The sequence below is a fragment of the Taudactylus pleione genome, unplaced genomic scaffold, assembly GCF_031769625.1.
Source record: "Taudactylus pleione unplaced genomic scaffold, aTauple2 ptg000497l, whole genome shotgun sequence".
Classification (NCBI taxonomy): domain Eukaryota; kingdom Metazoa; phylum Chordata; class Amphibia; order Anura; family Myobatrachidae; genus Taudactylus; species Taudactylus pleione.
Window position 1 is genome coordinate 607,881 of NW_028284899.1, and position 109,620 is coordinate 717,500.

General features: G+C 46.1%; 2 protein-coding genes, 1 long non-coding RNA gene and 1 pseudogene across 3 annotated transcripts; 2 read left to right on the forward strand and 2 right to left on the reverse strand.

Annotated features, from left to right (window-relative positions):
* Positions 1–7,994: 7,994 nt before the first annotated feature.
* On the forward strand, positions 7,995–10,035 carry LOC148501862 (uncharacterized). Its single transcript, XR_015870013.1, has 3 exons — positions 7,995–8,046; positions 9,528–9,600; positions 9,956–10,035. It is a non-coding gene; the product is annotated as an uncharacterized LOC148501862 (long non-coding RNA).
* A 4,734-nt stretch (positions 10,036–14,769) lies between these two features.
* On the forward strand, positions 14,770–39,641 carry LOC148501863 (matrix metalloproteinase-9-like). The gene is made up of 9 exons (XM_088449814.1): positions 14,770–14,815; positions 26,537–26,566; positions 26,656–26,820; positions 28,006–28,170; positions 31,095–31,259; positions 32,400–32,510; positions 32,845–32,893; positions 36,080–36,163; positions 39,157–39,641. Exons 1-8 carry the CDS (start codon positions 14,770–14,772, stop codon positions 36,156–36,158), a joined length of 810 nt encoding a protein of 269 aa, XP_088305940.1. The 3' UTR covers positions 36,159–36,163; positions 39,157–39,641.
* A 2,382-nt stretch (positions 39,642–42,023) lies between these two features.
* On the reverse strand, positions 42,024–84,184 carry OSBP (oxysterol binding protein). Its single transcript, XM_088449849.1, has 14 exons — positions 83,779–84,184; positions 61,199–61,407; positions 60,399–60,649; positions 59,746–59,938; positions 59,559–59,667; positions 59,050–59,101; positions 54,973–55,104; positions 54,301–54,546; positions 52,625–52,745; positions 52,419–52,522; positions 44,041–44,136; positions 43,800–43,969; positions 43,461–43,681; positions 42,024–43,019 (listed from the first exon to the last, which is right to left on the reverse strand). Exons 1-14 carry the CDS (start codon positions 84,087–84,089, stop codon positions 42,877–42,879), a joined length of 2,358 nt encoding a protein of 785 aa, XP_088305975.1. The 5' UTR covers positions 84,090–84,184; the 3' UTR covers positions 42,024–42,876.
* Positions 84,185–92,023: 7,839 nt separating this feature from the next.
* On the reverse strand, positions 92,024–92,141 carry LOC148501865 (5S ribosomal RNA; annotated as a pseudogene).
* Between the last annotated feature and the right edge of the window lie 17,479 nt (positions 92,142–109,620).

The window sequence follows — 109,620 nt, forward strand, 5'->3', positions numbered from 1 at the left end:
AGGCCGATTTCGACGAATTGTGACGACGAATCTGGTAAAAAAAGTACAAATCGTGAGTTTATACTCACGAGCATGATGCCGATGCGCGTCCCCGCTCGTCGTCCATCGCATCCTCTGATCCTCTGATCTGCTGTGCTGTAGGGCAGATTAGCCAACCATGAACACGATGGAAGCCGATTGTGAGGGTTTTTTTCCCTTACGACGAATCGTACGATTCATCGCACAACGTGGAATTTGACTGACAGGAGCCTGGACACGCCCCATCGCCATCTTGTGCAGCATTGTGTATGGAGCAAGAAAGATGCACATTGAGGAGCCTGCACACTGGATTCTTGTTTTGGACGATTTTTAGTGAGTATTGGTACAGTTTAAATACAACCACACTGACCACCAATATGTGCTCTCCACTGCCCTCCAATGTGTGCCCCCAGGTAATAAATGCATGACCCAGCCACCGCCCGCCGTATTGAGGTGAGCGGTGGCTGGGTCATGCATTAAGCTCCCCCACTGCCCACCAATGTGTGCCCCCAGGTAATAAATGCATGACCCAGCCACCCCCCGCTGTAATGTGGCTGGGTCATGCATTAAGCTCCCACTGCCCACCAATGTGTGCCCCCTTACCTAACCACGTCATGGGGCCACCTAATAATTAATTAGAAAACCAATCCATTTTTTTGTAAATTAATAGACAAAAATATTTAATCAAGATAAACAAATGCATTCCAGGAAGATTATTAATATTGAAATAACATATTATATTAATAATAAACATGTTTAAAAATCAAGTCAATACAGATAAAATAAAAATAAATTTTAAGTAATATAACAAAAATATAAATAAATATGTATTTTACAAAATAATCACCATACATTACATTTAAAAACACATTATTTAAAGCTGGGGGTCTTCTACCTTTCGCTCTCCAGCTGTTGTGGAACTACAGATCCCAGGATGACCTGCCACCCACCTTTGAAACTGTTTTTAGGGCATCCTGGGATCTGTAGTTCTACAACAACGACAGGCCCAAAGGTGGAAGACCCATACTGTCAAACAAAGAAAAACAGTATATTACCAAGCAATGAACACATGACATTCCTGTAAAAGAAAACACGATTACAATACCATAACAAACCTTCAAAAACCTGTAAAAAAGAAAATATTAAAAATGTGAACTATAACAACATTAAATTTTTAAAACCTATAAAAAAGAAAATATTAAAAATGTGAACTATAACAACATTACATTTAACAAAACTATATACACAAATATTTAAATGTCCTTTTTTTTCTTCTTCATAGATAATGTCCATGGATTCTGAACGTGAATTCGTTACAGGATTCATTGAAATCCTGCACTCGAAAGCGTGTCTGTGGAAGATCAGTTCTCGGAAGTACCACAACAAGTCGCACAAGTTGGCCGCACTAGAGGAATTTTTGGTGTATACGAAAAAGTACATATCTGATGCAGACCTGAAAACTGTACGGCAAAAGATTCAAAATCTCAGGACCGTGTACATCAAAGGAAAAAAAGAAGGTGGATGACTCCAAAAAATCAGGAGCGGGCACAGATGAAATATATAGTCCTGCGCTGTGGTACTACCATATGATGTCATTCATCAGTGAACAAGAGCCTCAAAGGGAATCTATCGTCTTGATGGCTGAGCCTGAGGGAGAAGAGGAGGTTGCAGAAGTCTTGGTAAGTAGTGACACAGTTTAAACCAAAATCCTTAATGTTTTTGTTGTTAAATCCCAAATGTCCAATTTAGTCAGTAGTTCACAGACAGTCCTCCTGCCATGGTACAGCACGTGGTCCATTAAAATAGGTCATGTACTCCTCCCTCACTTCTTTGGCACGTGCGGTGGATGTTGTTGTAGTTGGTGGTGCAGACACAGATGTCAAATGTTCAATGTCCTCTAGGGGTCCTACTGTCACGACCCTGTCTAGTTCTCACCTTTTTGCCTTGGGACTTACCCCTGTCAGCTTCCCCATGGATCTGTGTGTGTAATTTGCCTGGAGGATTTGCTCTGATTATTGCACCTGGCCTCTCCTCTGTCTGTGAGCACTGCTAGCCCTGATTGGAATCACAGGTGTGGTTCTGATGTGTGTTTCTGATTCTCAGAGCTGCAGAGATGAATACTCCCTCTGCATGTTGTGCCTTCCACCACTCAGAATGCTACTACCAGACCACCTGTCCGTATCCACCAATTGCTGCCAGACCCATGGTATATATATCCTCCCCTGATAGCATTCTGGGCCTGAACATCTCGTCTTCCCGTGGTGTATGGTGCATGCTGTTTCTGCATTCAAGTCTGTCCCTGAAACCTGCTACAGCAATCCCTGGCGCTATCCAGAAAACCTGTTTCAGCTGTACCTGGCAATCCAGTAAATCTGCTGGCAGCAACCCCCGGTGCTTCCAGAAAACCTGCTACAGTAATACCTGGCATCCAGACGTCCTGTTACAGCAATACCTGGCCTGTGCTCTGCTGCTAGTCCTACTCCTGGTTGGTCCCTGGCACTCTGTAAACCTGCATTTTGTCACCCTGCTTTGCTTCCTGCTGTGGATCAACTCCTGCCCCTTTTACCTACCTACTCCCTCCCTGAACCTAAAATTCCCAAACCTACCCATTTCTTCCTGAAACCTGTTATTCCCTATTATCCAATCCAGCCTGCACCTGAGTTCTAGCCTTTGTCATAGTAATTCCAGATTACCCTGTTTAGCCCTCGTCTCAGCATTACCTGACTTCCCTTCAGCCATTGTCACATTCCAGTCCTGAGTCAAGTTCCAAGCTCATCAGTTCAGTCCACGTTGTTCCAGTCCAGAGTCAAGTTCTCAGTTCATCAGTTCAATTCAACAAGTCTTCCTGCCGGTCCCAGTCCGGTCCCTCCAGTTCCTGTCATTTATCATCAAAGGCAGTTTTCACTGCTACCCAAGTCTTGTAAATAGAGCTATTTACATTATCTGTGATTCCAGTCATGCCGGCCTCCGTTGAAACCCGATCACCACCTGAGACAGGTAACTCGCAGACACCAATCATGACACCTACATCTTCTGGTTTAGCTGGGACTGGTCCTAGTTGAGTAGATTTTCTTTGCAGAAAGTTGTACAGCACGCCATTACGACCCAGTCTATCTTCTCCACACGTAGATTGATGGTGGTGTGGAAAATGCGGAAGCGGTTGCTCATTATTCCAAACGCATTTTCCACAATGCGCCGTGTCCGGGATAGACGGTAGTTGTAGATCCTTTTCTCTCTGGACAGGCCCCTCTGTGCAAATGGCTTCATCACATGTTCATGTAATGCAAAAGCCTCGTCTGCGACGAAAACGTAATTTAGGCCGTGCTTTGTCTGGTCCAGTGAGGGCAAGTTGAGGGTTTTGTTGGCGAGTCTGTAGTAGAAAGCCGTCTTTTTGAAGGACCCACCATCCGAAGCACGGCCATTCTTGCCGACATCCACAAACAGAAATTCGTAGTTGGCATTCACCACTGCCATGAGAACGATGCTGAAGAATCCTTTGTAGTTGTAGTAAAATGATCCGATGTTGGCTGGTGGGTTGATGCGGATGTGTTTCCCATCGATGGCTCCTCCGCAGTTAGGGAAATTCCAACGTTGTTCAAAATCTTCTGCGATGCTGGTCCACTCCTCCACGGTGTTAGGAAACGGTAAAAATAGTAAAAAAAAAGGGGTTAAAACATGACTAATATTTTTTTATATCTATTTTCCCTATATAGACTCCCACCCAAGACCCTGATTTAGCATCCACACCGGACCTCAGTCTGCTCGGTGGTGACAGTGAGCCGGAGAATACCACACAAGTGGAAACTCCACTTCCACCTGGACCTTCATCTTCTCAACAACCCCAAAAAAAGAAAAAAAAACAAGGGAGAAAGGAGAATCTTACTGAACGTGAGGACAATTTTTTCCAAAACGCAGAACGGCTGCTGCAGAAACCCCCAGATGCAATAGATGATTTCACAACTCATGTGAACAGCACATTGAGAAATATGGATACAGATATACAAAGAAATACTCTAAGGTTAAACAACGACCTGTTGAGTCGCTGTATGAGCAAAAATGTCTCAAATCCTACATACATTGTAGATCCAATGCTATTTTCCCCTGCCCCAAATAGGTATGTCCGTCCCCCAGCTGCCCAGTTAGATATTACTCCCCCACCAAGCACCCCAAGCACCAGCACGACTTTGTATAATGCTCTGCTGGATACAGCGGATGAGTCGCCCCAATATACAGAGATGTAAATTTTTTTCTTGCTTTTAATATCACCAAATTTTATGAATTCTAATAGGTGCTTGCTGCATGGGATAGGGTGGTGATGACGCCATTTGGACAAGGTCACTACGCACATGGCACAAGTACACATTGCTGGAAGCCGGGGCCACAATGTATACTTGTGCCATGTGTGTATTGGCCTGTTCAAACTGGCGTCTGACCCACCCTATCACATACAGCCAGCTACCTATTTGGATTCATAAAATTTGGTGATAATATTCTTTTGTGAACTTGTTACAAAAAAAGTATATTGCACACAGTTTAGTGCACACTTTCAGTTGCCTGCAGGTCAGGGCACATTGTACTAAATGAAGGCTATTTTTTCTTGATATTGAGTAAAAAAAAAAAAAAAAAAACATTTCTTTACACAAGAAACCAATGTGTGGGGAGTTTTTTTTACTTACCTTGCAATAATGGTACTGTAGCACTTTAACGATGGCTTTGCAAGTCTCCGGAATGATGACGCCCAAGTACTGAGGTGAGATGAGTGTCCCAAACTTCAGGTCTTCAAATGACCTTCCTGTAACCAGGTACCTCAGGGTAGCCACTAGTCTCTCTTCAGCAGGGATTGCCCTCCGCCACCTTGTGTCCTGTCTCTGGATGTGGGGGTCACCAGATGCAGCAATTCTTGGAAGGTGGCGTCATCCATGCGCAGGTAGTTCCGATAGTCGTCCGGGTTGTTCTCCTTGATCTCCATCAGTAGGGACATGTGAGAGCGGGTATCCCTTTGTAGAAGCCACTCCTTGGTCTAGCATGCTCTCGTCCTTCTTTGCTGGGCCCTCTTCCTAATCTCCCGGACCCCAGCTTCAGCGACCAACACTCTATACCGATATGGATGCATCAGTACAGAATTCAGGAACAGGATAGAATGCAGGTAGGTAGCACACACTTGCAGGTAGAATAAACTTTGTAAAAGGCAAGCCAAATACAAAGAGCACAGTAGCAATGTACAGGATTCAGCAGGAATACACCTAGCCTCATCTAGTAGCAGAGCAAAATGTACACAGATTTTAAAGGGTGTCTGCTTTTTATACTCCCTAGATAGCCCCTCCCATTGTTATGGCTATTTAAATTTCCCACCAATAGTCAAGAGCCTGGTTTTTTTTTTTTTTTAAACTCACGATTTGTTATGGCCAATCTCACGATGCGTAGGATCCGATAGATCGTAAAACAGATTGGGTGTCTTTTTTCCAAAATCGAGGAGCTCCCGTGAAAGTTCATGAGGAAATTGGACAAGAAATCTGATCCTGAGCACATCGGTATGTGTGTGGGCACCTTTTAATGTTCCACGTGGAAGAGTAGCGTGGGCATGATGACCTGGAGAGGAAAATGCTCTTGAGCAACCTAAGGTATAGCTTATTTTCTGTAAGGCCAGGGATTAAAAGTGCCAGGGTAGAGCCGTATGAGCGTATTGTGGCGGACGCTAGACCTGTTTTGAACTTGGTGGTCAGAAATCTATTGCTGAGTTGAGTTTGGAATGGGAACCTGAGGTCGGAGCGTGTGAGTTCTACCAGGAAACAAACTCATCTATGATAGACTGGTATCCGGACCTCGTTCTTGGCCTGAGGGAAGCATTTATCAAAGCCGTAGAAGAGGCTGAGAGATTGGCATGGGCTAGCAGCCAAGTAATGTCGCTATCCACATGCATTGTGGGAGCGTTTGCAGTAAATTTGGGAGTCCTCTGGAACCAGTCCCTGGACAGTCCTAGGGGATGTTTGGGTCCCTTCCGGAGATGGGTGATCAAGTGGAACGCACAGGAGAGAATGCATGCACTCGGACGATGTTTTTGCACTGCGCATGCGTATGCATCGCACTGCACACGCGCAAACTAGTCAGTGCGATCGGATTAGGGTGCTCAGACCACATGCAGTGTGTACGCAAACCCCTCCGATATTGATTGACAGGTAGTGCCATTTGTGGGTGGTGACGGGTGGTCAGGCGAATACAGGCGTTATAATGCAGTTATAGGAGTGTGCATAACTAAGGCAGTGCGGCGGCATACGCAGCCATCCCGTAAGCTGTACACAGGAAGCGGCCAAAATCCTGCGGTAGGTCAGGTCAACCACTATTATGCTACTGGGTACGATGGTTCTCGATGTTACAGATGTTTATGCTATCTTGTTTGCTGATCAGGCTGAGGGAGATGGGCGGTTTAATATGAGGCTGGGCGTCTGCATCTTGTGCTGCGGTCTCCGTGCGTATGCACTGATTAGCATATTCTCACAGTGGACGGGTGTGTGCGTCTGCATCCGTGCGTTCCTTGCTGAATCAGGCCCTCTGTCTCTCATCTTATGGAGCACCTTCAGTAGCATGGCAGGAGGGGAAAAGGCGTATGGGAGAGCGAGAATGGTCCATGAAAAAGGATATGGCGTCCATATGTAGGGCTCCTTGGGTCCAGATTTTGGACACGAAGGCCAGGACCTGTGCGTTGGATGGAGTTGCAAAGAGAGCCACGTCTGGTTGACCGAAGGCCTATACTATGGAAAGGAAGGTTTCTGGCCTAAGACTTACGCAATCCAATGTGAGGCGCTTTCTGGCAGGGGCGTATCTATCCATTGGCCAGGATGGCACTCGCCAGGGGCGCCGTCCGGCAGTGCCACTAGCAGCCAATGGGTGGACTACCCCAGGGGCTTGAACTAGCCCCGCTAGTCCCCCGGGCCCCACAAGTGTAGGGCAGACCGCAGTGAGAGCGGTCTGCCCTACACAGTAACAAACACACACAGCTGCCAGCGGCGGCGGTGTGCTTGTTATAGCAGCCAGCCAATGAGAGTCAGGCAGGTTCTCATTGGCTGCTGCGTTCACAGAGGGAGCCGTCTGGAGCTCACTCATGAGCTCCGCCTTCCGGCTCCCCCTGCAGCGAGTAATGGGAGAGATGTCATGACCCCTGAGGAGTGGTGTATGTTACTGCCCAAATGTGGGGTTATCTGTTCTTGTAGTCACAGCAGTGATGCATTGCTGGTAATTGCAGGGTCAGATTAATATTAGTGGGCCCCTACTGATAAAATTGTCAGTAAGATATACTGGCGATGTTATTATGTGTAACTACTCCCAGTACCACAAATGTGTTATACACAATGTAGTGCCCCCAGATTCCATTATCCCACACAGAATCCCCAGTTTACATACAGTATGCCACATATGCCCCCCACACTGGTAATGTAGCTATGTGTGTTGGTCGCCTGTAGGTTGGGGTCCCTGAGCAACTGCCTCAGCTGCCCTGTTGTTACAGTCTCTGCGTTACTGCTCTGTATGGCAGCTATCACTGTCTTTATAGTGCACCTCCCTTATAGATATTTATTTTTCTGTGCCAAGGTGGGCTGAGTCTTTCTACAGGTGACAGCCTAGCTGTGCCCCTGCCAGTACAGTGCTGCACATGATCAGAAGAGGCACAGTGTGTGTCTTAAGAGGCAGGAGCAGCATTGCCATGCCCCTACCATAACTTTACACATATGGTGCTTGGCAATGCCTGATCCACTGCACAATTGATCGGCCAATGTAGTTGTCAGTGTGTACCCAGCTTAAGTATTTCATGTTGCAATCCCACAGGTGTGACACTTCCATAAGGCTGGATGGTGCTGACTTACGTTGGAGATTAGGGGCCATTGGGAAGTTCATACTGAGAATTTCTATCTCTCTTTTCTTGCAGACTGACAATGAGGACCTGCAAAAAGAACTGGCCCAGCTCCGGCAGCAGCACAGCACGGAGGCAGAGCAGCTGTATAGTATTATATCCGTGCTCAGTGACCAACTCAGAGGGTATTTATATTCTGTCATGTAACACTGTATATACTCTGGTAGTAAGTCATTTATATAGGTGTAACTATGTAACACTGTATATACTCTGGTAGTAAGTCATTTATATAGGTGTAACTATGTAACACTGTATATACTCTGGTAGTAAGTCATTTATATACGTGTAACTATGTAACACTGTATATACTCTGGTAGTAAGTCATTTATCTAGGTGTAATTATGTAACACTGTATATACTCTGGTAGTAAGTCATTTATATAGGTGTAACTATGTAACACTGTATATACTCTGGTAGTAAGTCATTTATATACGTGTAATTATGTAACACTGTATATACTCTGGTAGTAAGTCATTTATATAGGTGTAACTATGTAACACTGTATATACTCTGGTAGTAAGTCATTTATATACGTGTAACTATGTAACATTGTATATACTCTGGTAGTAAGTCATTTATATACGTGTAACTATGTAACACTGTATATACTCTGGTAGTAAGTCATTTATCTAGGTGTAATTATGTAACACTGTATATACTCTGGTAGTAAGTCATTTGTCTAGGTGTAACTATGTAACACTGTATATACTCTGGTAGTAAGTCATTTGTCTAGGTGTAACTATGTAACACTGTATATACTCTGGTAGTAAGTCATTAGTCTAGGTGTAATTATGTAACACTATATATACTCTGGTAGTAAGTCATTTATCTAGGTGTAACTATGTAACACTGTATATACTCTGGTAGTAAGTCATTAGTCTAGGTGTAACTATGTAACACTATATATACTCTGGTAGTAAGTCATTTATCTAGGTGTAACACTGTATATACTCTGGTAGTAAGTAATTTGTCTAGGTGTAACTATGTAACACTGTATATACTCTGGTAGTAAGTCATTTATCTAGGTGTAACACTGTATATACTCTGGTAGTAAGTCATTTGTCTAGGTGTAACTATGTAACACTGTATATACTCTGGTAGTAAGTCATTTATCTAGGTGTAACACTGTATATACTCTCGTAGTAAGTCATTTGTCTTGGTGTAACTATGTAACACTGTATATACTCTGGTAGTAAGTCATTTGTCTAGGTGTAACTATGTAACACTGTATATACTCTGGTAGTAAGTCATTTATCTAGGTGTAACTATGTAACACTATATATACTCTGGTAGTAAGTCATTTATCTAGGTGTAACTATGTAACACTGTATATACTCTGGTAGTAAGTCATTTATCTAGGTGTAAAGAGGGTCAGAGGATAATGTACTGCTGATGTTCCCGTAGCTCAGTGATTATGCCCATGCACAAAACATTGTGACTTAGCCCTACAGCGCATGCATTACACAGAGTGTATGCACAGAGGTGCTTCTACCAACGGGACAGACGGTATCAGAGATGGGGCAGGAAAGTGATGGGCATTCCTGTGCGCTGACTGGGAGGTGAACTTGAGAAAAAATAAATAATAAAACTGCACATTATCTCTTAGTGTGACCATGAGGAACGCCATCCTGGGACAACAGCTGGAGAAGGATTAAACAATGGATCAGGATGAACATCAGGTCAGTGATACTGATAATGAGCCCATCACCTGCACACAGTATAGGCAGCCAGTCTATTTATCTCCAGGAGACCTATTGACCACCATTCCCAATAATGCACATGAGCTAGTGGCCACTATCATAGAGGGATCCTTTGGAAGATGTTACACTGATATCACCACAGCTGCATGTAACACACCTGCTCCAGGGGTAGTGTAGTGACCTGGTCAGTGTGAGGATATAGATATACAGAGGTGGAAGTGGCCCGGTGTACAGCGACAGGCTATACCACCACTTCTCCCACGGCTCTCATTGTATGGCCATAATAACTAATCTGTCCTCTGTCCCTCCCCTTCTCTCTGTGCCTGTATTGCAGACTGATCCATCACCCGCTCCCTGTGCCCAAACACCCAACACCAGGGATGGCTGGAGGCGGCTCTGGACCTCTATCCGTGCCATCTTCCGGAAACTGCGACACTTTTCCAGAAGAGAGAGGCCCAGCCCACCCAAGAGCCCCAGCACTGACGCAGCACCCCTTAGTGCCATGCAGATGCAGGTAATTGTATGAGGAGTCATTTGGGCACAAGTAATGTTGCAGTATTTACAGTAATAATAACTTATAAAGAACAGATGGAGGTAACTGTGCTTAAAAATAGAGGTAAAAGAACTATATTCTATAGAAATAAGCATCACTTTTTGGTTATAATCACAACTTTTTTATGACTTGTAGATCATTCAGAGAGAGATCACTGACCTGAGCCAGATGCTGCAAAGCAGGAGAGAATACCTCCAGCAGGTCACCCTCATGAGAGAGGCAGAGGAAACATCCAGGAGAGAAGCAGAGGAGCTGAGAGAACACCTACAGGAGGAGAAAGCAGAGAGGGGAAGGCTGGCAGCATTACTATCAGATAACAGCAAGAAGATGCAGGTTATGGAGGATGAGATAACCATCACTAAGGCAGCAACAAAAGGTCACAATAAGCTGATAAAACAGTTTAGCAAATTGGTGGCCAAGCTAAAGAAAAAAGACCAGGACATAGAGGGCCTACAGCAGGAGATCACGGTGCTGAAGACACGGATGGATGACGTCGGGGCAGCGAAAGGTGAAGAAAGTAATAACTGAATGATCAGGAGAGCGCGGAACAATGTAGCTTAGGGAACAAACTCTTTCATCTTTAAAAACAAAAATAACTTTTTTTTTTTGCAAACTAACCTTATACGTCTTCTAGTAACAACTTTTCTTAAAAAGATCTTTGGAACATGTTTGAATCACAATCATTAGTAAAAATTAAACTTATGAACAATTAGAAATAATTATAAAAACTTAGGGCCTGATTCAGACCCGGACGCTATGCTGCGCTCGCTCGCATTGAGCAATTTTTCGCAATCTGCGCATGCATATTATTCGCAATGCGCGTGCGCGAACCAGTCAGTGCGATGGGAAAGTGCCCACCCGTAGCCCGTAGTCGGGACGCTATTTTGAGTGACAGATTGTGCCGTTTGTGGGTGGTAACAGGGGAAGGTGCTTGTGAACGGGGGTGTGGATGTGCGAACGCAGGCGTGCCCGACCGTCAGAACGGCGTTTAATGGGTGTGCATAATTAGCAAAGTAGCGTCATTACACACGTGACTGGGTTGTATTTTAGCCTGAACTGCTCACAATGTTGTGGTAGGAAAAAGCTACCACAAGCGCTGCGAGCAGCTCCGATGGCTCTCGATGTTCCTGATTAATCCTACAACTGCCGGAGATGACATGTGTTGCGAGTGGCAAAGGGGCGTCTTTATACATAGTGCCGCCGCTCGCTAATACTTAGTGGGCGGCTTTACGCGACGCAGTGCGAGCGCATGATTTAAATATGCGGCCCCTTTTAGCCAGCGAGCGGCCGCAAATAGCATCTGGGACTGAATTAGGCCCTTAGATAGCTCAGTCTTACTGAGATCACTCTTGGCTGACATCAAGGCAGCTGCTGAAGCAGGTGGGGTATGAGATGCCCACATGCACTTTACACATATGTACTCGCTACGCTATTGCTTGCCACACTATACCACCATCACTATGCAAACTGGATACATCGCAACTGTAGCTACATGAAACCGCAACTTGCGCACAGTATTTTTAAAAAGTTATAGGAGTTTAAATCTAGTAGGGTATGTTACACCCCACCTAGTTCACAGAAGATTAATAGAAGGTTCCGTGTCAGTCACATGTCTCACTATTATAGGACAGACCACTGTATACTTATGTGTTTATTCGAAATTAAATTACTTATTTAAAAAAAAATATGTGATGGACCTACATTCGGGATTTAGAGCCGCTGGGACACCTATGAGTCTTGTTTCTTTAGCACCCTTAGGTGAGAGGACATCAGGAAACATGTTTCAATGTATGTTCCTTGTGTGTCACCCCAAAGCTCTGCTGAATTGTGCACAGTTATTGTGTATTGTGCTTTGGTTCATATAAAAAAAAAATACTCAACAATTGGCACATTAAATATGAGGGGAGCAGGGGACACTAAAGTATGGTATAATGTGAACTAGGGGCACTACAGTGTTATAATCTGAACTGGATGCACTACAGAGTGGTCTACTTTGAATTGGATGCACTACAGTATGGTATAATGTGAACTAGGGGCACTACAATGTGCTATAATATGAATTGGATTCACTACAGAGTGGCATAATGTGAACTGGGCACTATCTTGTGGTTTAATGTGAATTGAGGGCACTACAGTGTGGCATGATGTGAACTGAGGGCACTACAGTCTTGTATAATGTGAACTGGGGATAACAGTTTTATAAAACACTGCAATACATGAAGGAAAACATAACACTGCTTTATTACAAATGAAACATATCAGGCTTATATAAAATAGCAAACTATAATACATATTGCAAAACACACCATTAATTGCCAACATCTGGATACACAGCCATGGCTGAGCAGTGCGTAATAAGAAATGAGGACTCCCAGCAGCAATTGCCTAATGATTACAGAAACTTTCCTATTACAACGCAGTGTTCGCCCAGAAAATTTTTCCAGCCGGGTGGCATCAAGAAGTAGCCAGGTGGGGGCCTTCGCAATAATAAAATGTTTTTTAAATCCTGATCTTAATTTAAATTTGAAATAACAATTTATATATTAATTTTCCTCTTCTTCTTAGAGGCCCAGATACAGGCCCCACTTGCTGGCTACACAGAATATATTTATTATACAGCCCTCAGATACAGGCCCCACTTGCTGGCTACACAGAATATATTTTTTTATACAGCCCTCAGATACAGGACCCACTTGCTGGCTACACAGAATATATTTATTATACAGCCCTCATACACAGGCCCCACTTGCAGGCTACACAGAATATATTTATTATACAGCCCTCAGATACAGGCCCCACTTGCTGGCTACACAGAATATATTTATTATACAGCCCTCAGATACAAGCCCCACTTGCTGGCTACACAGAATATATTTATTATACAGCCCTCAGATACAGGCCCCACTTGCTGGCTACACAGAATATATTTATTATACAGCCCTCAGATACAGGCCCCACTTGCTGGCTACACAGAATATATTTATTATACAGCCCTCAGATACAGGCCCCACTTGCTGGCTACACAGAATATATTTATTATACAGCCCTCAGATACAGGCCCCACTTGCTGGCTACACAGAATATATTTATTATACAGCCCTCAGATACAGGCCCCACTTGCAGGCTACACAGAATATATTTATTATACAGCCCTCAGATACAGGCCCCACTTGCTGGCTACACAGAATATGTTTATTATACAGCCCTCAGGTACAGGCCCCACTTGCTGGCTACACAGAATCAGCCCTCAGGTACAGGCCCCACTTGCAGGCTACACTGAGCTGTGCGCGGCCAGCGCCGGAGTTATAGACTCTGGGCACTAGAGTGTGCCCAGAGTCTATAATGAATGCACAGGTCACCGGGTAAATGGTGGACGCGGTGGCCATTTTCCGTGTACTGCGCATGCGCAAACGACGGGAAAATTGCCGCCACGGCCATTTTCCAGTCGTTTTACAGCGCCGGACCCCCGCGCCGACGTGGGACTCCGGAGAGGTAAGTAATATTATGGGTGCAGGGTGTGCGGTGCGGGGTCCCCGTGGACCCAGGGGCCCGTGTTCCCCGCACACCCTGCACCCATTATAGCTACGCCCCTGCCCCCCATCCTCGGGATAAGTATTCTACTTACCCATTGCGGACAATTGGGATGGCGGGGGTCGATGTTCGGGATTAACATAGGCGTTGGTATTTCGACGTCTATATTAATTACCTTGCCTGGATTACGCTGTCGGGAAGCCGGCGGTCTGCATTTCGACCACTGGCTTCATGACTGTATACCGTTTCCGGATGGGGTGTCCTGCAGTGCCTAAGTAAAAGGTATGCTCCTTCTGCCACTAAGATTTTACTAATAAAGTTTTTTTTATTGTGATATATGTATACTGTATAGATAGATAGATAGAAACACCAATATATATGTGCTGGCAGCGCTGGGATTAGTTACAGGAGCAGAGGATTGGACTCTTGTGTGGCTGGTGAGAATTAGCGGGAACTGAGGTGAGTATGCCCAATACATCTCTGACTGCAGCAGAGGCCCGCTGATCTCACTTTTTCTTCACTGCCAATTACTTGGTTGGGCATTGCAGGGGCATGAATAGCGGTCTGATAGCATGTGGGGATAACTGAGGAGCCCTTAAGGGGCATGTCAGATAGGCTTTGAAGGTGGAATGAATGGGAAAGATCTAAACATTACATATACATATGGGTTTGGTATGTTAAGTCGACATTCATCAAGTCGACACTGATGAAATGTCAACATGATTGGAATGGAAGCTCTCACGAGCAGGGCCCTCTTCCCTCCTGTGCTTCTCCTTATACTTTCTACTACTACTTTCTCCCCACAAGAGCACCTAACACTTGATTGCTGACCCCTTTTGTGGAATGATACGTGTGTGTGTGTGTGTGTGTGTATATATATATTATACACAGCAACCACTCTATCCTTTATGCGTATAATACTTCCTTCTGCTTTCCTGTGATAAGTGTGTAGAATAATGGCAGGGTCTGGATTGGCTGTAAAGTGACAAGTGTATGTAAGGGCCGGTTTCCGACCTCATAAGGATATTAGATAGTTTAGCTCCACTCAGAAAGAACTATCTATGATGAATACCATGATGTTTGTAAGGAGGTTCTTGCTTGCTCTGATCCGTAAGTTCCTGTGTTTGTACCTGTCTGTGTCGCTGCACTGACTAACCAACCAGCTTAAATAACACTAGTTTAAACACATGGGTCATTTGGTGGAGAGGTGGGCAGGCAGGGATGTATGTAGCAACCCCGACCATAGTATATGTATAGTTATTTGGTACTGGAGGTGACATTGCACAGGGCATCTCCTGGGTGCCGCTGTTCTTACACCTACAGTAATTGTCAAGGGGTTAATGTAGCGTTACCAATCCAACATGTTTTCACAAAACTGTATTTCCAAGAATACAAGTTTAATAAATTGCAAAGCAACCTGGTAAATTCTATACTGGGAATTTATAGGCCGGAATTCTAGGACTCAGTTTTAAGCAGGCTGTCACATACGTTCCAATACATGGTTATTTATCCAAACGACTTTGGTGAGCTAAACATAAGGCTTTCGCATTTGTTATAAACAAATGGATTTCTGTGTAATTTTGGAGGGTTTTTAGGTAATGTGAATTGTGAAGTCAGAGAGGATATCCACCTCACAATGACTCAGATCCCATTGTTTGTGAGTCCTGTAGTGTGCAGGATGATAACACTTATCATTCAGTGTTCTAGACTGTGTGGGTCATTTATGAACACTGGGCCTGATTCAGACCCACTCGCGAGCGGCTGTCCGCTCGCAAGTGGGTCGATGTTATGGACTGAGCATGCGCACGACGGAGGGAGCTCCGTCGTGCGCATGCGCCAGACGCGACGAGCGAAGGAGAGTCCTTCGCTCGTTGTGTCCGATCAAAGGGGGCGTGCTGTCAATGTTGATTGACAGCACGCCCCCTTTGGTGGGCGTGCCAGGGGCGTGCCTCCCTGACGGGGGCGTTCCCACGGGAACGCCTCCCGTCAAAAGCCGGCCCACTGACATCACTAGTGATGTCAGTGGGAGTGATTTTGGCTCTGATAGAGCCAAAATCACTCCGGAGCTTGCGGTTGAAAACCTCAACCGCAGGCTCCGGCTCGCAAATTCGACCATCGCGACCATCGCAATGCACGCTCGTATAGCCTGTGGGTGGTGACCCACAGCTATACGAGCGTCCAGGAGGACGCTCCATGAAAATGGAGCCCGGCCCTCATTCAGAGCGTGCGGCTCTGAATGAGGGCCACTGTTCTAAGTATGCAGAACATTTTGTCCATAGCAACTGGCAATTTTATAGTACAGTTTAAAAAACTAAATTAAATGTCTGAAAATAGTGTTCCGGCCTGCACAGCAAATACTCTGCCATTACTTTACATTTTGAGGGGTCTATTTACTAAGCCTTGGATGGAGATAAAGTGAACAGAGATAATGTACCAGCCAATCAGCTCCTAACTGCCATGTCACGGGCCGTGTTTGAAAAATGACAGGCGCTGTTTGGTTGGTACTGTTTCTACTTCAGGGTCCATAGGGTATCCACAGGATACCTTGGGGGTATAGGTGTGACGTCAGTCGCAGGGCACCAAAGAGTTAAGCTTTCAGCCTCCCAGGATGCACTAGGTCCCCCTCCTATACCCCGCCCCCGGGCCAAGGCACCCCAGTTTAGTTTGGTGCCCGGCCGGCGTCGGGTGCACCTGTCGGAGTGGGGGCTAGAAGAGCCCCTGAAGCTTTCTTCAGTGCAGCTGTGGCTGCACATCTGGATGTACAGCATGGACAGTCAGTCCTGACGTCCATGCTGTCTTCCCTACACCCCCGCCGGTACCAGAACGCCGGTACCGATCCGGAGATGCTGGTGAGCATCTGGGGTCACAGCTAGCGGTGACCCCAGATGTTCCGGACCATGGCCGGATCCAAGGGGGACAAAGGTAAGCAGCGGGGTCCCGCGGTGGGTCCCCGCTGGTCACATGGTCCTAAGTCCCCAGGCAGGGGGCTCCCTGGGGACTGGCTGCAGCGTGGAGCCAGGTACTGAACCTGCGCTTTCCACTACCCCCTGCGACAGCGGACCGCAGCAGAGTGGTAGCGCTGCGGCGTCCCAGGGGTTAAATGCATGCCAGGGGAGCGCGCCTTCCCTGTCTCACAGCCGGCGCCTCCCCCGCTGCACACAGCCCTCTCTGCACTGTGCTGACTGGTCCTGTGTCAGCGCTCCTCCCCCAGGCCAGCTTCTCTCTGCTCCTCGGCGGCCATCTTCTCTGCAACGCATGGTGAACGCTGCTGGAAGCCTGGAAGGAAGCATCGTGGTCTGGGTCCCCCCGCATACCTCTCCTCCGCTGTGGCTCAGGTCTGTGTATGCAGCGCTGTGTCCTACCAGGCCCTGTGTCTGTGTAGTTGAGTGATCAGCGCTGTTAGTGCAGGAATTGTTATTTCTCTGCATTGTATGTGACTGTGCTAGCGCTGCTGACTGTAACTTTATCTTCTCAAAACTGTCAGCTTTATTACTGTCCCTGTTCTTTCTGCTAAAGCCCTTGCGGTGCGGTGCGGTGCGGTGCTGCAGGGTGGTCTCTCGCCTATTTAATACTTAATTGGTGAGAGAGGTCACATACGTGGTGCCATCATGTCTGAAAGTGATTTTCCCCTCCGGCTACAGTGTACCACGTGCAAAGTACCGTTAGCGGAGGGGGAGGGTAGCGCGGAGGGCCTTTGCCGGCAGTGTTTGTCCATGGCGCTGCCTATTACAGTTACAGCACCGGTACAGGAGCCGCCCTGGGCTTGTTTCGCTCAGGCGTTAACAGCTTTAGTGGGCCAGTTAGCTCCGCAGCCCGCGTTTACTCCGATGGGTTTGTCCCAGCAGTCTGTGGTGTCGTCACCCATGCAGGGGTTCCCACGACAATTGGTGGTACCCCACAGTCTCCCTATTTCCCCGCTCCCGGGTTCTCAGGAGCCAGCGTGGGTTAACTCCCTGACGAGTTCTGTGCAGCACTTGTCGGATGTGTTGCAAGGGGAGTCTGTGATGCGGCCTCATAAAAGGCCGGTGGCGTCTCTGTCCGCTCCTTATGAGGATGACGAAGGGACGTCTGATGATGGGGAGATTCTGGATTCTTACGATCAGGAACCTCTCCATACTAAGGACGCTGATCCTAAGTCCAAAGTATATATTCCTGGACTTATTCGGGCGGTCCGCACAGCCTTGGTGATTGAGGACGAAGTTCCCCCAGCGGCTAAATCTAAGTATGCCTTTTTCAAAGATGTGAAGGGCGATGCCACAGTCTTTCCTCTTTCGGGTCAGTTGGTGGACCATTTAGAGGAGGCGTGGAAACAACCTGGCAAAAGATACCAGCCGCAGAGACGCCTGGCGGTGGCTTATCCGTTCGCGGATAATTATTTTGCTAAGTGGGAATCCCCTCCACAGGTGGATTCTCACGTGACCCGTCTTGTCCGTAGTGCCACATTGCCGATGCCATCCATGTCCTCCCTTAAGGATGCTACGGACCGCAAGGTAGAAATCTGCCTGAAGTCCGCTTATTCCCTTGCAGGGGGGGCAGCACGGCCGGCTATGGCCATTTGCTGGGTTGCCAGAGCGATGGAACGCTGGGCGGATTCATTAGAGGCTTCTTTTGAATCCGACTGTCCGGCCGAACAGGCGGAGTTGATTGGCAATCTCCGTGATTCGGCCACCTACATCAACGAGGCGGCTCTAGACATTAGTACTCTGGTGTCTAGAATTTCTTCAGCAGCGGTAGCTGCTCGTCGCATCTTGTGGCTGCGATCCTGGAAGGCGGACGCAGATTCCAAGAAAGGTCTGGAAGCGTTGCCGTTTACCGGAGAAGTTCTCTTCGGTCCGGATCTGGATAAGATTGTGGCCACGCTGGCGGCAGCCAAATCTGCTTGTCTCCCGTCGGCCGCTGCTCCTTCTGGTTCTGGACCATCGTCCTTTCGGTCATCTAGGGCCCAGGGCAGGCCCAAACCACAGTCGTTTCCTCGACAGGCTGGCCCTAAGAAATCGGTCAAGCCCCGGAAACAGGCATGGAGTACCAGACGTCCGGCCCCCAAGCCAGATGACAAGCCTGCGGCCTGACGGTCCGGGCCTCCCTTTGGGGGATCCCAGGGTGGGAGGCCGCCTGCTGCAGTTCTCCCGGTGTTGGTCGTTCACTACGACAGACACTTGGGTTTTGGAGGTGGTCTCCCACGGGTACGCCCTCTCCTTCCGGCACAGACCCCCGGCTCGATTCTTCACCACGGGTCTACCATCAGACCGGAACAAGGCTACGGAGCTGCGGAAGGTATTGCACACTATGCTCCAGGCTGGAGTTATAGTGCCTGTTCCATTCTCCCAGAGGGGCCAGGGTTTCTATTCAAATCTATTTTTGGTACAGAAACCCAATGGGTCATATCGTCCGATTGTCAACCTCAAAGCACTCAACAAGTCTTTGCGGGTCCCGAAGTTTCGGATGGAGACCCTACGGTCCATCATTCTGGAACCTGGGGACTACATGGTGTCATTGGACATACAGGACGCTTACCTGCATGTCCCTATTCTTTTGCGCCATCAAGAGTTCCTTCGGTTTGCAATCCGCAGCGACCACTTCCAGTTTCGGGCGTTACCTTTTGGCCTGGCGACAGCACCACGTGTTTTCACCAAGGTGATGGCGGTCATGGCTGCTTCTCTGCGGCTGCAAGGAGTCCGCATGTTGCCGTACTTGGACGACCTGTTATTGGTGGCAGGATCTCCAGAGCTCCTGTTCTTGGACCTGACCATTGCACTGCTGCAACGGCACGGCTGGCTAATCAACTGGCAGAAGTCCACTCTAATCCCATCTCGGAGGATTCTGCATCTTGGAGCCTTATTGGACTCGGGACAGCAAAGGATCTTCGTGACGGAGGACAAGATCTCTGCTTTACAGTCAAGGTTGCGCAGTTGTCTGCACAGCCGCCGGGTGTCCTTACACTCGGCGATGAGGTTACTGGGCTCCATGGTGTTGGTGTTCGACATGGTGGAATACGCCCAGTTTCACTCCAGACCTCTGCAGCACCTGATCCTGTCCAAGTGGAACGGGCTGCCTCAGTCTCTGAAGTTCCAGACGATTGTGCTCACCCCGGAGGTTCGCCTGTCCTTTGCGTGGTGGTTAAAGACGACCCACCTCAACAAGGGACGTCCGTTCTGGGTTCCAAATTGGGTCCTGTTGACAACGGACGCCAGTCTTCGGGGCTGGGGAGCAGTTTCGGGTCCACACTTGTTCCAGGGCAGGTGGACGCCAACAGAAGCGGAGCTTCCAATAAATATCTTGGAACTCCGTGCGGTCTTCAATGCTCTCCTGCAGGCACAGCGGTTTCTCCAGGGTCACCCGGTGCAGGTCCAGTCGGACAACGCTACCACCGTGGCCTACATAAACAGGCAAGGAGGAACTCGCAGTCGGGCGGCTCTCGTAGAGGTCTCTCGGATCCTGGTTTGGGCGGAGCGCAATCTTCCGGCCATATCAGCGGTCTTCATCCCGGGAGTGCTAAATTGGGAGGCGGACTTTCTAAGTCGCCAGGACGTTCATCCAGGGGAATGGTCCCTGCACCCGGACGTTTTTCAACTACTGGTGGACAGGTGGGGTCTTCCAGAAATCGACCTCATGGCGTCCCGGCACAACAACAAGTTGCCGGTGTACGGGTCTCGCACAAGAGACGAAGGGGCGTCTCTGGTGGATGCTCTGTCCGTCCGGTGGACGTTCCGGTTCGCATACCTGTTCCCTCCGGTCTCCCTTCTTCCACGGGTAATCCGGAAATTCAAACAGGAAGGAGGGACGCTCCTGTTGATAGCTCCCGCGTGGCCCAGACGGCACTGGTTCTCAGACCTTCAGGGTCTGTCCGTGGACAGTCCTCTGCGGTTGCCGCTACAACCGGACCTTCTGTCTCAGGGTCCTTGCCTTCACCCGGACCTGACTCGGCTGTCTTTGACGGCGTGGCTGTTGAGACGGCCATGCTGAGGTCCCGGGGGTTTTCCAGCTCTGTGGTGCGTACCATGTTACGAGCTCGGAAACCGTCTTCCGCGAGGATATACCATCGCGTGTGGCATACGTTCTTCCAGTGGTGTCGACCGAGAGGTTATGCACCGCGGGAGTTTCGTCTGTCTCGGATTCTCGCCTTCCTGCAAGCGGGACTAGATCATGGGCTTCGCCTTGCTTCTTTGAAGGTACAGGTTTCGGCCCTATCTGTCTGGTTTCACCGTAGGATTGCTACAATCCCGGATGTGCGCACCTTTATGCAAGGTGTTCTCCGTATTCAGCCGCCCTTTGTTCCACCTGTGGCGCCTTGGGATTTGGCTGTGGTCCTGAGGGCTCTCCAAGGACCGCCGTTTGAACCACTGGGCTCAGTGGATATTAAATGGCTAACAGCTAAGACTGTTTTCCTTCTGGCCATTGCTTCGGCCAGACGTGTTTCTGAGTTAGGGGCTCTTTCTTATAGACCCCCTTTCTTGGTTTTTCATGGGAACAGGGCAGTGCTCCGCACTCGGCCCGAGTTTCTTCCCAAAGTTGTTTCCCAGTTTCATGTTAACGAGGAAATAGTTGTTCCGGCCTTTAACTCACCGGGTCTTTCCGTGGGTGAGGCCTCTTTGGATTTTGTGCGGGCCTTAAGGACTTATGTTGACCGCACTTCTTCGTTTAGGAAGTCGGACGCTTTGTTTGTCCTCTATGGCTTCCGTAAAAAGGGTTGGCCTGCTTCAAAGCAAACTTTGGCAGCCTGGATCCGTATGGCTATTTCTGAAGCTTATCTTCATGAAGGCCTACCGGTCCCTCCTTCTCTGAAGGCTCATTTCACTAAGTCTGTGGGTCCTTCGTGGGCAGCTCGATGTGGTGCCTCGGCAGTTCAGATCTGCAAGGCTGCTACGTGGTCTTCTGTCCATACCTTCGTGAGGTATTACAGGTTTGACACCTTCGCCTCTCAGGATGCTTCCTTCGGGCGGCGGATTCTCCTTTCTGCACAGGAGCGTCCCCACCCTTAAAGGATACTGCTTTGGGACATCCCCAAGGTATCCTGTGGATACCCTATGGACCCTGAAGTAGAAAATATGAGATATGGTAAGAACTTACCCTTGTTATCTCTATTTCTACGAAGTCCATAGGGTTCCACAGGACTCCCGCCCTGTCGCACCTGTGCTGCAGATGGGCTTTGCTCTGGTCACCGGTTTTCCGTCTCCCTCTGGTGAGAATGTGATTCTTGTATGTGTCCAGATCTTTGTTCTCTCTCTTCCTTCTCCTCCTCCGGCCTATGGCTTGGTAACTAACTGAGGTGCCTTGGCCCGGGGGCGGGGTATAGGAGGGGGACCTAGTGCATCCTGGGAGGCTGAAAGCTTAACTCTTTGGTGCCCTGCGACTGACGTCACACCTATACCCCCAAGGTATCCTGTGGAACCCTATGGACTTCGTAGAAATAGAGATAACAAGGGTAAGTTCTTACCATATCTCATATTATCTCCATCCAAGGCTTAGTAACTAGTGGGTCTATTTACTAAGCCTTGTATGGAGGTAAAGTGAGCGGAGAAAGTACCAACCAACCAGCTCCTGTCATTTTTCAAACAAAGCCTGTGACATGGCAGTTAGGGGCTGACTTTATCTCCATCCAAGGCTTAGTATATAGACCCGGAAGTTCTCACGAGCAGGGCCCTCTCCCCTCACTTATACCATCATCTCCTCCCCACTGCCTACAACAGCACCTGTCCATTGGATTATGCCGCCTTACTGCTTATTTGAGTATTATGACTACTGATGCAGCAATGTTGATACCAGGTCCTTGTCCTACAATGTTCTGTACTGTAAGTCACTTTTTCATGTTTTGGTCATACTGTTTCTGTTTATGTACTCTGTAAGGGGCTGCGGACCCCTTGTGGCACCATAAAATGAAAGTATAATAATTATTATTACTTGGTTTGAATGACAGTAGCTTTTTCCATACTAAGGGGCATATTCAATAGGCTGTGAGAAAAGCAAAAAACCCGCACCTGCGAGGTATTTTCCTGCAGGTGCGGGTTTTTTGCTATTCTATTAGGTGCGTGTTTTTTTTAAAAACACGCGCCGGGAGGTTTTTTTTGCGCACCTCCTGAGCAAGCGTGATTTTTCCAGAAATCAATGTTCTTAGGAAAAATCACGTGTACTTGCTCTGACACCCCCCCCTCCTCCCCAAAGGACTAATTAAGCAATTGGAAGTATCCAATTAGCTTAATTAGTCCTTAATTACTCACCTTCCAAAGTGCTGTCTTCTCATCTTCTTCTGCATCCAGCGTCGGGAGCCGGCTCTTCTGCTGCAGCGGTAAGTATGGTTTTCCAAAAAGTAAGTTATGGTTTAGTGCGCAAAAACAATCTTGCAGCTTCAATGGTACAAAAAAGAAGGTGACTAGGAGGGACACGTTTTGGGATTTTATCCACGTTGTTGGACCTTACAAGCCATCTGCGGTGGTGCCGAGTCTTTAAGGCCTGGGACCTTTTGCTAATTTAACACTTGCCCACCGCAGCACCTTCTTTTGGTGAGAAACCATTGTATGGAGCCCTTGTTCCCTCCGTGGCATATCCTGTGATATTTTATGATCTTGTTTTCTTTAAATGTTATGTATAAATATGAATTAAGTGATACCATTTTATACCTAGGGATATTCTATTTATGTATCCCGACCAAAAAATTGGGTTTATCTTCAATCAGCGCTATCAGGGTACTTATATCTGTAGGAAGGCAGCGGTGAATATGTCAGTGTGTGTGCTGTATGTAAGTGTGTATGAGTGACTGTGTGTGTATGAGTGTGTGTGTGACCCCGGTGCGGTGTGTGTGGCCCCCCGGAATGGGCGCTGGGAGAACTACATCTCACAGCAGCCCTTGCTCCTCCCATCAGCCCCCGGGACTCCCAGCAGCCCCCTCTCCAGTAAGAAGAGAGAGGGGAGGCCGCCGTGAGCCGCGGAGACCCGGACAGGTAAGTGACTTTTTTATTTATTTTTTTACATTTACGCGGCGCGTGGTTTTCAGTGATGAAAACCCCACGCCCACTGTTTTTTTAATTGAATCCCGCGGGTATCGGGAGTGCGCATATCCGCGGGATTTCGAAATTGGCCGCGAGGGGCGCAAGGTTTTTTCCTCGCAAAACGTCGCAGCCAATTGAATATACCCCTAAGTCTTGTGCTACATTAGTTATATACTCCCTGTTCATAGGGCCATTGCACGTAAAATCATTACATACAACTTTGATGTGTAATGATTGGCACATGCTTATGATCTTTACTGCACATGTGCCAATCACTGACTGTGTCGGCAGTCGCAGTCCCCCTAAACCGCAGCCTGTTTGACAAGCTGCAGCAATTTGGGGGAGGAGAGAGGGCTGCCATGGGGTCCATTTTACAAAACGGGGTCGTTGTGCCCCTGTTTTGTAGGTGTGCCGAGGCCAGGATCTACGTCTTCCTACACAGCTTTCCTGGCCTTGGCAAAATAGTTCCGGTGGCCAGTCTGAGTAAGCTTCCACTTAAATGGGCATTTGCTGCGAAGGTGACCACATGCTGCGCCTTCAGAAGCAGCATTAGGATCAGCAATGATGGCAGGAAACATCTTTCTTTCTTCAGATGCCTCCTGCGACATTACCATATTTTCGCTAAGTCCAAATACGCAGCAGTAATGCTAATAGCGTCCACCTTGAAATCACCCCCATAACTCAAAATGCTATAGAGATCTGTAATGCACTAGTAGTACATTGGTCTGTTATTCTGAATTAGATCAGGGTACCGGGAAAAAAGAACTTGGAAGAAACCGAGCAAGTCTTAATTATTGGCTGCCACTAACTTTATAATGTTTCATACTTGACAACTCTTCCTGATTGTTAGGGAGTCTCCCTGAAATAGTAACAATCTCCCTGTATCCCTGAAGAGTCTAGCAATCTCCCTGATTGCACCTTACCCCCATTATGAAACTGTTTTATATTAAAATATATACATTCAAATGGGATCATTAGTATAATTTCCCTGCATTGGTTATAAGGCACAATGATCCCTATGGCTACATGCATTTTCTGAAAAGTATCAGTGTGTTTTCATTAACAAATAGATCTTACTAACAGCTTTGGGGCTCGTTTACATTTGGATGTAAGTCAGGTTTATGACGCGCCTCTCAGATGTAGCAGTACACGCAGGGCCGGCCCTAGCCCAAATTTTTTGGTAAGCGAGTAGGTTTTTTGGTGCCCCCCCTATGCAGTGCCCGCGGTAGTGGTCCCCCCTGTGCAGTGCCCCTTGTTCCCCCATTAGTAAGCTTATATAGTGCCCCCAGTAGTAGTCCTCCTATGCAGTGCCCCCAGTAGTAGTCCCCCCCATGCAGTGCCAACAGTAGTGGTCCCCCCTTGTAGTGCCCCTAGTAGTAATCCCCCCTCTTGTAGTGCCCCTAGTGGTCCCCCCTTGTAGTAGTCCCCCCATTGTTGTGCCCCCAGTGGAGGTTCCCCCCCATGTAGTGCCCCCAGTAGTAGTCCCCCCCAGTAGTAATCCCCCCTTCAAGTGCCCCAGTAGTAATCCTCCCTTCTAGTACCCCCAGTAGTAATCCTCCCTTCTAGTACCCCCAGTAGTAATCCCCCCTTCAAGTGCCCCCAGTAGTAATCCTCCCTTCTAGTGCCCCCTGTAGTAATCCCCCTTCTAGTGCCCCCTGTAGTAATTCTCCCTTCTAGTGCCCCCTGTAGTAATCCCCCCTTCTAGTGCCCCCTGTAGTAATCCTCCCTTCTAGTGCCCCCTGTAGTAACCCCCCCTTCTAGTGCCCCTGTAGTAATCCCCCCTTCTAGTGCCCCCAGTAGTAATCCCCCCTTCAAGTACCCCCAGTAGTAATCCCCCCTTCAAGTGTCCCCAGTAGTAATCCCCCCTTCAAGTGTCCCCAGTAGTAATCCCCCCTTCAAGTGTCCCCAGTAGTAATCCCCCCTTCAAGTGTCCCCAGTAGTAATCCCCCCTTCAAGTGCCCCCAGTAGTAATCCCCCCTTGTAGCCCCCCCAGTAGAGACACACTTAATAAAAAACCTAATCCCTAACCCCTCCCTCCCGGAGCCTAACCCTAACCCTCTCCTCCCACAGTCTAAACCTAACCCCCCACCGGAGCCGGTATGCAATCGGGAAGCCGACTGCCTAAATACCGGCTTCCTGGCTGTCATATCCCAGCAAGGGTGAAATGCCGGGCGTCTAGATGTAGACGCCCGCATCTCCCCGACGCCGGGAGACCGGCGCCTGGCATCCCGATCGTAGTGATGCCGGACGCCGCGAGCGGACAGCCGCGGGGGGGGGAGGGTTAGGTTTAGGGCTACCGGGGGGGACTTAGGGTTAGGCACCCCCCCGGGAGGGTTAGGGTTAGGCTAGGGGGAGGGAGGGTTAGGGTTAGGCACCCCCGGGGGGGACTTAGGCTTAGGCAACCCCCCGGGGGACTTAGGTTTAGGCAGCGGGGAAGGGGGTGGTTAGGGTTAGGCACTTGGGGGGGAAGTTAGGGTTAGGCACCCCTAAGGAGGGTTAGGGGGGTTAGGTTAGTAGATACCTATCCACGATCGGGATTTCCAGCGATGTCGGGCTTCCGCTGCTCGGATACTCTGCTGATGTCGGGCTGCCGCTGCCGGGAATCGAACCATGCGGGTGGCGGTATTTAATACCAATCCCCCGGAGCCTAACCTTCCCCTTCCTCAGCTTAACCCTTACCTCATGCAGCCTAACCCTAACCCTTCCCCCCCGGAGCCTAACCCTCTCCCCCTAGTGCCTAGCCCTATTTCTTACCATTGCCATTCCTACTACTTCCCCTTATAATGTTTGTCTGTACTAGTTACATAATCATAAACTAACTTGAATTTTTTTTACTTTCTAATTCCAGTGGAAGTGGCAATTGTGAGACCATCAGTAGGTGAGCCGATATTTACACAGCCTCATACAGGTCACAGATTAAGGTGTTTGTTTGTTTTTGCCACTAAATATCTTCTTTTTTTTTTTCAGGGCCGAGTATGAATGTAACTTCTCCACATTGTGTATTTCCGTTCTCCTATGGTAGCCGCTCTTTTGACTCTTGTATACCCAACTCTCGGATGGATCGTGCGTATTGGTGCTCCAAGACTCCGGATTATGACCGGGATTTGCAGTGGGAGTTCTGCACCATATTGGGTAACTGAGCTATTGTAATACCTCTTTTCCCAAAAAAATCCCGGGCCAGCCCGGGACACTGAACGTGGGTTTCAGGCCGTGTCACAGTGGCTTGAACCCCGCTTACACCGCAGGCTGAACCTAGGATATTGCCAGGGCTTACCTCTGCCGTCGCTTGGAGATTACATCATCCCCAAGAGCCAGGAAATGCTGCTCTCCATATGCTGTGAACAGGATACCTGTTTCCACTGAGCCTTACCTGGGCCTAAAACCACGTAAAACCCTGCTCGAGACCCCGGAAGAAATACCAGGGTAGTCAACCCAGGATGTTTTCCTAGAAGCTTTTCCCACTGATCTGCAACCCGGGTTGACACAGCAATAACCCGGGTTTTAGCGGCAGTGGTAAAGAGGTCTTATTTAGCATACTGTACTGAGCCCTACCCAAATGTCCATGTAAACCACCCGTCAGGACTTTTCAAATAGAAACAATCAGATAATGTCTTCGATTAGTTAAATAGTTAATGCAGAGTAGAATAGTCTTATGTCTAATTGACAGTGGTGTATTACCATTTTTTTTTTGGTGTGTGGCCTTAAAATTCCCGCACATCGCCGACAGGGTGGCGACTCCAAATCGCGGGCCATTACATACCAAGCACGACCTGGAGGCCAAATTGACCGCAGTCTGGCAATTTAAAACATTCTTCCCGGTATCCAGTCAGAATGTTGACATGTTCTTCATTTCGAAATTCAGAATGTCGACTTGGACGTTATGTCGACATGTGATATGTCGATATGCACACTGTTGTCATGGTCAGAAAATCGACATGGCTGTTATGTCGACAGTGTGCATATTGACAGTACATTTTAGAGCTAGAAGTAGGTTTAGGATTAGGGTTGAAATAGTCAACATAATGACCATTTTGATATTGTGCATGTCGACATGTCATGTCAACATAACGGCTATGTCCACTATTTGAATATCAACATGCCACACCCTTCCCCCTCATCATGCGGATGCGGTAACAAAGCTGCACAGTGTGCACTCTGAAAATGTGGGCACCTGCAGATGAAATGGGAAATTCGGTGACTGAAAAATAAGATGTCCATTATTCTCTAGGGAACATTTGTGTTACATATGTGTTGTCTCGTATGCACCTTGTATTTGTGTGAGCCCCCAAGTCACAGTCTGAGGCTATTTATTTCTAGGTGCTGAGGGAAATCCTGTGATTGCACATTGCACGTTCCCCTTCATCTTTGAGGCCACGTTGTACAACTCCTGCACTAAAGAAGGGAGAGCCGATGGACAGCTGTGGTGCGCAACCACCCCAAACTATGATCAAGATGGACACTGGATTGTCTGCCCCGCACCAGGTATGGAATCCACTGCACAAATTAAGAGGAGGTTGCCTTTGGCTGGGTGTCTTTTTTTTTTTTGGTGTACACACTTAAATAAGTTTTACTCAGTGCTCATATTCAGCAGGAACTCAGTTCCTGAACCTCTCATTAACTACAGTATGGGCCTGATCCACTACCATACGGAACTGCGATTACGCAAGCAATCGATTGTTGCATACTGCGCATGCGCAAACTAGCCATTGCGGTCAAGACTGCGATCGCAGTGACTACGCAGACCCCTCGCAAAGTCATTGACAGGAAGTGCCATTTGTGGGTGGAGTTGGGGAGGGAGATGGGTCAGGCAAACGCAGGTGTGCCAGTGTGTTTCAACGCCATTACAGGGGCGTGCATAAATTATCCACTGCAATGGTATACGCAGCCTGAGGCCTGATAGCGTGCGTGGCTGTTAGCACTTTCTGAGTAAGGTCAGGGATGATGCAAGTGTGTGTGAGGCGGCGATGTTACTTGATTGTACCGATGGCTTCGCAGTCTTCCTATACATTACAGATGTGTGGTAAGTAAAGTGGGCGTCCTTATGTTATGCTGCGGTGGCATAGCGATCACAATGGATTAGCATACTATCGCAGTTGAACTGCGTGCGTAATCGCTATTGCATTCGCAGTTGCGTATGGTAGTGAATCAGGCCCTATGATGTAATATCCTGGACCAAAATGTATTTTCCATAAAAGAAGTTAAATTCTAAAGTCCCTTTTGAGTGCCTTCTTTTTTTAATACTATATATATGTATATATAATATATACATATATATATATATATATATATATATACACACACACACACGTTTTTCTATAGCTCCACCCCCAGTAGCTCCACTCACAGTTCCTGAACCTATTTTTCCAGAAAAATAGCCCCGCTCTTACTTAATACATTGCTTTTACTTAGATGCCTTAAATTAGGGGCAGATGTACTAAGCCTTGGAGAGAGATAAAGTCCCAACCCATCAGCTCCTAACGGTCATTTTTCAAACTCAGACTGTGACATGGCAGTTAGGAGCTAATTGGCTAGTACTCTATCTCCGTCCACTTTGTCTCCACCCAAGGCTTAGTACATAGACCCCTGTGTTTGAAAATGACAGGTGCTGATTTGTTGGTACTTTATCTCTCTCCATGGCTTAGTACATGGCCCCCACACACCAGAGTGTGTACATCCACCAGAAGCAGCAATTCAGTACCAAAAATGTTACACTCCTAAAATAACAATAATGGAAACACAGAATGTACAAATCTAGTCATAAGGGGGGCCTTTAGTACCTCTATGGATAACACCTGTGGAACCCAGACTGACAAGGCTCACCTAATTTAACTTCTCCTGCAGACTCCAAAGCCTCACCAGTATCTGTTACAGTATCTGTAGTCCTCTGTGGAATCACTGGCGTCTCCCTGTTGGGAGAAAGGCAACGTGTCCATGTCATTGCATCTTGTTCTGGAAGTGATCCAGGCTTTGGCCTTGCAGCTTCCTTCCTTAGGGCATTAAAGATTTGGTCTACATTAGTGGTGTCAAACTCGGGCCATCCAGCTGCAGTGGAACTACACATCCCAGCATGCACTGCCACAGTTTTGCTATTAGGGCTTGCTAAAACTGGCAGGGCATGCTGGGATGTATAGTTCCACTGCAGCCAGCTGGCACCCCTGGTCTACATTGTACTGTACCTCTATCATGCACTGTTTCCAACATCAACCATATATAAATGAGGTCCCACCGTGGATGTCATCTACACAACTACCTTTTTCTGTCCAATAATCAGGAGCCAGCACACCTTGATCCACACAAACACGTCTAGTGTTATATATATATATATTATATATATATATATATATTTTATTTTTTAATTGTTTACCACAAGCTCTCGTGCATACTTCAAGTTTAATAACTCAATGTGATCTCTAGGAACTGATATGGAACAGCACTGCCGGTGGTTGGCCAGTGGTGGTATGTCTTGTAATATGGTAAAAAAAATGCCCTTTTTGGATAAACAGCCCTTTTGTAACTCTTCTGACACAAATTGTTGCAATCCATTTCTTCCAAAGTGTGTCCCGAAGACATCAATCATCTTCTCAGAGTAACTGGACTTCATCTTGTGGACTGCAGGCCACTTTTACTCATTCATTTTACATTGGGGGCCAGATATTTTTGCAACACTCATTATTATTATCCTTCATTTATATGCCACCATAAGTGACTTACAAAGCACATAAACAGAGAGAGTTCAAACAAAACAAGAAATAGTCAGAAGACAGCGCCAAATTTAATAGACTAACTAGTTTTAAAGTGGCAATTACTTTGAAGGCAAAACCAGTTCTATTTTGCCTTTAAAGCAATTGCCGCTTTAAAGCTAGTTACTATTTCGCTCAAATCGTGTCGGCTCCCGCAAATCATGGACTATTACATTTGGCTCTTACAGTACAAATAGTGCATAACATGGGATACCAGCTATCTAACCATTGCTGCATATGCAGTCAAATTAACCATTGTTCTCAGGTAAATAGTTGGAGCTGATGTTATTCTGAGAAGGGGATTGTATTGAAATAAACCCTTGTGTGTATTGATTAATAAATATGTTTTTGATGTATCTTCTGTTTGTAAATAATCTTGTGTCAAATCAATTTTTGTGGAGTACCAAATATATCCTCAATTTTGGGTAATGGCTATTGTACAAGGTTTATGGCTGTCAGTCCACAAATGCGGATACTTCTTGTTTTTCCCTTTTTAACAACAAACACTATGAATGAGGCCTATTCGGTCCACTCCTCCAGTGATGGGATTCCGTCTCTGTCTGAGGCCAAATTGCACTGGTCTAGCCTTAAGGAATTTCGGAATGTCTAAGTATGTTTGTGTTGTGTTGCATGCACTGTGTTAGTGACTGTGTTCTTTGCTTTTAGATGCTGAGGGAAGACCTGGGATGGCAGAGTGTACGTTCCCCTTCATTTTCAAGGACAAAACATACAATTCATGTACTAATGAAGGGAGAGCCGATGAACAGCTGTGGTGCTCAATCACTCCAAACTATGACAGAGATGGACACTGGATTCCCTGTCCTGCACCAGGTATGGAATTCACTGCACAACTGAGGAGTGTCACCTGCGGAGGATGCCCATTGGATGGGTTGTCTGCTTCATTTGTACTGGGCCCCACAATTTCTAATGGCAGATATGACATCCAACTACGTATCCAAATAAACTAAATATATTATGATAGACATATGGGACTAATTCTAGCCTGTTGAACAGGGCATGATTATATCCAGATATATAGCTACAAATCATACCAGCCAACCATTTGTCCGACCCCTTCAGTATGAGGTGTGTGGCAGGCAAGTAGCAGGCTTGGGAGGGAGGTGGTGTGATGGTCCTATCGCTGGGACACCTCCCCTCTAGAATTGCCTGGAGGAAAAGCTAAAAAAAAAGTAGGTATGTCCTAAACCCCTAGGACTACTTGGCCAAAATGTCTCTCTATCTACTTGTATATATATTTTACCTGGATGAAGTCAGGAAGCCGACAGTCTAAATACTGACCACCGGCTTCCCGACTGTCTAATACAGGCAAAGTACTAATGACAGGCGTCGAAATCCCAACGCCTGTCATTAGACCTATGCCGGGAGCCCGACGCCCGGCATACCGAACGAAGGTAAGCCGGGTGCGAACAGCCGCGCGGGCGGGGGTTAGGTTAGGGGCTCCCGGGGGGGACTTAGGGTTAGGCAGCCCCCCAGGAGGGTTAGGTTAGGGGAAGGGGGGTTAGGGCTAGGCACCCCTGGGGGCAGGTTAGGGTTAGCCACCCCCCTCAGGAGACTTAGGTGAAGGCTGCGGGGAAGGGGGGGGTTAGGTTTAGGCACTTTGGGGGGGGTTAGAGTTAGGCACTTGGGGGGGAGGTTAGGGTTAGGCACTCCTAAGAGAGGGTTAGGGTTGGGGGGGAGAATTAGGTTAGCGATATTAACCTTAATTAGCGATCGGATTCTTCACCTCTGCCGGGCTTCCGCTGTCGGGATTTGAACCATTCGGCCAGCGGTAATACCTACTACACCCATTTTACCAATATGAAAAAGAACCCATTGTACTTCATGTGTGCTAAGGAAAAAGGTACAACGTCATTGTTACTTTATTTAGTTTAAAAAAGTTCTAGTGATTCCATAGTGCTGATGTTTGGTAATCACCCCATCAGAGAGTGACATATCACCTTTCTTTATCAGCCTCTACCCCCTCGAGGAATTCCAAATTCCAGCTCGTCTTGATACTGTGCCTCGGATCCGGCCTGCTATGTGTGTGCATTACTGGATGCTGCATGTGGGTTCAATGGAGAGGTGAGTTTTCCGCTGCTCTGTACAAAGATGGAGGCATGTGCAGCGGTTGGGATGTACAAGTCAGGGGATAGTGAGTAGCAGGTCTGCCTGAGCCTCCGTGGTACACCTCCTCCCCCCAGCCTCTGGCTTTCTGAGGGTTATGGGAAAAGTGTCGTTCTGAAAACTATGTGCCAAATGCTGCCCATTTCTTTTTCGAGAATGATCTCTTCAATGACTAGATTGGAGTATTAGCAAGAAACTAGACAAAAAGCAATAACAATGTCATTATGAAATATATTATTTTGTCAATTTTCAACAGTAGTGGCCTTATAACCACGTTTTTTTTTCTTTACAGGTGTTAAGAATCGTCTTTGGTGGTACAGAAGAACAGGTATATTTGATCAAGATAACATAGCTTTGTCCACACCATGAGATACACCTTCTTATATATAGAGAAAGAGAAAGCATACTCCTTGGCCTGAATTCAGTTACCTGCATTAACTTGTTTATGTGGCCAGGCTCAATTTTTTTTTTGCTATTCAATTAGACCACAGGTTCTCAAACTCAAGCTGGCCACACACTAGACCAACTTACATCCAACCAGCCAACTTGTTGATTTGTTGGAATGAAAATCTGGTAAGGTATGAAAGCAAATGACAATCAGCAATTTGCTCCCAAACACCGGAAAATGGACAAAAACTGTTGTTTGAACAAATTGTTTAGATCAAACAATTAAACTTGTCTGACGTCCATTTTCATCTGTTTTCTGGCATTTAGGAGCAAATTACTGATTTTTATTCCAACCAATCAACAAGTTGGCTGGTTGGATGTAAGTTGGTCTAGTGTGTGGCCAGCTTCAGTCTTCAGGATCCCAAACAGTGCATGTTTTCCAATCTCCTCACAGTCACAAGTGAAATAATTAGCTTCACCTGTGAATCTTTAAAAACATGTCAGTGAGTAATGACTACACCTGTGCAGCTGCTGGGTGACCTGCAAAACGTGACCTGTGTGGGGTCCTGAGGACTAAATTTGAAAACCACTGATTTAGACGAACGTGTTAAGCCGCATTTACTCTCCGTAGGAATTAACACAGAATTTTGTTTGCAGTCTATGAGCAGGTGAAAAGTATGGAAAAATGCCTATTTTAAGATAAATTTGTCGGGACTTGATTAAAAAAAGCAGAATAATGGGAGAAATTACGTGAAACAGGTATATGGGGCGTGGGGCTGTATTAGTCTTTTAAGCTTGCAGCTGGCAGTTACAGGTGTTTTTGACAAATTTTTAGGTGGCTTAAATTTAAAAAAAAAAAATTACCATACGGATATTTTTATGAAGCCCAAAATCATCTACAGCCTTTAAATTGCTGAAAAACACTTGTATTCTATAATTTTGTTACTGTTTTTAAAAAGTGCAAAAATCAGACATTTGACGCCTTTTAAGAGCCCTAAATACATAGACAGTCATCCAATGTTAGTTGGCATTTTTTGGGGGTACAGGGTGATTTTCCCACACTTAACACAGGTATTACTAGCCAGAATAAGCATTTTATAATTGGATAGCACAACAAGCGGGAGCGAGCATAGGTGCGGTAAGTTTGAGTCAAACTTCTGTAATTTAAGAGATTACCATGGATAATTTAATTTCGCCCTAGTGTCATTTACCAAGACATTCCAAATGCTAAATAAACATACATAGTGATAGAATGTTATTATTACTATTGTTCTATATATACACCCATCAGCCATAAAATTAAAACTACTTAGAGGAGAAGTGAATAACATTGATTATCTCGCTAAACTGGCATCTGTCAAGGGGGGGGGGGGGGGGGGGGGACGTATTATACCCACACTTATCGTACCTCTATAACGCCTCCTGCTTCGCCTCTTTACCGAGGCGAAGCAGGAAGCACTAACGACCCCTCCGGCGATCCCCAGCTGAGCACACAGAGTATCAGTCAAGTGCTGATGCGCTGTCTCTCGCTCCACTGAGCATGCACAGGATCTTGCAAGTATCGCAAGATCCCATGTGCTGACCTGGAGCGCTGTCCCTGCTGTGGTGATAGGGCAACGACAGCTGCAATATCGATAGCTGCAGCTGGCGGAACGGTCAGGCGAACTGAACATTCATACATTGCCCAGGCTATCGGTGCTATCTTATAGATAGCAGCGCCGATAATGACAGGGGCGAAGGGGACATAACGTGCACGGATACCGCTTCAGCGTTTAATACATCTAATCCAAGGGGTGGGATATATTAGGCAGCAAGTGAACACAGTTCCTGAAGTTGTGTTGGAAGCAGAAAAAATAGGCAAGCGTAAGGATCTGACCAAATTTGTCAAGGGCCAAATTGCGATGGCTAGACAACTGGGTTAGAGCATCTTCAAAACAGCAAATCTTGTGAGGTGTTCCTGGTATGCCGTGGTGACTACCTACCAAAAGTGGCCCAAGGAAGGACAACCAGTGAACCGGTAACAAGGTCATGGGTTTCCAAGGCTCATTGATGCTTCTGGAGTGTAAAGGCTAGTTGGTCTGGTCCTATCCCACAGAAGAGCAACTGTAGCACAAATTAAATTAATGCTGGCTTGCTACATAGCTCCAGACCAGTCAGAGTGTCCATGCTGACCCCTGGCCACTGCTAATAGCACCTAAAATGGGCACGTGTGCGCCAGAACTGGACCATGGAGCAATGGAAGAAGGTGGCCTGGTCTGATGAATCACATTTTCTTTTACATAATGCGGAGTGTCGGGTGAGTGTGCGTAATTTTTACCTGGGAAAGAGAGGTCACTAGGATGCACTATGGGAAGAAGGCAATCCATGTGATGCTCAGGGCAATATTCTGCTGGCAAATCTTGGGTCTTGCCCTTCATGTGGATATTATTTTGTCACGTTAAACCTACTTAAACATTGTTGCAACTCACCTCGATCGGTCCAGCGTCCTTCGGCACTCCGGCTTCAGGGATGAAGATAGACATCTGTATTTCAACACCTATCTTCTTTCAATTGCCAGTCTTCTGGTGACTGGGCAAGACATTCAAGCTCCAGTTTTATTTTTGTTAATGGTCAAGGACAAATTGGTATAAAGTCGGTCTACAAAGGAACTTTCCATAGTAGAAGGTATACAAGTTACCAGAGGTTCCCAAACTCCGCCATTACAGTCCAGGTTGTAAGGATCTCCATGCCTGAGTTCAGATGGTTAAATGATATTGACTGAGGTACTAATTAAGTCACCTGCGCTCAAGCATGGATAGCTTTAAAACATGGACTGTAATGGCAGAGTTTGGGAACCTCTGCGATATATATTACACCACACTAAAGTCTTGTGCACAAAAGGGTTTTTCCAATTATCTCCATTTTTTTTTTTTTTTTTTTTTTTACATTTGAAACCAAGACAAAATAACAGCTCACATTAAGTATCATTGAGTGTCATAGGAAGCCTTTAGTACAGTGCACACTGTGATCTTTCCAAAGTGCAGGGAAAGAGAGAGCACAGCAGGGAATGCCCCATGCCCGTTTTGGTAATAAGGCTGTACGTGCTGGACTACATGTGTATAGATATATACAGCTGGATAATAGCACTGTTGTTGGCTTCCAGGGAAAGACACAGGAGACAAGGATGGACCAGAGTCTATTTATGAAAATATAGATGCTAAAGAAACAACACATATCTGAGAGAGGTAAGAGACTGTCCTAATAATTAGCATAAATACCTCTACAAAAGTAAGTATCTACCTGATGTTTTCTTCACATTTGTCAAGCACGTGACTAGCTCCTCCCACTCCCAGTAATGGCCCCGCCCAGCAGCAACGTTGTTAGACACGGGCCCACTTCTCTGTACGGCCAAGGCAGCCTGTTTACTGGTTCATGCAAATGAGAGACTCCTCCCTTGTATACTTAAACACCGTGCGGCTGCATGTGGAGGCCAATCCCGCCCACTGTTATTACAGCCACAGCCATCATCGTTAGTATTGCTATAATTACACCAGCCCCATGCTGGCTACAAAGATTGGACTAATGCAGGCATTCCCTCTCGTCCACATGCTGCAATCAAGCATGGAAGTTGGCCTACGGGGATATGTTCAATATCCCGCCACATGGGATTCCGGCGGGCAGAATGCTGACTCCGGAATCCCGAAGGTAAGTAGAGGGGTTAGGTACTAGGGGGAGGGTTAGGCTTATGGTGCATACACACGGTAAGATTTTCCTTCAGATCTGTACAATGATTTTAAAATCTGACATGTTTGTCAGATGAATGATGCACGTTCCCACTTGTAAGATAACGATATCTGACATCTGATATGTTTGCACTCAGATTTTCATTCATTTTAATACAGGCAAAAATCGTTCAGAGTTCATGAAATCGTTCAAATCGTTCGTAGTTCATCGTTTGACAGATCTGACCGTGTGTATGCGCCATTGGGGTGCAGGGAGGAGATGGTTAGGTTTAGGCACCAGGGAGGGTTAGGATACTGATCGTCAGGTGTTGGTAGCCTAACCCTGTCGGGATGCCGGTGTCAGGATTTTGAACTCCGGGATCCCAAACCCATCCCTGCCTACACGCCCATGAGACAGAAGATTTCCGTATGATCGCATAGACAGACTGGTCAATCCGTATGCACTAGGGAACTCCATCCATGTGGGGCACTCGGTGCTGAAGTGCATAAGAATTGCACGTATGTGGTTACAACACTCACTACCAAGTTCCAAACCTCCTCTGGATGTAACATACACATGAACAATTCCTGTTTGCTCGGCCATGGAAATCCAAATCCATGAAACGCCTGGCAGTCTCACACAAGCCTCAGATTATTATTATTATCCTTTATTATTTATGTGGTGCCTAAAGGGTTCTGCAGTGCCTTACGTAAACAAATGCGTTAACAACAGTACATAACAATGCAGGACAAGGAGACATTGCAACACCAGCAATTTTGGTTGACCAGGGAAGGAATTTGATGAACTGATCTGTGGGAAAGGCAGTATCTTATGACAGTTCTACGATGAGTCACAGAGCTTTTCGTTCAGCCCCCTTCTAAATGTCTGACTGTGGATTGCATGGGTGCATGCTTGACATTTTGCAACCATTAACAATGGGGGTGGCTAAAATGGCCCAAAACACTAAATTACAATGGGTGTCCACATAAGTTTGAACGAAAAGTAATCATGTATGCATGCATGATACCGATTACGGACAGAGGAGCTTACTTCTCTGGTCACATGATCCATTAATATGGACATCAGATCTTCCTTCTGTGTTATCAAGAGTCCAGCCCCGGGCGTGATACAGAAGGTCGACAATAAAAAGGTCAACACTAATTTGGTCGACATGGAAAAAGGTCGACTTGCAAATGGTCACATTTTTTTTTTTATACCCCTAATCTACACTCTAACCCTCCCCTTGGTGCCTTAACCCTAACTATAAAGAAAACAATATGTCAACCATTTCCATGACAGCCTTTTATCAAATCAACCTTCTGGTTATTGACCTTTTGTATGGAACCCTCCAGCCCCACCCCATCTCTAGTGGAGAACACAATGCTGTGTGACATGAACTGTTACCCACTTCAGTATTAACCCCTCATGCAATGTTACATCCACTGGCAGGGGGAGCGGCTCAGCTGAATGTGTTATTTATGTGCAGGAATACAGTCAAATCACCCCCTTCCCCATCCTCCGTAAATGATAAAGGAAACATTTTGAAGACAAATTAAACCACGGAGCACCGGTGATTGCAGTAACAAGATAAAAGCGTTATGAAATTGCGTTACCATTATACACTGCACTTCTAGAGTACTGGGATGTGACATTTACAACACTTTCATATCAACATTGTGTTATCGACAGATATACAATAGAGACATATCAAGCAGGGATGCCATATATCTCCCATAGGAAGTGTTATGTATAAGCTAAGGAATGCAGTTCTCTTCCATTAGGCATAAATGAAAACACATTCACATAATGTACACGTGGCTGGTCTGTGTGTTATAGTTATTACTACTATAAAACAGGAACAGTATATGTGAAGCAACATACCTCATGTGATAGTGGAATAGGTTATAAATCACTGCCCTGGCTGTTGAGACAAAGGACCTATAGTATATAACACAGCCTATATTCCCGTTTCCATGAGGAAAGCTCATGGAGTTCCTTTATTTCTGATGTGACGGTAATAGTCAAACTATGGGCCAGATCAGAGATGGAAGCATTAGCACAAAGACGCAGATGCCCGCTGCCGGATTCTCAGGTCCACTGCTGCGTCGAAAGATGCAGCATCTGACCAACCGCATGAACATCGGACATCCGAGTAACCCTTAGGTCCGGTTAAATCGCACTGCCCGAGCCACAGGTTGCAGGACAACTGAAAAAAGGGGCCCACAAGCCCCCATTTGCAGAAACTCTACCTGTCGCCACCCCCCTAATGCCAGCAGCATGTCAATCATGCTGAGGCTTTTGTGGCAGTGTGAGATTGCATCCTCAGATCTGTACTTGCACAGTGTGGCTCCTGCACATGCAAAGATCCACAACCGACAGCCAACTGCGTAATCGAAATAGCATCCATCTCTGAATCAGCCCCTATGTCCCCCGATGGCTGAAGAGAAAGGTCTTGAAATCCTACAAAATACAGCTCATTCTACTCTAATGTTATTATTATTTTATTATTTTGCAGCTGTATCTCCTCGGCAGATAACACACCTGTAACCTGTTTCTCTGCTGTGTTCATCTTCCCCTCCTGACACCGGCAAGACAGACCCTTACTGCGATGTCAGGAACCAACGTATTCTATTTTACAGCCTGAAAAGGACCAGTTACCATTATGCAGCATACCGTGATAAAGCACTTGGTAAAAACCGCTCTCTGTTCTCTAAACATTGCCATTTCAGTACCGCTCTACACTTCTATACACCTGCTCGGTTACCTTTGCAGAATGTTACTCTATGTAAATGACAGTTTAAATGCAACTGAATTTTTTTTTATAGAGTGTAATCATCACAGTATAAGCTCCACACTGGGATACTGGGTGATCTCATATGTCTGATGTTCTCAAATGGCTGCCAAGGGCAAACAACATTTAAAATCAATACAGGCGGGTAAATGCAGATGACCTCTCCTAGATCACACTAACTACTAGAAAGAGTAGTGCTGCTCGGACCCAGCAGGATTGTACAGCATGTACGATGTATGTAAAAACCAAATTCATGAACGCGTCACTGAGGGCCTTGTGCGGCCTTACTAGCAAATTTAAAAACAAAATCAATCAAGGAGCAATTTGCTCCTGGAACAAACCATGGGGCATATTCAATTAGGTGCGAAAAGTCCGTTTGTTGCAGAAAAGTATCGCCGGTGACATCCTTTCGCCATGCGAAAACTTTTTTTCCCCGTATTCAATTCCAAAGACTTTTCGCCGGTGTGGAAAGTCAATGCAATGGACCCGGCGAAAAAGATTCGCCTATGAATAGGTGCCGAAAAAAAGTGCAGAATTGGGGTTTTGGGGTGCAAACGTCCGGAAACCGCTCGGCACCCTTTGGACAATCCCCCAAAGGTAAACTGCGGGAAAAAAAAATAATTTTTTTTTAAAATACTGAACACCCCAAAAAAGTACTTTAATTTTGGGGGCGAAACATACCAAAAGTTGGAGGACAAACTTAAAAGCTGACGAAATAGGCTCCAGGGGGGCCCCAAGTATGCCCCAGGTGTTAAGATTGCAGGTGTTTGCAGCAGGTGGATTTTTTTTACGTTTTTGAAAACTTCACTTCAGCAACTTTAAAATATGCTAGCCCCCATTTTCAGGTACCCCAAATTTGCTGGGACTACTTACTTACTGCAAAAATACCTGCTAAATGCTATTCTTCACCACTTCTGCAAAGATGCTAATTAGCAGCTAATGAGAGCATTTAAATACCCCAAATACCTTCAGCAGAGCTATTCGGGGGTATCCATAGTGATCCCCAATGTCAGTGCATTTTTTGGGGGGTGTCAGGCTGATTTACCCAAATCTGACAGGACTTTGCCAGGTCCGAATTCGCCGGGTCCCGTTTTGGCCGATTTTTTATTGAATAGGGGGATACTTTTTCGCATGGAAAACCTGCGATGTCAGTGAAAAGTCCGGCATGCGAAAAGTACGGGACTTCTCACAGCTAATGGAATATGGCCCCATGTGGCAATGCAAGAGATGCAAATGTATTTGTTATTTACATGCAGGGAAAATACGGATTGCTTTTGCATGTAGCCATCGAATACTGGGCAGCTTTGTTTTTACACTGCAAATGAGCATTAAGGGCCTGATTCAGAGATGTACACAAACCCGATGGTTTGCATACATCTCCGATGGTGGGAGGACTGCGCATGCTGAGGATCTGCTCATGTGCAGAAGGAGTCCTGCCAGAGCGCTCGCAGTGCCTCTAAGACGCAGCCTGAATGACAGGGTGTGGCCATTTGGTGGTGATGAGGTGGTGGTAACCGGGTCTGTTTTACAAAACGGGGGCGTGTCGCTCCAGGTTTTGTAGGAGTGCCGTGGTCAGGTACTGCATCTTCCGTCGCAGATTTCCTGGCCTCGGCTGAGCAGTTCTGGCGGCCAATCTGAGCAAGCTTAGGCGTACTCAGATGACCGATGGTGATCCGAAGCTGCGTCTTTGGATGCAGCACTGGTATCTGCGATCCCTTGAGTAGGCGCCTTTTGTCCTCAGACTCACCCCATAAGCTAGGACACGCCACGTTCCAAGTCCAAATCTCTCTTTTTAAATTAGCCCCACCTGCAGTGTAACATGGTTTTACCAAGGCGCAATTTGCTTATTGCACCTAACTGAATCCGGCCTTGAATATGCCCGGTCTTCAAAGTCAATGTCCTAAGTTGTCTGTGGTGTAAGTAAACAGTCCTGGTACTAGCCACCCTCAGCATGGTACAGCAGACCCTGTGTTTAACTGGTGATGTCTCAAATTGTTTATGAATAATAAAAGTTGGACATTTCTTTAATCCTAGAACTTTCCCAAGTCTGTATTCTTTACAAAATGTTATAAAAGACATGTCATGTTTATACGGTGATTTAGTGGGCAATACGCCTTTTAAAACTATAAAAGTAGAACCTAGCCATACCTTTAAAAGCAATATCCACATACTGTACATTAATACAGTAGGGATACCATGGTGATCTTACCTGTAGTGGTAGCACGCGTGCTATATGTACACATATACAACACATCTAGCCTGCAGCAATGTTTTGTTCTGATGTACACAAGGAAAGGGGCTTAAACACAGCTGCTGCAGGAAACATTCTTGCAAACACCCCAAGCGCACTGTTCAGATTTCTGGGAGGCATGTCTGAATACTTTCAGGGGTTAACACACACACACAAATAAATAGCCCCCAAAAATAAAAAAAAGTGGGCAGAAAAGATAGATAAGACATAGTAATGAACAGCTACTAGTGTACGAAGAAGTGACTAACATCTGTATGTTCTACCTAGAAACAAGTAACACATAACGCGTGTAACACAAACGTACACTAAATAAATCCAAGAAGGCACACGGAAACTTGAGAAGTGTCATCTGATCTTTATTTAATTTAGTATTTGCACAGAAACTGAATACAAGCGAGAGAAAAAAAAAAAAAAAGGTGAGAGACGCACAGTGAGAGGTAGAGTGATGGGAGAGAAATGAAAAATATACATATACATATATATATATTTATATACGGGGCAGTACTGACAGAGCAAACCCTCAATTGTACACCCAAAAATTATACCAGAGGTCTGACAAAATTGAACCCTCCCTCCCGAAACTTCCTCTTCCCCTATCCCACAAAAAGAGGGGAAAAAAAAAATAAACAAACATAACAAACAGGAAAAATGTATTCACACAACAAACCCCCACCCCCCCAAAAAAAAAAATCACAGAGAAGAACTCAAAACATAAGGCAGACAGCACCCCCACAAACCCTAGTGCTCGAGGTGGGGGCTGTGAGATGGTTCGGAGACCTGGTGAGAGTGTTCTAAAGGAACAATGCTCTGCAGACTGACAAACAGCCAAATAAAGTAACGCGTCCTGCATACCATCACCTGGTGAAATCAGTCCCTTGATGGTCACTGTATGTGTACAGGGGGCTTATGCCACTTCTGTACTGCGTAAGCACCGTCTTTGCAAAGCATTCCAGTAATAGCATAAGCACTACTGCTTACGTTACAGACCTAGCGAGGGTCCAATTGATTACACAACAGAAACGGAGCACCATCTTATTAGGTCATTGGGAGAGATCTGCAGAGCACTGCTCTGTCCGGAGGGGGAAGAACAAGGGTCAGTAAGGCATCGCCGAAGGTAAAGGACAGGGACAGAGAAAGTATGAGGTGGAAGAGGACTAAGAGGGGACTGAGATGTTGCCACATCCCCTTCTTCCTCAGAAGATATCGGGGCAGCCACCCCAATCCTGCTGCTCCTTAGCTTCCCAGTAAGTGCCACGGTAAAGGTGCGTCATTTCTTTGCTCACAGGATCCATCTTACGCTCGAACCACGAAGGTCTGTATGAATCCACCGGAGAATCTATGGTAAGAGACACAATGATCAGACGTGAAAAGGATGATGGCAACTAAATCAAAAAAAGAGAGTGACATTGTCATAGTTGAAGTCTGAAGGTAAAATGCAATTCTCGGGCCAGAGGTGGACACAATAATGTATCAATCTAGAGCCTGGAGGATCTTTTACAAGTCAGGTGCCAGCAGTAATTTAGCCACACTGACTACCAGGCTCCTGGATCAGCCCTAACTTAAGCAATTTCATTATAAAACTTCTGCTGACTATTACAGGCTCCAAGTCATTTTAAGACAATGTAATATTATTACAGTAAATAGCACTAATTTCAAACACAGCATCAATAAGTGTTCCTAAGACTGGGCCCCTGATATTGCTCTGAAGCCTGGTCAGATAGAGTTGCCGGGAGAGCCTCTTCATCTACACATGTGGTTCTTCTCATTCCCCTCTTACCGTCTTCCCCTGCTCTCTCTCGCTCGGCTTCTCTCCTCCGTCTCGCGATCCTTTGCTTCTCCTCGAGTCTCTGTTTCTCATTGTTGGCTTCATCCCAGCTGCCATTCTCCATCAACCTCTGGTCTGGCCGCAGCCGGCTGTCTGTGGGGGCGACCCCCTCCTCAGGGGCGTTCAGAGTCAATGCCAGCTCAGAGAAGTAATACATGTACTCTGCATTTTTCCTGCAAGTTAAACATGAAAAGAAAGCAATAAAAAAAACAAAAACATTGACAAGTGCAGCTGGAGATAAGACAGAACATGGGTCTAAGAAGGAATTATAGAAGAGACAGACAGACATACGGTAGGGGGTGTCTTCTCCACAGCAAAGTCTTGCTCTCTGGAGCCCTATCTCCACCATTCTCGAAGCCAATACCCGACGGGGGCAAAGGAGCACACTCCATCCGCTCATCCCATGTCCCCATTAACGTATAGTGTAAGCGGCCACTTGCATCTATGACCTCAGCCGTCACCTACAAAAAAAGCACTGTTAGCCGAGGCCCATGTGTGCCTATTAAGATGCAGAAGATGGTCACAGACTTACCTTGCGGGCCACGTCCCGAGAAAAGTAACTGTAAGGGGCAAACTTCAGTTTACACTTATCCCCGGTCTTGTGATTGACAATTTCTATCTCTCCTGACTGCCAAGAGAAGAGAACAGAGAGCAATTATATAGGATAATTGCAATGGCAGTGTGCAAAGTTAATAAACTCTGCCTAAACATTTCCTTTACATTAAAACAATAATAATTATTTAACTTACATGGGGGGGGGGGGGGGAGCATTTGTCTCCGACCAGCAGGTTCCCAGATGTCTGTAAGGTCCAGCAACACACTGAATGTCAGTCTCAAACATGGTGCAGCGTAGCCACTGCTATCAAAGTTTCCTATTTGTGTAAGAGTCGCTGGAATTTACAGACACTGCGATAACGCACTTGGTGGGACCTCCGAGATAAGTGATATTATGTTACTGCTTAACTTTATAAACTCCACACATGACTCCTCAGTTTTGGGTGCAATTATCCTTTCAATTAAAAATTGCTATTTACCTCCAAAAAACTCGTATTCATATTTATTTTAAAAATAACAAAAAAATAAAAAAAGTCTATTCAATTATCAGTTGCAACAGAGCAGTGATATACTGAAATATAAATCTAATATCATCCATTACACTTCTGCACAACGATTAAAATATGGTAGATAATGAAAAACATTGTTTAAAAAAAAAAAAAAAAAGACAGTCTAAGGCAGTAGGAAGCCCATGGATACTTATAAACGTATTGCGGTCACAATACAATGCTGTAGGACAATTAGGATTATGAACTAAAATAATGGTAAACGTTCACCAGCCATAGATAATCATTACAATGAAACAAATTTAAAGTGTCAGACATCTAATTAGTTCTGTACTTTAATGTTTCAATATCATTTTTCTAGACTACTGACATGGTTTTTCACTGAAGTATTCAATACAACCAATACTGTATGGGCTACAAAAAGAATATTTGTATTTTTTGTTGAATCTATTCTTAGAGGCTGTTGGATAGCACAGAAAATACCTCTAGTAATCAAGGGAATAAAAAAAATAAAATAAAAAAAGAACAGACTCCTTTTCAGATTACAAGGAGCCCAGTAAGCAGAGTAAAACAGAGCTCATGCAATTTTGGGTGTGCTTGTCTGGAGAAAGGGACTGAAGTACAAAGCAGCATAGAGACACAGTCGGTATTCAACACGGTTAATACTCATCACTACGACTGTAATATACTACAGAGCCTTCTTGTTAAAAACAGCAATGGCTTTTTATAAATTTAATAAAATAAAAAATTAAAAGACAATGGGAAATAGTGACTATTTTTTTTAATTTTACAACCTTGTGGATAACATTTGATGGTGCACTATAGAATACCAAGATATCCTTGCTGTAACTAGTGGCAATAGCTTTATAACACAATAAAATCCCCCATGTGTAAAAGTGCTGGTGTGAATTGCTAGGGTCATCTGTGACTGTCTATAGCTCCGCCCACTTATATGCAAAATCAGTATGGTGTTCCCTCTCTGCTCACTGGGACTGCTGTTAGAAGAAGCAGCTGGGAGAGCTAAACAATTCTTTAATGCGCATCCTGGTGTGTGCCCTGTAACGCCTCTACTTTCGTCCGTACAATCAGTGGACTGTTATTTAGTGCAGTATGTGACAATAGGTATGGCGGAGTGTGTGGAAATAGGTGATGTGAGTAGTATGTGGCTTATTTGGTATGTGGCTTGCATCATTTAATGAAGTGTATTTAGCAGTAGCAGATAATTTTTAGTCCGTGGAATTAGCATGTGGTGGTGTTACCGTGTGTAAAAAGGAGAGTTATGGTAAAACTTACCCTTGTTAACTCTCTTTCTTCGAAGTCGATAGGGTCCACAGGGGAGACAATAGGGTGTAGATGGGACCTGGGAGGACAGGATGATAGGAGAACCCTACACCTGAAGGAAGCATCCTGAGTGGCAAATGTATCAAAGGCATAAAACCTAAGAAAAGGTGTGGTCAGAAGACCACGTGGCTGCCTTGCATAGCTGTTCAGCAGAGGCGCCACGCCGCTATGCCCACGAGGGACCCACAGAGCGAGTAGAATGAGCAGAGACTGTTGTCGATACAGGAAGGGCAGTCTGCATGTAAACCTGTGAGATAGTCATGCGAATCCACCTGGCCAAAGTCTGTCTGTTAGCTGGCCATCCCTTCTAGTGGAATCCATATAGGACAAAGAGGGAGTCAGATTTTCTGATCTTTAAAGCACGGACCACATCCAAAAGAGGCCTCATCTGCCGAGAGGTCTGGTGATTGGAAAACTGGAACCACAATTTCCTAATTTAGGTGGAAATGAAAAACCCAGAAGCCTGGGCGTGTTAAAAAAACAAAAAACAGCCCTGTGCTGATGAAATATCAAAAAGACATGAAAGCGGCCCTAAAATCAGATACCCTACGGGCAGATGCTAAAGCCAGAAGAAACAGAGTAAGCCATTTAATATCCATCTGGCTAGGTCCAGATGTAGACATGGACCCTGAGACAACAAGTCTACTCGTAGAGGAAGTTGAAGAGGAATGTCTATGGAGAGACTCTGAAGATCGGAATTCCAATGGCGTCTGGTCCAAGTCTGATCAATTAACAGGACTGTGCCCCCCTCCTGTCTGAACTTTTGAAGCACTCGAGGAAGCAGGGATATTGGAGGGAAGAGATGTTCCAAATGGAAGTTCCATTTCACCGACAATGCGTCAATGAAGGATGCGTGATCCCTTGTACTTGCTCTAAAAACTGGAAGTTTGTTTTTGTATCTTGAGGCCATGAGATCCACGTCCGATAGACCCCATTTGTCCCCCAGAAGCTGAAAGACTTCTGGATGTAGAGACCATTATCCTGCATGCACGTCGTGACGGCTGAGGAAATCCGCTGTCCAATTGAGAATCCCCAGGATGAACACTGCGGAGATAGCTGGGAGACTGCTTTCGGCCAATGTGAGAATGCGGGACACTTCTCTCATTGCTAACTGACTTCGAGTGCCCCCTTGGCGAATGAGGTAGTCCACTGCCGTGGCGTTGTCGGACTGTACTTGTACTGGCCTGTTCTTCAGAATATCCTTAGCCAGAGTGAGAGCTCTTTAGATGGCTCGAAGTTCCAGGACGTTGATTGGCAACACTGCCTCGACTGTGGTCCATCGGCCCTGGAAGGAGTGCTGGCCGGTTACTGCGTCCCACCCCCAGAGGCTTGCATTCGTGGTGAGGAGAGCCCATTCCGGGACCCCTTAGGGACGACCCTTGTCCAAATGTGATATCTGTAGCCGCCAGGCTAGAGACAGGCGAACCTCTAGGGGGAGGCTCATCATCTGGAATCTGAGCAGGTGTCAGTGAAGACTTTTTCCAGTTGATCAGCCAATCGTGCATTTGTAGAAAGGCAATGGTTACCTGTAAATGGCAGTGAAGAATCTCCGGGGAGCTGGCCAACAGCAAAAGATCTTTCAAGTATGGGAGTAGTCTGATCCCTTGATGACAGAGATGCCATGACCTTTGGTTTTCCATGAGGTCGAAAGGGTGATGTCCGAGGCTTTGTGTTCTATGCAGAGGATAGGAATGCTGTCTTGGAAGCTGCCAAGGTAGGCACAATTTTATCTAATTCTGGGCCAAACAGGATATCTTCAGAATAAGTCAGAGATTCCAGAGCCTTCTTAGAATCAGAATCTGCTTTGCAGGAACGGAGCCAGACAATACGGCAGGCCACTACCAAAGTAGCTGATATCCTGGAGGTTAGAAGAGCCGTATCCATAGCTGCTTCACCTAAATAGGAGGCTGCATCTCTAATGTGAGATATGTAGGACAGCTGTTCCCTCGAAGCATCAGAGGGAAATGTATCTTCCAGGGCTTCTGCCCAACTCTCAATGGCTTTTGCCACCCAGGAAGTAGCCCTAGCAGGACGAGTAATAGCTCCTGTAAAAGTATATAGATTTATGACAAGCATCTATCCGTCTATCTGTAGTTTCCTACAAGGAGGTTGCAGTATGTATAGGTAAGGTAGCATTCTTGACCAAACGAGTTACATGAGAATCCACTGCTGGGAGAACTTCCCATTTAGTGCAATCAGTGGCGGGGAGAGGGTAAAAGGAACTTAAATGTTTTAGTACCTGAAACCTTTTACCTGGCATATTCCATGCCTCGCTCATGTGATCAGATAGCTGGTGAGAGTGAGGAAACTCTGGTAATACTACTTTTTGTCATTTAAACAGTGGCTGTTTTGTCTTAGGAGCGGGTTCCACCTTTTCTATTTGTAGAATAGACTTAACAGCTCTCACCAATGCAGGTATATTTAATTTAGAGGGTGGCTCCTCGTCTCCTGATAAGGAGTCAGAGTGAGAGAGGCCTGCGTCTTCTGCCTCCCCAGAGGATAGATCAGAATCAGATGACTGGATAAACTGGGTAAAACAGCACGCTTAGTAGGTTTACTAGGGAAAGGCTTCTTTTTTCGCAGCAGTTGCTGAAAAAAATAAGAGTTACGGTAGACTTACCATTGATAACTCTTCAAGGTCCATAGGATCCACAGGGATACCATGGAGGTAATGTGGTTGGAGAGATCGAGTCATTAAAAACAGTTAAAGCTTTCAGCTCCCAGGATGCCTCAGGTCCTCCTCCATATATACCCCGCCCCCAGCCACAGGCCTTCAATTTTGTAAACAAGCCTCAAGGCAGGAGAAAGACAGAGAAGAAGGAAGAACAATCGTACACCAGAAATACTCCTCACACAAGATGAGGGAATCCGTAACCGTAAGAAAAAATACCTAATGCAGCCAGGTGCGTCAGAATGGGTGCCCTGTGGAGTTCGAAGAAAGAGAGTTATCAATGGTAAGTCTACCATAACTCTATGGTAGACTAGGCGAGCTCAGGGAGGACAGAAACCTCCCGTGGAGCAGAAGGGCTTCATGGAGCTATGGACTTCAGGGTCCATAGGGATCCACAGGGATACCATAAGTATGTCCTAAAGCAGTTCCCCTAAGGATGGGGGACGCTCCTGAGCAGAAAGGAGAACTTGTCGCCCAAAGAAGCATCCTGAGAGGCAAAAGTATCAAAGGCGTAGAACCTAAGAAAAGTGTGGACAGAAGACCACATGGCTGCCTTGCACAATTGTTCAGCAGGGGCACCACAACTAAAAGCCCACGATGGACCTACAGACCGGGTAGAATGTGCTGTCACCGTGTTAGGGACACAGATCAGCCTGTGTGTACACCTGAGAGACAGTCATACGTAACCATCTAGCCAAGGTCTGTTTGTTAGCTGGCCATCCTCGTTTATGAAAACCATATAATACAAAAAGAGCATCTGATTTTCTAACAGAGTTTGTACGCTCCACATAGATACTGAGAGCACAAACTACATTTAGGGAGGCTTTACCTACAGAGAGGTCTGGAGCCTGAAAAGCTGGAACTACAATTTCTTAATTTACATGAAAATGGGACGTACGAAGAACAGCTCTATCCAGGTGAAAAATAAAAAATTAGAAACGACAAGAGAGTGCTGCCAAATCAGAATGACTGCGTGCAGAAAAGATAGTGAGGAGAAAAAGTGTCTACGCTGTCAACCATTTCAAGTCTACAGAATCCAGAGGTTCAAATGGGGGAGCTTGTAGCCCCTTAAGAACCAAAGACAGATCCCACGGTGCTAGTGGTGGGACAAAAGGAGGTTGAACTCGCAGAACTCCCTGAAAAAAAAGTCTAACATCTGGAAATGAAGAAATCTCTCTCTGGAACCAGACTGACCATGCAGAAACCTGTATTCTCAAAGTGACCAGGCGGAAACCAAGGTCTAACCCAGCCTGGAGAAAAGCCAGTACCCGGGAAATCCTAAACACCTTTGGGTCATACTTCCTGTGGGAACACCATTGACCAAAAGAACGCCAAACCCTGTAATAGATGCGGGCAGAGGCAGGTTTCCGTGCTCTAAGCATTGTTTGAATCACAGAGCTGGAGAAACCTTTGGCTTTCAAGATGGAAGATTCAAGAGCCACGCCGTCAAAGCCAGACGAGGTAGATCCGGTTGCCACCAGGGACCCTGCGTTAACAGATCCTGCCATAGAGGAAGAGGATACGGACTGTCTATGGATAGATTTTGTATGTCGGTGACCCAATGACGTCTGGGCCAAGCCGAGCCACTAGTATTATTGTTCTGCCTTCCTGCTTGAATTTCCTGAGCTCTCTTGGAAGGAGGGAAATTGGAGGAAAGAGATACCCCAGCTTGAAGTCCCATCTTACTGCCAGTGCGTCCGCGAATGCTGCTGATGGGTCTATGTACCTTGACCCATACCTGGGGACCTTGTGGTTGTGATGTGATGCTATGAGGTCTATGTCCGGTAGAACCAATTTGTTCACCAAGAGCTGAAACACTCCCAGGTGGAGAGACCACTCTCCAGCGTGTATGTCCCAACGACTTAGGAAGTCTGCTTTCCAATTGAGGACTACCGGTATGAATATTGCCGAGACGCCTGGAAGATGACGTTCTGCCCAAATCAGAACCCTTGTCACTTCCTTCATGGTTGCACGACTTTGTGCGCCTCCCTGATGATTGAGACAGGCTACAGTAGTTGCATTGTCGGATTGGATCTGGACCGGCTTGCCTTGGAGCAGGTCCTGTGCCATGAGAAGTGCTTTGTATACTGCTTGCAGTTCCGGAATATTTATTGGCAGATGACTTTCCTGATTTGTCCATCTTCCCTGAAAGGTGGGAAGATGGACAAATCTGGGTTACTGGGTTACCCCATGCCTCTTCCATAAGCTCAGTGAGCTGCTCGGATTTAGGAGGCTTCGTTTTAGCCACCTTCCGGTATTTAAACACTGGAGCCTTCTTACTAGGAGCTGGTTCATCATCCTGTATATCTAGGATTGATTTACCTCACTCAAAGAAGGAACATCCACTGTGGACAGATGGTCCTCCTCTCCCGAGCTAGACCCTGGAGAAGAAATCCATATGCTGAACAGAACGATAAAAAGATAACTTTCGCTTAGAAGCCTTAGTAACTACCGGTCTTCTTGCAACAGCTGACTGATCCATACTCTGACTTGAGTGGGCATAAGCATCCATCCAGGAAGGATGTATAAAAGGTGCAAACATAGCATGCTGTAGATGGGGTGTCCAAGGATTGGAGTAGCCATACGATCCACAAACTGCTTCATAACCTGAGACACAGGGAGGACACCCAAGATAGCTCTTGTACAGGGACTGGTATACTGGACTGGTGAGGTGGTTCTTTATAAACAGACAGCACACATACCATCCTTTATAAAAGTCCTGAGAGGACAAGCCCGCCAAACAGGCTTTACATGAAACCAGCACAGGGTACTCCCCCTCCTGATTCCCCTTACCTTGTGACATATCAATTATAAAGGTAACAATGCAATGTAATGTGACAACCTTCACAAATAACAAATAAATGTGAAGAATAAAGCAAAACCCCACATACCCGCCTGCAACAAAGGGATGAGCAGAAAAACAGAGATAGTTATAACTGGCAGTCAGATATAAAAGGCAGTATAAACACACCAGCTAGCAAACTGTCACATACAATGCATATGTAAAATAAGTTTGGTGGGGTATAGGAGGAAGGACCGGAGCATCGTGGGATTGAAAAGCTTTGCTGTTGGTGTCCTCCAGGTCCCACCTACACCCCATTGTCTCCCCTGTGGAGCCCTATGGACCCTGAATAAGAAAGTAGTATAGTGTAGTAATGAGAATACATACCTCCAACCAGTCCCAATAGCACATTCATCCCAATTTGTGGTAAGTGAGGATACATTTCCCCAGCCGCATGCAGTGGAGGCAACTATCTCCAGTGCATGCAGCCATGCAGGGGTCATTTTGTAGGAGGGGTTGGTGGATGGAGGTGAGTGCTAACCACACCCACCTGCTATGTAGCCACACCCACTATTACACATCCACACCCTAGCATTGGTGTTTGTGTCATGTAATGTAGTCTTCTCAATAAAAATACAAAATCCCTTCAGTAAAAAGAAACAAACAAACAATACTATACTATACTATACTATACTGTACCATTCTTAAAAATACAAGTACAGCTTCAGCAAAATGCAAGACCCCTGCTCAATGTGGGTGGCAGTGAAAGGGAGACTGTAATGAGGTTGGCAACAATAGGTATGAGAGGGGGCAAACAGTGTGGAAATAAAAGGGACAAGCAGGCTGGGCATAAGCAGGAAAGGAGGCGACTTTATATACAATATAGTGTAAAAGTTTTCCTTGGAAGCCCTAGGAACAAACATGGAAACCCCCCTTCCCCATTAGAAATCCTGCATCTGCCCCTGAAAACAGTGACAAAACTTGACTGCATGAATGGAGGGAGCAGTGGCTTCAATACAAGCAAGAAGAGAAACCACCTTCAGAGACCGTCTCACCTGGTCAATCCATAGTTTTCCTACGATGATGTTGTGAACAGTTGTGGTCACTTTCTTCCATGTGTAATGGTTCCCAGAGTTGTGAAATATACAGTGTATGGTACCTAGGAGGAGAGAGAACCAGAAATCACAGTCAGTTACTGATAGTAAAGCCTCTAACCCCACAAACTGCTCCTCCATGTCTCCAGTACAATGCAGGTCCTCACCGAGGGGCATGATGGACAGATATTTCCCCCTGAACTTGCTAGTGATCTTAATTTCCTGCCGCAGGGTCCAACCATTACGGGATTCAGCATGGTGGGCTGCTGCAGGGGGGTGGTGGCTGACCTGGGTGTAAAACAATCCAAATTATTACTAATTTTTACCTCCAAAAGGTTACTAGACACAAGCCATGCTCTCCCCGTAATCCCTTATACACAAGAACATTACATAGGATAAATTCCGGGTCACTCTGTTGGGTCTGTGTGTATTTTTGCAAACAGTTTTTCCTGGGTTTGGTACGCAACACCATGAAGCACAATGCAAACAATGTATTTGTCAGCAGCATAATCCCGGCACCAATATGTCGAACTCGTTAAAATCCTAATAAAAGAGTTTTATCGCAGTCGGAGGTATAACAGTAAACATCTAGCTTTCACAGCACATTTACAGATATACTGCCAACAGCATTAAAGTGCTGTAATTAGCATTTTTAACATGTTCGACGTATTGGTGCCGATAGGTACACTGTCTGCTATGTGCTTGCCGACATTCTGACCACATCCTGTTGTTCTCTCACCAATTTTGCACATCGTGGACTCCCCCCACCCCCCCCCCCCTTATTCTTACAAGAGACCCAGTGACCCGTAGAGAAACTGACAGCTTCTACAGTAGCCATTATATAGGTGGGAATCAGAGTTACGCCTTAGAAAACTATAGTACAATAATAAAAATAATAGAACAGAATAAAAATAAATAGAATAAAAGAGAAAATAAAAAAGTCCATGAGATGCAATGCTAGTGACTACAGTCAGTCTTTCACTTATAGGAGTTTGATGCTACATTGCTGGAAAGTAAAACTGTAACTTTAGACCATTCACTGATGTGTGTAGAAGGAGCCCAAATGATTGTGTTGTATGGTAAGATCAGTGGTTTTCACACTCGGTCCTTAGGACCCCCCACAGGTCACGTTTTCCAGGTCACCCAGCAATTGTACAGGTGTAGTCATTAATCACTGACATTTCCCAGGTCACCCAGCAGGTGTACAGGTGTAGTAATTACTCACCGACACATTTTATAAGACCCACAGGTGGAGATAATTATCTTACTTGTGATGCTGTGAGGAGACCTGGAAAACATGCACTGTTTGGGGTCCTGAGGACCAAGTTTGAGAACCTGTGGGTTAGAGGACCAAACAGTAAAGGGCAAAATTGACAAGAGCCATTTGTGTGTTGAGATCCGGAGGTCACAGAATTTCTGCTTAATGTTCCCATTTCGTGACCAACTACAACATTATAGTATACCCATTACATGAACTCAGTCAATTATGTGTCAATATGGATGACAATGCAGTCAATCAATCCACCAACCATAAATACTGGTCACACCTAATGAATTACTGGTTGACTCAATGTTCTCAATGGTTCCTATGAATTAATAGGCTGCATTCTGTCTAATACTGGTACAACCCACAAATATAGTCTGAGTATATCATTATCACACAAGCGCTACTGTGCTCTAAGGCTGCTGCCGCCTCTCTCGTGTGTTAGTCACTTTGCACTTAAGCTATTTGCAAACACAGAGTCAGGGGATTCAAAACGCACGGATGATCAACACACACTTGCTTAAGACAGTCATGGCCGCAACCTGTAACACAAAGCTTAGCTATGAACACATTACAGACCTGCTCACACAGCGAGCGATAACCACAATCCTCCATTCGATCCAACTCAAAGGTCTCTCCCAGCAGCGGGTTGAAGGGTTTGCTGGCCCGGAAGACTGTGGTGGAGTATGAAGATACTGTAAAAGCGGCCACTAGACACAGTTGCTCAAGAGCGCTCTCGCATTGAGCCCCCCGGTCCAGCAGGGTGTAGTATTCCAGGTCCTCGGTCAGACGCTGAAGCATTGAGAGCGGCTCGTTGAAGTTCACCTAACAGTAGTGGGGTTTGAGGAACAGAAAGGATGGTGGGAATAAAAAGGAAGAAGAGAGATGCTGTGTAAATGGCAACTAGTGAAGAAACAAAATGGCTGCTTGGTTCAAAAATAGCTTGAAAATCTCCAGAATTCTTCTTCTTGTCTTTTGTTTGACTAACTCTATTACACCTTGCATGTGGACTACAAAATAAACTCACACTGAAGAGAATTAAATACTAATAGAACAAACTGTTATTCTGTACCAAACACTCTAAAAACCAGAGTGAGACATCATTAAATGGCATTACCCAGAAGCCTACACTCCTTTCAAAGATTCCTACTTTATCATACATTATCAGGCCCTGTTCTGCTGCACCGACTTACAATGTTTTGTTTGTCCTCTATTGATTTTAGGGCTTACTACATATCTCCCCACACTTACAGGCATTGGTATCTTGCTCAACTCTTTCCCAATGCAATTCTTCATAACACTCCAAAGGTTAAGGCTGTAGTTGGGTTTGTATGGGATCTTTGTGCGCCTCTCTTTCCTTGTGTCCTCTGAGTGCGGGCGCACCTAAAGTAAAGAAATTAATTGTTATTTAACCAGGCAGTGGGGTAAAGTAACCTCAAAATATTAAAATTAAATAAACAAAAAAGTTAAGAGAAGAGTGTGACGAGGGGAGTACAAACTATGGCCCTAATTCAGAGCTGCTCGCAAGCGGCCCGATGCTTAGGCACTGTGCATGCGCCGCGTCCGGCGTGCGCGAGCCCCGCCGAGCGGCTGAAGTTCAGTCGCTACGGGGCTCGCAACAAGACGGGGCGGCTGTCGATGGTGTGTGACAGCTCGCCCCGTTTTGTGGGCGGGTGAAGGGGGGGGGCTGGACACATGCAGGCATTCCCTTAGGAGGGTAGCACCTCTTCAACCTAATTATTTATAAGATTCAGGTACAATTAGAGGAGAAGGTAGTTTCCACTGGTGCGGTTATATTCCTTACATATAACCTAAGTTCCCTTAGGAACGCCTGGCATATGTAGGGAGGTATTACTGATGTCAGTAGTGGACTCAGCCATGCGGAAGCCTAGACCCTACCGTAGGGTCTCGTTGCAAGGTCGATGGTCACGATTATCGTGATGGTCTACTGGTCGCTCGCACAAGCTGTGGGTGGTCTCCCACAGCTTTGCGAGCGGCCGGAGAACAAAAAACAAAAAAAAATGCCCACAATCCCAGCGTGCGGGCAGCGAGCGACTCTGAATCAGGGCCTATGTGCAGCCTGTATAACTCACTTCTCTATATTTTCAATTACGTAACTCGGAAGGTACAATAAAGAATCCAAATGACAGAATGGCAGACATACAGCGTTATGAGGAGGATAAAGGGATTGAACTGAGGAGGAAATGGGCGTGTATTAGGGTAACATGACTCAAATACATATTAAAAAAAAAATAAAAAATCATTATTTTGAGGGGTTTTTTTAATTGCAAAGAAAATGAACTAAAAACAAATGGGTATTTTTTTTGTGTGTATGCATATACAGTACATATATCTATATCAATCACCTATAACATAACATTGATTATCTTGTTACAATAGCACCCGTCAAGGGGTCAGACATATTAGGCAGCAAGTGAACACTTGGTTTTTGAAGTTGACTTATTGAAAGCAAGAAAAATGGGCAAGCATAATGATCTGAGCGACTCTGACAAATTGTGATTACTAGGCGACTGGGTCAGAGCATCTCCAAAATGGCAGGTCCTGTGGGGTGTAACCGGTATGCGGTGGTTAGTGCCTGCCAAAAAGCAGTCCAAGGAAGGTCAACCAGAGACAGGGTCATGGGCGCCCAAGGCTCATTATTGTGTGTGGGGAGTGAAGGCTTTGCCATCTGGTCTGATCCCACAGAAGAGCTACTGCAGCACAAATTGCTGAAAAAGGTAATGCTGGCTATACTAGAAAGGTGTCAGAACACACAGCACATCGCAGTAGCCGCAGACTGGTCAGAGTGCCCATGCAGACCCCTGTCCGTTGCTGAAGCACCCACAATGGGCACATGAGCAACAGAACTGGGCCATGGAGCAATAGAAGGTGGTGACCTGATCTGATTAATCACGTTCTCTTTTACATCATATGGACGACCAGGTGCGTGTGCGTAATTTACCCAGGGAAGAGATGGCACCAGGATGCACTATGGGAAGAGGGCAAGTATGCGGAGGCACTGTGATGCTCTGGGCAATATTCTGCTGGGAAACCTTGGGTCCTGGCATTCATGTGGATGTTACTAGGACACGTACCACCTACCTAAATATTGTTGCAGCCCAAGTACGCCCCTTCATGGCAACAGAATTCCCTAATGGCAGTGGCCTCTTTCCGCAGGATAATGTGCCCTGCCACACTGCAAAAATTGTTCAGAAATGGTGTGAGGAACATGAAAAAAAAAAGTTCAAGGTGAGGACTTGGCTTCCACCAGTATTTGTAACCGGTGGGGCAAGGTAAGTGTTTTTGTTTGTAAAGCTTCACTGTGGATGGCAAATCCTCCCCAGTTTGGAGGTATATGCGGAGGACAAGGCCCACACGTAGCCTACAGTGAGGTGGTTAATAGTTTAAAAAAAAAAAAAAAAAAAAAGGTGGTAGGTCCACAAACACAATATAACAGATGCCCAGTATTTTATTTAATTTAGTTGGCAGTAAGTGTATATACGCACACACACTATACACTGAAGTGCCAAAAGTCATGGGATAGCAGTATGTACAGGTAATGGTAGGTGGCGTCACTGTACTTTGAAGTCTTGGAAATGCCCAGACCTGCATCAGGTGTAATCGGACATCTCGTCAGTCACTTTGAACAACAGCTAGGCTGCTCATAGCAAGGCGATGTGAATTTTAGGAGTTCGAAGGGGGCATGATAGTGGGTCCCCAAAGGATGGGACACTCCATTACTGAAGCTGTGCGTACAATCAACATTTCTTGATCTACGTGTGTACTGGGAAAATCTCATGGAAGGCATTACCACCATCAGTGGACAGCGCAACGTGCAAACATGGGTGCTTAATGATCGTGACCAAAATTGTCTGTGGTAACAGACAAGCGACACTGGCTCAAATCACACATTCAATGCAGGCGGTACCAGACATATATCCAGCAGGTCAGTGCAGTGTTCTTAAGCTTCCATGGGATATGGGAGCAGAAGACCCACAAGAGTGCCCCTATTAACACAATGACACCTGGGCTTGTGACGTCGCTAATTGGACCCTGGAGGACTGGCAACATCTGCCGTGGTTTGATGAGTCATGGTTCCAGTTGTTTCTGGCTTTTGGTAGGGTTTAGGTGTGGCTCAGACCCCATAAGCCCATGGACCCCAGTTGTCAACAAGGCACCGTGCAGGCTGGCGGTGGTTCCACAATGGTGTGTGAGATGTGTTCACGTGGCATGGGTTGGGTGCACCTGAACACTTCATTGACCTGTAACCGCTACATTGCATTGCTTGATGACCATTTGCAGCCCTTCATGGACTCCCCCCACAACGATGGAGTAATCCAGCAGGTTTGCCCAACATGAACCCAATTGAGCATTTTTTTAAAACACGGTGGAGGTCCATACTGCACCTACAAATATCAGGGAGCTGTGGGAAGCTATCTAGACAGCATGGGTCAGCATCTCACCAGAGGTCTTCTGTCCACGTCGATTTGCTGCACTTCGCCGGGCTAGAGGGGGCCCTACACGATACTAGGCATCTACCCATTACTATTGACACTTCAGTGTATATATACACACACACCCATTTTTTTACTTTCTTCCTTTATTTAGTGTGAAGTTTCAATAAAAATATGGACCCGAATCAGAGAACCTGAATGATCTACGCATCTGCATTTATTAGAATGGTGTTATTAGACAGCTTACTATTTAATCTGTGATACAATGAAGTACATAACATATACTGACGCTACAAGCTCACAAGGTGACCTAGAAAAGCCTGTCCTGACCTCAGTACTAGAGCATGTGACCACGTTTCCTGGCAGTCACAGGCCGGTCACGGGCACCGCACATTATTGCAGCAACAAAAACAAGACGAGAGGTCTTACAAGGCAGAAAATATCAAATCACAGAGGGAAACCTCTGGGACACTACACAACACCTTCAGGTCTGTCAGATTTACCAAAAGGAGCCCATCTGCTTCCTTCCTTATTGAAGTAGGGCACTATTGTGCTGCGGTCTAAGTGTAGGCACATCAGCTGCCTGCTAACCTACCTTAAGAGCAAGAACGTCATTAAATATTTATTTTGTTGGTTAGGTGATCAATCTTCTCTATATTAAACTAAATGTCAATTCATCAACATTCTTCCTCTGCCAACTTCCCCTCTGTGGCTTTTGCCGTCCTCTGACGCAACACACACAGGCACGGATCGCGCCTAGAAGCAGCGTAGGTTCACTTTGGGACACTTTCCTTTGCTTTATAACAGAACTTGTTCAGAATCCCCTCTGTCCCCTGGGATTCCCACTATTTCTCTATTACATCACTGCACTCACCTGCTCCTCCATGGTGTCGCAGCTTGCAGCACTGATGTTGCTACCAGATCGCCTGGAAGGAAAGAAACCTAATACAAGTCTCAGTCTCATTTGTGCGAGAGTTAAATAATCACAAGCAAGCCTAGAAAACGGCATGGTGGTTTACAGGGAGCGATTCAAAATAAGTTACATTTCATTATGCCATGCCTATATCTGATACTCCGATCGTGCTGCGACACGTAACTGGACATTACATGATGCATATGAGTAATCAGTACAGTAAGATAGCTCTTTTCTGCACACTGTTCTCTAGGTGTAGATCTGCATTTATTAGCATAAGCGATGGCCACTTGCCCACTACTCAGGCACTGCTACTAGTGGTTATAATAACAGAAAACTATACCATAAAGCTTTGCAGAAATAAGATCCACATATACACTCTATAAAATATTCAATAACTCAGTGTGCAGTTAAGTAGCTGTACTGCCCACATTACACCCAGGCTGCGCTCTGGCCAGGCTCCCACTTACTTGTGCCCCAGGCCATCCTGGGAAGGGCTGCTTATGATTTCAGGAGCATCGAAGAATTCGTTCTCATCATCCTCATCACTGAGGTCTCCTTTCGCTGTCCCACAGGGGTCTAGGACAGTACAATAGAAGTTGGCTATGCAGAAAAGTTATTTAATAAATCAAACAAGAAAAAAAAAAAAACCCTCACCTTTAGTGATTCGGCCATGACTTTCAGCTGGCAGCACAGTGGCCCCGCGGAATGCCCGTTCCAGGTGGTTGTGCTGCTTTGCCAACTGCTCCAGAGTCTCCTCCAGACGTAGCCGCTGGTCTCGCTCATACTGCAGGGCTCTCTGCCAGCGCTTACTGTGACTCTCTGCGAGGGACATGAAGTCCCGACATGCCTACGGAGGGGCGGAATAGTGACAACGTTCTAGAAGTGGTAATGTGACACAGCAGGGCAGCTTTATGCATAATTTATCTATTGCAGCTGGAGACTACATCGTATATCATTTTAGGTGCTCTACTACCTTTTGACTTGTGCTTTGGGTGCACTAGGATTTCAAAACACAACTGGGGGGTAGATGTATGAAGCAGTGAAAAGAGTGGAGAGGTGGGCCAGTGGAGACGTAAAATATAAAATGATGCACCTGAAACTAAGGGCTGTCCAAGACACCTAAAGGGGACATTGGGTTAAAGTATTGAGAGAAGCCGGGGCACGCTCAAAACAACTACTTAAAATATGGCTCCTCCCCCTCTATATACCGATTGGCTGCTTCTTAGCCAGGCTTATAACAGTTTGCAGTTGGTGGACATCCCCAAGGTGCAATAATTTACTGCTATCTTTACATCCCTCATCCTCACATTTATCATGGCGTTGGAGGTGATCCTGAAGAGTGTGGCTCTCTCGTTGACCTGCTTGATTTTGTCCGAGCTGTCCTGTGGGAGACGCAGGCTCTCCAGCTCGCTCAGAGAGCGTTGCAGGGCGGTCCCATGTTTCGCAATGAGATCGTTGCATGTACCCAAATCTTCCACCTTTCCCGAGAGCGCGCGCAGGGTGCTGTGAACCTCCGCCTTGTCCGTCTGAGAGGTGGGATCGTCATCGCCCGAGTCATCTGTGAGTGACAAGCATGGAGTTACTACGACGTTAAAAAGGGAAGTTCAATAACAAAATATCTACATAAGCCGGAGGAGTACTAATCACTGTAGAAAATATTTTATTATAGCACCTTTATGCCTTTTAATAGAGCAGAAGTATAAAAGGGATGGGGTGCAGGGAATATTCTAGTTGTGTTAATAGTTAAAACATTAACATCTCAAGTCAATAGCTCTGTGCCGTGCGAGAAACTTCCCCCAAACAGTGACATCCTCAAGCAATGAGAGGCAATCTGCTATCCAGAGTATAAAGTCTGCTGCAGGTCAGTGTCCCGACATGTACCAATACCAGAGACCTGCCCTACCAACTTCCTATCACCCTAGTGATAGGTTTTAGATCCCACGCACAGTAAAATGTACTTTATGGCCCATCAATGACTAATGTAGTTCAATGAACCCCATCTAATTTTAGGAGCACACGGTCCTTGGGAGTATATTTATAGCACCGGCACTCGCATCCCAGTAATGTATGCAGGCTATCTGAGCTGCCACCAACAGATGAACTCTACCTGACTCTGCCTGCATTTTCACAGCCCGAGCCTTGGCTAGCTCTAGGGCTGTGATCCAGCGCTGGCGCTCAACTTCCGAGCTGGCTTTTAGGTGGTACGTCTGAGCCCCCCCATTAGAAATCACAAAGTTACAGGAGTCTTCCACGGAGATGTTCGCGGTAGCCAGGTTAATTGTGCCACGACAGGTATGCCGCATCTCTGCCTTCGATCTGCGTCACAGAAGAAAAGAAAAACACAAGTTTTAGCCTTTACACGTGGTTGTGATTAATATCAGTCGGATAACAGTTCCCTATGAACGCTGCCACATCAATAAACCCAGCCTGTGCTATGGAGACGGTTCCACTTGGGAGTCCCAAGAATCCTATACACATTCCTTCAAAATGTGAACCATGCACTGTATCTGTATTTATTAATTTAGGTATGCCAGCTTTGAACACAGCAAGTAAATCTACTACTGGACAATAATGCTGGAATAAGTCGGGTGTACTACCGAAACAAAAATAAAAAACGACTTTTCATGGGTTTTAAATCAGATGATTATTTTTTTTAGGATTTCACTGAAGATCAGGTCACATTCCAAATACCATAAATGAAGGCAAATGGATTAATTTTAGTTGCACACTTTCACCACTGTGCAAGGTATTAAGTGATTTTATTTAACTGAGTATTTATCTAATAGGCGGTTTCACCTTTTAAAAAAAGATCCTTAGGTGGGAGACAATTGCTGCTCAGCAAAATGATTGGCTTGCAGTCTCATAAGTAACAAAAAATAGCTCTATACAGATTGGTAGATTTGCCTGGCCAATTGTGTTCAAGCACTTGAGCTTTTCAGACCAATCCCTTTATACACCGTATAAGAGTCACATATTTTGCTTTTTATAATGGAATGGGGAGCCAAAATTCGAGGTGGACTAACAAGGACCTTATAGCAGAATACAAATTTTTAGGTTAGCCGTGGATTATTAAAGTACTGAAACCTCAGATCACATAACAGCTTTCTATGACAAGCAGGGTGGAATGTATATGTAGGTACTAAATACAGATCTATGCTAATGATATACGCCACTGTCAAGGATGTCACATATTGATTGCCCCGGTATAGTGAGAGGTTCGTCAAATTACTGACAAAGGAGCTCTGAAGAGAACAGGGATTATAGGTAAGAGAAGGCAGAGCATGGCCCCTCTCTCTCACACTGGTTTGCTTTGCAAGCATCCCAACTATCATCATAAATAAATTCAAAATAAAATTCTTATAACATATAAAAGGGAAAATCAAACAATATTGGGTAAAAAGTCCCTTTAGTTCATACTTGCACCACCTGATAATGCTCTGATATGCATGATTCATCTCTGTGGTAAACCGATAAGCATACAACCCACATTTTAGGTATGTCCTGCTCTTAGTACTATTTATAACGCTGCTGCTCTTTAGTGAGTACAGAGGTTTTACATTTACCATACAGATCGATAATCTCTGTAGTGACAAGGGTTCTGGCTGTGTCTACACTGGGTGACATAAGCCTACAGTGTAAATAAATGATGTTCTCAACCATAAACCTAAGACCATCAGCATCACTGTAGCGTTACGCACTAACTGGCTTGGAGAGACCTGCGACGATACCTGAGCAGCATGGTGGCACAGTGGTTGGCATTGTCTGATGTGAATGTCTCTCTGTAAAGCACTATGAATTATGCAAGTGCTATATAAATAACAATTATAATAACAGACAATCACGTAAAAGTTATTGGGTCAATCCAAGAAATTTAGGACAATACATGAAAATTAAATTGTATCACAGCAGATGCCAAGACATTTTCAACTTATACCCCCTTTTCACGTTGCCAGCGATAACCAGGGTTATTACACGTGAACGCGCAGCTACCCGGGTCACTGAGCAGTGTGAAAGGGCCCAGGGACCAGGGATTTCAACTCGAGTAATCAGCAGGGTTGAATACAAGTTCAACACGGCTCGTGGTGCGGAGTGAACGGCGCATTCAATTAGGTGCGTAAAGCCGTTTTCGGCGAACAAGTTTCGCCCGTGACGTAATTTCACCAGGGAAAAATGTATCCCCGTATTCAATTCCGAAGACTTTTCGCCGGTACGGAAAGTCAATGCATTGGAATAGTCAAAAAAGATTCGCCTATGAAAGCCATCGAAAAAAAGTGCAGAATTGGGGTTTTGGGGTGAAAACTTGCGGAAACCACCCTACACCCTTGGGACAGTCCCCCCAAGCTAAACGGTGTAAAAATAATTCTAAAAAAAATACTTAAGACGACCCCAAAAAAGTACTTTCATTATCGTGGGCGAAATAAAACAAAGTTGGGGGCAAACTTAAAAACTAGCGAAATAAACTCCAGGGCTGTCCCCAAGTATGCCCCAAATGTTTTTAAGATTGCAGGTGCTTGCGGCAGGTGGATTTTTAAAGTTTTTTAAAACTTCACATTAGCAACTTACAAATGTGCTAGCACCAATTTTCATGTACCCCAAATTTGCTGGGACTAGTTACTTTGAAGAAAAAATATTGCTCAATGCCATTCTTCACCACTTATGCAAAGACGCTAATAGCAAGTTTTGGGGAAACCCCCCCCCCCCAGATTACCTTTATTAGGGGTACTAAAACACCCCTATAGTGATCCCCTATGTTAGTGCAGCTATTCGGGGGGTACAGACTGTTTTCCCCAGTTTTGACAGGACTTTTTGCTGGTTTTGAATACACCGAGTGCCGTGTTCGCTGCTTTCTAATTGGATTCGGGGATAAGCGGGGACGCGGTGCAATTCTTTTTCGCATGGAAAACCAGCGATGACAGCGAAAAGTACGAGACTTTTCGCACCTAATTGAATATGCCCCTAAGAGTGTACATTTTTTCTGCTTATAAGCATTAATTATGACTACCCACCCCATATATTATTGTCATTTTTAAAATGTTGAATTTCAGCTTCATTTCTGTGTGCGGTGCATTTAAACTTCTACAAATTACCATGAAATGTAACATGAGTCACAAGGAATGACCCTACTACAGCAGTAGTGCATATAAAAGACATGGGGAGTGCAAGTGAATTGTAGAGCGACAGCTGGCAGGCAGGTTAGGAAAACTTTTAGCATATTCATTTTTCTACCAGAGGGCACCAGAAAAAAAACATAAATCTAGCAGTAGATCTCCTCAAAAAGGAAATGATTGGCGATATATTTATTCAGTTACTTATATATTATTTATACTGGAATGGGTATGGAATGCCGGCTGTCGGGATACCTCCCGTCAGAATACCGACAGCGGTATCCCCATGGTTGATATCCCGACAGGGGTCGGGTAAGTATACTTACCCTCTCCTCTTCTCCCCATAACCCTCCCCACACCACACTCTAACCCCCCCCGTTAGTGCCTAAACCCAAGTTTCCCCCCTTCGTGCCTAAACCTAACCCCTTAGTGCCTAACCCTAACCACTCCCCCCATTGGTGCCTGACCCCAAGCCTCCTCCCTAGGGGTGCCTAACCCTAATCTCCCCCCCAAAACACTAACCCCGTTAACTTACCTAAAACTAACCCTCTCCCCCCGCGGCTAACACTAAGCACGGCCCGGCTTACCTTCGTTCGGGCTGGCGTTCCCCTGGATTCCGGCGTTGGGATGAAGATAGGCGTCAGTATTTCGATGCCTATCTTAACTCCCTTGTCGGGATTCCAGCGTCGGCATGGAGACCGACAGATACCACAACCCTTTATACTAGTGACAATTTTGACAGTGATAGCGTCCAACAGTGGGTTTTCCTTTAAAGGGTCGTTCTATCAACTGCTAATGCCCCCCCACTCCACAACATTCCTAACTAAAAGAAAAGGAAGTTTACATCACATCTTTCCATCTAATAAAAGTAGACTGCCTGTGTTTCATGGTGTATACCAAGGCGCCAATGTAAAACAATGTAAGCAGTCAGGAGGAGGTGTGCTGATATAATAATCAATAATCTACATAGAATGACATGACGTCCAGTGTCAGTCGGGGATCTCTCCTAGGTGATAAGGACGTTACAGACAGTGGTGTCACTCTGCTTACAAAGAGCTAACACAGGCTCCTGTTGCAAAGTCTAACGAATGCGGTTTCCCTCAGTGGTATAGGATGTAATAAAAAGCCAGGCTAAAAGTAGGCCAAGTGCGTGCGAGTATCCCTTCTCATACTTTAATCAGTACGGCTGGTCCAGGCACCTGTAACACCACCCAATCTCCCCTGCGCTCTTTTATAAGTTACCCTGCCCTACTTTAATTTTCCTACTTCCACAAATGCCATTACTTAACTGACCATTTACAAAAAATGATACAAATATATAATAATACCTCAAGGTTTAACTTTACTTACCCTGGGGTCAATTCGACTATGATGTGCCGCACATTGCCTCGTGGGGTAGTGGCTACCGTAACTGGCAAGGGCGTAGCCGAAATATTGGCTCATTGAGCCTAACTGAATTTATCCCCATGTGTGTTAAGCAATAGTATTCTGCTCTATAAAAGTAATATTACCAGCCCTCGAATGAGAAGAACCTATAGAGTGCTGGGCATCAGTTTAGTAGAAGGAGCTGGCTTCTGCCAATATCGTTTGCTTCGCATTAAAAAGAACGCTCTAAGGGTGTGGGGAATTGGATAACATTTTGCCCAGCCTTCCGATGGTAAAATCCAGAAGTACCATCATGCTTTGTTCTGCATATCCTGCCCACTTACTTTATGTATGTATGTATGTATGATAGATTACTACAAGATATATTGCTGCACCATTATAAGGCCTTTATAACAAGAGAGACTACCTGTATGACATTTCTATTTTAGCTTAGAGAGGCAGACATTATGCAGCTATTTGTTTTACAGTCAGTTATTTTTATTTTCACTTCGCTTAATATATTTCATATATTCATATACAGCAATCTATTTTGTTAAACAAATAACAGGATCTGATGCCTGCAGTCCGCAGGGTATTACAATTACCCCCATTTCTGTGAAGGATATCATTTAAAGATATATCGTATCTGCCGTACTGCATGGCAGATGCGATATATTGTGCAGATATATCGTTCACATCATTCGGTTTTGTAATAAGATTGAGCAATACATCGGGCGCAGAATCCACTGAATAAGATGTCACAAGTGGGCGGGCATATTCAAACAAAGTCTGCAGAGCCGATATATCGGGCAGGCGATTGGTAAGTACTTATGCACCAGATCATTTGTGCATAAACCTCACAAATCGTTAGATCGGTCATCTGGTTCGATCTCTCATTCTGCGCCTAATGGGGGTCCTCTCTGGGCTGATGGATCGGCCATCTGAACGACCAATCTAACCATTAATAAAGTTTATGCACAAGCGATCTTGTGCATACACACTTACTAATCGTCCCAGCAAACTCCATTTGAATATGCCCGCCTACTTGTATTGTCATATTCCATGGGTTATGTATATTGTTCGGCAATTCGATCGTGTGTACATACCGAACGCTGTGAATTATATATCTGCATTGCATATGGCGTGCAGCAAGGGGCAGATGCGAAATATCTGTGAATGAGATAGGGGCTGATTTACTACGAAACGCAACAGCGATTATGAACGCAGTTAAACTGCGATAGTATGCTAATTCACTGCAATCGCAGTGCCGCCGCTGCCCTACATAAGGACGCCCACTTAACACACACATCCGTAATGTTTAGCAAAACCATCGGTACCATCGCAGCCTCACGCACACTTGCTCAAGCTCTGACCTTACTCAGAAATTGCTAACTTCAGCGCACACTATCAGGCCTCAAGCTGCGCAATGCATTGCAGTGGATAATTTATGCACGCCCCTGCAACTGGCACGTCTGCGTTCGACCGACCCTCCCCCACGTTACCACCAACAAAGGGCACTTCCTGCCAATCACTCTGCGATGGGTCTGCGTAGTCACTGTGACCGCAGTACGCAACAATTGGCTGATTGCGTGTGTATTAGCAATTGCGTTCCTTGCTGAATCAGGCCCATAGTTCACAGATATACTGCGTGTACACACTGACCAATGATCAGAACGATATATCGTTCATCGCCTGTACCAATGACATATCGGACAGTGTGTACCCAGCATAAAAATAACAGTTTTTACAGAAACATATGCAGAGGATAATGAATTTACCAGTTAAAACGAGAAGACCCAGCTCGGTTTTCCAAGTGCTATATAGTGAGCACACACAGAGGCTATGGGCCTGATTCAGATATGGACGCTGTTAGCAACGCACCTGCGGATTTGGACACAGCAGAGATGATAACATATACTAATGCCGCAGGAGGCGTCTGCGGAGAAAAGTTGCCTCCTGACAGCATCGCAGTTCCCAGTGTTGCATCCTAAGATGCAGCAATGGATCTTCTGCGAGACCATCGGCCATCTCAGTAACCCTGAGGTTACTCAGATTGCCCCTCACAGCTCCACAGCCAAGGCCATGAAGTCTGCGTCAGAAGACACGGATCCTGGCCTCGGCATTTCCAGAAAATGGGGTGAGCACGCCCTAGTATTCCAGAACAGAGGCCGGCACCGCCCCCAAACACACAGGCTGCGGATCAGGGTGCGCTGTCTGCAATGACCCAGAACAGGTGCTGCGCAGGCACCCCACCATCGGAGACGTACGCAAACCATCAGGTTTGCACACATCTCTGCACGATGCCCTATTGATGCGCCCTGTGGACTGTCAAACATCATTCAGTCGAGACTCTCAAATTTAAAATAGTTCAGCCTTGGTCAAACTGGACTGTCAGAACTTAATTCCCCAAAATGGGGCGCTCTCACAAAACGAAGGACATTTGGGATGTATGGGCCTGATTCAGAGCCGGACGCAATTAGCGCTCGCTCGTCCAGAAAATAGGGGTGGCTATTCAAATCAACCGTTCGCTCTTTGCGGTCTGTTCACACCTCTAGGTCTGAACGAGCTAACAAAACTTGCGGTCGTTTTTTGGAAAAATACGCCCCCTGGCCGCTCGCATCCTATGTCATGTCCGCTATTTATTAGATTAATCGAGTACATCGACCAGCATATGAACTGCTCGCTATTCTTGTGGTTGGTTTTTGCTACCACAATCTTGCGAGCAGTTCTGGCTATAAAATAACCCAGTGACGTGGTCAATGACGCTGCTGTTTTAATTATGCACACCCATAAAACGCCCGTTTTGACCTTTAAGCACGCCTGCGTTCGGATCTCCACTCCCCGTTTTCAAGCACCTTCCCCTGTTACCACCCACATACGTCTCATTCTGTCACTCAAAATAGCAGGCATTCGCTATATAGCGAACAAACGAATTTCGGCCGCACTGACTGGTTCGCGCATGCATATAACGATCCGTACACATGCGCAGTTGGGCAAACATCGCTCGGAGCGAACGAGCGGCCGCTTACGAGTGGCTCTGAATCAGGCCCTATGTCCACTCTACAAATCTTACGGATGTTCATTTTTATTAATATAGCTTCAACGAATCAAATTTCCACAGTATTTACAGATACTGCTCAGAGGAGTTTACAATCTATGGGCCTGATTCAGAGCCGCTCATAAGCGGCCGCTCGTTCGCTCCAAGCGATGTTCGCACATCTGCGCATGCGTATGGGTCGTAATGCGCATGCGCCAACCAGTCATTGCGGTCGGAAAGCGAGTGCCTGCTAATTTGAGTGACAGGATGAGGCGTTTGTGGGTGGTAACAGGGGAAGGTGCTTGAAAACGGGGAGTGGTGATCCGAACGCAGGCGTGCCAAAAGGTCAAAACGGGCGTTTTAAGGGTGTGCATAATTAACAAAGCAGCGTCATCGGCCACGTCACTTGGTTGTCTCTTAGCCTGAACTGTTCACATGATTGCGGTAGGATAAACCTACCACAAGCACTGTGAGCAGTTCAGATGCCTTTCGATGTACTCGATTAATCAAATAAATAGCGGAGGTGACGTAGGATGCGAGCGGCCAGGGGGAGTCTTTATAAAATAGCGAGCGCATGTTTCGTTCGCTCGCTCAGACATAGAGGAGTCAACAGACCGCAAAGAGCGAGCGCTCAATTTAAATAGCCGGCCCCTTTTTCTGAACGAGCGAGTGCAAATAGCGTCCGGCTTTGAATCAGGCCCTATACTCACTATCACACAAACACACACAATGGGGTTAATTCCATTTGAAGTCAATTAGCCTACCAATATGCTCTTGGACTTAATTGCACATTTGGCTCAGGACTACTCAATACTGTAATTTGCCAATAGATGTCAATTACTGTAAAAAGAATACTCATTATGGGTGGTGTACACAGCACGTTTGTGTGTGAAATTTGCAACAACAATGAAAAGAAACTAATATACACACACACAGTCACACACACAAAACGAGAGGCGGCACTCGAAGACTAATAACTGTGTTCCCCAAAAAATAGGGTGTCTATTGGGTCAACGTTTCGGGGAGCAGTCCCGTTCCTCAGGATCACAAACAACCACACAATGTGCAAAACAAATCCCCAGGTGTGTCCAGGTCCTGTCAGCTGACTAACCCGAGCAACAACCCCCGGCAGCTGCGCCTCAGTCGTGGTGGAAGTGACGTCACTCAAAGCAGCCCTGGGATATGGAGATTATATATATATATATATATATATATATATATATATATATATACACACATCCCAGCGCTCAGGATCCCGGCGGTCAAAATCTCAATGCTGGCATCCTGACAGGGTTAGGATACTGACACCTGTCGGTAGGTATCTTAATCCTCCCTTTCTCCCTACCACCAAACCCTCCCTCCTGGTGCCTAAACCTAACTTCACCATTCTCACACCCTAAAACTAACCCTCCCCAGGTGCCTGGAACCCCCCCACCCCACACCATGACCTCAATAGAAATAGTAATTTAATAGAATTTTACTACCATGTTTCCCCAATAATAAGACCTACCCTGAAAATAAGCCCTACCCCTACTTTTGAAACCCGGTCCAAAATAAGCCCTACCCCGAAAATAAGCCCTACCTAAATCCCCATTTTGTCCTACACTAAAATGCCCACAGCTCCGCCCCCCCACATGAAATGGATGCCGCCAGGGGGGAAAGGAGGCCCGGCCGCCGCTGTTACCGCCCGCCGACCCGGTCCCTTACTAAATGGTAGCGCTGGAGGCTGCCCGGCCCGCTCGTGCCGCTCCTCCACCAGCTTACAGTGAGATCCGGTATTAGATAAAAAGAAAAGGGAAAATGGGGAAGACAGAGGGCGAAAGAAAACAGAGCAGTCGCACAGAAGTGTAAAAAGTTCCAGGTTGATATATAATATATAATTTAATAGGGATAAAGAACAGTCAGGGGGTGCTCCCTGGGGTAATAACAGTATTGTGAGAAAAAGAGAAGAAAAGGACCCCAACAACTGAGGCACACCCCAAACTAAAGAAAATCACAAAATTAAATCATGGAGAAAGCTATATAGAAGAAATCTTTAAAAGTTCAACTCTATTAGTATCATTAAAACCAGTACTAGGTTTTCTAGGCAAGAGTCACACAAATGATATTTAACAGATGACAGAACAATGAAGCCAATAACAAAACATAAATATCTCAAAGTCGTGTTGCACAATAAAACAGGTAAGCGGTCCTTTTAAGTGACCAATTTATTAGATTTAACTATTGAAAGGTCATAGGAGACTATTAAGGAAACCATTCAATTGGAGGTACTCCTCCTCAAATCAATGGAAGCGATTGATGATTCCCAATAATGCAATGTTTTATAGTCATGCATGTGGATACCAAACATGTACATGTAATAGTTCAATTGTGTAATGAACTATTACTAAAGTTGGCTCTTAACCTAAATGTCGCAACACGTATCTTAATCCTCTAAATTAAGGGGTATCTCCCTCATAAAGTACGGCGAAAATATAACATGACATAACACAAATGACGTGTACTAATCAACAATAACATAATTAAAAAGCTGTATACCACAGTCAATAATTAACCCCGTATCGTCAATGGTTACTGTATAGTATATATAGAGGCGTCCCTCTATTAAATATATGAGAGCATACAGTGTATTATAGATTTGAAATGTAGAGCGTATGCGCTTAAGGGTCAGATACTGCTGTTCCACATCGATGAAATCAGAGGATGTGGAATGAGTTTCACTGTCACCAGGCATAGAAAGAAACAGTGCAGACTGCCTCTGCTTTTAGTGCCACCGTATAGGTGATGTCTCTGTTGCTGCACGCAGCGCAGAGACTCACCACACAGGCATCTAATGAGAGAGCAGAGAAAGAGAGAGTAAAAGGTAGTACCTGTATAAAGTATGCTCTCAGACGGGTGTTAGGTAAAGGGCTGACAAGCTGGGGGGATCCCGGTGCGCACTGGGGATCCCTTTACCTAACACCCGTCTGAGAGCATACTATTCCAGGGCATGGGAGCAAAAGAGGAGTCTGGGGTAGCAGCAGAAGAGATACAATAGCATAAAAAGGGAATGCAAATTGAAAATTCAGCCACAAGTTATTGCCCACCAGTTTTCTATATATTGACATTCCCTCTTAATTGGGACACTATACCATTGTCACGAATTTCCAGCCCCAAGTTTTTGCCGACCAGATATTTCAACAATCATTCATACTGAGTTTATTGCACTGATACTTTCAGATAGACCTATATATCACTTGATTTGAACCACTCACCACAGAGCGCTTTCCTCCCTTTTTATGCTATTGTATCTATTATTACATTTTGTTTGATGCAAATTAAAGCTGGATAAGTACTAATTCTGCCCTCTTCACGGACTGGCCACACTCACTCTAAAATCAAGCATTTGGAAACCCCCCCTCTAGAAATCCTGCGTTTGCCACTGGCCCAAAGACATACTGCAAAGTACTGTGTTCCCAAACTATTGTCTTTCCCAACAGCCACAGCATAGTAGTAGATGAAAAAGTGCAGGAAAGTGACAATAGATAACTGCCACAGCTTCTATGTATGTGTAAAGAGGGACGTTGCTTTAACTGTACTGGAACTAAGCAGGGATGGCCAGACAGGGGACATTAATTGAAAGCAGTGCCCTCCAAAGCAGCATGAACTATTTTTTGATGAAGAATAAAACAGACCTCTAGATACTGAGGAAAGAACTGTGGAGTGTGGATGGACAAGACGACAGCTAATGAGGAGATGTGACCCCATCACAGATGCACCTAGTATTATACAATGTCTGGACTTTGGTCAGGAGATCTTTTTACCCCTTTTCTTCACAGATCCAATTAGAGTGTGCACTGGGTATGCTGTATAAGCCTGCAGGGATTCGCTTCATAGATCTGTTTCATGGTAACCACATGGCTACGCATTCTATATTGTGTGCTTGAACTATGGTTCATGGTCGTAACAGTCCTAGGCTGTAAAGGAGCAACAGTCCCTCTGGGAAAGACTGATCCTGCCAAGATCGAGCTAAGAGGAGAGATGTCCACGCTGGAAATGAACTAGGCCCTAAATATCACTCTCTCTAAAATGATACCAACTGTCCCAAAAACAGGGGACGTACCCCAGCGTGTTATACAGACTCCAGTTAGGAAGAAGAGAAAGAATATTTCATTGGAGGGACTTGAAATCCAGACCAGATGATATATTGGCCCGATCAATTGATCAGGCCAATATATCTGCCAGTGTGTACCCAGCATAAGTCACAATCGGATGCAACAAAACTGCTTCACAAGACTGCACCGATTCATTTGATATGCAACACTTTTATATCTGTGTACAATCGAGTCTACCAGTAGCATTCGGGTGGCCCAGTCATGTGGCAGGGGGGTGGGTTTTGATTGACTGATGGGAGCAAACCGTAGAACGAAGGAAGGGACTGCCGAGTCTTGGCATCATTATAAAGGGTATATTGTGTGAGACTAACTAAGCTATATTCATGTTGCAGGTTATATGAAATATTGAATAAATAGTGACCGGGAAAAATTCCACAACTAAATAAAACCCAAAAAGACAACAACTAATCCTACTCAAAACAAGTCAAAGTGCAAAAGAATGAAGGCTCTATATAAGGCACAGTGGAATACACTGGAGACTTTTCCAAATGACTGGTAGAACTTGTACTGTGGAGTCTCCTGAAATTACCATCAAGGTCATTAACATGTTAAAACAGAAAAAGAAACTTCTTAGTGTAGTATAATTAATTCCGAATAAAATCCCTTGTGCTTAGGGAAGGCTTTTTATTCAAAAGAAGGCCACAGTGTATTCCACTGCGCCTTAGGTCATACGAAACTCGGTTACTGGATGTGTTTTTTTTTTACTGTTTATGTACGTTGTAAGGCGCAAAGGGCCTCATGTGGCACCATTTAAATTAAAGATAATAATAATAGTAATGAAGAGCTAAAGTTCTTTTGTAACAAACGTGTTAAAGAGTTACAGAGTTTCGAGTTTGCACGTTGAGTTCGGATTTTTTACGTTTTTTTTGGAGGGAAAAATCCGAACTCAACGTGCAAACTCGAACCTATTCGAGCCTGCACATCCCTAATATATATATATATATATATATATATATATATATATAGTTTCTCAAGGGACAGCACGTTGAGTCTCACTCTCATTTAATGTGCGTACACACGTAAAGATTTTTTGAACGATTTAACTATAACGACGTCATTATAGTTCAATCGTTCAAAAAAAATCGTTCAGTTCCTGAGTTATAACAATGAACGAAAATCGTTCAAGCGCGCTCCTGTTTGTAGTTTATTTCTGACTGACCAACATAACGATTTCCATTATGGGAAGGAACATTTTTTGTTCATCGTTGTAAAAATCGTTCATTACACTTCAAAAAATCGTTCACTTTTCAAGGGAAAATCTGACAGATAATCATTGGTTACAAAATCGTTACGTGTGTATGCACCTTTATAGAGGTTCTCACTTATGCAGGTTCGCTCAGTGGCTCTATGAAAGTCATGTGTATTGGGCATACCCCTGTAAATCCAGGTACAAACAGTACAAATCCCAGTTGCAGAGGTTCTAAAGGCGGTCGTCTCATTTAAAGAGGTCAATAAACTGCACTAATCTCACTTAAAGAGGTCCTAACAGCAATCGTCTCAGTTATAGAGGGGATTCCTAATAATCGGAAAAAAAAAATCAATCTCAGTTAAAGAGGGTTGACAGTCTCAGTAACAGAGGTTTTTTGGTGCAAAAATTCTGGCACCTCACAATTAGTCCCAGTAATAGAGGTTTCCCAATTATCCAGGTCCAACTGCACGCACGCACGCACGCACACACACAAAATCATGTGTAGCATTACTAATAGCTATCAGCTTCCCTGACACCCTGACTCAGCCCATTTACAAGCACAAATACTAGGGGCAGGAAACCTCCACAAATGAGAAGAGGAAGTAGTAATGTAATATTGTAAAACTTATATAGCTGTCATTGTTGCCTCACTACTTAGCAGGAATACTTCTACAAATTCTGTTATTTGGAGATTAGCATGCCTCTTTACTAAATAAAACTAGTTAACAAACCTTAAAGTGAACGTCACATCTCCAGCTAAATTATCATTCCTTATTCATAGGATTTTGTTTTCTTATTTTTGAAATGATCTAACCTAGTGTTTCTCAAACTCGGTCCTCAGAACCCCAAAAACAGTTCATGTTTTCTAGGTCACCTGGGGATCTTCAAAATGGTAATACACCTATGCACCAGCAAGGTGACCTGGAAAACATGAACTGTTTGGGGGTCCTAAGGAAAACCAATGCTCTTACCCATCTACTTATGTGCCTGTAATGTCCAATAACAATTATTGAGCTACTGTAGAAAAGGTCTCCAATGCACTACAATAAAGCTGGGGCTACTGTTACTTTGCTGATACAATAATGCAGCATTCTGCACAGTGGGTAACTATCATGCACACAACTGTTGCCCTCGCACAGCACAGATTTGCTCTGCAGATACAATCTCATGGAACGTACCACCCTGAGATTACCTGTTTTACACAATCAAGAACAACACTTCCCTCCAGACATACAGAAAGCTGATAGGAAACTATACTGGAAAAACCAGACGTCTTTAGTCCATTATACCCAGTTTACTAACAAAATGTAAACAATCTACAAAGGGGGACCTATTATTTATCCCGACAAAATGAAAATATTTTCCATACAGAAGTCAGCATAAAAGAGTAACAAGGTTTCTATATTATATCACTTAGAAGATATGAATTGAATAAAAAATAAAACTGAATGGACATTTCTTTGACGGACGCCATATCAGCGATTAAAAGCTCCAACTCTGTTCTAATGGCTTCATCTGGATGAAAAACAAAAACAAAAAAAAACAACACACACACACACAAAGCATTTTGACAGCGTTATCTGTTGCATGTCAGTGAATACATGTAAATAATAATGAACAAATGTTTTCCAGTCTCTATAGAAGTATACTGTATATATGACCTTGCGAGGGACTTTGTATATCACCATTAAAGTCATAGGCTACTTGTTCTAACCCAATATGCACTTTACTTACGTCAACTCATACAAAATGTATATTGTAACTACAGGTAAATGTTCAGATCACATTATTAAGAAAGAAAAAAAATATGAGATATGGTAAGAACTTACCCTTGTTATCTCTATTTCTACGAAGTCCATAGGGTTCCACAGGATACCTTGGGGTATAGGTGTGACGTCAGTCGCAGGGCACCAAAGAGTTAAGCTTTCAGCCTCCCAGGATGCACTAGGTCCCCCTCCTATACCCCGCCCCCGGGCCAAGGCACCTCAGTTAGTTACCAAGCCATAGGCCGGAGGAAGAGAAGGAAGAGAGAGAACAAAGATCTGGACACATACAAGAATCACATTCTCACCAGAGGGAGACGGAAAACCGGTGACCAGAGCAAAGCCCATCTGCAGCACAGGTGCGACAGGGCGGGAGTCCTGTGGAACCCTATGGACTTCGTAGAAATAGAGATAACAAGGGTAAGTTCTTACCATATCTCATATTTTCTACTTCAGGGTCCATAGGGTATCCACAGGATACCTTGGGGATGTCCCAAAGCAGTATCCTTTAAGGGTGGGGACGCTCCTGTGCAGAAAGGAGAATCCGCCGCCCGAAGGAAGCATCCTGAGAGGCGAAGGTGTCAAACCTGTAATACCTCACGAAGGTATGGACAGAAGACCACGTAGCAGCCTTGCAGATCTGAACTGCCGAGGCACCACGTCGAGCTGCCCACGAAGGACCCACAGACCTAGTGGAATGAGCCTTCAGAGAAGGAGGGACCGGTAGGCCTTCATGAAGATAAGCTTCAGAAATAGCCATACGGATCCAGGCTGCCAAAGTTTGCTTTGAAGCAGGCCAACCCTTTTTACAGAAGCCATAGAGGACAACAAAGCGTCCGACTTCCTAAACAAAGAAGTGCGGTCAACAGAAGTCCTTAAGGCCCGCACAACATCCAAAGAGGCCTCACCCACGGAAAGACCCGGTGAGTTAAAGGCCGGAACAACTATTTCCTCGTTAACATGAAACTGGGAAACAACTTTGGGAAGAAACTCGGGCCGAGTGCGGAGCACTGCCCTGTTCCCATGAAAAACCAAGAAAGGGGGTCTACAAGAAAGAGCCCCTAACTCAGAAACACGTCTGGCTGAAGCAACGGCCAGAAGGAAAACAGTCTTAGCTGTTAGCCATTTAATATCCACTGAGCCCAGTGGTTCAAACGGCGGTCCTTGGAGAGCCCTCAGGACCACAGCCAAATCCCAAGGCGCCACAGGTGGAACAAAGGGCGGCTGAATACGGAGAACACCTTGCATAAAGGTGCGCACATCCGGGATTGTAGCAATCCTACGGTGAAACCAGACAGATAGGGCCGAAACCTGTACCTTCAAAGAAGCAAGGCGAAGCCCATGATCTAGTCCCGCTTGCAGGAAGGCGAGAATCCGAGACAGACAAAACTCCCGCGGTGCATAACCTCTCGGTCGACACCACTGGAAGAACGTATGCCACACGCGATGGTATATCCTCGCGGAAGACGGTTTCCGAGCTCGTAACATGGTACGCACCACAGAGCTGGCAAACCCCCAGGACCTCAGCATGGCCGTCTCAACAGCCACGCCGCCAAAGACAGCCGAGTCAGGTCCGGGTGAAGACAAGGACCCTGAGACAGAAGGTCCGGTCGTAGCGGCAACCGCAGAGGACTGTCCACGGACAGACCCTGAAGGTCTGAGAACCAGTGCCGTCTGGGCCACGCGGGAGCTATCAACAGGAGCGTCCCTCCTTCCTGTTTGAATTTCCGGATTACCCGTGGAAGAAGGGAGACCGGAGGGAACAGGTATGCGAACCTGAACGTCCACCGGACGGACAGAGCATCCACCAGAGACGCCCCTTCGTCTCTTGTGCGAGACCCGTACACCGGCAACTTGTTGTTGTGCCGGGACGCCATGAGGTCGATTTCTGGAAGACCCCACCTGTCCACCAGTAGTTGAAAAACGTCCGGGTGCAGGGACCATTCCCCTGGATGAACGTCCTGGCGACTTAGAAAGTCCGCCTCCCAATTTAGCACTCCCGGGATGAAGACCGCTGATATGGCCAGAAGATTGCGCTCCGCCCAAACCAGGATCCGAGAGACCTCTACGAGAGCCGCCCAACTGCGAGTTCCTCCTTGCCTGTTTATGTAGGCCACGGTGGTAGCATTGTCCGACTGGACCTGCACCGGGTGACCCTGGAGAAACCGCTGTGCCTGCAGGAGAGCATTGAAGACCGCACGGAGTTCCAAGATATTTATTGGAAGCTCCGCTTCTGTCGGTGTCCACCTGCCCTGGAACAAGTGTGGACCCGAAACTGCTCCCCAGCCCCGAAGACTGGCGTCCGTTGTCAACAGGACCCAATTTGGAACCCAGAACGGACGTCCCTTGTTGAGGTGGGTCGTCTTTAACCACCACGCAAGGGACAGGCGAACCTCCGGGGTGAGCACAATCGTCTGGAACTTCAGAGACTGAGGCAGCCCGTTCCACTTGGACAGGATCAGGTGCTGCAGAGGTCTAGAGTGAAACTGGGCGTATTCCACCATGTCGAACACCGACACCATGGAGCCCAGTAACCTCATCGCCGAGTGTAAGGACACCCGGCGGCTGTGCAGACAACTGCGCACCCTTGACTGTAAAGCAGAGATCTTGTCCTCCGTCACGAAGATCCTTTGCTGTCCCGAGTCCAATAAGGCTCCAAGATGCAGAATCCTCCGAGACGGGATTAGAGTGGACTTCTGCCAGTTGATTAGCCAGCCGTGCCGTTGCAGCAGTGCAATGGTCAGGTCCAAGTGGTGTAACAGGAGCTCTGGAGATCCTGCCACCAATAACAGGTCGTCCAAGTACGGCAACATGCGGACTCCTTGCAGCCGCAGAGAAGCCGCCATGACCGCCATAGCGTCCTGTATGTCCAATGACACCATGTAGTCCCCAGGTTCCAGCGCCAGAATGATGGACCGTAGGGTCTCCATCCGAAACTTCGGGACCCGCAAAGACTTGTTGAGTGCTTTGAGGTTGAGAATCGGACGATATGACCCATTGGGTTTCTGTACCAAAAATAGATTTGAATAGAAACCCTGGCCCCTCTGGGAGAATGGAACAGGCACTATAACTCCAGCCTGGAGCATAGTGTGCAATACCTTCCGCAGCTCCGTAGCCTTGTTCCGGTCTGATGGTAGACCCGTGGTGAAGAATCGAGCCGGGGGTCTGTGCCGGAAGGAGAGGGCGTACCAGTGAGAGACCACCTCCAGAACCCAAGTGTCTGTCGTAGTGAACGACCAACACCGGGAGAACTGCAGCAGGCGGCCTCCCACCCTGGGATCCCCCAAGGGGAGACCCGGACCGTCAGGCCGCAGGCTTGTCATCTGGCTTGGGGGCCGGACGTCTGGTACTCCATGCCTGTTTCCGGGGCTTGACCGATTTCTTAGGGCCAGCCTGTCTAGGAAACGACTGTGGTTTGGGCCTACCCTGGGCCCTAGATGACCGAAAGGACGATGGTCCAGAACCAGAAGGAGCAGCGGCCGACGGGAGACAAGCAGATTTGGCTGCCGCCAGCGTGGCCACAATCTTATCCAGATCCGGACCGAAGAGAACTTCTCCGGTAAACGGCAACGCTTCCAGACCTTTCTTGGATCTGCGTCCGCCTTCCAGGATCGCAGCCACAAGGTGCGACGAGCAGCTACCGCTGCTGAAGAAATTCTAGACACCAGAGTACTAATGTCTAGAGCCGCCTCGTTGATGTAGGTGGCCGAATCACGGAGATTGCCAATCAACTCCGCTTGTTCGGCCGGACAGTCGGATTCAAAAGAAGCCTCTAATGAATCCGCCCAGCGCTCCATCGCTCTGGCAACCCAGCAAATGGCCATAGCCGGCCGTGCTGCCCCCCCTGCAAGGGAATAAGCGGACTTCAGGCAGATTTCTACCTTGCGGTCCGTAGCATCCTTAAGGGAGGACATGGATGGCATCGGCAATGTGGCACTACGGACAAGACGGGTCACGTGAGAATCCACCTGTGGAGGGGATTCACACTTAGCAAAATAATTATCCGCGAACGGATAAGCCACCGCCAGGCGTCTCTGCGGCTGGTATCTTTTGCCAGGTTGTTTCCACGCCTCCTCTAAATGGTCCACCAACTGACCCGAAAGAGGAAAGACTGTGGCATCGCCCTTCACATCTTTGAAAAAGACATACTTAGATTTAGCCGCTGGGGGAACTTCGTCCTCAGTCACCAAGGCTGTGCGGACCGCCCGAATAAGTCCAGGAATATATACTTTGGACTTAGCATCAGCGTCCTTAGTATGGAGAGGTTCCTGATCGTAAGGATCCAGAATCTCCCCATCATCAGACGTCCCTTCGTCATCCTCATAAGGAGCGGACAGAGACGCCACCGGCCTTTTATGAGGCCGCATCACAGACTCCCCTTGCAACACATCCGACAAGTGCTGTAAAGAACTCGTCAGGGAGTTAACCCACGCTGGCTCCTGAGAACCCGGGAGCGGGGAAATAGGGAGACTGTGGGGTACCACCAATTGTCGTGGGAACCCCTGCATGGGTGACGACACCACAGACTGCTGGGACAAACCCATCGGAGTAAACGCGGGCTGCGGAGCTAACTGGCCCACTAAAGCTGTTAACGCCTGAGCGAAACAAGCCCAGAGCGGCTCCTGTACCGGTGCTGTAACCGTAATAGGCCGCGCCATGGACAAACACTGCCGGCAAAGGCCCTCCGCGCTACCCTCCCCCTCCGCTAACGGTACTTTGCACGTGGTACACTGTAGCCGGAGGGGAAAATCACTTTCAGACATGATGGCACCACGTATGTGACCTCTCTCACCAATTAAGTATTAAATAGGCGAGAGACCACCCTGCAGCACCGCACCGCAAGGGCTTTAGCAGAAAGAACAGGGACAGTAATAAAGCTGACAGTTTAGAGAAGAATAGTTACAGGCAGCGCTAGCACAGTCACATACAATGCAGAGAAATAACAATTCCTGCACTAACAGCGCTGATCACTCAACTACACAGACACAGGGCCTGGTAGGACACAGCGCTGCATACACAGACCTGAGCCACAGCGGAGGAGAGGTATGCGGGGGGACCCAGACCACGATGCTTCCTTCCAGACTTCCAGCAGCGTTCACCATGCGTTGCAGAGAAGATGGCCGCCGAGGAGCAGAGAGAAGCTGGCCTGGGGGAGGAGCGCTGACACAGGACCAGTCAGCACAGTGCAGAGAGGGCTGTGTGCAGCGGGGGAGGCGCCGGCTGTGAGACAGGGAAGGCGCGCTCCCCTGGCATGCATTTAACCCCTGGGACGCCGCAGCGCTACCGCTCTGCTGCGGTCCGCTGTCCCAGGGGGTAGTGGAAGCGCAGGTTGGTCGCCTGGCTCCACGCTGCAGCCAGTCCCCAGGGAGCCCCCTGCCTGGGGACTTAGGACCATGTGATCAGCGGGGACCCACCGCGGGACCCCGCTGCTTACCTCTGTCCCCCTTGAATCCGGCCATGGTCCGGAGCATCTGGGGTCACCGCTAGCTGTGACCCCAGACGCCCACCAGCATCCCCGGATCAGTACCGGCGTTCTGGTACCGGCGGGGTGTAGGGAAGACAGCATGGACGTCAGGACTGACTGTCCATGCTGTTCATCCAGATGTGCAGCCACAGCTGCATGAAGAATAAGCTTCAGGGGCTCTTCTAGCCCCCACTCCAACAGGTGCACCCGACTCCGGCCGGGCACCAAACTAAACTGAGGTGCCTTGGCCCGGGGGCGGGGTATAGGAGGGGGACCTAGTGCATCCTGGGAGGCTGAAAGCTTAACTCTTTGGTGCCCTGCGACTGACGTCACACCTATACCCCAAGGTATCCTGTGGATACCCTATGGACCCTGAAGTAGAAAAATAAGTTATCTTTAAACAAGGGGAAACAAAATATGAAAACCAAAGTGCTACGCAGAGATCATCACTAGAATGTGACAGCTATGGATTGCTAGGCTGCAGAGCTAACTATTTTGCTGCCAAAGGCAAAAAAGTGACGTGTTGCCCACACCAGCCGTCAGTGATCAGTCAGATCACAATGTGTTAGCACTGACAAGTGTGGTCAGCAAACACGTCTTTCTCACACAACTCTGCCATTCACCCCATTAATCTAGTACTGCAAATACAGCAGAATACATAAGCAGCAGGAGGCTGCAGATAACTACTCAGCCACTTCTTGAAAAGGCTACTGAAAAGCATTATAAGCTACATCATCCTTCATAAATTGCTTCTGTAGACCCCAATTTATGCAGCACATAGAACAAAAAAAAAAATAAACAAAAAAAAAAATTATATATACTATATCTATATATGTGTTTATAATTATGTATACACAGTATTTATACACATACTGGTTTATATTTACTAACAATCACATCCAAAAATAAAAAATAAACCCAGAAGTGATGCTATATATCAGTGGTTCCCAAACTTTTTTGTATCACGGCGCCCTAGTGCATTAGTTTTGTTTTCACGGCACCCTTAAGCCAAAAGTTTGTTATTGAGACATTCAGAAAACATGTAGTAAAGTAGTAAACTGAAGTAAATTGTGCTGACCTGTCATCCTTAGGTTTGGTTATATAGTGGTGGACATGATTGTGCTTCTGTTTGTGCACATATTTACCATATTTACCAGTGACCATAAAGAATCTGATTTGGTGCTGGACCACCAACCTCAGGCACCCCTGCAAGTGTCCCGAGGCACCCCATGGTGCCATGGTGCAGGTTTGGAACCACTGCTATATAGTCTATGAAGCTTTAATTAAAAAAAAAAAAAAAAAAAAAAGACGGAAACGGGGTCATGGACAGTTCCTCAAAACATCACGCTGTCCCTGGAAATTAAATCTGGGCCATTATCAGATGGCCTGGTACATGTAAATTAATTTCTAAGGAGTTTTTGCAACAGGAACATGATACTGTAGCTGGAAATTAGCAATTCTATAATGATAGTTTCCATTTTATTAAAGCATTATAACATTATCCACCAGATACCAATCACTTGCCAAGTAATATCGCATTTTAGAGTCAGCCCCACTGTGTTTGCATTCATTCATTTCCTCAATATATGGAGTGTTGGTTGATTACTTGTTTATATAAACACACTAAGGTGTATAAATACTATAGTGCCGGGTTTATAGAATTTGAGGTGTTGCCCATAGCAACTAGATTCTAATTGTTACCTTCTAATCTAGAAGGTGCTAGATAAATTAGTAAAATCTCACTGGTTGCTATGAGCAACTCAACTTCTATAACCCTGTACTTTAGTAAATATACCCCTATGCAGACAGAAGATGTTATTGACCACTGCAGCCAACTGTCAGCACAGAGCTAATATATGAAGCTCTGCTAATGGTACAATGCATTAGTAACAGTAGCATGACAGCAGTGCAGTGCGTACAAAATATAGGGTACTATGCATAGACCCCTATAGTGTTTTATGCACAGACCCCACTGGTGACAGCATGATTGTTAGAAAGACAGCATTCCATTGATCAGAACACAGTTATGGCAGAGTGCATGCTATCCCCAGGGGTGACAGCAATGCTTAGCGTGTATACTGGAGCCGAAGTGACTGGGGTAGTATGACAGCAATACATAGCTTAGTGTCTATCCTGGGCACAGGGTGACAGATGTATACTGGGCACCGAGACAGGAGGTGGCTGATGTATAGAGACAGGAACAGTGGGTGACAGGGATATACTGGACACTAGGACAGGGGTATACCAGGCATTAGGGCAGGGGTGATTGGGATGGTAGGGGTATACTGTGCACTAGGGAAGAGATGACAGGTGTATACTGGGCACTAGGGCAGGGATGGCAGGTGTATACTGGGCACTAGGGCAGGGATGGCAGGGGTATACTGGGCACTAGGGCAGGGGTATACTGGGCACTAGGGCAGGGGTATACTGGGCACTAGGGCAGGGGTATACTGGGCACTAGGGCAGGCGTGACAAGAATAGCAGGGGTACACAGGGGACTGTGGCAGGAGTATACTAGTGTAGGGTTGACAGATGACAGGAGTATAATGCACACAGGGACAGTGGGTGACGGCTGTATACTGGGCACCGGGGGTGACAGCAGGACATTACCGGTAGTATGAGAGCAGCCCATTGCTCAGCACGAACCAGCGCCTCTGGTAGCCCTTGATGTAATTGGTCCATTTGAAGAGCCAGCCCTCCCGAGCTGAGCCGGACGCGGACCCCGAGGAGCTGCTGGATCCCTCCCTAGGCGGAGCGGGGCCGGTTCCGGGCGGCGGCGGGGCCGGAGGCAGCGGTGGGATAGATCCTGGACCGGGACTCGGACCGGCTGGAGGAGGGGGTGACAGGGACGGGGACACCGAACCGGAACCGGAACCTGGAGCGGGACCGGAAGCGGCGGGACCCGCGCGCACCTCCGCCATCAGGAGATACCGAGGCGGACGAGCCGGAACCGGGACACCGGAACCAGAAGACACGTCATGGACGGATGGGTGTGCGTGCAGGGGGCGGAGCCCGGTGCTGTCCGGGAGGAAGTCAGGTGTAGGGGAGGGATAACTGAGAGCGGGGACCGCCATCTTTATGCCGGGCAGAAAGTCACCCACCCACCGCCGGTTCCAGCCGTGTGTTGTCGCCGCTGCCGCATGAAATGGGGGGGGGGGAGGGGGGCTGGAACTGAGAGACCCCCCCCCCCCTGACTTTAAACAGGGGTCTCTCTGGCCGGGGCTACAGCGGTTGAGGTAGCCGGGCTTGTGGGGTGGAAGTCTGCGGCATCCACCGGGCAATAGCACAAATACAGCCCCATGTAAATGATCACTAAAACGCAATAAAAATAAATACATTCTATTTATGGCCCCTTATTTTGTTTCAAGTCTCCATTCCAACTGCCTTAAACAGCCACATAACCTGTGATAATCAACGTGTGTGTGTGTGTATATATATATATATATATATATATATATACTGGTAGATTAATTGGCTCCCAACACAAATTAACCCTAATGTGTATGTGTGTGCGCAAGTGATAGGGAATATAGATTGTAAGTTCCACTGGGGCAGGGACTGATGTGAATGGCCAAATATTCTCTGTAAAGCGCTGCGAAATATGTGTGCGCTATATAAATAACTGGTACACCAGCTGAAAAGTTATTAAGTTTTATTATGTGATGTTGACCAAATACAAACAGTGGAAGGCCCAGAACAGGCTCCCTGGGTCAAAGTTCTACCCAGCGTACACCAACAGGAGGTCCGACCCCCCTAAAACCTGGCCAAGATACAACTGGACCACCTCGCATTGGTCTCATCCCAATTGGTGTAGGGATGCATAACTGGACAGACAGGCAAACAATCAAATATACCAAGAGACCAATTAATTATATATACTTTTTTTTGCAGATATGAAATTAATGTATCACTATTTAATCTATTACTATTTAATTGCTTTCCCCGCTTCCACTATCTAGCATGGTGTTTCCCAAACTCTTTCTCCTTGCGATTATACTTGCCAGCAGTTCTGCCTGTTGACTCAATTTATGGTTGCACACCTGTGTTAAAATATTGTGATAAATTACAGTTGATATAGACTTGGAAAGTTACTAAAAATCACAGGAGCGTAATCTTTTTTAGTTACCAGCTGTGTATAGATATCAGGTTCCATGTCTCTCTCATCAGTTGTCATTATTAAATTCTTGTGCCACAATTGTGTCCTGACACACTGGGAATTGGTGATCCAGTATAACAAATAGGAGATGTTGTGAGTGGGAATCTGCTTCCAAAATTGTAAATGTCTAACAACAAGGTGGAATAATTGGTATGGAAGGATCCCTTAACACACAATGGGGGAGGATGTATTATAGCGGCACTTGCCGCTATAACGCTTCCTGCTTCACCTCTTTACCGAGGCGAAGCAGGAAGCACTAACAATGAGATGTATTAACATCTCATCGGCCAGAGCGGTATAAATTCACTGATCTGCGTAGAGCTTTTCTTGTAGGAGGCTACAAGTTATTGTGTGCTACTTAATATCTTTCTATCTAAATCCTGAATGGTGAAAGAGAAGAACACCTTCACAAATGCTTTATAACGGATAGATACTGTACCTATTACAGATATCCTTCAGCTATTGCATCTGATATATTTGTAGCTCAGTGGTGCCATGAAGTGGCATAATGCCTCTTCCACCTGCCCAAAATCTCCACACTAGGGACCTCATTCAGAGCCGCTCGCAAGCGGCCCGATGGTTTGCAAATGTGCATGCGCACACTTCGTTCTGCGCATGCGTGAACGACTCTGTGCGATCGCAACCCGCTCGCTCGCCCAGCAAAGACAGCCCAGTGAAATGAGTGACAGGAGAGGCCCTTTGTGGGTGGTAACGGGCAGGACACTAATAACGGGGGAGTGGGGGTGTGAACGCAGGCGTGCCTGTGTGTTTAAATGCCATTTTTAAGGCGTGCATAATTAACAGGCAGCGTCATAGTACACGTCACATGCCTGTATTTTACACTGAAGTCCTCGCAGTGCTTGCGGAAGGGTAAGGCAACCACAAGCGCTGCGATCGCTACCGATGGTCCTCGATGTACCAATGTCTTAAAACACTTCCTGGAGATGACGTGCGCTAGTGGGCGTCCCTACATAGGCTAATGGGTGTCTCGCTCGCACAGCCAAAGTGGGTGTGCTTATGCCTTGGCGAGCAATCGCTTCCCATGCCGTCACTTTGACAAATTTCATACGCTGGGAGCGAGTCTGAATTAGGGGCCTGATTCAGAGCCGGACGCAATTAGCGCTCGCTCGTCCAGAAAATAGGGGTGGCTATTCAAATGAACCGTTCGCTCTTTGCAGTCTGTTCACGCCTCTAGGTCTGAACGAGCGAACAAAACTTGCGGTCGTTTTTTGGAAAACTATGCCCCCTGGCCGCTCGCATCCTACGTCATGTCCGCTATTTATTAGATTAATCGAGTACATCGACCAGGGTATGAGCTGCTCGCTATTCTTGTGGTTGGTTTTTGCTACCACAATTTTGCGAGCAGTTCTGACTATAAAATAACCCAGTGACGTGGTCAATGACGCTGCTGTTTTAATTATGCACACCCATAAAACGCCCGTTTTGACCTTTAAGCACGCCTGCGATCGGATCTCCACTCCCCGTTTTCAAGCACCTTCCCCTGTTACCACCCAGATACGCCTCTTTCTGTCACTCAAATTATCAGGCATTCGCTATTTTGCGAGCACATGAATTTCGACCGCACTGACTGGTTTGCGCATGCGTATAATGATCCGTATGCATGCGCAGTTGGTCAAACATCGCTCAGAGCGAACGAGCGGCCGCTTACGAGCGGCTCTGAATCAGGCCCTAGGTTCTTTCCTTACACAAAATGACTCCAAGTTAATGTTCCACACCCTTGTAATTTCCCACCTTGTAAAGCAGATAGGAAGTAATAATTTACTTCCTATCTGCTTTACAAGGACAAGACTAGTCTACATGTCCTCATTGTTCATTTCCATTACCTATGAACCTTAGATTAAAACTTGAACGCCTGAGCATTTCCTGGAGATGCGGTCAGGATGCTGGCGGAGTCAGGTTGACCGTCATGTCCGAGGGATGATAAATGTCGGAAACGACCAGCGGGCGCACGCCTCGCAGGTCGTTTTAGACATTTAAATGCCCGATTTGCAGCCGATAACTGAGCGATTGCACGATTACGATGTCGTAATCGTGCAATCGCTCAGTATTATCGGCAAGATGATGGGCACCTTTAGATTGTAAGATCACTTGCTCAGGGCCTTCTTTACCCATTATTTTAAGTCACATGTAATGTGATTCTTTCATGATCCTCTCACTGTACAGTGCTGTAATTTGGTGCTTTTCTAATTAAAGGAAAATAATAATACAAGCATACGTGCATGCAGGGGGATCGGTATGTATGTTCAAATCCTGACAGCGCATGGGCGGCAGGGGTGAAGATCCCGACTGAGGCTAAGGGTAAGTGTTGTTAATCTTTCCCCCCCTAATCCTAACCCTCCTTTAGGGGTGCCTAACCCTAACCTCGCCCCCCAGTGCCTAATCCTAATCCCCCCTCTAAGGGCCTAAACCTAACCCCCCCTTCCCCGCTGCCTAAACCTAAGTCTCCCGGGGGGGTGCCTAACCTTGTCCTCCCCCCGAGGGTGCCTAACCCTAACCCCCCCTTCCCCTAGCCTAAACCTAACCCTCCCAGGGTTGTGCCTAACCCTAAATCCCCCCGGGACCCTAAACCTAACCATCTACCCCTTCGATCGGTAAGCCGAGTGTCGGGCTCCCGGCGTATGTAAAATGACAGGCGTCGGGATTTCGACGCCTATCATTTGTACCTTGCCGGGATTAGACAGTCGGCAAGCCAGTGGTCGGGAGTACCCAGAAACCTCCCCTGCCCGCCGATCAGTAAGTGTAGTACGTGCCGGGTAGTACACACGTACTACCCGGCGGCAGAGTGTTTGTTTTAGCAGCCACAGACTCTCATTGGCTGCTACGCCCACTGCCGGAGCCGGCCTGGAGCTCATGAGCTCCATCTCCCGGCTCCCGCAGTGAGTGATGGAAGAGACGTCTCTCCTATAGTGCAGAGTGGGCCGGGAGGACGGAGGACTGGATAGCGGCATGCACGGGGATTCAGGTAAGTGGTTTTTTTTTTTTGTCTTTGTCCTATATATGTAAGGGGCACTGCATAGGGGTGGGGGCACTGCATAGGGGTGGGGGCACTGCATAGGGCGGACTACTAGAGGCACTACATAGGGGGGACTACTACTGGGGGAACTATATAAGAGGCACTACTGGGAGTACTGCATAGGGGGGCACTACTGGGGGTACTGCATAGGGGGAGCACTACTGGGGGCACTGCATGGGGGGACTACTACTGGGGGCACTGTATATGTAGCACTGCATAGGGGGGACCACTACTGGGGGCACTGTATAAGGTGCATTGAATTGTGGAACCACTACTGGGGGCACTGCATAGGGGGGACTACTACTGGGGGCACTGCATAGGGGGAACTACTACTGGGGGAACTATATAAGAGGCACTACTGGGAGTACTGCATAGGGAGGCACTAGTGGGGGTACTGCATAGGGGGAGCACTACATGGGGGGACTACTACTGGGGGCACTATATGTAGCACTGCATAGGGGGGACCACTACTGGGGGCACTGCATAAGGGGCATTGAATTGTGGAACCACTACTGGAGGCACTGCAAAGGGGGGACCACTACTGGGGGACCTGTATAAGGGACACTGCATAGGGGGGCACTGTATAAGAGGCACTACTGGGGCCACTGTATAAGGGTGCACTACTGGGGCAAAGGGGGTACTACTGGGGGGAGGGGGGTCTTTAATAAATCATAATCTGCCAAGCAATGGCCATCTGATGACATCTCCATCTCTCAGCAGGAGCTTGGTGTGGCTTCTACAGTATGACAGAATGTGCTTTGTGTTGTATACTAGTTACCAGAGTGAGTGGGACCCAGGAATGTGCACAGATGGTTATTCAGATGGGTCCAAATACATCTGTCCTCAAAGTTCCCCAAATAGCTGTTTGGAGCGTGAATATAATTATGTTAATATATGTTAATATAATTATTGGTTGCATAGCTGTTTTAGTTCTCAGACTAGACATAACCTCTATCTTGTGTCCTACAGTTTGTTTTCGTGTTTTGCTTAGCCACAAAAACCTGTATGACCAGAACAAGCAGTTCTCTTCTATTTTAAAGTTCTTTCTATTATCTTTTACAAATCCATATAATTAGTAACTCCATTATATGCATAGATGCAATAAAAAAATGAAAGCTTCTGCGTCATACATGCTTACACTCTGATTTTTCGGGTAACCCGTCGCACCCCCCAGAAAAATAGACACTTCTCCCCCATTCTATCCACTTCCTAGTGAAGAGTGTGGAACATTTTCTCGCGGATCGGCGGGTCCGCGGGTAGGGTGTGGAGCCTAATTATGTGATTATTTGATAATTGTGTAATTTAGCCCCGCCCCCTCTTCAAATATGCCTGAATATCAGTATTTTAAAGTGGGTGGGCGGGGCTTAATGATGCAGATCGTCTGTCCCTCCCCCAAAACAGCCCACCTGCTTCTCCTCCCCGGCTTTCTCCCAGGGAGGAAGTGTCAGAAGTCGGCAAGTCTGTTCTGCATATTAGTGCTCACTGACATGTCACTTCCTTTATTAAATACCACTGGTATGTATTGGGATAGGTATCGCACAACATTGTACCAGAACTTGCACTGTAGGAGTGGTCTCACTTGAGCCCATTTATTATGTCTATGTCAAATCAACACCATTGTGGATCTGTTATGATTTATATTTATTAACGGTCAATTTTAATCAATTTTGATCAATTTAAAATTGATGAAAATCGATCAACGTCGATGTTCTGTTTTTGGAGCTAAATCACACATTTACTAACAGACGATTTTTTTATTTGTTTTTTTAAGTGTTATTAAATGTGTGATTGAGCCCCAGAAACACAACATTGATGTTGATTGATTTGAATAGATTTTAAATAGATCAAAATCGATTAAAATAGACCTTTAGTGGATATACCCGAAGGAACAAGGCTGAATTTATGCGTGTCTTGATTATTTTTTATTACATACGGAATGCACACAATTTAGATTGCATCCCAACGTGCAATGAGGTTAGTAATTCCTGAGTAAGGTCAGAGCTTGTGCAAGTGTGCGTGAGGCTGAGATGTTACTCGATGTTACCGATGGTTTCGCAGTCTTGCTAAGGATTACAGATGTGTGTAAGATAAAGTGGGCGTCCTTATGTTGTGATGCAACGGCATAGCGTTCGCAATGGATTAGCATACGAGACTGCGTGCGTAATCGCTATTGAAATCACAGTTGCGATCCGTAATGAATCAGGCCCTGTATCTTATTATTTTGCTGTTGCACTGGATCTGGTGCACATGTTCAGATGGACATTCTAAGCAATCATAGGGCTGCTCTAATTTTCGATGGTGGGAAATATCGGCTGCGGCATAAGCATAAAGACTCAGGGCCTGATTCAGACCCGCTCACGAATGCATAGCGCTCGCAAGCGGCTTGATGGTGGGGTACTGCGCAAGAAATTCTCTCGCTCCGGGGCTCACTATAAACGGGGCGGCTGTCGATGTTGATCGACAGCTCGCCCCGTTTTGTAGGCGGGGATGGGGGCTGGCTACACAAATGGAGGCGTTCCTGAAGGTACGCCTGCCGTTTGTGGGAGGCACCACTGACATCACCGGTGATGTCAGTGGAGAGCTTCCTGCTCTGTTAGAGCAGGAAGCTCTCTGGGGCTTGCGATGGCCGAGACCCTACCAGCCTACCAAGCCTCGATGGCCGCGACCATCACCTGGCCGCTCGCAAAAGCTGTGGGTGGTCACCCACAGCTTAGCGAGCGCTCTGAATCAGCCCCTCAGTCCGCTGCATTAGCGCCGAGAGGGGGGGAGTGGATACTAATTACCCGGACCAGGGCTTGCTAGAGGGACCCGGCGCCGACCCTCCCCTCCCCTCCCCCCCTCCCTCTTATCTCACACCAGCCCAGCACATGCTGCTGTATCACTCCCTGAGGTGCAGTATAGTCCATGAACCAGGAAATAAAGTGGTATTAAATAGTCTTAAAAACTATGTTTATTGAACAGTTTTATCTGTATGTACATTATGTACAAAAATGTGAAAAACAGACCTTGCAAAAAATAAATATTCAAGACAATATTTTAGATAAATTTACATTATAAATATTTAATATTATAAATGCAGTTTGGCTTTTACAAGGCATCTGTTTTACACAAACTTTAAATCCCATTATGTCTTTTTAAAACACATCCTCTTTTTAATTACAGCTTGTTCCACATGATTCCTGTACATCCTGAGGCATGCACAGGAGAAAGGAAAAGATTCTGCACAGAGCTTCAAGTTTGATGATACAGGTATCAATATAAACCAACCATAAACAATCATTACTCAAATAGTATCATTCAATACTTGTCGGTGGTGCTCCCATAGCCCAAGAAGACAATATATACACAAAAGAAGAAAAGTAGAGCTAGTTGCTGGGGCACTCTTAGTTAAATACAATTAAAAGGTAACTTTTATCATGTATAAATAAAATATATGGTACCATGTATCCCCACAAGATCATTCAAGTACACATTGACCTGATTTAAACACAAGATCCTGAGGTAATCCTCTGGCGAAATATTCAAAAAATTATTACCATTCCAATGGGTATACAATGATATTGGTTAGCAAGAATTGAAATATTTCACCATAACTAGGTATAACAAGTAGGAGTATGGTTGTGGTGCTCTGCCAATCGTCGTTAGGGTCCCGTATATTCCTCTTTAGCCTACGGCACCTGGTATTCCCTGGGGGTCTCCCATCCAAGTACTGACCAGGCCTATCACCATTTAGCTTCCAAGATCAGACGGGATTGGGCAATCTAGTGATGTATGGCTGTAGTGATAGTAAAATGAGGAGAGGTAGATTACCCCCGCATAGGTCAGAGCAAGAAGACAACCAAAAACATAAATGTAGAGCTGTCACGATGAAAAGTCCATTTTATTATTAAAATATTGTGTTCCAAGAAAGTTGACACATGAGCATACTTTGACTGTTACACACAGGTTGTTGGTTGATGGTGTCAAATGAGTAATGTAAACAAATACATATATTGCAGTCTTAATTTGTGTAACAATTTTCAAAGGGGTGTGGTAAATCACACTCTGATCCGGATGGGATAATCACAGTGGATACTCCTGCTTAATAGATCCTCATCAAGAATTACGATATGGTGCACTCATAACACAATAAGTTTTTAAATCTAACAAATCCTCTTCAAATAGAGGTTAGATCGAGATGTGTATATATTGGCAAATATCACAAAATACATTGTATGACTCACCCTTAATCAGAGATGTCAAAAAGCAGCCAATTTCAACTGGTAATAGAGACCACAATTTCCTAGGAATTCTATTTAGATAGTTAAATTTCTTAACACATTCTGGTTGCAGGACACACTGACCCTAAAATAAGTGCATGTCACAATAGTATGGTAACATGAAATCACTACATCCATATAAGTACTCTGTGTGTTATTCACCATGTATCCCTTTAAGTTGCTAAATATACCTGCAACACACGCATGAAGCTAATTGCAGGACACACTGATCCTAAGGCAGGTGCATAGCACAATAATGGGGTAACATAAGATAATTACCTCCATATATACACTCCATGTGTTATTTACAGTGTATCCCTTTAAGTTGCTCAATATATGTACCACATCAAGACTGATTGCAGGACACACTGATCCTGAAGCAGGTGCATAACACAATAGTTTGGTAACATAAGATAATTACCTTCATATATATACAGGTTGAGTTTCCCATATCCAAATATTCCGAAATACGGAATATTCCAAAATACGGAATTTTTTTGGCATGACTCAGATAATGAAACCTTTGATATTTGATGGTTCAATGTACACAAACTTTGTCTAAGGCACAAATTATTAAAAATATTGTATAAAATTATCTTCAGGCTGTGTGTATAAGGTGTATATGAAACATAAATGAATTTCACGTATGTACACAAACTTTGAGCCACAAAATTATTGAAAATCTTGTATAAAATTACCTGCAGGCTGTGTGTATAAGGTGTATATAAGACATAAATTCATGCTGTGTGTATATTTGGGTCCTATTCCCAAGAAATTTCATTATGGTATGCAAATATTCCAAAATACGGAATATTCCGTTATCCAAAATACCCCTGGTCCCAAGCATTTTGGATATCGGAGACTCAACCTATACTCTGTGTATGATTCACATTGTGTCACTTTAAGTTGTTCACTTGCAAACCAGTGTAACAAGACAAAGAATAGAACAGTAAAGTGATACCTGATGGGCACAAACTATATTAGTCTTGGCCCAGAGGTCTCTGCATCAGGGGATATATAACCTGCTCCGTGTATGAACTCATGTATAACTGAAATTGGACACAACGATCCTAGACTGATACCAATTTACCAGTTACATATGCTATCATTGTAAATACGATACCATTCCCATTGTATTGGGAGCTCAAGGTCCAGTCCGTGCACTAACTGACTGATTTTCCCGCTGTAGTAGGTGGTTAGAGGACGCACGTTTCGCCCGACTGAGGGCTTGTTCACCTCGTGTGTGTTACGTCACACACAGCCGCTACTTAAATAAATAGATTACACACATCTCCCGTCTTCCTGAGGCATAGCTGATAAAAATGCCTGTGTTGTCATGCACCCAAACCAAGGAAAATGAACAGCTTAAAAGGATGTAAGAGATTTTAAATTTTATTTTTTTTTCCTTTTAATTAACTACTAAAAGATACGTCAATATCTGAAAGCGTTTTGCCCTTGCTGCACACATAGGGGCGGAAGCGCACATGAGTAAAATGTGTTGAAAAACAATAAAATAAAATTGCGCGCATATGTGAGAATGACAAGATCGGTGCGGGCCTGCACTGATAGAATATGCCAGCTTAGCGCAGAGAATACATCAGACAGCTTACAATTTTTCGAACATTTGTTAAACATACTCTAAAGCAATGGAGAAATTACCTGTCAGACTCAGAAGTGGATTTACAATCAGCCAATCAGAAGTGGTTTGCAAGTGATCGTCATTATGCGCAGCGTGTATTTGCACCCAGCCCTCGGGCATACCTGTATGTTTTACTTACTGTGCCCAGCATACATTAGATCACCCGCTATCTCACTCCAGTCTCAAGCAGGTGCGAATGTCAGTGTAAGACAATCTGCATACGCTCATATTATTATTATTATTATTATTATTATTATTATTATTATTATTATTATTATTATTATTATCGTTTTTGATATAGCTTCAACAATTAACAGAGAACATTTGTCATTGGTATAACTCCATGCCACAGTGGAGCATAGGAGATGTACTAAAGCCATGCCCGCTATAGCTCTTCCCGTTTAGCCTTTTATCCAGGCAAAGCAGGAACCAATAACGCTGAGATGTATTAACATCTCACATCTCGGCCGCTGGAGATGGGTAGAGAACACGTACCTTCCAGCGATCTGTGCAAGACCCTCAGCCTAGTGCTGATGTGCTCTCTTACCTCCTGACCAGCCCCACTGCGCATCTGCAAAATCTCTCAAACATTGTGAGACTTTGTGCGCAGTTGGAACCCCACAGAAGCCGACGCAGGTTAGTACATATACCTGCAGGTAATCCTGCCGATATGTGAATAAACTATAAGCCACAAAAGTGCGCTTAACATTTAATAACATCACCATCGACAGATGTTTGCAGAAAACAAAGAGATAAGTGATTTCCTCTGTTATTTGTTTTCATACATACCGCTGTTTGTTGTAATAGTCAAATGTGCAACAGCAGCAGATAATGGAGACATCTGCTGCTGATTATAGCGCATTCGCCACTTACCACTTCTTCTTACGTCTCCCTATAGGTTGCTCAGAAGGAATGGGATTGAAATACTGGCGATTTAGCTGCCGGGTCAAATCCCGACAGCGGATGCCCAACAGGATGAAGATCCCGACTGGGGCAGGTAAGTACCCTAACCCTCCCCTGTTCCCCCCCCTAACCCTACCTTAGTGGTGCCTAGCCCTAACCTCCCCCCCTAGTGCCTAACCCTAATCCCCTCTTACAGCTCCCTAAACCTAACCCTCTCGGGGGGGAGGGTGCCTAACCCTAATCTCCCCCCCCAAAACCGAACCCTAACCCCACTAGTCTTCCTAATCCTAACCCTCCCCCCTGCGGCTAATGCTAAAGGCGCCCCGGACTTACCTTTGTTCGGGCTGGCATCATCACCTTTCCGGTGTCGGGATTAGCACAGGCGTCGGTATTTCGATGCCTATGTTAAATCACTGGCTGGGATTCCTCTGTCGAGATTGAGTCCGGCGGCCATAACTACATCCCGCTCAGAATGTCCACTGCAAGTAAGCTGCTGAGGCCAGTGAATCTGCGTTGGAAGACGCCCGACCCTAAACGAATATAATTTGTTATCATCACATATGGCAGCAAAATACATTATTTATAAAGGCTATTTATCAATATTTCCTTGAAGGGAAATGTAAAAGTGATCCCTTATATCAATGGGCCGTGCAAGTTCAATCGATCGTTACCAGAGATGGCGTTAATTATCAGGAGCCAGCCTCTGAAAAGCTTTAACATTTTGGAGCCTGATTTGGCACTACCGCTACTACCCAGGGCCTGACTGGCCATCGGGCACTTTCGGCATATTCCAGAAGGGCCGATGACCTTAGGACCGGCTCGAGGAGGGTGGAAAGGAAGAGTCCCCCGTCCTCCACCCCACGGCTCCGGAATCAATATGATCTCACGGAGACAGAAGGGGTGGAGGCGTGTATGGACCGGTGGCGGCTGTGCTGGGCCGGGAAGAGACGGGGGCATGCTGCGAGGCCAGCCCCCGTGACTCGCTGCACGCCCCCTTGAATTAACCACGCCCCCCTTCACAAGCGAGTGTAGGGCGGACTGCCAGGGCTGATATACAGCCCCAGTCCGTCCCTGCTACTACCACAGCAGATACTGGAGACATCTGCTGCGTTACCCTCTAATACACCAGGGAGATACTTTGGGGCGAATTTAATTATCTCTGATAACCCGTTTACAGGGGATAATAAAGCTAAATGCAACTTAACGGGCTCAAATTGTTTGCTTTTCAATTAGCTGCGCATTTTTATAAACCCCAAACTTATCTAGAACATTAATTTTCAGAAAAACACTTAATTTCTATTATTATATCACTGTTATTTAAAAATGCAAAAAATCAGCCATTTGGCACCTTTTTATTTGTATTAGCATTCAAACAGAACAGATCAAATAGGATAGTAATTGTACATAAAAAATATATATCTATAATAGAGGAGGTCACACAATATAGAGCATACAAAAATGAAAGAAGGACGGCCCTGATTCAGAGTGAGCTCTCTGTCAGAGCGTCCGTCCTTCTTCATTTTTAGAGCGGCCTCCTGGCCGCTCGTATAGCTGTTAGTGACCACCCACAGCTATAGCGAGCAGCCGGGAAGATGGTCGCGATGGTTAAGACCATCGCGACCATCGGGCTTGCGACAAGACCCTTGGTAGGGTCTCGTTGCCGCAAGCCCTGGAGTGCTTTTGGCTCTATCAGAGCCGAGAGCACTCCCACTGACATCACTTGTCCCCAGACGGTAGGCATTCCCATGGGAACGCCTCCGTCTGGGCAGCCACTCCCCCGGCATGCCCACCAAAGGGGGCGTGCTGTCACTCACCATCGACAGCACGCCCCCTTTGCAGCGAGACCCGGAGCGATGGCTTGCCCGTCGCTATCTGGGTCTCGCGCATGCGCACGACAGAGCCGCCTCCGTCTTGCGCATGCGCACTGGGCCAACATCGACCCGCTTGCGAGCGCTTAGCGCTCGCAAGCGGGTCTGAATTAGGCCCAGAGTGCAGAAGTTGCCCATAGCACCCAATCAGCTTGTACCTATTATTTAATAGAATGAACCTGATAAACGCTACCTCAAAGCTGATTGGTAGCTAATGACAACTTCTCCACTGGTCCCCTTTTCACGGCTTGATATGTCAACCCCTTAATGTTGGAATGTAGGGCCTATATCTAGTGGTTTCCAGTCCACTCAATTTTTGTGTTGTTTTTTATTTTTATTGAAAACTAAAAAACAATTCCTGCTGTGGAGCATTATAAACATGTTCTAGTGTTTTGCTTGAATATTAGAAACATCTGAAATCATAATAAAATACAGGCATAAGAAGCAACAGAGAAAAATGCAGAAAATACAGTTTTGATTGAATGTGCAATGTTTTGTAGATTGACTGATACAAAGAGAAACAGCCTGTAACAAAGAAAGTCAGAGCGAGAAGCCCCAAATGCAGGCACCAACTCAGAGACACCAAGAGCATCTGCAAAGCCACACAAGAAAGAACAAGACAAAAGAAGATAAGGAAGAAACGGGAAATAAGAGGGGTGGAATGGGGGGATACAGTCAGTATTCCGGCGGCCACGATGCCGGCGCTGATATTACCGGTGCCAAAATTCCGACCCCTGTCACAATCCCTGCGCCAACATCCCAACCGCTGGGATACCGAAGGTAAGTAGTGGGGTGGGGGAGAGGGTTAGGGTGTGGGGTTAGGCACTAGGAGGAGGCTTAGGGTTAGGCACTAAGGGGGGAGGGCTAGGGTGCAGGGAGAGGGAGGTTAGCTTCAGGCAGTAGAGGGGGAGGTTAGGGTTAGGCACCAAAGAAGGAGGGTTAGGGTATGGAGAGGGTTAGACTACCGAAACACAAGTGTCGGTATGCTAGCTCTGTTGGTATACTGGTGTCGGGATTCTGACAGCCGGGATCCCGACTGCTGGCATCCCATACCGATTCCGGAATGGGTATGCTCAACTACACGTGCACTAAATGAACACATATGGAGCAGAGGAGGCCATGAATGGGATAAGAATGGGGCTGGTCGGGAAGAATAGGGGGGGAAGATTATATCATGGCTCTTAAAGAGTGGAGAACTTTACCATAGAAACCAATCAGCTTCTACCTATCATTTCATAGAATGTACTTGATAAATGCTACATCAAAGCTGATTGGTTGCTATGGGAAACCTCTCCACTCTATAGCAATCTTGTATATCTCTTTTTTTACATATAACCTTAAGAGAATAGAGGGAGACCACTCACACAAGATGGGGAAAAAACAGGGCAGAGCCCAAAGTCACAACTGTCTTAATAAGAACCATTTAGCAGATTCAAAAACCTTCATAATAGCTGAGCAGATGGTAATGAATCCAAGAGGGTCACCATTTCTAATAAACATCTATGACAGATTTTACCTAGGGGCTGCAGCCCCTCTAGTAAAATCCTTCACTTTAGTGCTACACGGTGGCTGGAGTTGGCTTCCCATTGGAAGCGCCACCTGCCAGTCACACACAGGACAGGCAGCCCAAGAGGAAAGTGTCTCCTCCCCCTGGGACTGTCAGTCCGGGCTGCAATTTGCAGAGAGCCGTTTTCAGTGGAAGCCGCTGCTCTGCCTTTCGGGCAGCCCTACACGATATCTCAGGGCTACAGTGAATGCAGCCCTGCTGAAGGCGGTGACATGTGCATGCGCCGGTCCTTGCACCTGCCATATCTATTGCGTAGGCACTGGGTCCTGGACGGCCAGACCAGCAGCAGCGGCAGCCTAGGGATGGCCATCGGTGGTGTTACCATCGATGGCAAAATAGAAAGTAGCCATCGATGGCTACAAACTATTCAATGGATAACCATCAATGGTTTCACCACTGGTCATCCGTTTTGTGACTGACTGGGGACGGGACTTTGCGGGTGCCGGGGGCGGAGCTATGCTCTGAGTCCCGACACCTTGTTGAAAAAACAAACATTCAGTTATGCTTAGACATCGATGGAGGGAAACATCTGGTTCTTCCCCATCGAGGGCAAAAGCATTCGACATCGACCATAAGCCATCGAGGATTAAGTATCAATGATGGATGATGGCCATCCCTACAGCAGCCCCCCTCAGGTAAGAGGGCAGGAGCCCACCACCTTTAATCAAAGGCTGCGTACAAAATAATAGTCTCCCTTCTTAATGTCTTCTTCCCTCACAGAAGATGAGAACCATAAATCTATATCAGTATCAGATGTATGCGCCCTGATCAGAGAATATTACCTCTGTGACCCTTTAGATTTAGATATATGGAACTTGATAATGATGTTGGACTCCATTATTTATGTTTGCATTAATGTGTAGCAGGGGGTCTTTAGCGTAACACAATAAGCCTTGAATGGAGATAAAGTGAACGGAGATAAAGTCCCAACCAATCAGCTCCTAACTGCCATGTCACAGGCTGTTTGAAAAGTGACAGTTAGGAGCTGATTGGTTGAGACTTTGGGGTCTATTTACTAAGCAGTGTTAGAAGACAGAGTGAAAAGTGATAAGGTGCCAGCCAATCAGCTCCCAACTGTCATTTTTCAAACACAGCCTGTGACATGACAGTTGGGAGCTGATTGGCTGGCACCTTATCACTTTCTTATCACTTTTCACTCTGTCTCCTAACACTGCTTAGTAAATAGACCCCTTTATCTCCATTCACTTTATCTCCATCCATAAGGCTCTAGGTTAAGCCTCAATGGGTACAGGGAACTCAGGAAGGTGAATTTTTAGCGTTTGGCCCCTGTAGTTTATACCATTTTCAAATGGCTTTTAGCCAATGGAGACTCCAGGAGCAGGAGAGAGATCTTTTGATATCTCTCCCTCTATCTGAGCCTCTGGCCTGGAAGCTGACACTGTCCGCATAAGCAATGTCAGCTTCCACAGGAGGAGTTTCACAAACGTGAAAGACTTCTACAATTTTCCCAGGGATATTGGGCCTGATGCTATTTGCGGACGGTCGTTCCAAAAAAGGGGCCGGCTATTTAAATTGAGCGCTCGCTCTTTGCGGTTTATTGACGCCTCTATGTCTGAGCGAGCGAGCGAAAAATACGCTCGCTATTTTGTAAAAACGCCCCTTTGCCGTTCACATCACACGTCATCTCCGGTATTTATGTGATTAATCGGGTACATCGAAAGGCGTATGAACTGCTCGCAGTGCTTGTGGTAGGTTTTTCTGACCGCTATCACTGCGAGCAGTTCAGGCTAAAAGACAACCAAGTGACGTGGTCGATGACGCTCCTTTACTAATTATGCACTCCCATTAAACACCCTTTTGACCATTAGGCACGCCTGCGTTCGGATCTCCACTCCGTTTTCAAGCACCTTCCCCTGTTCTGTTACCACCCACAAACGGTACATTCTGTCACTCAAATTAGCAGCCCCTCGCTGTTTTGCGAGCGCATGATTTCCGATCGCAATGAGTTTTGCGCATGCGCATTACGACCCATACGCATGCGCAGTTGTGCGAACATCGCTCAGAGCGAACGAGCGGCAGCTTACGAGCGGCTCTGAATCAGGCCCATAGCTTGCAGGGACATCGGTTACTGCAACCGTTTTCCCTGCGAGTTCCACTTTGCACGTAGCGGGGATGTTTTAATTAAAAATGAGACTATCTCCTGCGATACGGATACTTAATAATCACAGCAGTTCCGCAACTATTGGTACATAGACACCATAATGTATGAACATAATGGGGCTTATTACTGAAAACTCGTATAAAGTAGAAAGGAAGATGAGTATTTCTTCTTCAGGGTCCATAGGGATCCACAGGGATACCATGGGATATTATGGTTGGAGAGATCCAGGCACCAAACAGTCAGGGGCAGAACTATGGGAGACAATGGAGGCGCCTGCCGCCGGGCTCCAGTTGTGAAAGTGCTCCTCCTCCATTGTCCACAACATATTCACCCCATTTAGGGCTGTAACTATGTACCCGGAGTGTACCGTTATGGCTGCCCAATACATGGCACCCCTTCCCGGCACCTGAGAAGCCACCATACACTAGTGTAGAGCTCCATGTCAGACCATCAGCTGCTGCCTTCATCTATCTATAGCCTGTCTGCATGCAAATTGCTACATTACAGTGTCAGCGGCTGTGAAGGGGTCGGGGGCACCAAAGTACAACTTGCCTCCAGGCGTCTGGGATGAACTTACGCCACTACATACAGTTAAAGCTTCAGCTCCCAGGATGCCTTGGGTCCTCCTCCATATATACCCCGCACCTAGCCATAGGTACATAGGGCTTTATATCCTACCACTCCTGGTGTTTGTCTAGTTGATTTAGAGTCCATTGTAATTATATTACATATGTGATTGTTTGCTAGCTGCTGTTGACACTGTCTTTTATTTCTGTCTGTCAATTATAACTATCACCATTTTTTTCTCTCCATCCTTTTGGGGTGGAGGTTTTTCTTTGAGTACTTTGCATTCATTTATGATTTTGTGAAGGCTGTCACATAGCATTGCATTTTATTACCTTTTTTTAAACATGTTAAAAGATAAAGGTAAACAGGAGGGGAGCCCCCTGTGCTGGTTTCAAGTAAATCATGTATGATTTATGTATCCTCTCAGGATATTAAGGATGGTTTGTGTGTTGTCTGTCATAAAGAGCCACCTCACCAGTCCAGTTTACTTGTCTCTGGACAAGAGCCATCTTGGGTATCCTCTTTGTCTCAGGTAATGAGGCAGTTTTTGGATCGTATGGCTGCTCCCACGATGCCTCCTTGGATGGGGTGTCCACAGCATGTTATGTTTGCACCTCCTATGCATCCTTCCTGGAAGAATGTTTATGGCCATTCTAGTCAGAGTATGGCATCTAATGTTGAAAGCAGACCGGTAGTTACTAAGGCACCTAAGTGGAAGTTATCTTTTTACCAGTCTGCTCAACATTTGGATTCAGACGCATCATTGAGTAATCAGATGATGCGCAGGGTTCATCTCCAGGGTCTAGCTAGGGGGAGGAGGACCATCCATCCACAGTGGATGTTCCTTCTTTGGTGAGGGCGGTTAAATCAGTCCTAGATATTCAGGATGGTGAACCAGCTCATAGTAAGAAGGCTCCAATGCTTAATCACCACCGGAAGGTTGCCAAAACAGTTTGCTGCATCTGAACAGCTCACTGACCTTATGGATGAGGCATGGGGTAACCTGGATAAACGATTTTATGTGAATAAAAGAATAACATCGTTGTATCCTTTCTCAGCTTCTGTATGTAGTAAGCGGGAGGTACCTCCTACTGTGGATGCTCATGTAACTCATTTAATCAGAAATGCTGCATTGCCTTTTCCGTCAGCATCTTCTCTGAAGGGTTCCACAGATAGAAAAATTAAAGCATGTCTTAAGGCAATATTTTCTTCATCTGGAGCTGTTACACGTCCAGCTATGGTTAGAGCCTGGGTAGCCAAAGCTGTTGAAGAATGGATGGGGGCATAGTAAGACTCACTACCAGATGCTACAGAGAACAGATTATGTATATCTCCCACATACGGGATGCGGCTTCCTATCTGGGAGGAGCTGCAGCAAATGCTGGAATTTTAGCTTCTAAGGCATCAACAGCTTCAATAGTGTCATGTAGGGTCCTTTGGTTAAGATCCTGGAAGGCTGATACAGGATCAAAGAGGGCGCTGGAAGTCTTACCTTTCTATGGAAAGATACTTTTTGGAGCAGAGTTGGATAAAATAATAGCTCCTCTGGCAGCTTAAAAATCAGCAGGCCTGCCATCTACACCGACTATAAAGTCTAGGCAGGTTTCTTTTCGGTCCTTCTATCCTCAGGAACGAGCAAAGGAACAGTGGCCCTGATTCAGAGCCGGACGCTCCGACAGAGCGCTCGCTCTGAATCAGGGCCATCCTTCCTGATTTTAGAGCGGCCTCCTGGCCGCTCGCATAGCTGTCGGTGACCACCCACAGTTATAGCGAGCGGCCAAAAAGATGGTCGCGATGATAAAGACCATCGCGACCATCGGGCTTGCGACGAGACCCTTGTGGTAGGGTCTCGTCTGCCGCAAGCCCTGGAGTGCTTTTGGCTCTATCAGAGCCGAAAGCACTCCCACTGACATCACTTGTGATGTCAGTGGGGCTGGCCCCAGACGGTAGGCGTTCCATGGGAACGCTTCCGTCTGGCCAGCCACGCCCCCGGCACGCCCACCAAAGGGGGCGTGCTGTCACTCACAATCGACAGCACGCCCCCTTTGTAGCGAGACCCATAGCGACGGCTTGCCCGTCGCTATCCGGGTCTCGCGCATGCGCACAACGGAGCCGGGTCCGTCGTGCGCATGCGCAGTGGCCCAACACTGACCCGCTTTCGAGCACTCAGCGCTCGCGAGCGGGTCTGAATTAGGCCCAGTATTCCTCTAGGCTGACTAGTTTTCGCAAGACAACAAGGTGACAAACTAAGAGGTCTGGCCCGGCAAGATGTCCAACTTCTAAACTAGACGACAAACTCTCGGCCTGATGGGGCGGGCCTCCTCCGGGGGGATCCCAGGGTGGGAGGCAGACTTCTTCAGTTTGCGGATTATTGGCATCAAACAACAACAGATGCCTGGGTCCGAGAAGTGGTCTCTCAGAGGTATGCCATAACTTTCAAGAGGTATCCTCCCCAGAAGTTTTTTTGCACAGATCCTATCAGATGCGGTCAAGGCCTTAGCCTTTCAGGAAGCCTTTCCCGGTTCCTGTGTCAATCTTTTTCTGGTTCAGAAACCGAATGGGGCCTAACGCCCTATACTAAATCTAAAAACCCTCAACAGGTTTATCCATGTACCCAAGTTTTGTATGGAAACATTACATGGTGTCCCTGGCTATTCAGGATGCATATCTGCATGTTCCTATTATACCATCCCACCAAAGTTTGCTGTCGTTCAGCAACATTACCAATTTCAGGCTCTACCCTTTTGCCCTATCTACGGCTCCCCAGGTATTTACCAAAATAATGGCAGTCATGACGACCTATCTCTGGCGTCTAAAAGTCAGAATTCTGCCATATCTGGACGACCTTCTGATATTGGCACAGACTCTGGTTGTTTTACAAAGCCATCTTTAACTGACCATACCCTGCCTACCAAAGCACACCTGGATAATCAATTGGAAGAAATCATCACTTTCCCCAACACAGCAGATGGTACGTCTGGGAGCGTTGCTGGATTCTCGGACACAAACGGTGTTTTTGCCAGAGGACAAGATTGTGGCCCTATCATTGCGAATACGCAAGCTGCTTCACAAGTGAAGGGTATCAATTCTGTTCGCAGTGCAGGTCCTGGGATCAATGGTATACACCTTTGACATGGTGGGGTATGCTCAGTTCCATTCCAGGCCTCTGCAAAAGTTGATTCGCTCCAAGTGGAATGGACAGTATCATCTAATAAGGCATCAGAGGATCATTCTCACTCCACAGGTTTGTCACTCTCTCCTGTGGTGGCTGAGAAAGGATCATCTGAACAAAGGGCGCCCATTCTGGATTCCAAATTGGGTGCTTCGCACCACAGATGCCAGTCTTCGTGGATGGGGGACAGTGACAGGTCATCACACCTTTCAGGGAAGATTGACAAATCAGGAAAGTCATCTGCCAATAAACATTCTGGAACTGCGAGCAGTGTACAAGGCACTTATTATGGCACAGTACCTGCTCCAGGGCAGGCTGGTCCAGATTCAGTCCAACAATGCGACTACAGTGGCCTACCTCAATCATCAGGAAGAAGTTACGCAGCCATGAAAGAAATGATAAAGGTTCTGATTTGGGCAGAGCGTCATCTTCCGTCCATCTCTGCAATATTCCTTCGCCGGGAGTACTCAAATGGGTAGCAGACTTCCTAAGTCGCCAGGACATACATGCCAGAGAGTGGTCTCTCCATCCAGGAGTGTTTCAGCTCCTGGTAAACAAATGGGGTCTACCAGAGATCTCATGGCATCACGTCACAACCACAAGGTCCCCAGGTACGGGTCCAGGTCCAGAGACCCATCAGCAACCTTCGTGGACGCACTGGCAGTAAGATGGGACTGCATGCTGGCGTACCTCTTTCCGCCAATTTCTCTCCTCCCAAAAGTTCTCAGGAAATTCAAGCAGGAAGGCATAACAGTAATACGGGTGGCTCCTGCTTGGCACAGATGTCATTGGTTCACCGACATACAAAATCTGTCCGTATCCTCTTCCTCTATGGCAAGATCTGCTAATGCAGGGTCCCTGCCAGCACCTGGACTTACCTAGTCTGCCTTTGACATCCTAAGAGCAAAATGTTTTTCCAGTTCTGTTATTCAGATGATGCTTAGGGCACGGAAGCCTGCCTCTGCCCGCATCTATTACAGAGTTTGGCATTCTTTTGATCAATGGTGTTCCCATAGGAAGTATTATCATAAGATGTTCAGGATTTCCAGGATTCTGGCTTTTTTTCAAGCGGGGTTAGACAGTGGTCTCCGCCTGGCCACTTTGAGTGTGCAGTGTCAGTCTGGTTCCAGAGGAAGATTGCGTCATTACCAGATTTTAGAATTTTTTTCCAAGGAGTTCTGCAAGTTCAGCCTCCTTTTGTTCCACTGGTAGGACCGTGGGATTTGTCTTTGGTTCTTAAGGGGCTACAAGCTCCCCCATTTGAACCTCTAGACTCTGTAGATTTTAAGTGGTTGACAGTGAAGACATGTTTTCTTCTCACTATCTCTTCTGCTCGGAGTCTCTGATTCGGCAGCGCTTTCTTGTCGCTCCCCATTTTTTATTTTTTCACCAGGATAAAGCTGTTCTTCGTACAAGGGAGGATTACCTTTATAAGGTAGTGTCCCGTTTTCAGGTAAATAAAGAAATTGTAGTTCCAATTTTTCAGGCTCCAGACCTCTCTGTAGGTGAAGCCTCCCTAGATGTAGTTTGTGCTCTCCGTATTTATGTAGAGCGTACAAACTCTGTTAGAAAATCAGATGCTCTTTTTGTATTATATGGTTTTCACAAACAAGGATGGACAGCTAATAAGCAGACTCTGGTGAGATGGCTACGCATGACTATCTCTCAGATGTACACACAGGCAGATCCCTGACCCAAGCACGGTGACAGCATATTCTACACGGTCTCTAGGGCTATCGTGGGCATTTAGTCATGGTGCCTCTGCTGAACAATTGTGCAAGGCAGCCACGTGGTCTGTCTACGCTTTTCTTATGTTCTATGCCTTTGATACTTTTGCCTCTCAGAATGCTTCCTTTGGGCGGCGATTCCTCCTTTCTGCTCAGGGGCGTCCCCCACCCTAGGGGGAACTGCTTTAGGACATCCCCATGGTATTCCTGTGGATCCCTATGGAGCCTGAAGAAATTTAGAGTTATGGTAGAGTTACCTAGATAACATAGGGTCCACAGGGCACCCACCCGGACACACTTGGCTGCATGGGTAATCTTTTCTTTCGGTCACAGATTCCCTCATTTTGTGTAGGAGTGTTTCTGGTGTACGATTGCGCTTTCTTTTCCTGCCTTGAGGCTTGTTAACTAAACTGAAGGCCTATGGCTAGAGGCGGGGTATATATGGAGGTGGACCCGAGGCATCCTGGGAGCTGAAGCTTTAACTGTTTGGATCTCTCCAACCATAATATCCCCATGGTATCCATGTGGACCCTATGGACCTCAAAGAAAAGGAGTTCTCTAGGTAAGTCTACCATAACTCTAATTTTTCCATAACAGGTCAATCAGCGGTTTGCTTTCATGTTCTAAACGTCATAGGAAGAACGTCAAAATCTGACTGGTTGCTGTAAACAATATAGCATCTTGCTTTTGCACCAGATTTCAGAAGTATACCTGATTCTACATACTCCATAGTTACCACTAAAACTGCCTTCATATTCTGCAGTTGGTATATGGATCCGTTCTGAGAGAATAAATAGTGATTTCAAATCCTAATGGAGAATGTTGCATAATGCAAAAAGCTAGCTGCAATAACATCATATGATCTTTTCCAAATAGGTTGCTTGTCACTGTGAACATAAGCATGACAGGTTAGGCAAACATAACAATATTCTACCCATATATGGAAGGATATCACATTACTAGCATTGATATTTGCACTATGGTGATACAGCTGACTAACAGTTCTCCTGAATAATACCGGAACCCAAACAACAACGCAGAAAGTCTGTCTAGTGCTTCTCAACCCCCACGTATCTTCAGCAGGCCATGTGTTGAGGATTTCTGCATGTGGAAGCAGGTGGGATAATTACTGACCAGTCAAAATAGAATAACCCACCTGTCCATGATTAATGCATACTTGCCAACTCTCCCTCATTGTCAGGGAGACTCCCTGAAATAGTAGCAATCTCCCTGACTCCCCAAAGAGTCTGACAATCTCCCTGATTCTACCTCACCCCTATTATTAAGCTGTTATATATTACAGTACATTCAATTGGGATCATTTGTATCTTTTCCCTGCATTGGTTATAAGGCACAATGATCCATATGGCTACATTAATTTTCTAAAACGTTTTCATCAACAAATAGATCTTACTAACTGCTTTGGGGCTCGTTTATATTTGGCTATAAGTTAATTTTATGACACGCCTCTCAGATGTAGCAGTACACGCCTACTTTACCGCCACGCTCATAGGTGTTGCTTACACAATCTCCCTGAAATTATTTTATTAATGACATCCACAAAACATGACCTGTTGGTGTTACCTGAGGACTGGCGATGAGAACCCCTGCGATACATTGTGCAAGTACAATACGTAGACAAAAGTGATTGGACACTGACAGCAAATATATCAAGATTTTATTGACGTCAGTACTTTGCAGTAATCACTGCACGTGGTGGACCTACAGACACCCTTCTTGGCAAACTGTCCACAAGTTCCTGGACAACAGCGGGCGGTATGTTTTACCATTCCGCCTACAGTACAGTGACCAACTGTGACACTGAAGGGGGTTGAGTTGGCCTAGAACGCACCAATCACTCCAATTCGTCCCAGTTCTCAACGGGGTTAAGATCTGGACTCTGAGCTGGCCAGTCCATCCGGGTTACCAGTCCAGCCTCGCCCTGTAAACATGACAGGTGGTTTTGTCGTCTTGATGAAAACATTTGTTGTTTCTGTAGAACTGCCACAATGTAGGGAGCACAGAGTTATCGAGAACATCTCTATACTTCTCAGAGGTAATGTGACCATGCATTACAACTAGTGGACACATGCCAAACCAGCTGAAAGGCAGGGGGGAGGGTGTAATCACTTTTGTCTACATAGTGTAGTATAGGCACCAGATTAACTACTGCTAACCCCACAGTATCTTCAAACCACCTCCCACTTAAAATAAATATATATTTAAATCATTTTAACTGTCCTGTGCAGTCGCATCATTATATAATCGAGGCGCATACATTAAAATGGGGTTGGGTATAGGATGCTGGCGCACAGAATCCCGGCGGTCAGAATTCCAACGCTGGCATCCTGGGAGGGTTAGGCTGCAGCGGGGGAGTGGGAGAGGAGGATTAGGATACTTACCGACAGCTGTCAGTATACTAACCCTGTCGGGATGCTAGCGAACAGATTTTGACCATCGGCGTCACGTACCCAAACCATAACCGATATCCCGATGAATTTCAGCTGGCCTATTTCCCTCACACTGATATTTCCCACCTTTACCCAAATACAGTGCTTTGTACTTTTACAGTGCTGAACACTAGTTTAACAAATGTTCATTACAGTAACTCGTGTTTTTATAATGCAGAAGTGTAGAAATACTGTACATAGAACTGGATAACGGTTTACATTGGGAGAAATTATTTTTAGAAATTGGTAATCGGTTGACATTAAGGTCATCAGTCAGGATGTCGACAGTCACTTGGTCATCATCCAATAGGTCGACATGCATTTAGGTTAATACGTTGAGTATATCATTTAACATGTCAACATTAAAATGTTGACATATGGTTTTCTGCTGATTGTTAGTTAGGCTAAAATAGGTTAAAAAAAAAAAAAAAACATGGAGAATAGTTTTCAACCTTCTGAATGTAGACACGTCATACCAAACCCTTGGAAATTAACCTTTTTACTGTACAGTTTTTTTTTTGTTTTCCGTTTTACATGCATGAACAAACTAACACAAGATCATTATTTTTACTTCAACTGTGTGGTGGTTTCCTACTTTCCTGGATTTTACACTAATTTTCCCTGTAATAACAGAATCCTTTCACTTTGTATTGCTGCCATGAAACTTTTCTTCTAAACTATGAGATTGTGAAAATTCTAACATTTTAAGGGAAACGTACAAATTAGGCGTTATATGCCAAGACAGAGGGCCTGACACAATTACCCATGCACAGTGGCACTAGGAACTCATGGATAATACCTTTTACATTTGCAGCAATAACCCAAATTATTGGACGTGAAGGTGCAGCAACCCAGGTTACTGTGCAGTGTGACAGGGCCAGATTGAAATAAGCCAGGTGGAGTGACCCGGCATTTCAACCCTGGTCACAAAAAGGACTGAACGTGTTCAACCCTGCTCGTGATGCAGTGTGAAGGGTAACCAGAGTCG

Bases quoted from the DNA above. Each gene is read 5' to 3' on its own strand.
- LOC148501863 (XM_088449814.1), top strand. From the start codon at position 14,770: ATGAATACCATGATGTTTGTAAGGAGGTTCTTGCTTGCTCTGATCC. The intron at 14,816-26,536 runs GTAAGTTCCTGT...TTCTAATTCCAG, and splicing joins GTTCTTGCTTGCTCTGATCC to TGGAAGTGGCAATTGTGAGA. The intron at 28,171-31,094 runs GTATGGAATCCA...CTTTGCTTTTAG, and splicing joins GATTGTCTGCCCCGCACCAG to ATGCTGAGGGAAGACCTGGG.
- OSBP (XM_088449849.1), bottom strand. From the start codon at position 84,089: ATGGCGGAGGTGCGCGCGGGTCCCGCCGCTTCCGGTCCCGCTCCAGGT. The intron at 59,939-60,398 runs GTGAGGATGAGG...GCCCCTCCGTAG, and splicing joins CCTCCAACGCCATGATAAAT to GCATGTCGGGACTTCATGTC. The intron at 55,105-59,049 runs GTGAGTGCAGTG...TCTTTACTTTAG, and splicing joins GCGACACCATGGAGGAGCAG to GTGCGCCCGCACTCAGAGGA.